The sequence below is a fragment of the Onychomys torridus genome, chromosome 11 (assembly GCF_903995425.1).
Source record: "Onychomys torridus chromosome 11, mOncTor1.1, whole genome shotgun sequence".
NCBI lineage: Eukaryota > Metazoa > Chordata > Mammalia > Rodentia > Cricetidae > Onychomys > Onychomys torridus.
The window spans coordinates 27,441,025-27,584,640 of NC_050453.1; the positions used below are offsets into that span (position 1 = coordinate 27,441,025).

At 46.0% G+C, this 143,616-nt stretch overlaps 2 protein-coding genes across 2 annotated transcripts; one reads left to right on the forward strand and one right to left on the reverse strand.

The window, feature by feature from the left end:
* Positions 1–1,854: 1,854 nt before the first annotated feature.
* Tmco1 (transmembrane and coiled-coil domains 1) lies at positions 1,855–17,497 on the reverse strand. Its single transcript, XM_036202887.1, has 7 exons — positions 17,265–17,497; positions 16,803–16,880; positions 15,296–15,355; positions 14,029–14,075; positions 10,953–11,020; positions 9,403–9,547; positions 1,855–2,494 (listed from the first exon to the last, which is right to left on the reverse strand). Exons 1-7 carry the CDS (start codon positions 17,332–17,334, stop codon positions 2,396–2,398), a joined length of 567 nt encoding a protein of 188 aa, XP_036058780.1. The 5' UTR covers positions 17,335–17,497; the 3' UTR covers positions 1,855–2,395.
* A 29,397-nt stretch (positions 17,498–46,894) lies between these two features.
* On the forward strand, positions 46,895–110,105 carry Uck2 (uridine-cytidine kinase 2). The gene is made up of 7 exons (XM_036202860.1): positions 46,895–47,295; positions 94,090–94,249; positions 95,018–95,114; positions 97,268–97,410; positions 102,261–102,358; positions 104,804–104,852; positions 106,422–110,105. Exons 1-7 carry the CDS (start codon positions 47,197–47,199, stop codon positions 106,559–106,561), a joined length of 786 nt encoding a protein of 261 aa, XP_036058753.1. The 5' UTR covers positions 46,895–47,196; the 3' UTR covers positions 106,562–110,105.
* Positions 110,106–143,616: the final 33,511 nt, after the last annotated feature.

The window sequence follows — 143,616 nt, forward strand, 5'->3', positions numbered from 1 at the left end:
AAGCACTTCTACCCACTGAACCATCCTGATAGCCCATCATTCACTTTTTTAAAAAAAAGTAACTTTTAAGCTAGCATTCAAAGTATTAGGTTTCATTATGACATTTGCATAAATATGTAACACTATATTTTGACATCCCCTCATAATGATCTCTTTACCCTGAGTCTGTGGGCCATCAAATATTGGAAAGGAATAAATAAGGTAGCAATATCCCCTGAGATATGCATGGCTTTGGGATTGACCTAAATGACAGACCACACAGAGAAAATCTGGGATCAGGTGGGCCATCACTCTGATGGAGACATACCAGCAGCCTGGAACACATGGTGTTATTTAAGAGGCAGATTAGCTCATGTCTAGCTAGTATTGGTGGGGGCAGGGCAGGGGGAATGGCCTCAGAATGAAGTCATAAAAGAGGAGAAAGCTGTGGTTGATACTTTCTGAACACAGCCAGTTTCTATACTCAACCAGGGGACGGTCTTGCCATTCACTTGCAGCTGAGACATTTGGGGTCCTTGACATGGCTGTGCTCATCAACAACACATACTCACTCAGGACTTTGTCTGCTTCCCCGAAGTATCCCTGCAGGGGTGTTCTTAATGACCCCACCACTGGTTTAAAATTGAAACTGCTTTGGGTAGCCTTCTGCACCTGCCCATCTTTCTTACATGTCTTAAGAACAGAGTTCCATTCATTAACAAGGGTAACCACCTCCATCTCCTTTGCTGCTGGCCTAGAAACCCATTAAAACACTACACTATTGTAACAGTAATTTAAAATGCAATCTCTGGAGCTCAGGATGCAGCTCACTGATGGGAGTGCTCATCTGGAATGCATAAGGCCCCAGGTATGATTCCCAACACTACTAAATAAATCATTTAAGAAACAGAATCTCTGAAAATTAAAATAAAATCAAAGACTACTTGAAATCTCAGTAATCCGACCATGAGCCCACAATGAGATGTACTGTTCCCTACCAAAGTCAATACATTCTAGAAGCTTCAGTTACATTGCTGGCTAACACTTGCAGAACTGTTGAGACTTCTGGGTGTGTCTGTGACAGTACTCCATTTCCTTCACTCCTGCACTGAATTCTGTAGTTCTAAACATGGCTTGACAAAGGAAATACAAACCAGAGATGTACAGCAGATGCTGGAGCTCAGCACGAGATCATGAGGTGGTCTGCTTTAAAACAACAGCAAATATTATGTTCACAGAAAGGTCTAGAAACAGAGAGCAGTCTCCATGAGCACCCCTGGTGCTCTGAGATCAAACTCCAAGTCCCATCTCTAGTAAAGAGAAAGCAGCCCTCTTCCATGAAGTTTTGCTTTCCAGTCAACACACTAGATACACACTATCATCTAATCAAGGCACAGTTTCCTCTCCTTGCTACTCTTACTGTTTGTGCTGCTAAGTTTTTATTGTCAACTTTACATAATCTAGAGTCCCCTGGCAAGAGGGAACTTCAATTAAGAAAGTGTCCAGATCCGACTGGCCTATAGCCATTGTCTGGGAGAGACTGTCTTGATGAGTAACGTAGGAGGGCCTAGTCCAACCGTCTATAGCACGTGGAGTCTTTTCTAGGCGGGAAGCCCTGGGCTGTCTAAGAGGCAAGCCAGAGAGTGAGCTGGGAAGCAGCATTTCTCCATGGCTTCTGCTTTGGTTCCCGCTTGAGTTCTAACCTTTCCTTCTCTCAATGATGAACTGTGACCTGGAAGTGTAAGCTGAAATAAATGCTTTCCTCCCCTAAGTTGCTTCTGGTTACGGTCTTTATCAAAGTACCAGAAAGCAAACAAGAACACTTTCAAATTGCACACTAGGACAATTCTATATTTTAAACATATGAGACAAGGCTGGTAAAGAACACATGACAAAATTTTATTTTAGCTCTTTTGGGCCAATGTTTACCCCTATATTCAGATTACAGAAAATACTTTTAAATATGCAAAAAATCAAATATTTCTCTAAATGAAACAGCTAAAAATTTGGCTTGTTACCAAACATAAGTGATATATTTGGCTTTTTAAAAAACAGCAAATACTTCCAGTTGTTACACAAACTGTTTTATCTCCTAGTTGCCTAAAGTTCATGGACAGTCTGCTTCTATGGTACATGGCACATACATAGGCTTGATCATTCGTCCCATAGAAATACTTAAGTGAAAGAAGATGATGTTTATGGTTACATAAAAATCACCCAAATTTAACTAACGAGTCCGCTTATTAAAGAAGTCATCTGTGACCAAAAGCACTATACCATTAGTTAAGTGCTATTCTCATTTTGACCATATCCAAAAAGTGAGAAATAACTCAAAACTAGAATGTGGCCAGGTGCCTTGCCAGTCTGATGTGAATGCCTAGAAAGTATGATGGGAAATAAAGAATTCTGCTTTCCTTCAAGAAAACTTTCCAGAAGGAGGTGGGGGGCCAAGAAATCCACCAGCCTGCTTGGTGGCCGCTCGAGAAGGGGCAAGGCCAAGGATCTTCTGAATGTTCTGTAAAGAAAGCATAGAAGAGTTGACTTTAACATAAGCAGTAAAAAGTGCTTTGCATCCACCTCAGCAAAGAGAATGCACATAAACTAAAAGTACTGTTACCTGCCATGGGCTGACTACGTCGTTTTTAAAAAATAATGAAGATCACAACAGTAAGAGCTGTACATACCAGACAGGACTGGGTCTGCTAATGCAAAGAAGCTGACTGTTTTTGAGACAGGGTTTCTCTGTGTAACAGTCCTGGCTGTCCTGGAACTTGCTTTGTAGACCAGGCTGGCCTCCAACTCATAGAGACCCTCCTGCCTCTGCCTCCCAAGTGATGGGATTAACAGTGTGAGCCACCAGTGCCTGGTGGACCTTTAGATTTTTTAAAACCTTTCCATCTTTTTCTTTATCTTAACTGTGTCTTGCTGTGGAATATTCCTTTACACTATGTAAATATATGTCACTGTGACTGGTTTAATAAGGACACTGATTGAGCAGAATAAGGCAGGAGAGCCAGACTAGGAGGCTGCTGAGAGGAAGGGCAGAGTCTGCAGTTGCCAGCCAGACACAGAGGGAGCAGGAGATGAATGTGCCATGTTAATAAAGATACTGCCATGTGGCAGAGCGTAAATAAGGACTATGGGTTAACTTAAAATGTAAGAACTAGTCAGTAACAAGCCTGAGCTATTGGCCGAGCATTTGTAATTAATCTAAGCCTCAGTGTGTTTATTCGGAGCTGCTGGCAGGACAGAAACTTCTGCCAACAGTATCTAATGCAACAAATAGTTTTTAAAAAAACTATTCAGTTTTTTAAAGAAGTACTGAAGTAGTTCCTATAAAAAAAACAATTCTTTTATGTTCTGATTTCTTTGTCTACAATAACATTTAATTTAATTACATAACAACAATAACAAGTAAAACCAGTATAAACAGGTTTTGGAAAACAATAGACTTTTGGAGCAGACAAGCGTGGGTGTGCTAAAGAGTACTCATGAACAGACAGCTGACGGGAAAATCAATTGGCATATGCTTTAACAAGACTGGAGAGGGCTTATAAGTGAGCAAAGGTTAAGTAAAGGCCAACTGTGACCCAGCATTTTTGAAGAAAAACCTTAGGGATTACTTCATTACTCTTCTCAATTCCTTCATTTGGTATTTGAAAAAAACTAAACTTTTGGAAAGGAATAATAGATTTTCCAAAATAACAAAGCTAAGTTAGAAGTAGGGATAGAGTGGGTGCATTGGCACACATCTGTAATTCCAGTGCTCAGGAGGTGAAGACAGAAGGATCAAGAGTTCAAGGCCAGCCTGAGACCATATGAGTCATAACCTAGTTATAACTCAAAAAAGTTCTAACTTAAACTGATATGACTGATTCTAGTCTAGTGGGTTTCTTCCTCCACTCACTATGCCAAAATTCTGCTTCTGGGAGAGGGGGGTAATGGAGGGCAAGGGTCAGGGGAAAGAGAGCTTAGGGAAGCATGAGGTCCCAGCTGGATCAGGAACAGAGAGGGAGAACAAGGAAAGAGATACCATGATAAATGAAGACCTTATGGGAATAGGAAGAAGCAGAATGCTGGAGAGGTCCCCAGGAATCCACAAAGATACCTCCACTATAGACTACTGGCAATGGTCGAGAGAGTGCCTGAGCTGACCTACTCTGGTGATCGGATGGCCAAACACCCTAATTGTCATGATAGAACTCTCATCCAGTGACTGATGGGAGCAGATGCACAGATCTACGGCCAAGTCCCAGGTGAAGCTCCAGGAGTCCAATCGAGAAAGAGGAGATATTGAGACCATGACTGGAAAAAAGCACAGGGACAAATAGCCAAACTAGCAGAAACACATGTACTGTGAACCAATGCCTGAGGAGCCCCCATGGAACTGGACTAGGCCCTCTGGATAAGTGAGACAATTGATTAGCTTGAACTGTTTAGGAGGCCCCCAGGCAGTGGAACCGGGACCTGTCCTTAGCGCATGAGCTGGCTTTTTGGAACCTAGGGCCTATGCTGAGACACTTTGCTCAGTCTTGGTGTAGGGAGGAGGGGACTGGACCTGCCTCAACTGAATCTACAAGGCTGGGCTGACTCCCCAGGGGAGACCATGCCTTGGAGGAGGTAGGAATGGGGGGTGGTTTTGGGGGGAAAACTGGGGGGGGGGAGGAGGGAGGATAGGAAAATCTGTAGCTCATATGTAAAATTAAATTAATTATAAAATAAAAATATTTTTAAAAAAAATTCTGCTCCTAAGAACAAGTGATATTCAATGTACACAGCTTTATACAACTACCTAACCTTCAATATTCCTTTATTATCTGTTGCGATTCAGACACTGGGAGAATGCCCAGATTTAGGCTCCTTTGGAAGGACATACTCCTAACCCTTGTCAGAATATAATGAAGTAACAAATACAACTTAAAGGACCCCTTTAAATTGTATTTCTCATAAAACATTTAAATATATGTAGCATGTAATATCACTCATAACTCAAAGGAGAAATTTTAAGATGAGTTAGGAAGACCAATCATTAATAGGCCAGGCTAGAGAAAGAAATATCTGTGTTTGTACTATGTTCATAATTAACCTCACACATATCTGTAAACAAATTAAAAACAAAAAACTAAAACACTGCACAAAACAGTGATAAAACCAAATGATATACTACCAATTACCAGGGGGTTTTGCTTCTGTTTTTCAAGACAGGGTTTCTCTGTGTAGCCTTGGACGTCCTGGGACTTGCTCTGTAGACCAGGCTGGCCTTGAACTCAGAGATCTGCCTGCCTCTGCCTCCTGAGTGCTGGAATTAAAGGCTGCACCACCATGCCTGACCAATGTCCAGTTTTTAAAATTTGGGCATTAAAAGCAAGGTGTAATGGCATATGCCTGTAATGCCAGCACTTGGGAAGTAGAGGCAGGAGGATTAGGAGTTTAAGGCCAGCGTGGGATATATGAGATTGTATTTATGTACAATGTATTTAACACTAGGCTAAGGACTCTGAGAAATAAGAACAACTTGAAATAAGACATTAGAGAACATGTAATGATACCACATTTGTCCAGCCAACAGACATAGCAATACAATTCTAGACAAAACATACAAGGTATCTTTGCTCGGTTACTCTGCAGACAGGGGTCAATTAAATGAGTCCTTGTCGTTTTCTAGAATAAAAACCAGTTTAAAAACTCTGATGGCTTCTAAATGACAGGTTAACTGAAACGAAGTAGAAAATGGAAACGAAAGTAAAAACCATTTGGAGAAACAAGATACTACTGAGTGGGCAGATAAGAATTTCATGCTACTGCTGAGAACTCTACCTTAAACTCCATGCAACAGTGCCAGCCGGTCACCCCATGGCTTGTGCTGCTCTCAACCTGACCATTGAAGCTTCCTTTTGCAGTGAGTATCAGTTAATACAGAGACCCATAACTGGGCAAAGGGTTGAGAATAAGTGACCCTGAGTGGTCAGCTCTAAATGGGATGATCATATCAACCCTCTCCCTAAGCTTCAGGGAATATCTTGGAAGATGGGGAGGAGTGTTGTAAATGGCTGTTTTCTGAATGTGACAGAGCCAGTACAGTCATGAACTCATGGGGGTTTTCACTTACACAAGATTGGCCAAAATTCCAGCATGGATGCTTGGAGAGGGGCTTTCAAGGCCCCACCCCTAGCTGAGGAGCTATTGGCAATTGATGGCAGCTTGGGGAAGGAGAGTTACTTTCCTTTGGAAGGGTGGTGACTAGTAGGCTCTGACTACTGGTAGGTTGCCCATGTTCCAGGGCGTGGCCTTACACTCATTTGCATACAGGTTATACTAATTGGACTTAGTAGGTTAAGTTATTTAGGAAGAAAGAAAAAAAGGGAGGGAGGAAGGAAGGGAGAAAGGAAAGAAGGAAGGAAGAAAGGGAGACACCAAGTTGGGAGTGAAGATGTTAGGGGTGAGTTTGGAGAAGTTGTAGTGAGGCACTTGTAACATATTTGAAAGTCTCAAGAAGTAAAACATTAAGATGAGCATGGTGATGAATGCACTTGGGAGGCAGAAGCAGGCAGATCTCTGAGTTTGAGGTCAGTCTGGTCTACACAGCAAATTCTAGGCCAACCAAAGCTGCATTGGAAGACTGTCTCAAATTAAAAAATAAAATAAAAAAATACATATTACAAAGTTTTGCAAGCCAGGTGGTGGTGATTAAAGCACTCGGGAGGCAGAGCCAGGTGGACCTCTGTGAGTCGGAGGTCAGCCTGGGCTATATAGTCAGCTTTAACACAGCTAGGATTACATAGAGAGACCGTATCTTAAAACAGAAACAAACAACAACAAAAAAAACCTCACAACATGAGAATGAGCCAGGCATGCTAACTCACATTTGTGATCCTACTATTCAGGAGGTAGAGAGGTAAGAGGACCTCTGAGTTCAAAAGCATCCTTGGCTACATAGCAAGTTTGCCATCTTGGGCTAAGTAAGACTCTGCCTCAAATTAACAACAAAAAGAGGATGAATTAAAGATAGTTTCAGATATATGAAGATTGCTAATTTGTTGCCAACAAACTTGTACTATAAGAAATACAAGAAGGGGGCTGGAGAGATGGCTCAGCAAGTTAAGAGCATTGGCTGCTCTTCAGAGGTCCTGAGTTCAATTCCCAGAAACCATAAGGTGGCTCACAATAATCTGTAATGAGATCTGGTGCCTTCTTCTGGCCTGTAGGATTACATGCAAGAAGAACACTGTATACATAATAAATCAATCAATCAATCAATCAATCAATCTTTAAAAAAGACAGAAACACTAGAAGGAACAAAACAAAAATCTCTGAACCTCTGAAGAAGCTAGGTATAGAAGAATCGTAACATAATAAAGGTGATGAACAGCAAATCCACAGCCACCATACTAAATGGGGTAAAACTGAAAACATGTCCTTCAAAATCAGGAACAAGAGAAAGTGGTCTACTCTTATTACTCTTATTCAAAAGTGGTGCTTGAAATCTTAGCCAGTAGAGACAGGGAAGAGAAGGAAGAGGGCTGTGTAAAATTATCCCTGTTTGCAGATGATGTGAGCCCATGCTGAGAATACCCTAAATACTACACTGGAGAATCCTTAGAAGAGATAAATAAGAGTGTCCAGTGGTGCAAACTGGCTAGCTCTGTACTCACAAACAAATTCAGCAGGATACAAAACCAGCATACATAACGCAATAGCTTTTCTTTGCACTTCTCTATAATAGCACTGAGAAAGAAATCAGGAATAGAACTGATTCAGAATAGCCTCAAATACAAACAAACAAAAATGGAATGAAGTTGAAGAGGAGGAGGAGAACCACCAGTCCACAAAACAGCCTCAAAAACAAACAAGTGACCAGAAACTGAAGAGCCAGCAGCAGTACCTCACCACCGCATCCTAGGAAGACATAATAAACTCAGCATGTACTATGAGGCACAACTTAAGATGACTTCCTCAGTGCTGTGCTTCTTTCCCACTACTTCTCACTAACAGTGGACTCATGGCCCTACTTCCCCTATACACTACCATGCCTCCAAGCTTTCACTCATACGGCCTCCTATGTCAAGAACAGTGGTGAGACTATTCATCCTTCAGGACAGAATTCAAACAGTCCTTTTGTATAAAATCCTAGTTTGTAGAGCAAACCTCTGTGGCCACTGTGTTTCTGTAGCAGGTTTCTAACTCCTGCATGTTGCACCCATGGAGGTGAGGACAGGCAGTAACTACTGCATTGTGTATACATGGAGGTGAGGACAGGCAGTAACTACTGCATTGTGTACACATGGAGGTGAGGACAGGCAGTAACTACTGCATTGTACACATGGAGGTGAGGACAGGCAGTAACTACTGTATTGTACACATGGAGGTGAGGACAGGCAGTAACTACTGCATTGTACACATGGAGGTGAGGACAGGCAGTAACTCCTGCATTGTACACATGGAGGTGAGGACAGGCAGTAACTACTAATATTAGTTAGGCTTAGTTTTCCACCTGGAATTCAAGTCTACAGTCCATATGCTTTTAACTTACTCATTTTCAGTTTCAAAGAATTCCTAACATAATATGAGGCCTAGAATCCATTGTAGGCACTGACAGAAACCCAACTATGTAGTACCTAGACTTTATTTCAACTGTAAACAATCTAAAATTACTAAATTATTGGTCTTTCTGTGTCAGAACACAGTCCAAGAATGGAGTCGTGTGAGGGAAAACTCTGAGTGCTGGGGAGAAAACTCCAAGAGATCAAGACAAGAGTCTTGTGACCTCAGTTTCTTCAAAAATACAACATTGTGTTTGGAATGTGTCTTCATGCTCTTCCCAGGTGTAGCAGATAGGATGAACCCACTTCAGATTATTCATAACAGGTGGCTATTATTATTTGTTTATATGCCTCTATGAAAAACATGTTTTTACTGCGTGAGGCTTGTCCTTGTGATTGTATACTTTATGTGACCCTTCTTAACCCTCAGAGTATAAATTGTCTGATGTTCTGAATAAAGTTGGCTGTGGCATGAGTCTTTGGTCTGCCTCATTTTTAGGATCCACTCTCCCAAGTCCCACTACCACAAGAGCAGCAAACACTCTGGAACTGACAAAAGGCACTACTACATGGTAGAGAAATGAGACTGGGAAGACTCAAGTCACTGTACTTCAGCTAGACAAAATGAAGAAGAAAACCCAGAGCTCAAGAATGGGGTGTGGAAGTCATGCTTGGTTTTAACACTCCCCTCATCCCTAAAGTCAGTAATCTAGATTTGCAGGCATTTAATACAGTTGTAAACAATGCACTAGAATTCTAAAATGAGCAACTGAAAGAACTCAGTAGCCCAGATAAGCTTTCCCAGCACTACAGAAGTAAAGCTACTTTGAGCAATGACCAAAAGGAAAGCTATCCATATCAAAGTAAGGGTGTGGATACTCACTTGTCGAATGGACATAGTACAGAGAATATACAGGAAGATGAAGGAGCAGTCTGTGGTGTCATCTCCCAGCAGGTTTCGATGAGACAATCCTTGGATGTAAGAAAGAGGAGTGAAGGGGAGCTTTGCCACCACTCTACCATCAAATCTAAAATGGAAAAACAAAAGCACAGAACTGTGATTTTTGGAAAGACATCTGGGCACAAGTAGAACACTTTGACCAAGGCTGAAAGTGCGGTGATGTGAGAAGGGACCCAGGCTCAGCAGTGCTCTCTAAACAAGTGGTTCTCCATGCTTCTGGTATGAAAAACCTGTATACACTCAAATTATAGAGGACACAAAAGACTTTTACTGTGTACATTACAGCTATGTAAATATTTTGTATTAGAAAGTGAACTAAGCCAGGTGTGATGGTGCACACCTTTAATCCCAGCACTCAAGAGGCAGAGGTAGGTGGATCTCTGTGAATTAGAGGTCAGCCTGCTCTACAGAGTGAGTTCCAAGACAGCCAGAGTTGTTACACAGAAAAACCTTGTCTCAAAAAAACCAACCCCCCCCCCAAAAAAAGAAAGGAGTGGGGGGGGGGGCTGGAGAAATGGCTGCTATCACTTGCTGCTCTTCCAGGAGACCAGGGTTCAATTCCCATCACCCACATCATGGCTCACAACAGTCTGTAACTCCAGTTCCAAGAGATGTCACCTTACCTCTGCAGATATCAAATTTGTACAGGGTGCAAATATGCAGGCAAAATACCCATATACATTTTAAAAAGTGTATCTTCTTAAGTAGCAAGAAATCTGATAAATGCTAACATGCATATTTTAACAAAAAGTAACTTTAGATGGCTCATTATGTAAAGGTGTCTGCTGCCAATCCTGATGACCTGAGTTCCATCCTAGAACCTCTATGGTGAAAGGAGAGAGAACCACCTTCTGCAAGTTGTCCTGACTTCCGTATAGGCACCTCAACACACGTGAGTGCACCTCCCCACCCCCACATTCACACAAACAAAAAAATAATTTTTTAAAGCTTTAAAAAAAACAATTTTTTTAAAAAGCTTTAGAAAGTATTTTGGGTAAAAATATATTCTAAATTAAAGAACTAGTAAGAAGAGATGCAAATTTTAATGAGAGTGAAAGTGAATTACATCTTGGGATTATTATGAAGTCTCCGACAGCAACAATTTCTTTTTTCTTTTTCTTTCTTTTTTTTTCCTAGACAGGGTTTCTCTGTGTAACAGCCCCAGCTGTCCTGGAACTGGCTCTATAGACCAGGTTGGCCTGGAACTCAGAGATCCTCCTGCCTCTTCCTCCTGAGTGCTGGAATTAAAGGCATGTGCTACCACTGCCCGGCTCTTCCATTATTTTTGAGACAAGATTTGGCTATGAAGTCTAGGCAGGCCTCAAACACAGAATATCATGGCTTCAGCTTTCCAAGTACAAGGCTGTAACTCTGAAATTCTGACAAAGTCTTACTAAAAACCTTATGCCCACTTGCACACAAACACAAAATGACATTTATTTGACAGAAGAATTACATGAAAGATTACTCACATGGAATTAAACATTCCCATTAAGGCAGTAAAACAAAAGCCAATTGCAAACATGGATTTCATTCGTACCTACAAGGAAAGCAAAAAATGGTTATTTCACACTAAAAATGAAGAAATAAATAAGGCATACTACAGAAATTGAAGTCTCATGTAATTTTTCTTAGAAAGTTCCCACAGAGCTCGCTCCGTACACTGTGGGGCAGACACAGCTGACCTGTTATTTGCGGTCAGCCAGGGCTGCACGTGAGACCCTGTCTCCAAACAAGACCTCCTTGGGAAAAGCTCTTTGATATCTAACTCTCCCTCCATGCCCAGTTCCCCGTCTCCTTGAAGTGACTGGGAGAGCTCTGAGGCCTCACTCAGCCAGCCGGTCAGCACCGACAAGTGTTGACTGAGGGCTCTGTCTGTTGTCATTATTCCATAGCTGGTTCTGTTGCCGAGGCTGGCTTTGAACTCCTGCTCTCACTGACTGCGGAAGCCTGCTGAGCAGCTGGGACCACAGGCACGCACGACCACAAGAGCTGGCTCTGCAAAGCACTTTTCAAGGGCTGGAGGGGCAGGATGAAGAGCACAGTGCCTCAAGGAAAAGCATCAACCAGACAAGGGACTTCTGAGCGAGGCTGAGTCTTTGAGGGCGTGCTAAGTCATGACACCAGCTTAGGGTAGCCAACCTCGGGACTTCAGGAGCAACAGAAAGAAAGCAACATGGTAGGCCACTGTGAGTTTAGTAGCCTGTTATTTGCAACTAAATTCTTACTAAATTCAAATCCCATAAATGCATAAATAGAACAAGTATAAAGATGGACAGTTTTCAGACACTATCTCTGGATCACTGGTATAGTGCCAACTTTTACCTTTTATAATTTCCAAATGGTGAACATGTTAAAAATTGTGCTAGAGGTAAGAAAACTCATCTTTTAAAATACCTCCCTGTTGGGGCTGGAGAGATGGCTCAGAGGTTAAAAGCACAGGCTGCTCTTCCAGAGGTCCTAAGTTCAATTCCCAGCAACCACATGGTGGCTCACAACCATCTGCAATGAGATCTAGTGCCCTCTTCTGTCATGCAGGCATACATGGAGAACACTGTATATATAATAAATAAATAAATCTTTAAAAAAAAAAATACCGGTGTTGGGGATTTAGCTCAGTGGTGGAGTGCTTGCCTAGCAAGCACAAAGTCCTGGGTTCGGTCCTCAGCTCCAGAAAAAAATAAATTAAAAAAAAAAAAAAAAAAACTTCCCTGTAGCCAGGTATGTGGCACCACATGCCTTTATTCCCAGCACTAAAGAGAGAGAGGCAGGCTGATTTCTGTGTTTGAGGCCAACCTAGTCTACAAAGGCCAGCTAGGGATATACAGTAGGACCATGTTTCAGGAAACAAAACAAAAAAAAAACCTGTAAATTATAGTCATCATGGAAAAAGGTTTTTAAAAAATGGAGAAGCATAGCCAAGATCTCCCAGTAAGTGAAGAAACTCATGGTTGAGATGTCCCATGCCAAACACGTAGAACTTAAAGGTGGTCCTGAGTCAAACGATGAGTAAGAGAGCTAAAGAATCTGCTTTCCTTACAGTAGCACGATGTATAACACAGACTCTTAACTATCTACACTGTGCCAAGCCCATACTGGAATTACACAAACACGATAAACCCAAGATTCAGCATGAACACAAGGCGGAAAAATAATCGGTTGTGTTTAAAATTAAAAAGGGGGATTGGATAGATGATGCGGTGGTTAAGATCACTGGCTGCTCCTTCCAGAGGACCTGGGTTCAATTCCCAGCACCCACATGGCAGCTTATAACCATCTGTAACTCCATTCTTAAGAGATCCAACACCCTTTTCTGGCTTCTGCAAGGCCCAGGCATGAACATGGTGCAGACATACATGCAGGCAAAATATCTGTACACATAAAAATAAATAATAATAGTTTATTTTTATTTATTTTTTGGGGGGAGGGGGTTTCTCCATGTCGTTTTGTTGCCTTTCCTGGAACTTGCTCTGTAGCCCAGGCTGGCCTCGAACTCACAGAGATCCTCCTGGCTCTGCCTCCTGAATGCTGAGATTAAAGGCGTGAGCCACCACTGCCCAGCAATAGTTCTTTTTTAAAGAGTAAAACTTTTTTTTTTTTTTTTTTTGAGACAGGGTTTCTTTGTGTAGCTTTGTGCCTTTTCCTGGAACTCACTTGGTAGCCCAGGCTAGCCTCAAACTCACAGAGATCCACCTGGCTCTGCCTCCGGAGTGCTGGGATTAAAGGTGTGCGCCACCACCACCCAGCTAAGAGTAATACTTTTAAAAACCCTTTTTAGAAAGCAAGACATGGAGTATCACAGAAACTACTGTATCATAGTGATGGAAACAATTGCACATGTATTATTTGCATCAGTATTTCATCTCTATTAATGATCAGTGCATATAAAAACTTGGATATGTCAGTGTTGGAAAAAAAAAGCCAAGAAATCTCTGAAGGAAACCCATTATAACCTCCAAAGCAGCCTTTATAACACGACTATTAAAATGAAGGGGTTTTTTTTTTTGGGGGGGAATGGTGGCAGGGGAGGGGACTTGTTGCTTATTTGTTTGAGACAAGGTATCCCTCTGTAACCCTGGATAGCCTGGAACTCAGAGAGATTCCACTTGCTTTTGCTTCTGGGTGCTGAGATTAAAGCCATGCACCACAATGCCAGCTCCAAAATGAAGTTTAAATGTGGCAGCACACCTTTTCTATTTAGTCCAATAATACCTATGATTATTACTTATATCCCCGATAAGTGATAAACTTTAAGAACTTAAATGCAGCGGTGGTGGTGGCACACACCTTTGATCCCAGCATTCAGGAGGCAGAGGCAGCTGGAGCTCTGTGAGTTCAAGGCCAGGCTGGTCTACAGAGTAAATTCCAGGACAGCCAGAGATACACAAAGAAACCATGTCTCAAAGAAAAACAAAACAACAAAACAAAAACAAAAAAAAGAACTCAAATGCAATGTATATGATGCAAATAGGAGTTTTGTTTAAACAAAACAAAAACAAAACACCCCGCTCCCCCAGGTCACCGTGAAGTCAAACTCTGGACTCTCACCATTGACAGATCTCTGTTGTTGTTCTTTAGCTTCTCTTCCTGTCGCTCTGAAAAGAATCATAAACTGGTTAATACAATGAACACAGCATAATTCTCAAATAAATTGTCAGTCTGGAGATTACAAAAGCATTCTGTTTCAATATCATTCAATAAGTGAACTGAATACATGGGTTGTTACTTATTTTGCACTAACAGAATTTTTAAATGCAGAAGAGTGCCAAAATACGTCCATTTAAATAAAAGTGCTGTATGTGGTGTCACAGATTGGTGCTAACCAGCAGCTGTCTAATTGGACTCCAGGCCCACTAAAGAAGAGGAAATCATGCTTGGAAACCTAGCCAACTTCCCGGAGCTAGTGAGGCCATAGAAAAGACTACTGAGGCTAGAGAGACAGCTAAGCAGTTAAGAGTACTGGCTGCTCTCCCGGAGGACCCACACTTAATCCCCAGCACCCACATGGAGGCTCACATAATAAAAGACTGAAAAAAGAAAGACAAGTCACTACTGCCGCCACTTTGCAGGACCCGAGAATCCCTTGCCGCACTCTAAACTATTTATCCTTAGACCACAGGTAGGGGTAGCCACCGCCCTCTTCAAAGAAGCTTCTCTACAGCAGATGGAGACCATCACAGAAAACCACGGCTGGACACAAGACAGAGATCAACAGACGGCGGAGAACCCAGCCCGAGTGACTACATCTACATCACACTGCTGTATCTGTGCTCAGAGGACATTGCAGAAGAGGGAGCAGATCATTGTCAGAGCCGGGACACCAGGAAGTCTGCTGTCAAACAGTCTCTCCTGGAAATGGCTGCATAAACGAGACCAGAACAATGGCAGTACCAATAGACACGTGAACGTGGAAGGGAGAAAATGTCTCAGGGTCCAACCCTAGACAAAGAACTATAGGCAACTAATGGGAAAGGGAGAATTAGCCTTGCTCAGGGATGAGCCCCCTTATTAACTATCCAACACCAAGTAGTCAGCCTTGAAGCCATATCCACACAATCAACAAAAACAGACAAGGCAGACTGTATTTAGACACTTGTGCATGCGTGTACATACATGTATGTAACAATAATAACCAAAGACTAAGAAGCTATCAATTTGAGCATGGGGGCAGGTATGAGAAGGGTTTGAGGGAGGGTATCAGGGAGGGGCTGGAAGAAGGAAAGGGGTAAAGTGATATAACTCTATTTGAATAAAATTTATATTAAAAAAAAAAGATAACAAAAAAATCTAAGTTGTATTTGGGTTACTCTCTCACCTATCTTCTTTTTTTGTTGCCGACCAGCCGACTCTGTTATAGTCTCCTTCTTCTTTTCTACTGTAAATATAAACACATAAAACTATCTATTAAAGGTTGCTTTATCACCAATGAATTCCAAAGTTACACTGACAGAGAACCATGCCCCAGTAGCATGTTCATAGTAGTAAGTAGAAGCAAGCAAGAGAGAAATCTTACAACTGTTTTCTGTTAGAATTTTGGATTTCCCTGTTTGAAGCATAAAGTCACTGAGGTAAGAAAATCCTAGCCGGGCGGTGGTGGCGCACACCTTTAACCCCAGCACTCGGGAGGTAGAGCCAGGTGGATCTCTGTGAGTTCGAGGCCAGCCTGGTCTACCAAGCGAGTTCCAGGAGAGGTGCAAAGCTACACAGAGAAACCCTGTCTCGAGAAAAAAAAAAAAGAAAAGAAAAGAAAATCCTGGAAGAGAGTCATGTTTGTGAAGGTAAATACAATGAATCTGGTTTTAAATATGGTGAGCCGCCATTATCAACACTGAATAAAGAATGGTAAACTGTAATTTTAAAAGTCTAGGCTTGAAAACAAAAGTCTGAGTTTAGTCTCCAGTTCTATTTTCTTGTAAGTCTATCATTAACTTTCTGAATCTCCTGTCCCGTTAGGCAGAGACGTTTACATAGCCAGCCATAGTGGTTACTGTGTGAATCACTACTGAGGGCTGAATTCAAGGCTGTGAGCAAGCTAGGCACAGACTCCATCACAGAACTATACTCAAGCCCCTCAGAGTAAGATAATTTAGGAGGGGAGAATGGAAGGAGAGCTGCGGAATGCACCTCAGCTGTTACAGTGCTCACGTATGACCTGAGTACAATCCCTAGCAACCCATAAACTGGACATGACAATGCACAGATGCAATCCTAGTCCTTAGTAAGCAGAAACGGAGGATTAGAAGATCAAGGTTAACCTCAGATAAACAGAGTTCAAAGCTAGCCTAGCCTACATAAGATCTTGTCTAAAATTTACCCAGAAAAAGGCACTCAAACCAGGTCTAACTAACACCTACCTCAAAAACAAAAACAAAAACAAAATAATGTGGTGGTGGTGGTGGTGGTGGTGGTGGTGGTGGTGGTGCACACCTTTAATCCTAGCACTCGGGAGGCAGAGCCAGGCGGATCTCTGTGAGGCCAGCCTGGTCTACAGAGCAAGTTCTAGGACAGGCTCCAAAGCTACACAGAGAAACCTTGTCTCAACGCCCCCCCCCCCCAAAAAAAAGTCCTTGATTTCTATTCAGCAAGCTGGATTTTGGTTTTGTTTGCAATATGAGACTGATCTCTCTATGTAGCCCACAATGGCTTGGAACTCACAATTCTGTCTTGATTCCCTGAGTGCCAAGATTGCAGTGTGTGCCCCAGCCAAGAATAATGGGCTAGTTTTGTATTCTTAGTATCAGCTGGTGCTCCTAAGATAGTTACTGTGAACATGAACTCGATGAACTTAAAGTGTTGAAACTACCAACGCGCACCGTACTCACATTTTTTACTTTGTTTTTCCACTTCTGCCTTCAATCTCTTGTACTTGTCTGTCCTGTAAACCAGGACCCAGGTTATGCCTAAAACATTTAAAAGGAACATGCTAATGAGAAATTATTGGAACGGTCACAACAAACTGTCTTTGTGCCTGATGGAGACAGAAGAATGTCAACACTTTGCTCTATGTCAGTAATTAGCCTTTTCCAAAGTCAGCTCAAAACATGCTTTTGTTTTTTTAAATGTATCCACAAATAAGTCAAAGGAAATGGGACTCCACACTACCCTCCCACTTCTCTCGAGGAAGCGCCTGGGTTTTTTGTTGTTGTTGTTGTTGTTTTTTTTTGCAACAGACCACGCAGGCTGCAGGAAGTGAGGCTCCCGATCTTTCCTCAGGGGGGCTCGAGGGACCCCTGTGCCCTTCCACCCTGAGAGTAATCGAACGTCCGAGAAACAGCCGCTCTCACCCTCGGCGAGCAGCGCGGTGCACACGGAGATAAAAACGATGAGCAGCGTGTCTGCAAACATGGTGCTCATCTCGCCCGTCCGCCCCAGCGCTCCCACCCTTCACGGGGGAAGCGCTCACGAGCCAGCGAGAGAGACCTGGAAGACGCTTCGCGGGGCCGACCCCCGAGGAACACTACAAACTTTGACAGCACGGAGGCCGCACTTCCGCTTCCGGGACACTGACCCGGAATTGCAAGCGTTCACTCTAGCTGGGTGACTACTTGGATTGGAAGAAACCAACCCACAAATCCCGGGGGCTGCGGGCGCGCGCTCAGAGCCGGTCTCGCGAGAGTTGGGAGGAGAGTCCCCGCAGAGGATTGCGGGGGACAGAAGTGGGCTTCTCGAGTCCGGTCGTCTAGCTACTTCGACAGCAGAGTCCTGTCATCTGGCGTCTGCATTTTACCTTCAGCCCCGACTTCCGTGGCCGAAAAGTTAGGCCAGGGTTTGGATGCTCGCCTCCAGTCGTGGAGCTGGGCGCGCGAAGATGAGGTAGTCATTGGTCGCCGGCTAAAAGAAACTTTTTCATTGCGCCGGAGGAAGGAAACTGTTTGCACACCCTGCGGCTTGGGTTTAACTGGAAGTACGGCCAGAGTTCTGCAGTGGCACGGTTGTCTGGAAGGAAATGCAGAATTCTAATTCGAGGACTAGACATGGTTTTAGAAAAAGCAAAGAACCTTCTAGGCAAAGTGAAAGGCGGGGGACGGGAGAGCGGACAGGGTTTGAAAATGCATGGTGTGTAAAAGAGCAGCGAGTAGAATGTCTCGAGAGAGGGTCATAAACTCCAGTGGCCTCTGTGAGGGACTGTAAATTACCCTGTGCAAGCTGGACCGAAGACAATAAGTCCCGTGACGGACAAGAACACTCGGTTTCTCTGATCTGGTTTTGTTTTCCTTTGCTTTTTCTTCAAGGAAACTCAGAAATCTTGATTTGTTCGTGTGTGTTTTGTCTTGAGACAGAATGGCCCTGTGTAGCCCTGGCTGATGTGGAACTCACAGAGATCCCCCTGCCTCAGCTTTCCAGACCAGTGCGTGCCACCATGCCTAGCTTGACTTCCACTTTCTGTCATTGGTTCTTTCAAATCCACTGCGCACAATTTAGAAATCTTGCGTAAAATTGTTTTTGAAGTTTCCCTTCCCTCAAACTTAGCCACAGCGATTTTAACAGACACTATTGAGTTCCTGTGTGTCAGGAACAGTACTGGGCACTGTAGGGTCAAAAAGATGGATTAGATATTTCTTAGTTCCAAAATTCCCCTGGGAAGTTGTGTGCTAACAAGTAAGACAATAGTTATTCTCAAAGGATTGAGAGCACAACTGGCCCTTCCTGGAGGATTTAGAAAGGTTGTGTAGGAACTCAGTCTTGATTTGAGTAGTAGTTCAAACAAGGGTATGTTTTTATTCAGCCTTGTCTGTCACCCAAGGTAAATGTTGAGATAGGACAAAAGGGTGACCTTTGAAATCTGCCAGATTTTCAGTTGTGGCTCTGCTGCTTGACAGTAGCTTTTGAATATGCCGTTGACCGTCTCCGAGCCTTGGTTTTCTGTAAAACGGTAAACACCAGCTGCATAAAACCATTAGGAAGCGTGAATGAGAGCAGGGTATACACTACACAGCACTTAAAGCTATGACTGGCATGGAATTCATCAAGCTGAATATGATACTGATTGTGTACTACTGAAACAGTCTTATTACCACACTGTAGCTGGATGCACCATCTTAAAATTGTGAAAAAGGAAGTGTTGGAGATGTCTCTCTAATTAAGAGCACTGTCTGCTCTTGCAGAACATCTGGGTTCAGTTCCCAACACCCACATAGAAGCTTACAACCAGCTTCATATAATATGGCACCATTTTATGGCCTCTGCAGGCATCAGGCATGCACATACATTCATGGGGGCAAAAACACTCATGCATATAAAACAAAAGTAATCCAGGTGTGGTCATACATGCCTTTAATCCCAGCACTTGGGAGGCAGGGGGGATTGCTGAGTTCAAGTCCAGTCTGGTCTACAGATCGAGTTTCAGAATGGCCAGGGCTACACAGAGAAACCAACCCTGTCTTAAAAAACAAAAAGGAAACTAAAACTAAACAAAATTAATAATAAAAAAGCTTTATTTAAAAAATGAAATGAAGACTGGGAAGATGGCTCAGCGGTGATTAAGAGCACTGGCTGCTCTTCCAGAAGATTTGGATCCAGTTCCTAGCACCTCCGTGGCTGCTGTCAGAATAACTCCAGTTCCAGAAGATCCTATGCCCTCTTCTGGCTCCCGAGGGCAGAGACTTACAGTTGATGCATATACATGCAGTTAAACACACACACACACACACACACACACACAACGTTTTTTTTTTTTTTTAATGTTTAATCAATGACATGGACAGATAAGAAACATTTCAAGTCTTACTGTATAAACAGTAACTGCTAAGATACTTATTAGAACAATGATGTGTGATGTCATAGCACTGCACATGATTAAAGAACTGCCCCAGTTCAAATAATGCTCTCCCTAATAGCTTCCACAGGCAGTGCTTATATTTAAAAGTTTTTCACCTGGACACTGTCCTCCGAGAGCTCATTGTCCTGTCCCGATCTCTAGGATGGCAGCAATGCTTTTGTCTGTGACTTCCTTTAGTATTTTAAGTAATATCTAGTATTGTTGGTGATATCTAGAGCCCTCCTTAGTTTATATACAGCTTCCTGCTGTGTTACCACTTCCTGTGGAAGATAGGCACTAACCTCCAAATGTTCTTACATTATTCATAGGACTATTCCTTAAACAGTGTCAGACTAGCCATCAAGAAATAAAATATGTCAAGAGAATTACCTGTTTATACTCAGGTATGAAACAATATGGGTACTAGGTTTCAATCTTAGCCACTCTAACCGGTTACTTTTACAAGTTGTTGATAATTAATTTCTCTAAGCATTTTGGAAAAAAAAAAAAAAACATTATTCAATGGGAGTAAAAATACATAGGGGTTGGGGGTTTAGCTCAGTGGTAGAGCGTTTGCCTAGCAAGCGCAAGGCCCTGGGTTCGATCCTCAGCTCAAAAAATAAAAATAAAAAATACCTACACTTAACAGTTCCTGTGAGGGTATGTAGGATTAAGTGCCAAGTTCTGAAGTCAGAAGAGCCAGGGTAAAATGAAATAATAGTTATGCTAGTGCCTAAATCCAAATGTTTTACTTATTTGGCCGCAAAATAAAAATTGGCTACACTTTGTGGTACACACTTGTAATCTCACCCGAAAAAAGAGAATTGTGAGCTTGAGGCTAGCCTTGGATATATAGAGACCCACTTTCTTTCTTTTTTTTTTTTTTTAAGATTTATTTATTTATTATGTATACCGTGAGTGTTCTGCCTGCAGGTCAGAAGAGGGTGCTAGATCTCAGTGTAGATGGTTGTGAGCCACCATGTGGTTGCTGGGAATTGAACTCGGGACCTCTGATATAGTCAGTGCTCTTAACCTCTAAGCCATCTCTCCAGCCCGAGACCCACTTTCAATCAATAACAAAAGAGAATTTACTGTACCCGGTGGGTGTAGTGCCACAAGCCTTTAATCATAGCAGTGCAGTGAGGAGGCAGAGCCCAGCCTGGTCCACATAGTTCCAGGCCAGCCAGTCAGGGTATATAATGAGACCCTGTCAAAAAAAAAAACAAAAAAAAAACTTTATTATGCCTGGTTTATAATGTAATTTCAGTTATTGCTAATGATTGCTAATGGTGTTATTGGTTCTATTAAACCACTGAGTCCAACATCCTTGGACTGACATTTTATTCATTTAGATAGCCCCAAATGAGTTTGTATATTTCCCCCCCCAAGTACCAATTATTTTTTTTCTCTTTGATGAGTAAGTAGCACCACCATCTACGTGGCTTGCAAACCTGATATGAAGGCACAGTTCTCAGAAATGCCCTTTGTCTGACTCATCTACATACTAAGTCCTGTGGAGTTCCCTGTTTCAGCTTATCCCCTCAGTCCCCACACATCCAGTCATCTTTAAGTAATTCAGACCAGGGCAGTGTTCATTTGTAGCATAGCTTTCTAACTAGTCACTTTTATACAAGATTCTGTCCCTTCACCTAGCGACTCTCTCCATGTAGGCAATAATGGTCCTTATCAAATGCAGAGCGACTAGACACACGGAACTGGGGAGAAGGAGGAATTGAAGTCATCGCCCGGATTTTTTGTATTCTCCTAAACACTTGAATATATTCACAGCAGAGAGCAGAATAGGTATCAAGCTTTTAGGAACCCTCCCCCCATTTTTGACTAGCATGACTAATGAACTTCATAAACCTGAGCATTAAAAAATTGTGACGTCTTCCTAAAGAGAAATAAAATACAATACTAAAATGTAAGTGTATTGTGGGTTTTTAAAAATACATTGTTCCCCAAATGATATCTGGGTTTGTGTATATTTATCCTAAGTGCATTTTAATTTGCTTTTATTTATCCTAAGTGCATTTTAATTTGCCTTTAGGGTTATCGATACTGTTTAAGAACAGAAACGTTATTTTTATTGCTACTCCCTTAGCTTTTGGAATGTGACCTGGGATAGAGAAAATATATGAAAATGGTTTTTGAAGGAACAAATGATACTTTGGCGGGAGAGGAAGGGTGGTGGTTTATAGAAGTATCTTGAGAGAATCAAATTTTGGGGCACAGAAGAAAAGGTCAACTTTAATTAGGACACAGGAAAAGCTGTGATCAAAACATTGAGTTAGAAATGGAAATGTGCTAGTTGGGAGCAGATGAACGGCAGACACATCCAGAGTGTTTCAAGAGGATATGTATTTACAGAAATAGGACTGAAGGGCTGGAGAAGTAGCTTAGTGGGGTGCTTGCCTGGCATCCACGAGGCTCTGGGTTTGATTACCAGTGATGTATAAAAGCCAGGTGTAATGATGCATGTCTCTAGTCCCAGCACTTGGGAGATGGAGGCAGGAGGATCAGAGGTTCAGGGTCATTTTCTGACAACTTGCAGACCCTGTCTCAAAGGAGGGAGATGGGGCTTGCTGGAGAGTGAGTAATGTTCTTGCAAAAGTACAGACTTGGATTCAGTCCCCAGAATCCACATTAAAAACGTCAGGCATGATAGCACACAAATATTGCCCCAGTGTCTGGAGGCTGAGACTGACACTCCCTAGGGCTTAGTGGCCAGCTCACTTAGGTGACTCAGTGAGTTCCAGGCTAGTGAAAGACCGGTCTAAACCAAAGGGTGGATGATGCCTGGGGAACAAAGGATGCAACAGTTTTCCTGTGCCTTCACAATGTGTGTGCAGTCTACATGCATACCCCCACACACGAAAATGAATACACCAAAAGGACTGAGAAGGTAAGGCGAATTCAGATCGTAACTAAGAAGGGTACTGTTAAATTTGAGGAGATCCATGAATATCCTACTACTTTATGAATTACCTTTTATGTGCATTTTTTTCTATTCATTGTTTTTCACTCAGTTCTCAAGAGTTCATAAATCTGCCATTTGGTTGAACATGTAAGAAGATGGTAGAGAAACTGAAGCTTGATTTTTGTAGCCAGTTAACCAAATTTTTTCTATTACAGCACTCACTGGAAGAGAGGGACTCTGTGCATGCATGGTGCCCTCAGGCCAGAGCAAAGTGTTGGATCCCCTAGAACTGAAGTTACAGATTGTTGTGAGCCACCATGTGAGTGTTAGGAATTGAACCAGGTCCTCAGGAAGAACAGCTAGTCCTCTTAACTGCTGAGCCACTTCTGCAGCCCCTGAGGGCCTGAGTTTAACCCCTAGAACCCACATTAAAAAGCCAGATATGGTTGGGCAATGGTGGGGAGTGGTGGCTCCCACATTTAAGGCAGATCTCTGACTTCAAGTCTAGCCTGGTCTACAAAGCGAGTTCCAAGACGGCCAGGACTGTTATACAGAGAAACAAACTATTGGAGGAGTGGGAGGGCAGCCAGGTATGGCTAAGCAATGGTGGCACACACCTCTAATCCCAGCACTTAGGAGGCAGAGGCAGGCAGATCTTCGTGAGTTCAAGGCCAACCTGGTCTACAGAGCAAGATCCAGGAAAGGCACAAAGCTACACAGAGAAACCCTGTCTTGAAAAAACCACCCCCCCCCAAAAAAAAACCAACCAAACAACAACAAGGTGAACAGCTCCTGTGGCCATACATATATATCTGCATTCATTTTTTTTTTAAATAATTTTTTAACTTACTTTATGTGCATTGGTGTGAAGGTGTCAGGTCCCCTGGAACTGGAGTTACATGTGAGCTGCCATGTGGGTGCTGGGATTGAACCTGGGTCCTCTGGAAGAGCAACCAGTGCTCTTAACTATCTCTCCAGCCCATGTACCTGCATTTTTTTTTTTCTGGAGCTGAGGACCGAACCCAGGGCCTTGTGCTTGCTAGGCAAGTGCTCTACCACTGAGCTAAATCCCTAACCCTCTTACTTGTATTCTTAACTACTGAACCATTTCTGCATCCAAAAAATTTCTTAGCAAGACTCTGTCTCAAAAAAAAAACAAACCAAAAACCACCCAAAATCTTAAAAGTCAAATTCATAATCCTTAAATTATAAGTGTACGTGTAGCATGTAGAATTTTCATGTGTGTGTGTGTGTGTGTGTGTGTGTGTGTGTGTGTGTGTGTGCAGAGTGCTGGTAATCAAACCTAGAGTCTTACACTTGCTAGCCAATTGTTATACCCTTGAGTTACATCTTCTCCCCCAGGAATTTTGACAGTAGCTTACTTGTCAATATTCTAGAACCTGCAGACCTTTATTATTAGTAAACAAGGTTGGGCTAGTCAGCTCACCATTAAAAAGCACCTGGCATATAGCTTGGTGACCAAGTCCTGTCCCTAGTGCAAGGAGAGAACTGACTTGAGAAAGTTGTCCTCTAGCTTCCATATGTGGACTGACACACACCCTACCATATATGCACATAACATTAATAATAAAATTTTAATAGAGTCAATGATGAGAAAGACAAAATAAGGATATTATTAGCTCAAATTTGTCATAATTACTTGAGTCTATTAAAAACAAAAAATGGGGAGGGGTAGTTTTCACAGCACTTGGGAGGCAGATGCTGGCATATGTCTGTGAGTTCAAGGCCGGCCTAGTTTGCAGAGTAGGTTCCAGACATCAAGGGCTGCCCAGAGAAACCCTACCTAATCCCCACCTCTCCAAAAGGAGCTTTAATCCCATGCTTGGAAAGCCATGGCAGGTAGATATGTGAGTTCAAGGCCAGCCTGATCTACCTAGCAAGACCCTGTCTCAAATAAAGAAAAAAGAAGAAAAGAAAGTACTAGTGATAAAGCTCAGGTGGTAGAGTGTTTGTCTAGCATGCACAAGCCCTGGGTTCAGTTCCCAGAACCACATAATGGTAGCATAAGCCTGTAATCCCAGCACTGGTGAGGTGGAAGCCAGAGGATCAAAAATTCAAGGTCATCTTCAGCTATGTGATGAGTTTGAAATGAGCCTAGGATACATGAAACCTAGTATCAAACAGGATGAACAAAAGAGAGAATTTTATCTCTGACTGGAGCCTTAAAGGTAAGTCTAGCACTTAAAAAAGTGTGTGTGTGTGTGTGTGTGTGTGTGTGTAGAGAACTTTGGTTCTCTACAATAGCTATATGAGCTCTTAACTGCTGAGCCATCTCTCTAGCCCTGCACTTTTAAAAATCAAAGAACAAAACCTCGGACTTTCTAAACTGTGCACTATTCTATTGTACATGTTTGAGAGGGAAATAATGGAAGTCACTGTCATAATGCTTAACAAAAGAACTCTCCACAATAATGAAGCCTTACTCTGCTAAACACACGACATGTCACTATATATGCTAGCCAACTGTGTTCCTGTGCAGTGTGTCACAGTGATCTGTGTGGCATTTCATGTGGAACACAGTTGAGGAGTTCCTGTGAACAGTGATCAATTATGTTATACTTGACTCATTTCACCTCTACAGGACCGTGTCTGAACAATAACTGGAGACAATGGCAGGCGGTTAGCTTAACTGCTGCACAGGAGAGGCAGTTCTCCCAGCCCTTTCAGAAGATTAAACCACTGACAGATATTTCCTGGGGTGTTCTCATACCAACAATCCTCTTGCCTTTTACTCCCCGAGAAACTGCCCAGTCACCCCCTATAGCATTGGATTGCAAGCATGCTAGGCTATTCCAGGAATTTTATGTGGTTGCTGGGGATTTGAACTCACACTTCCACAGTGTACACTGTCACCCATGGAATCATTGCCCAGGCCTAAATGTACTTATTTTTAGTAAAGAAAATGAAAAATTTCTAAACATTGTGATTTAATTTATTTTTTTAAATAAAAAAGGGCTATTCATATAAATTGCTTAAAATTTCCATTTCAAGTAACCAAAACAAAAAGTTATTTTATAAATTGAAAATTTTACCAGGCATGGTGTGTACTTGTAATCCAGCACTTGAGAGTCAGAGGCAAGAAAATTGCTGCTAGTTTGAAACTGTCTTAGGCTACACAATAAGATGCTATCTCGAACAGCCCACTCCAAGCCCAGGAAAGATCTTGGAGGAGGGAACTGAAGGAATGTAATGCTGGGAACGAGCAAAAAGCACCTTGTCCTGAGTACTGCCATTTTGACTTCAGACTCCATTTCACCTGTAGGGTGAAACCAAGTTCAGGTTCCCAAGCCCTCGGGGAGCTGGGACCTTCCACTAACTGACCCACCTCCTCCTTAAACCATGGAAATAGTCGTTATGCATCTTTAGTTCTCTAGAAACATTATGGCTGTCCTAACAACAGAAGGAACAAATGAATCTGATTGGTTGGATTGAAAAGCTTGCATTGTATGTTGGTTGGCCACGATGGAACATCCAAGGAAGCCCCTAATCTCTAAATCCTGATTGGTGAAAATTATACCTGTAACTTGGCAGCAACGTTTGTGATTTTTGTGCTTAAATATTTGCTTCGATGACATTCGTGGTCACAGCTCTCGAGTCTGTCCTGTGGCCCTGATCCATCAGCTTCCTCCCTTTCCTTTGTGCTGTCCTGCATTAAATCTTGCTTTGAGGTAACTTTTTGTGTCTGCTTGGGTTGATTCTTGGACCACTGCATTTTGGTGCGTGGGCTGGGAATCTGAACGCCTGCCTACTCAAGAGGATCCCCAAGGCTGATTTGGCAGTACCTGTGCCCTCCAGAGGTAAGCCAAGCTTCAGGCTTCTGGCTTCTGGCTTCTGGTTGGTGTGTATCTAGACCCAAAGGAGAAAGTGGACTCAATATTGCTCTTAGGGTCAGAGGTGGGAGACGTCCCCCTTCCTTTCTGGTTCCCGTGTGGGGACCATCTGGTTATGGTTTTATATCTCCCCTAAGTGTCAGTGGGTCCCTTACTGTCAGCTCTGCTTTTGGGATGTGCTTTTCTGTGTCAGTCTCTGTCTTGTTTCGTACTTTGAGATCACGGGACAGTTTCTTCAGCCTTCCCTAAACCTCTAGACTTTGTTTTGCAATATTTCAAGGATTTCCAAGAGAAAGCCAACATTTTGGAAGATACATTCTTCCCAGTGATGATGCCTTGTCTCCCTCCTGGGCCAGGTTCATGAACAGCAGGATGTCTGGGTCCCTCTGAGGAGACATCTGGTTCTCTTCCCATCTTCTCTCTCTCTCTCTCTCTCTCTCTCTCTCTCTCTCTCTCTCTCTCTCTCTCTCTCTCTGTTGTCCTTGGAACAGAAGTCTGTCCATGTCTGTCAGTCTGTCTGTAGTTTTTGTTTAGTTGCTTTATTGTTGTTCTGTGCTTCATATTCAAAAAGGGGGGAAAAGCAGCTCCTTTACAAAAACTGGCAAGCTGGCCCTGCTCTTGAAGTGCTGCACCCACAGCACTTTAAACTGAGCCTCACGGCTGCCCAGAGCTGCAGCCTGAAATAATTCATTGACAGTGTGCAGTTGCAGAATGCAGTACTTGGGCTTGTGGGCAAGTTCCTCCTGTGCCTGTGAGAAATGGAGCCAACAGGTAGCAAGGCACCTCTCCTTGAAATTACAGTTGGAGGAAGTAAGAAAAGTGTTGCCTGCTTATTTTAATGTTTGAATGCATGGATGTGGCCACTGCACATCTGTGTCTGACTGGTCTTGAATGTATGAGTTCACTGTGTTCTGTGTGTCTTGGTTACAGCTCAGTTGTTACTGTTGCAGCCAGCCACCTGGGCTCAGAATTTATTTTGGGGCCTTCTGGCCATTGGAACTAATGTAATAGGGATTCAAATGTCAACTGGGTATGGATAATATTAAAGTTGTTTTGTAGTGTTCTGTTTTATTGAAAAGCTGGACTGGAATTGGGTTTGGACCCACCATTTTTTTCAGACCCAGACTTGCTTTTGTTTTGTTTTATGAGACAAGGGTTTCTCTGTGTAACAGTCCTGGCTGTCCTGGATCTCACTCTGTAGACCAGGGTGGCCTCAAATTCAGATATCCACCTGCCTCTGCCTCCCAAGTGCTGGGATTAAAGGCATGTACCACCATTGCCTGGCCAGATTTGCTTTTAAAGTCTCTATGTCTGGGGTCAAAAATTGGCATGCAGGAAGAACAAGAACAGGGCAACCAAGAAACTACTGGTTTATAAATTTATTGGGCATGGTTAAAAATCTATAATATTTGTAACAAAAAGGGTTAGCTCAAAACTTCCACACAGGGTTAATAATCAGAAGGCTACATAGGTACCCTTAAAACAAGATCTAGTCCATCAATGTCTATAGTCCTGGGCAAATATTAAAATGTGCTAACCTTGCTTTTTAACCCCTTTAGTTCTGCTTCTGGCTGTTTTTGTCAACTGAAATATGTCAATCCCAAATACTATACTGAGATCCCAAACACCCAGTGTAGTCACTGACCAACTAAAGTTAGGACCACAATTGCTAAGCACCAAAAACTGGGATATAGTCTATATTGTGACGCAATAAGCAGTTTTTCAACCTCAGGACTCTGGGTTGAAAGACCTTTTTACAGTAGCCTAGGGTCATCTGCATGTCAAACCTTTGCATAACAATACACCACAAAAAGTTGAAACCACTGGCTTAAAGAATGTCTTTCTTAAGATTTATTGAAGTTTACAAAAATTGGTTTAAAGATATATGCCTATGTAGCATGAATCTTAAAAGTTCTTATTAATAAAAACAAACCCAGAGCCAGGTATTAGGTGAATGCTGAAAGATCAGAGAAGCAGAACAAGCCACAGCCACATGATTTGTCACTTCCTCAGCTGATTCTGTTTCCTCAGACTGGAAACCTTTGTGTCCTCATCTGAATGGGTCTCAGCTGAACTGTTGCTCAAAAGCCTAAAAGTAACCAACTCTAGTTCCTGGTTTTCATGCCTTATATACCTTTCTGCTTCCTGCGCCATCACTTCCTGGGATTAAAGGCATGAGTCACCATGCCTGGCTGTTTCCAGTGTGGCTTTAAACTCACAGAGATCCGTTTGGATCTCTGCCTCCCAAGTGATAGGATTAAAGGCCTCTATGTCTATCTAGTGGCTGTTCTGTTCTCTGATCCCAGATAAGTTTATTAGGGTGCACAATATTTTGGGGAACACAAAATAACCACATGTCTAACCTTGTTTTTGCTAGCATTGTTAAACTATGTCTATTTTGGTAAATTGAGTCATTCAAGAAACTATTATGTTTCTATAATGGTACACTATGTAAGGATCAGGAAAATTCCCAGTCTCTTTATAGGCTATGTTTATGAGTTAAAAGTCTTATCTTGATACTAGAGAGAGCTTCAATTCAGAAATTATTATTTTTTATTTTAAACAGTTGAAGATGATTAAGCCTTAAGATGTTCAGAACTATACTTATAAGTCATGCCAAGTACTAATGTAATCAAGTACAGGAAAAATTTGTCTAGCCTTTTATATGTTTTCAAGGTATTGTCTAAAACAAATAACTAAAAACAAACAAGGGCCATTTGGCTCACGTCATCAAACTGTCAGAGATTTGCTGAATATGGCATTTAAGAGATTTAAACTTATATGACAGACAGAGACTCACAGATCCTAGCAATGACTCCCAAGGTCTCTAAGAAGACAATAGACACAGCAACTGGCAACTCCACCTGGACTATGGTAGTGCTAACCAGCTGACCACTGGGTGAGACTGCCCCAACACCTTGCCTTCTGCCAAGGCTCAGCCCAAACTGTGGACAAGCAGGACACTGGAGAGTTGATTTCCCCATTTTGCCATGACAGAGTGAGGCCAGTCTCCCCATATTTCTCCGCCTTAGGAAAGCCTCTCATCCTCTGGGCCTGGCAGCCAAGACTGCTGTTCTGATACCTCTGTCCTTATCACCATGGAGACCACAGGGGCCTGGGATATCTGTCTAGGTAAAGGACAATGAACTAGCCTCTGTCACTTTGGTTAATCCTTCTCAGATCTCTGACATTGACACCTAGCTTTGTTAGCTGGGAAACAGCAGACAATCAACTCCTTCCCTCAAGGCTACAGGCACATTATTAGTTCATTAGTCAGTTCACTAGTTAGTTAAACTACTAGCTCTCTTGTTGAAAAGGCAAACAGATTTGCCTTGTTCACAAGCTTTGTATTAAAGAATAAACAGATTTTAGTTGTAACTTTTCATTAAGGGAACATACCTTGCTGTTCTCAATATTAAGTATTCCTGTCTCTGGTAAAATCCACTTTCTAATGATATTGAGAGAGAAGGTAATGCTAATCAAATTGGTTCATATATAAAACGTCAAATGCTAATAAGGATAATGCAGATAAAATAGAAAAGAAAAAAGAAATTATAGTGAACCATGGAATTTGCTTGGTCTAGCTACCCTGAGAGACATGCATTATAGGTTTTCCTGGCTTTCTTTCTCTGTATGTCCCCTTAGTAGTCAAAGAAACATGAAAGCTTGACAGGACAATTGGTCCGAGACATGAATCTTACACACCCTGTATGACTTGCAAACTTCACTAAAGTATATTGTTACGCTGAGATTTCAGAGGGTTTGAGTTCTAACATTAAAAAAAGGAGTTCAGATAAATTGATAGAGCACTGAGTACTCACAATTCAGTCATAAGCTCAAGATTTGGTTGTCCTCTAAGTATAGACTTAAAGATGTTTTTTCAAAGACCTTTTTACAGGAGTAGCCTAGGGTCACCTGCATGTACAATGCACCACAAAAAGTTGCAAACCACTGGCCTCTGACTACCACCGGGAGAGCTGGAAGATGGGGAGGGTTCTGTGAAACATTGTCTTCTGGATATACATGGCCATTGTACTCACCGCCTCACGGAAGCTGTGGTTACTCACGTAAGACCTGGACGATAATGGGTCCGTCAGCATTCTACCAAGGATGAGAGGTGCTCCTGAGGCTCCACCACTGAGGAGCTATCGGCGGTTAGTGGAGGAGGGACTATGTCTTTTTGAGCGGTGTACACTAGTAACTTGCCCAGGCTTCAGTAAATAACCCCAACCCACAGTCTTAGGCTGCCTGTTGCTGTGATGAAACGCCATATCCAAAGCAACTTGGCGAGGAAAGGGTTTATTTGGCTTACACTTCCATATCACTGTTCATCACTGAAGGAAGTCAGGGCAGGAACCTGGAGGCAGGAGCTGATGCAGAGGCCATGATGCAGAGGTGCTGCTTACTGGCTTGCACATGGCTTGCTCAGCCTGCTTTCTTTCAGAACCCAAGACCACCAGCTCACAGATGACCTCACCTACGATGGGCTGGAGCCTCCCCCATCAATCAATTATTAAGAAAATGCCTTATAAGCCAGATATTCTGAAGATATTGTTAAATTAACATGAAAACTAGCCAGCACGCTGGGGAAACTCAGTGGATTACAAAAACAACAAAAGGCATGAACATGGGAATGGGGCTTTGGGGAATAAAGTAGTTCTGCAGGAATGGGAGGGATAAGAAAAGGGCAATGAATATAGTCAAAACACACGATAGACATTGTGAAAGTGTCGTAGAATAAATACAAATGTTCAAAAGCAGCAAAGAATTGCAATGGCGCTGATGCTTGTGAATGTTTCTGCGTTTCCCCAAGGCCTTCCCCAGCATTACCCTGTGTTGTCACTGTGCAGATGCCTGTCTTTCCAAACTGTAAGCTCAATAAGGAAAAGAGTGGTCTTTATCTTTCTGGTATATTAACTGGGAACATAATATTTAATGTAAAAATACCTAAATGAGCTAGGCAGTGGTGGTGGTGCTGGTGGTACACATCTTTAATCCCAGCACTTGGATCTCTGTGAGTTCAAGGCTACTCTGGTCACTGAGGGAGTTCCAGGATAGCCAGAGCTACACAGAGAAACCCTGCCCCCTAAAAAAGAAAAGAAAGAAAGAAAAAGAAAGAAAAAAATTACATCTATTTACATGTGCTTCAAGACATTTTTGTTTGTTTTCTTTTGGGGGGGGTTGTTTGTTTTTTTCGAGACAGGGTTTTTCTGTGTAGTTTTGGTGCCTGTCCTAGATCTCGTTCTATAGACCAGGCTGGCCTCAAACTCACAGAGATATGCCTGGCTCTGTCTCCCGAGTGCTGGGATTAAAGTCATGTGCCACCACCACCCAGCTAAAATGTGATTTTTAAAATTACATCTATTTACATGTGCATGCACATCCTTACAATATGTGTGGAGATAAGAGGACAACTTTCAGGAGTCAGTTTTCTCCTTCTACCATGTGGGTTCTGGGGATCAAACTCAAGTCATGAGACTTGATGACAAGTGCCCTTACCCACTGAGCCACTTCCCTCCCTTCCCCCCCTTTGAGGCAGGATTTCATATAGTCCAGGTTGGACTTCATGTAGCCAAGACAGACCTTAAACTGTTTATCTTCCTGCTTCCCTCTCCCACATGCTTGGATTGCAAGTGTACCACCACACTGGCTTAACCCTGGAGATGTTAAGCTGCCGTGTTTAAGTATGTACTTGACACTAATCGATTACTGGTGAATGGAAAGCTGAGCTGGGGATATACTGCTCCAATTCTCCGTGACGTGTAAGGAGGTAGAGAAGCATGTCCAGCAAGTGATAATAATATAAATCCAGAGCTGGTCAGGAGCTTAAATGGCTAAATGTCATTTTCGTCTCTTCGCAGACTGACAGCAATGCCTAGGAAGTAGCACCAGAGAGCGAGTTCCTGGCAGACCCACACTCAGGAGGCAGACCACAGCCTGCTGGGCTGGTTCTCTTTCCGTCAGCTCGAGGGCACACCAGTCTAGGTAAGAAAATGCACACACTGCACACTGGACAAGCCGGTCCAGATTCCTTCTTTGAAGAAAAAAAAAAAAAAGGATGCTGTGCTTGCTCAAGTGACTTTGAAAGAGCAGTGATTTAAGCAAAGATAAGTAAACATCCTCCCCAGAGTGTTGCTCAATGTGTTTGATGTGCTAATACCATGCACTGTGACTCTCCAAGATGTGGTGGGAAGGGCATGCAGCCTTTCTCAAACTTACTTATCTTCCATATCTTTTTCCTTCCCAACCTTACTGCTGCAAGGAGCACTTTTTTAAATTTATTTTTATTTTTATTATTTTGGGTCCTTACTCTTTGGGAGACCCATGACCCTGCTCCCAAATAAATCACACGGAGGCTTGCAATTAATTATGAATGTCTGGCTTTAGCTTATCTTGCTGCTTTCCAGCTTTCCTTAACTTAAATTAACCCATCTGTCTTTTGCCTCTGAGCTTTTACCTTTCTCTATTTCTGTATATCTTTCTTTCTTACTCTATTGCTGGTTCTGTAGCTGGGTGGCTGGCCCCTGGAGTCCTCCTCCTTCTCTGGCTACTTCTTCCTTCTAGATCTCTCCCCATCCCAGATTTTTCCTTCTATGTATTCTCTCTGCCTGCCAGCCCTGCCTATCCTTTCTCCTGCCTTGCCATTAGCTGTCCAGATCTTTATTAGACCATCAGGTGTTTTAGACAGGCAGGGTAACACAGCTTCACAGAGAACAAATGCAACATAAACAAAAATAATACACCTTAAAATAGTATTCTACAACAGAGCAGAGTTTGGGAAATACTGCTTTTGGACATTGAAGGAATGGTTCATTCATACCACAGCTTTTCCATTTTGTGTTTTGGTGTTTTGTTTTGTTTTGGTTTGGTTTTGGTTTTTCAAGACAGGTTGCTCTGTGTATCGCTGGTTGTCCTGGAATTCACTAAATAGACCAAGCTGGTCTTGAACTCAGAGATCTGCTTGTCTCTGATTCTAAGTGCTGGGATTAAAGGCATGTACCACTACTGCCCAGCTCCACAGCTCTTATCTACATTTAAAGGTGTGTTCTTTACTGTATAGGTCTTTTTTTTAGCCGGTTATAAATTATTTAAAGTAAATATTTGATATATTAAACTGATCTCATTTTTAAAAAGACAAAACAAGTGAAACTTAGGATATATCAGTTTTTTTGTTTTGCTAGATTTTCTTGTTAAAATTGTGTTCACTACACTCACAATGGCCAAAACAGGCACATTTTCTATGTCTATCAATTGTTGAATGGAAAAACAAAATGTCACAGAGACAGACAGACAGACAGACAGACTGGAATATTGTTCAGCCATAAAAAACAATGAAATTGGCTGGGTATGTTGCTGACATCAGAAACCCCAGTGTTTAGAAGATGCAGACAGAGGACTTGTTAAGTTCTGAGCTAGCCTGGGCTTCATAGCAGGAACCTGTCTCAAAAAGGAGAGAACGAGAGAGGGAGGGAAAGAAGAAGGGGAAGAAGTGGGGAGCTGGAGAGATGGCTCGGCAGGTCAAAAACACTTGAGGTACAAGCCCTGGAACCTGTGGTAGAAGGAAAGAACAGATTCAGAAAGTTGTCCTCTAAAACTTGAAAGATGTCCTCCACACGTGTGCTGTGGGGGACACACACTTCACACATACTGAGTGATAGTTACAATAACAACTAGAAATAAGCAAAGAGAAAGGAAGGTAAATCCTATGCTGGAGAGAGAGCTCAGTTGGTAAAGTGCTTATCTTAGAAGTACAAGGCCTCGAGCCTGATCACCAGAATCCACACTTAAAAAGCCAGGTGCGCTAGGGAACAATCTTTCTGTACAATATGAATATGTATTACTCACATTGGTTAATGAAGAGCTGACTTGTCAATACCTAGGCAGGATTTTCAGGGCAGAGGAATGCTGGAGGGGAGAAAGGTGGAGTCAGCGGAGATGCCATGAGACACAGAGCAAGCAGGATGGGAAGCACATACACAAGGTAAATGAGCCTCAGGGTAGCACAGAAATGAATAGAAATGGGTTAATTTAAGTTAGAAGAGCTAGCAAAAATCAAGCCTAAGCCATCGGCTGAGCATTGATAATTAATACTAAGTCTCTGTGTGGTTATTTGCAGAGTGGCCGGTGGGACAGAGAAGTCTGCTTACACAGGTGTAGTGGTGGACACTTGTAATCCCAGCCCTGAGAGGTTAGAGACAGAGATCTCTGAGAGACAGGCCCCTGTCACAAAACACCCAGCAGAGGAGGCAGTAAGAAATACCATGCCCTGTGTTGAATGTGGGGAGCGAACAGAACAAGGATCATTGATGTTGTATTCAATAACACCCCAGACCCTGGTGAAGATCATAATCATTAACAGCACACAGTGCAGACAGCGCTAGAGCTCCACCATGCACTGCTTTTGGGCTGCAAGGAGGGAGCCAAACTGCTCCCTGAGAAAGAAGATGTGGTGATATTCCATTTGTGCATCCCAATAAAGCTCATCTGGGGGGTTAGAGGAAAAAGCCAGCCACTATATTAACTATAGAGGTCAGGCAGTGGTAGCACATACCTTTAATTCTATCACTCAGGAGTCAGAGGTCCAACTGGATCTCTGTGAGTTCAAGGCCACACTGGGAACAGAGCCAGGCATGGTGGCACACACCTTTAATCCCAGCATTAGTTAATCATACAGGTCTGGAGGTCTGTACAGACAGATAGACAGGAAGTGATAGAGCTGGGTGAAAAGAGGAAGTGATGTAGCTGGGCAGAGAGAGGAAGTAAGATGGCAGGGCACAGAAAGGTTTATAGGCGTGAATATACAGGAAGTAGCAGCTCTCTTGTGCTGAGGGTTTCCTAGCAGTCAGAACGTGGCTGACTTCTTTCTGCTTCTCTGACCTTCCAGCATTCATCCCAATATCTGGCTCTGGGTTTTTTATTAGTAAGACTGGTTAGCAATTTGTCTTACAGGAAGAGATTTTAAAGAAAAAAACTATCATAGAAAATTCCAGTGAAAGATGATGAAGAGGAATAAAAGAAGCCCCAAATCAGCAGACTTCTGGAGGAGCAGCTCTAGCTGGGCAAACTTCTTGCCAGCCTTGCATCAGGACCAGCTGTGTGCTAGAAGGCAAGGAAGTAGAGTTAGTTCTATCTGAGGAAGACCAAGGCTGGGAGAGGCAAGCAAGTAGCTCGTATAATAAAGGTGTTTATTAATGTGGTTTTGTTTTTAAACAACAACAACAGAAGTGTACAGTGCCTGAGGAATAAAGCCTAAGGTTGGTCTCTGGCCTCCACACACATGCATGCATGTGCACGCTCACCTGCACACTCATGAACATGCATACACATTGAACACACAAATCTCAACCACATGGGTAAAACTAGAAAGCATTAAGTGAAACAAGCCCGACGTAGAATGGGAAGACCACATGATTTCACTCGCATGCAGGTTTTAAAAGCTGATCTCAGAAGTTGAGAGCAGAGTGATTACTGCAGCCTGCAAAGAGTAGGGAGGGCTGGAGGAAGGCCTATCTATCAATGGGTACTAAGATTTGAGTCTGGCAATGCAGCCTGTGATCTTAGCTCTTGGGAGATGAAGGCCGGACATCAGGAGTTCAAGGCCAGGCTTGGCTATATAACAAGTTGAGGGGAAAAATGTACATTTTGGAGTATCCTGCGATGTTTTGAACTATGTATACAATGTGGTGGTTAAATCTGGTTAAATAAGCTGGGCGGTAGTAGCTCACGCCTTTAATCCCAGCCCTCAGGAGGCAGAGGCAGGTGGATCTCTGAGTTTGAGGCCAGCCTGGTCTACAGAGCGAGTTCCAGGACAAGCTCCAAAACTACACAGAGAAACACTATCGAGAGAGAGAGAGAGAGAGAGAGAGAGAGAGAGAGAGAGAGAGGAGAAGAGAATGTGGGACATGTCCAGAGCCAGGAGCCAGGCAGCCGCCAGCCATCCAGACATAGAGACAGTAAGAAAGTAAGAAAAGGTCAAAAGTTCTGAGGCAAAGGATAGATAAAGAGAAACAGGTTAATTTTAGTTAAAAGAGCTAGCGAGAACCATGCCTAATCTAAGCCGAGCATTCAAAACTAATGAGTCTGTCCTGATTTGGGAGCTGGTTGGTGGCTCAAAAGACAAAGCCTGGTACAAGTACCATTATGTCTTATACATAAAATGAGCCACATATGCTCTCTTCTCTCTGGCAGAATGTGTATGATCTTGACATTAACTCTCATATTGTTCACTATTCTACCCCTTGATAAAATGCTTTGGCCAAGGTAACTCACAGAAGAAAGGCTTCAATGGGCTGTGGTTCCAGCTTTCATGATGGTAGAGTAAAGGTTTGGTGGTTGAAGTGGGAAGCTGAGGATGCTCATCTTCAGCCTCAAGCAGCAGGGAGAGCACACTGGCAGTGGAGCAGGCTTGAAAACTCCAAATTCTGCCTCCAGGGGCAAACTTTCCCCCAACAAAGCCACACCTCCTAAGCCTCGCCAAACAGAGCCATCAGTTGGGGACCAAATGTTCAAATGCCATCTCTGGTGAAAACATCAGGCCTCATGGTTCGTTTGGTTTGACAAATTTCTAATTGGATGCTACTTTTTCCAAAGGAGTGAGATTCTACACAGCACAGGGAAGAAAGCTCCAAAGCCTTTGCCTTTCCAGCAAGAATGATGAATTAATTTGAAGAAACTTTTTTAAAAAAATGTGTGTGTGTGTGTGTGTGTGTGTGTGTATCACAGTATGGACTTGGAAGTCACAGGACAATCTGCAGAAAGTAGGTTCTCTCCTTCCACCACGTGAGGTGAGCCCAGGGTCTGAACTCAGGCCATCAGCCTTGGCAGCAAGAGCCTCTGCCTACTGAGTCATCACAACCCCAGTGCCAGTTTAAGATGGAGGTTTCGGTTCAAGGTGTAAAACGGTGAGAGACTTAACATGGGATCTTGGTAAGAACAGAGGCAGAACCCTAGCTCCTCATACCTCCTCGGCTGAATGGGACACTGTGCATGAGTGAAGACAACCCAAGGGACCTGGGGAAGCCCAGCCTCAAAGTCCTAGTCATCCCCCAGTCCACGTACACATCAGTCAGCAGAAGGTGGGTGCCAACGGGCTCAGTGTGTGAGTACAGCCCCTACCTAAGGCTCTGCACGACTACAGACCTAGGCAACTATTGAGGCCAGACAGCCAGCAGCTTAGCCGGGAACACAGGCAAAGCAGTCACAGGAAAGAAGCAAAAACGGACAGGGGAGGGCTGGTGGATTTCTCAGCAGGCTAAAGGTGCTTGGCACCAATCCTGCCAACCCGATCCATCCACATGGTGGGAAGAGAGAACTGGCTCTCCAACGTTGTCTGACCTCCATATAAATAGTGTTTCTCCCTCCCGCCCCCCCCCACAACACATATACACACACACACACACACACACACACACACACACACACACTCCAAAACAAAATTCTCAACCCAGAGTTCTTTAGCAAAACTATTTTTGTAAAACAAAATAAAGATATTAACAGATAAGCAAAAATGGAAAGAACTTGTGGTTGGCCGACCTATTACCCTGCAAGCAGATATATCACAGATTGTCAGCCTGGATAAGACAGCAAGCAAGATCCTGTTGTAGGCTGTCAACAAGAGAAATAATTTAGATTAATGAGCACAAGTCTATTAAAATTGAAAGTCAGGAAAGGATACACTATATAAATAGTAATTATAAGAGAGCTTTGGCCGGGCAGTGGTGGCGCATGCCTTTAATCCCAGCACTCGGGAGGCAGAAGCAAAGCTGATATCTCTGAGTTCGAGACCAGCCTGGTCTACAAAGCAAGTTCCAGGACAGTCAGGGCTGTTACAGAGAAACCCTGTCTCAAAAAACAAAAGAACACCACCATCACCACCACCACCACCACCAACACCAACAACAAAGGAGTTTAATATCAGACCAGCTTTTTTGGGTTCAAATGGTTGAACTCAGGGCATCTTGCATGCTATGGAAATGTTACACTACTGACTGAGCTACGCATCTGGGTTCCAAGTAGGTGTAGAACATAGGACTTGCTAGGGATAAATAGGGAGACATTTCATAACAAAAAGTAATATATAAAAAAATTGTTACAATGGAGGCTGAGATTTTGCTCAGTTGGTAGAGTGTTTGCCTAGCAAGCGTGAAGTCCTGGATTTGATATCCAGCACTGAATAAAATTGGGCATGGTGACACAGGCTTGTAATTCCAGCCCTTGGGAGGTAGAGCCAAGAGGACCAGAAATTCAAGGTTTTTTTTTTTTTGTTTTTTTTTTTGCTTTTTTTTTTTTTGTGTGTGTGTGTGTGTGTGTGTGTGTGTGTGTGTCTATATTGTGAGTTTGAGGCCAACCTGGAATATGTGAGATCCTCTCTCTCTCTCTCTTTCTTTCTCTCTCTCTCTCTCTCTACATATATATATATATATATATATATAATGTATATACGTATATATATGCTTCTAACAATAGAAACAGGATGGTACTTGTCTTGGGAGGCTCAGAATGAATTTGAGGCAGTCTAAAATATAGCAAGACCCTGCCTAAAAAAAAAAAAAGCGTCAATATATATGAAGGAAAAATACTGATGTATTTGAAAAAAAAAAGTACTCAACTATTTAATTTTGAAAAAAAAAAGTACTCAACTATTTAATTTAATCTTTTTTTTTTTTTGAGACAAAATATTGCTATTTAGCCCTGGTTGGCCTCAAAGTCACAATGTAGATCAGGCTGGCCTTGAACTCCTAGAGATTTTTCTGCCTTGCCTCATGAGACAACTCCTTTAGTTTGAGATTTTCCTACTTCATTCTCAGTGTGTGGCAGGCAGTGCCCACCTTCCTGCAGGAGCATGCATAGCCAAGATGCCCGGCTCTTGGGCCCTGAGACTGATGGTTACATTTTCTCCCTGGCTGTGCTGTCTTGGTCTACTTCCGCCCAGTGAATGGAAAGCGCTGGGATATCAAGTGAGGTCCATTTCCAGGAGACAGTTGGCTCTTCTGTCAGCAGCTTCGGTTTGAAAACTCGCGACAGGTTGGCACAGCCTTTCTTAGCTTGCTCAGGTAGTCTAGGAGCTTCTACCCGCCCTGCTTTCACTCAGGGCATGGTCTGTTTTGCAATCAGAAAGTTTTTCCAGACTCCCTCCCATTTCCTGCCCCACACGATTCCCTTAATAAAATTGTCCAAGTGTGTGATTTCATCTTGACACCTGCTTTTTTGGAGGGAGCAGACCAATACAGGACACTGGGAATGGGCCAAGGAATTAGACTAGGGAGTGGGCAGTGAGACGTCTCAGTGGGTAAAGGTACTTGTCAGCAAATCTGATGACTGAGTTCAACCTCCAGGCCCCACATAGTGGAAAGAGAAAACTGACTCCTGAAGGTTATCCTCTGACCCTAACATGTGTTCATCTGTGCTGAAACATGCCAGTGCCCTCTCCTATCTACTAAATAAAAATATGATCTCCTTTCCTCAAGGATCTCTCTTTTTTTAAAACAAAACAAAACAAAACAAAACAAAACAAAACAAAACATGGTCTCACTATTTAGCTCTTGCCATGCCAGGAGCTTGTTATGTAGACATGGTTGGCCTTGAACTCACAGAGATCTGTCTGCCTCTGCCTCCCTGTGTTTGGATTAAAGGTGTGCCACCACACCTGGCATAATCTCTCTTTCTCTCTCTCTCTCTCTCTCTCTCTCTCCAAGAAAAGGTTAGTAAGATGGGGATTTCAGGCTAGCTCACATCTGCTCAGCAGATGGAGAATGCTATCCTTTCTGGGAAGTAGGTGTGGAGTAAGGGTATGGATGCCCTTAATCCTGGCACTCAGGAGGATCAGGAGTTCAAGATCATCCTCAGCTAGACAGCAAATCAGAGGCCAGCCAGTGGCTACAAGAGAAACTTTCTCATAAGAAAACAACTACAACAACAAAATAAATCAAAGGATAAAAATCCCAAAGCAGATATATAAAAAGAGTTCTCTGGTATCGGCCTGTGAAAATATCACTGCTGCAGTGCATAAGACCGATGTCCTGGTGCAGCCCTGCACACATTTCACAGACCAGGGCAAAGGACACTTGCAAAGACTAAAGGCTGCTAAACAGTCCTGACACTTTACATAAGGATTGGAGGAGGATAAGAGGTATTAAATTCCCAGCCTTTTGTTTTTTTTGGATGCAGGGTCTCTCTAGCCCTGGCTGGCCTCCAGTTGAGAGAGATCTGCATGCCTCTGACTTCCAACTGCTGAAACCAAAGATGTGTACCACCAAACCAGGTTCTCTACCTTACTGTTTAAGACAAGATTTCTAGCTGAACCTGGAGCTTACACTAAACTGGCTGGCCAGCAATCCCTGGGGATCCTCATGTCTCCACCTCCCCAGTGCCAAGTATATAGGCTTGCTGGTTCTGCACTTTGTATGCGTTCTGAGGATCTAACTGGGGGCTTTGTGCTTGTGTGGCAGGATGTTTACCGACTGGAACATCTCTCTAGCCCCTCACTGTTTTCCAGTATGTTCCAAGTTGGGAAACTATCACAACATAAAGAATTCTAGACCCATTCATAGTCATTAGCCCCTTTCTCCCCAAGCCTCCTAGGTAATTTAGTTCTGACTTTATAGATGTTCCCTATTCTGATCATTATCTTTTAAAAATGTTTTCAAAAAGTTACTTGTGTGATAAGTTTGGTGCATGTGAATGCAGGGTCCCATGAGGCCAGGAAAAGATCCCAGATTTCCTGGAACTGTAGTTATAGTGGATTGTAACTGGTTAACAGGGTTCTGAGAGCCAAAGTCAGGTCCTCTTTCGAGAGCAGCAAGAGCTCTTAACTGCTGAAGCATCTCTCTAGTCCCAGCATTATCTTTTTATTTTTGTTATTGCTACTTTGAGACAGGGTCTCTGTAGCTTTGTGAGCTACAGAGAGAGAGAGAGCCTGTCTCCGCTAAAAGGTAGCTTTAAACATATATAAAACATCAAAAATGGGTTGGGGATTTAGCTCAGTGGTAGAGCGCTTGCCTGGCAAGCACAAGGCCCTGGGTTTGATCCTCAGCTCCACATAAAAAAACCAAAAACAAACAAACAAAAAAAAAACCCAAACATCAAAAATGGTACACATCAGTGGTGTATTATGGAAAGTTTTGTATTCATTGTACAACGTAAATATCAGTTGAAACATTCGACTCTTCAACTGTCATTTCTTTTTATTTGGAGATTTTGTAATATGTGCATGTGTGTTTGTACACCATGCGCATAGTTATCATGTCTTTATGAGAGGACAGTATGTCTCGGTTTTTACTAGGAAGAGCCTTTGGGGATTAGGAATACTTCCTTTGGAACACCTAATCCCTGACCAGTACACTGTAATCCAGACAGCTACAGGAAGGAGCAGGGATAGGAGAGAATACTTAGCAGTGAATGTGTGGTAGTTTGTGATTTTCACCACCATTCTGCCACTTTGTTATACCACTGCACAGCACGTGCAGTGTTCACACACTTGAAGTACCTTGTGTAACTTACCCAAAACTACAAAGCTAGAAACAGGGCTGCGGATGTGGCTCACTTGGAGGGCTGCTGTGGAATGTTCTTTTAACTGGGCAAAGATGAGTTACATTTGTTTATGCTGCAGAATGTCCCTTTAACTGTGTAAAGGTGTGTTCCTTCTGTTTATGCTGCATTCGTTCAGTAAGGATGTGTGTTTAATTATATAAAGATATGTTGCATGTATTTCACCTTGCCTGCCTAAGGCACCATCTGCTTGGTCTAACAAAAAGCTGAATGTCCACTAGCCAGGCATAGAGACTAAACAGGAGAAATCTAGGCCGGAAAAGGATGAATGAGAGGAGGAGAGAAGGAGGGACGTGCCCGGGGCGAGAAGCCAGGCAGACACCAGGCAGCCGGAAATAAAGAATCAGTGAAAGTAAGACATTTGCAAGGAAGGGAGTAAGTCCTGAGGCAAAAGGTAGATAGAGGAAACAGGTTAATTTGAGTTAAGAGCCAGCCAGAACCCTTCCTAAGCTAGGCCGAGCATTCAAAGCTAATAAGTCTCTGTGTCATGATTTGGGAGCTGGTTGGTGGCCCCAGAAGAAAAAGCCTGGTACAGAGTGCTGTGTGCCTAGCATGAGCAAAGCCCTGGGTTTGGTCCCCAGCACTACATGAACAGTGCTCTGTGATTAAAGTTTGTGGGTCAGGCCTGCCTGGGGTAGGTGAGACCCTGTCTCAGAGAAACAAAGCCAGGACACAAACTTCGGTTTTCTAGCTAGCCCTTCTTCATCCTCAAGCTGGGTCAGTGGTTCGCTAACTTCGGTGGGCAAAAGAATCCTCTGGGGAGACTGTGAAAGACTGCTGGGGCCCACCCACTGAATTCCTGACTCCCAACTTCTGGGGCGGAGCCCAAGCATTAGCATCTCCAGCCGCACAGTCTGGAGAGGGCTGCAGCAGCTGCTGCTGCTGCTGCTGCTGCGGGTCTGACACTGCACTGTTCTCTCTCTCTTCCTCCCTCCCTCCCTCCCTCTCTCCCTCGGGCACTGTGCTTTTATGTCCGATAGCATCAGCGGCGTGAATGATGAAGGTCATGGGGTGGAGGTTGAAAGAGCCTTCCTATCAGAAGGTCATCTTTTCAGAACAGTTATGTATGGCTCGTCAAAGCAACTGCTGACTGAGGGGAAAGGTGGACAGAAGTCAGAAAAGCAACAGAGAGGACGAAAAAGACATGCTCAGGATGGTGCTGAAATGTGGTAGCATCTGTGCTTCTGGTGGGGGATGAATAGGCAAATGGAGCATGGGTCATTGTTCCTGAAACACCTGCAGGGAGAAAGATTCAGTTGGCTTTTCAGAAGGGGAGGGGGTGCTAGTGCTTCGGGAGAGGGGGGCAGGCAGACAAAGGATTGTTCACAGCAGTGTCTCCTTGCTCTGTGGCTACAGCAGTAGCTGCATACTCATGCTGACTTCATTCCCAAGCCTTCACCGGGCCAGGACTTGAGCAGGCTGAATCTGTATAAAGAAGAAAGAATGATCATTTTCTTGAGTCTGTTGGAACTCTTAATAAATGCACGCATACATATATACTATATATACATGTATATATTTTTTTCCTTAGTAAGAGAGGCAGAAGATAAGATTGAAATCACTTAATTCGGATCTGCAGTGTAATTGCAGAGCAGGCTCTGATGCGAGGTGAGCATCCCTGGCTGTGGGATTTGTGACCAGCTCTCAGGAGAGGATGACACAGCAGAGGCAGCTTGCTTTGCTCTGGAGAGAACAAAACACTTAAGTCCTTTTGAGGTCACCATCCCGAGAGTACTCTAAATGCTTTAAACAGAGGGCAACTTCTTCTGCCGTAGGCCAGCCTGCCCTAAGGATGGGAAGGGAAAGTGAAAACGGAGTGGGGTGTGTACTGCTGGCCTCCTCTGCTAACCAGGCCTTATCTTTACATAGACAACTTTCAACCTTTCCAGAGCATTCTGTGGGGATCTGAACCCCAGTACAGAGGTCAAATACTATCATTAAATTAGTGTTGAGCAAGGAACAGAGAATGTATTGGGTTAACTCAGCCACTAGGTAAGCTCAGCTGGGTGACAGGCACACCGGGACTAGCTGTGGACAGTTACTGTGTGATTCTAAAGGAGGCTGTGGAAAACAGGAAAGCCTCCAAGCACAGCCCCAGCGTCTCCAGGCTTCTGGTGCTGGACTGCTTTTACACTTCATCACAATGTGGAAGATGACAAAGCACGGTCAGGGTGTGGGGCGTGGCTGGCAGATGCTGCAGAGCAGAAACCTGTGAGACCGGCAGGGCTAGAGAGCCGAGGACCGCCCTACTGATAACTACCCCAAGAGAACTCACCCCATTGCGAGGATGGGGCTCCTGTGACCTGTATCTACCCCTCTTCAAAGGTCCCGGGAACTTCTGTTACACAGGGAATCAAATATCAGTGTGAAATTTTGGTGGGGACAATCTACATCGAAAATGTAACAAGAAAAAAAATTTTAAAAAAAAATTAGCAGAGTGTGCTGGCCCACTCCTCTAATCCCAGCACTTGGGATGCAGAGACAGGCATATCTCTGTGAGTTCGAGGCCAGCCTGGTCTACAGAGTGAGTTCCAGGACAGCCAGGGCTACACAATAAGACTCTTCTCTCTTTCCTTTCTCTCAATTATAATCTCAAGGATGTTTCCATTCAGTATAAAAAAATGTGTATTTGTTGGTACCTTTTTACCTTATCCTCATTTGTTCACACCAGAAAAAGACATTAAGCTGGGCATAGTGGTGTATGCCCATAATCCCACCATGTGGGAGGTGGGGACTGGAGGGTCAGGAAGGTCATCTTCAGCTAAGTAGGGAGGACAGAGCCAGCCTGGGTTACATGAGAGTCTATTCTTGGGGTAGGAGAGATGGCTCAGTGGTTAAGAGCACCGACTGCTCTTCCAGAGGTCCCGAGTTCAATTTCCAGCAACCACATGGTGGCTCCCAACCATTGTAGTGAGATTTGGTGCCCTCTTCTGGCAAGCAGAGCACTCATACATAAAATATAAATAAAAATAAAAAAAATTCTATTCTCAAGCTGGGAGGTGGTGGTGTAGGCCTTTAATGCCAGCGCTCAGGAGGCATAGGCAGGTGGATCTCTGAATCCAAGGCCAGCCTGGTCTACAGAGCAGATTCTAGGATGGCCAGGGCTACTCGGAGAAACCCTTTCTCAAAAAAAAAACAAAACAAAAACAAAAACAAAAAAAACCAACCAAACAAACAAAAGATCCTATCTCAAAAGAACAAAACGCTAGTGCTTTTATTTATTTATTTTATTTTTTATTTTCTGAGACAGGGCTTCTCTGTGTACTTTTGGTGCCTGCCCTGAATCTCGCTCCGTAGACCAGGCTGGCCCCAACTCACAGAGATCCACCTGGCTCTGCCTCCCGAGTGCTGGGATTAAGGAGTCAGAGGCAAGAGGATGTCTGAGTTTGAAGCCAGCCTAATCTACAGAACTAGTTCCAGGACAGCCAGAACTACACAGAGAAACCGTGCCTCAGAAAGGAAAAAAATTGGAAGTTTCTTCCTTCCTTTTTATTTTTGAAATCAACATGAACAAAGGTGTGGGCCACCACCTCTGACCCGTTGTGCTTGATACCCTTTAACGATGTTTTCAAATATCTGTTTCTGATATCTACAAGAGAATGGGATAGACTGAAGATATTTTAAATTTTGATCTTTTTAAAACATAAGAGTTGTTTTTATGTATATAGGTGTTTTGCCTGCATGTATGTCTGGGCATCATGTGTGCCTGGTGCAGACAGGGGACAGAAGTGGGCATCAGATCCTCTGAAGCAGGATTTACAGATAGTTATGAGCTGCCATAGGAGAGCTGGGAATTGTACCCATGTGCCTCTGGACGATCAACCACTGCTCTTAACTGCGGAGTCATCTCTCCAGCCTCTGAAGCCCCCTTTTAGGGCCCCATCACTTCACTGATGAGGTTCAGAGTTCAGAAAAGCAGAGATTCTTTCAGATGTGTACAGCAAAACTGCCCTTTCTGGTTCAGTCAGTCCTTTAGGGATCTTTTAAAGCCCCAATACAGGCTCAAAAGTGGTATTCAGGTATTGCTCTAAAAACTTTACCTATGATAATTCATTTATGCCCAACAAAAATCCTAGCGTGTGAGCACCATTATTATTCCCATTTTATAGATGGGAGCGCTGAGGTACGGCGCACTTGCTCATGGACCTTGATGGTGCATGAAGTCTGGCTCCGGAGGTGAAGACTCCTCCTTAGTCTCTATTTGGTACTGTCTTCCTATCCAAGTGACAAATGGCCTGCTTCTGATAAACGAGGTCAGTTAAAAGTCATCAATGAATCGAAAGGGCACTGCTGTATTTCATTAACCCTAGCTTCACAGGGATATAGGTAATGGGGATCCAGGATGCTGTGGCGTGGAAGGGCACTGATTTTCCAGGGAGGGGCAGCCGTCCTCCAGTTACCCTCTTTTAGGGAGTCACACGAGGACAGGTCTGCTAAAGAAAATGGCACTCGGGGGTTTCCAAGACAGGAAATCTCTAAAATCAAGCGGCTGACAACACTATTTTGGCATACAGGGGGTGGGAAGAGAGTCTCTGAAAACACAAGTTTTAGACTGTGCTCCATCACTATCTTCCTAGCCTTCTCCAGCCTTGCCTCTCAAACCCGAAGCATCTCTCCATTCTCGGGTCTGCTCAGCAGCCTCCTCTCGCTTGTGAGCTCTTTTGAAATCGCAGGCAGAGTTGGCACATTAAAACGCTGACCTAGCCTGTTTCGTCTCCCCACCCCCTCCAGCTCCATCCAGGAAAGGGTTAATCGGGAGGGTGGGGAGGGGAGTGGCGCTCACACCTTTCCCAGAGACCTCGGGCGGTGGCGGGGCCCAGGCGGGGCGGAGGCTGGGTCCAGACTCCTGGCGAATAGCAGCGCGCAGCCCGCCCGGATTGGAGCAGCTTCATCACGCTGACCTCTGCCTGGGATGTAAACCCCACCGGCCGCCACGGACACACTAGAGCTCTCGGCACCTCCGGGGAAGCCATCTCGGCCTCCCCAGCCCTCCAACCCCCGTCCCGGGCTCCAGCCAAAGCCGGTCCAGCCTCGACCTCGGCGGCGACCAGCGGCGGCTGTGAGGCGCTGAGCGAGCCCAGTCGCGGGCGGGGAGCGTGCGTCGCTTCGCACAGGCTGCGAGAGGAGGGGCGGCGCGAGTCATGGCCGGGGACAGCGAGCAGACCCTGCAGAACCACCAGCAGCCCAACGGCGGCGAGCCCTTCCTGATCGGCGTCAGCGGGGGCACGGCCAGCGGCAAGGTAAGGGGGTTCCGCGCGCCCTACTCGCTCGGCGGGCGGCACATGTGGCCGGCGCCCGCGGGGCCGTGGCAGTTGCAGCCTGCCACCGACCGCGTGGCCCGCGCGATCCGCGCTCCCGGCCGCCGCGCTCAGGCTCCACCAGCCCCGCGCAGGCTCGGGGCGAGGCGTTGGGGACCGACGAGGGTACCGGGACGACCGAGGGTCCCGGGTATGGGTCGTCCCCCACCCACCGCTCCCCGCAGGGATGGTGCGCTCCCTCGCCGGTTCCCGGCGGCGGCTGGGACTCGTGGTCAGGGTCCTGTGGGGGAGGGGCGGGAAGCGGATGCTTATTGTTTTGCAGGTCGGGGACGGGGACCGGGGCTTTCGGGGCTCCCCCACGAGCCCCTGTGTGCTCCTCGGCCCCGGCCTGACCCTGGCCGGCCCGCCCAAGCCCATGGGTTGCGGAGGGTGGCGAGGATGCGCGAGGCGGCGCGCGGGCTGCCTGGAGCCCACCTGGGGGTTTCAGGGCTTTCCTGATGAGAGCCAAGTCCGGTGGGCGCAGTCGCGGATGGGATGACAGCAGGGGTTGCTGTCTTTTACGGTTGGAAGAGAAAACGCGATCAGTCTCAGTGAGAAAGTTGTATTGGTTCCCTGCTCTTCGGCGTCTGGGTCGCGTTCTCCTTGGATCCCAGGGAAGGGGCTACCGAGTCTGACTTTGCGAGGAGCCCTCTTTCCTTTATAGGGGTTTTTCCCCACCGCTGCGAGGCAGTGACAGGCGTCTTGGCTTCACCTCGGATCTTTTCTGCAGGTGGGGAAGGGTGGAGCCCTCCCAGATGGTTCTTTCTCTACCCCCCCCCCCCCCCCCCCCGCTGCCTTTTAAGATGTGGCTGCTTGTTCGCCTGCCGTTTAACAGCCTCCAAGTTCAGTGGGTGCTCGGAGCTCCACCAGGGGCGCCCGGGGAAGCTGGGCGCCGCGTGCGGCGGCTGGTGAGGCGGGATCGGGAGTCCCGAGGTTGGGGAGCGCGGAGCAGGAAGGCTGGGTGGCGCCATGAGACGCCCGCCACGCGCCACGAGGTGTTTTTTTTTTTGTTTTTTTTTTCCTTTTTTTTTTTGCTTCCAGCCCATTTCTCCTTGGCCCCTCCTCCATTTTGATATTTTTTGTATTTTCCCTTCAGGTCTGGAGTACTTTAGGCCAGCAGCCCAGACAGAGCGTTGTGTGCTGTAAAACTCCAGTATTGATGAAATCCATTTCATCTTAAGCTTCCGTGGCTAGCACTCTGCAGTGCTGTTTAGGTCTCTGAACTTAGGCTATTTGCGCTTTGCCTTGTAACATGTTAAGTTTAGAAATACATTCTTCACTAGTGCGTCTAGGAATGAATGCTAGACAAAACCAGGATGCCAGTCCTATCTGGACCCCTTATCAGCTTTTTGGAATTACCTCAGCCACCCTGTCTCTTTCTTCCCAGTGTTCTGCTGTGGAGGGGCCTTTTCTAATTCGGGGCTGTATTCCCAGAACCATGCCTGGAGTGAAGTTGCGGGCAGCGTGTTACCCTGATGTTCAGCCCCCTTAGCGGGGAAGAGACTTTAAACTTGTAGACGACTGACTGGAACATTGAGAAACAATGACCTTGGTCATTACCTAAATAATTCAATCACCCCAGAAGCCGAAAACTGACACACTGAAATGGCGAAACCATCCTTATTCGGTGTTACTATTAAACTGCATTCGCAAGTTGACATTAAGGGTGGGTTTTTATTTTTATTTTATTTTATTTTTTTTTGTTTTTACGAGACAGGGTTTCTCTGTGTAGCTTTACTCCTTTCCTGGAATTCCCTCTAGCCCAGGCTGGCATCGATCTCAGAGATCCGCCTGGCTCTGCCTCCCGAGTGCTGGGATTAAAGGCGTGCGCCAGGATGGGTTTTAAGGGTTGCCCTAGACAGCAGGAATGGGAGGAGCGATAGCCGTGTGGGAGTAGCCAGCTCTCTGCTGACCTGCTTTTCATCAAGGAAAAAGAGGGCACTCTCCAAGGAAGAAGGGTCTCTTCGTGCAGTATTCAAAATCTACATCTCGGGCATACGATGGCTTGATGGTTGTGTGTATCTATCTTAAGACGGTCTCTCTGGCTTAATGTAGATTAGGTTGGTCTCACTCTGAGAGAATCACCTGCCTCTGCTTCTAGTACTGGGATTAAAGGCGTGGACCAGCACACCAGACTGTATTTGTTTTTTAAAAAAAAGTCCAGCTACATGTGCCAGATGGAGTATGAGGCCAGCATGGGCAATTTAGCAAAATACTGTCTTAGAACGTTAGAAGAGCATTGGATGGACTTCTAAAAAATTTCATTTTGTGGTCACTTTCTTGTAATTATATCATAATTTTATTGTTCCAGTCCTTAATGCTTTTCCGCTAAAGAATTGGAAGTTTTTTCTTTCTAACTTCCTTTTTGTCTTTGAAGTCTGCAAGCTGGGTCTCCTTGGGGAGTCTCAAACAAGGCAGGGTGATATCCTGCGTTCTGGGGAAAGGAATTTGGAAAAAGACAAAGGGGTTGAGATAAATGGCAGTTTACAAGGACCCTCAGAGCCTCTAGAGGCCAACAGTCTAATTACCTGTTTTAAAATTTGTTTTGGGATGGTGGTGTTATAACCCAGGAGCTTGCACATGCATTGTCTTCACTTGTAGCAGAGAGAAATGAGGCGGAGCTAATAATGTATGCGGAGCACGTCTAGTGGCAGAGCTGGGACTAGAGCATCACTGCTGCTGGCTTCCAGAAGGGCTAAGACAGGAGCCATACATAGTGCAGCCTCCCACTGTCAAATTGGGCAGGGACCATCGTACGGAGACTGCTGGGAAGGGACACTGGGACTCACAGCTACATAACCCAGAGCAAATGGTGGTACCTCACAGCACTACACTATATATAGACCTGGTCTCTCCTTCAGAAGAAAAGACCACTCGCTGGAAAGTGTAAGAGGCCTTTTCCTATCAGACTCCCCTTGTCTCAATGTTGTGGCTCTCCAGAGTACAAATACTTTATTTCAGACTAAATTATTTTGGTTGTAGAAGGCAAAAATAGTGATTACGGCTCCATGTATTGTATTTTACATTTTAGTTATTTAAACGGTCTTTCTACGTAGTTTAGGCTGGATTTGAGCTCACTGGAGTCCAGGCTGGTGATCTTCCTGCCTCTGCCTTCCAAACACCAGGATTACAGAATATACTGACACCCTGCTGTGACACTTTTTGAGATTTGTTTTATAGATGAAGATAAATGAGAAATTTAAACTTTTCTAGGCAGACAAAGCAAAACATTGTTAGGCCATTTTAAAATTTCCCATTGATGGTGGTGGTGGTGGTGGGGGCTGGAGACGTGGCTCAGCGGCTAAGGGCACTGGCTGCTCTTGCAGATGAACTGGGGTTTGATTCCTAGCACCCCAGTATTGGGAGATCTGATACCAGCTTTTGGCGGGCTTCTGCAAGCACCAGGCACACGTATGGTACACATATGTACATGCAGGCAAAAACATTCATTAAATTAAGTGGGTATGGAGGTGCACACCATTTGACCTAGCACTTGGGAGCCAGAGGGTGGTGGATCTGTGAGCTCCAGGCCAGTATGATCTACATAGTGAGTTCCAGGTCAGCCAGGGCAACACAGTGAGAGCCTGTCTCAAAAAAACAAAAGTAAGGGAAAAAAATTAAGATGCATTGGAGGCTGTAACTCCACACTAGAGCAAGAAAGCCACTCGACGTAGTGGATGAGAAAGTTTTCCTGTTAGCAAAAGCCAGACTCTTATTTCCTCCTAAACAATAAGTCCAGATGATCACACTGCAGGAAATCACACTGGAAGGGAGGCAGAAACAAAACCAACAGGTCCCCACCAGCCCACATCTGTATAGTATACATTTATCACTAGGTACAGTTCCCTCCCTCCCTTTGATTTTTTTTTTTTGCTCTTGACCTTGACCATTGGAAACCGCCTATGGATCTGCTCCTTGTCACACCCTCTCAGGTGGTCTTCCTTGTGCTAGCTCTTGCTGTGGTTTTCTCTCTCCTTTTCACACACCTGATGTCTCTCCAGAGTACAGGTCAGAAACTCATTGAGTGCCAGTCCCCAGGCCCTCGGATGTCGTCCCGGACTGTGTGTTTTGCACATGTCTAACTACACTGTTCTCACTGAACTTCTCTATAGGCGTTTAGACAGGTGCCTTTCTAGAAGAGACGGTGGTGGAAGTTTCACTTAGGGACAGTTGAGACTGGGATCCAGCTCTTTGGAATCTGCCTCTTTTGAGCTCTTCTGTAGGCAGTGACCACCCCACGAAGGTATTTTTAGGGAGGCTGGGCTCTGAGTCATCCAGGACAAGCGGTCCCCACTGAGGTGTGGGCTGACACCTCAGCTCAGCCTGACTGAGTCAGCATCTGTTTTTGGACTGCTTCAGAATGCTGTGGGGCCATGTCACCTTGGCTTCGGCTTCCCCATTCCTGGAACCCCAGCTGCTCCTCTTCTATCTGCATAACTTAGTCCATACTCTTGACAGGGTTTCTCTCTGTAGTTTTGGTGCCTTTCCTGGAACTCATTCTGTAGCCCAGGCTGGCCTTGACCTCCTGAGTGCTGGGATTAAAGGCGGCATGTACCACCACCACCGCTCGGCAAAGGAAGTAGTATATTGTTTTGTTTTTTTTTTTTTCCTTTAAGATTTATTTATTGTATATACAATATTCTATCTGCATGTATGCCTGCATACCAGAAAAGGGCACCAGATCTCATTAGGTGGTTGTGAGCCACCATGTGGTTGCTGGGAATTGAACTCAGGACCTCTGGAAGAGCAGTCAGTGCTCTTAACCGCTGAGCGGTCTCTCCAGCCCAGTCCATACTCTTTCAGGGTGTGGGCTTTGTTCCCTGGGCTGTTTCTTTGAGCAGGCACCGTGATATTTTCTATCACTGCAGGTGGTTGCCTTGATCTTGGTAATGCTCTGGCCCTGTGCCTGCTGCCAGTGTCGTGCATGGTCTTACGGTCACTCCACTAGGTACACCATGCCTTTTCTTCCCCAGGGAGGTCCTCTCTATGGTTACTCCTCATAAAACTCTTCCTTTTGGTTCAGTGCACACATCAGCTTGTGTTGCGAAGTCGCCTCCTCCAGTGGCTCCTCTTCTCGGCCGCTGTCCTTCCCTCGGGAAGGCCTGCCTTTATTTGGTTGTGTGTCTTTGAAGCCTCCCTCCTTTCTGAGGCTTGCCCCCATGCTCATCTAACTCCATCTTGATATATAGGGTGTGCTTAGGTATTGGGCTTGATGTACTTTCTTTGTAGAATCTTGCTTTACATTTTAAAAGAAAAACCGTTGTGTTGATTGTGTGTTGGTCGTTGTGTGTTGTGTGTGCAGACACAGTGCACAGAACCGACTCCCACTCCGTCTCAGTCCAGTTTTTATCAGTGTCTGCGATGCACACAGCTTACATTTGGGGATTCCACTGAAAATGTGAGACCTGACTTGTTTTCTTTTGCTGGTGGGTTCTGTGATAGTTGAAATTACTCAAGGTCTTTTAGGGTATCTCAATTTTTTAACTCAATAAGAATGTTTGAGGGTGTACTTATAGTGTATTATACTTTTCTTGCACTTTAAATCATTTTTATCATTAGCTCATCTAATTTAATTATATATGTGTAAATCAGAAGTTTTTATAAACTGACAGTAGGAATTGAGAGGATGAAAGTGGTGGAAACCTTTAGAAATGTTTCTTTAGTGTAGAGAGCCTTTGGTTCTCTCGAGACAGTTTCTTCATGTATCCCTAGCTGGCCAGGAACTCACTCTGTAGACCGTGCTGACGTCAAACTCACAGAGATCCGCCCGCCTCTGCCTCCCGAGGGCTGGGATTAAAGGCGTGCGGTGCCGCCACCGCCACCACCACCACCTGGCACTTTCAGTTCTTATTAAAATATTTGTTATTGAAATGTCTCTTTGATACTGATGCCTCAATGGGTAAAGCTTGACATTCTTAGCTTGGGTTTTGGAACCCACATGGTAGAAGAGAACTGACCCCCAAAAGGTTTCCTCCGACCTTTACGTGTATGCCGTAGCACAAGTGGCTACATGTCTTGTGTACGTGTGCACACACACACACACACACACACACACACACACATACACACACACTTATTTTTAAAAAGACCCTTAAAAATATTTGAATGTGGGTTGGGGATTTAGCTCAGTGGTAGAGTGCTTGCCTAGCAAGCACAAGGCCCTGAGTTCGATCCTCAGCTCAAAAAAAAAAAAAAAAAAAATCTGAATGTCAGATGAAACTGAGTAAATTATTTTATTCTAATTTGAGTGAGTACAGGTGTGCTAATGTCATGGCCTGTATGTAGAAGTAGAGGATGACATTCTTGGGAATTGGTTTTCTCCTTCTACCAGCTGTGATCTGTGATTGAACTTAATTCCCCAAGCCTTCTAGTAAGGCTTTCTACTTGCTGAGCCATCTGTCTGTCTGTCTGTCTATCTATCTATCTATCTATCTACCTATCTATCCATCCATCCATCCATCTATCTATCCATCCATCCATCTATCTATCATGTATGTATGTATGTATGTATGTATGTATGTATGTATCTATCTATCTATCTATCCATCCATCTATCTATCCATCATGTATGTATGTATGTATCTATCTATCCATCTATCTATCCATCTATCTATCATGTATGTATGTATGTATGTATGTATGTATGTATGTATCTATCCATCCATCCATCTATCTATCTATCCATCTATCTATCATGTATGTATGTATGTATGTATGTATCTATCTATCTATCTATCTATCTATCTATCTATCTATCTAATCTATCTAGATAGAGGCTCACGTATTCCAGGCTGGCATAGCTAGGACTAGTGTGCGGCTAAGGATCCTCCTCCACCTCTTGGGTGCTGGCCTTCTAGGCATGTGCCACCGCACTGTCATGTTTTATGTGGTGCATACTATGCAGGCACTCTACCTCCTTAGCCCAAATCATGTTTTTTATTTTCCGAGACAGGGTTTTTCTGTGTAATTTTGGTGCCTGTGCTGGATCTCACTCTGTAGACCAGGCTGGCCTGAAACTCACAGAGATCCGCCTGCCTCTGCCTCCCGAGTGCTGGAATTAAAGGGGTGTGCCACCACCATCTGGCCCAAATCATGTTTAATACTGAGTGATTCTTAGGTGACTTGGTGACATTAGTTTAGAAGCTGAGTATTTGGATCTCCTCAGTCTTTTGAATATTGACTTAATGACTACCATATTAACTCTGCAATCATCCAAGTAAAAGAAAGTCCTTTTAAAAATTAAAAAAAAAAAAATTTATTACTGTTGTGTGTGTGAACACAAGAGGGTGTGTGCCACACACAGCACATATGTGGAAGTCAGAGGACAACTTTTCCCTTTTCTGTCCTGGGTCCTGGGCATTGAGTTTAGACTTTTGCAGCAAGTGTTTTGAACAATTGAATCTTAATTGTGCCCCGCCCCTCCCCCCCTATTTTTCCTTAGAGACAGCATTTCTCTGTATAGCTCTGGCTATCCTGGAACTCACTCTGTAGACCAACCAGGCTGGCCTCAGATCCTCCTGCCTCTGACTCTGGAGTGAGTGTTGAGATTACAAGTTTGCACTACTATACCCAGCCACAATCAATTTGCTTTTTTTTTTTTAAGGGAAAGTCCACACCAAGGTCCACAAGGGGCTATAAATGACTCTGTGTGTTGCTTCTTCAGGATGTATTTTCCCTAGCCAGAGGTGATAGCTCAGTTATCTCGGTTCTAATTGCCCTAACAGTTGACTGGTTGTGGCCAGCTCTCTCTTCCTTGAGTGTTTGCTCCTGATCCTTGAAAAGTGTCTGTGACATGCTCATCTGTTGGCTAAAGAATGCATTGCTTCTTTGCCTTGTTTCCTCTTCTAACAGCTCTGTGGTGCTGTGGTTGAACATAGGACCTCATTCGCCTAGCCTGCACCCCCCCCTGCCCCCCCCCCCCCCAACTACCCTGCAGCCCCCAGGTACTGTCTCAGCATCTCAACCTGTTTGCCTTGACTGTTGCTGGGAGATGTGGGCAAGTGCTGTTCACACTTGTATGTTCTCTTGGGGAGAGGGTGGTCCCTTCGTCTGGAAGGGGCTGCTGGCATATTCTAAGTGCGCTGGCTTGATGGCTTAGGCAAATGCTACAGTAAGCTGGACGGGGAGTGACGTGAGCATCTCCTGTCATGCTTTCTCAGCTGTCATCTGTTTTGTTTAGGAGAATGCTTATTGATAATAGGAACTGGATCTTCAACCCAAGAGATACTTAGGAGAGTAGATCTTGGCTGGGTGGTGATGGTCAGGCGCCACACGCCTTTAATCCTGGCACTCTGGAGGCAGAGGCAGGCGGATCTCTGAGTTCCAGGACAGACAGCTAGGTCTGTTATATAGAGAAACCTTGTCTCAGAAAACAAAGTTGATCTTGTAAGCCCCAACAGTTGTCTTCTAGGGACAGGTGGGTCTGCTTTGCTTGGAGAAAACCCACCTGCCAGGGCCTTGACAGGAGCCTGTTATAACAGGGAATTGTAATTGGGCTCTGCTGAGCAGTGGGAAAACTGGAAGGGTGTTTTTTTATTTTTTTGTTTTTTCTTTTTCCCCAGACAAATCAACTCCCCCCCCCCCCCCCCACACACACACACACTGGGATTCACTGTGTGTCCTTGGTTGTCAGGAACTCCCTCTGTAGACAAGCTGGCCTCATTCACAGAGGTCCATCTGCTTCTGCCTCCGAGTACTGGGGTTAAAGGCATCCACCACTGCCTGGCATAAATGTGTTTTAGATTTACTGTGTGTGTGTGTGTGTGTGTGTGTGTGTGTGTGTGTGTGTGTGTGTGTGTGGTGCTGACCAAAGATGCCCGAAGAGGGTGCCCGATTGCCTGGAACTGTTTAGGTGCTGGGAATGAAGCCCAGCCCCTCTGCAGTAGGCAATCACTTTGAGCCTTCCAGCCTCCCCCCCACGCCCTCCCCCCCCCCCCCAAAGCTATTAGACAGAAAACACTATACATGTTCACAATTTACACTGGCTTTGTCCTCCTTTCAACAGAAAAGGACAGTTTAAACAGCAGTGTCTAGGATCTTAACAGAAGTTTATAATACATATAATTATATATCATCTGTCTTGAAGAAGTGGTGATCATCCAAAGGAGGCAATACAGAATGGCACACAGCTTTATGAAGTGTGTTCTTTTTTTTTTTTTTTTTTTTTTTTAAATTCTTCATCTGAGTCAATGAGAAGATGGTTTATTGCACAGGAGTTACACTTGGCCACAGGTGAGAACAGAACCAGACCAGAGTGCCGTAGGTCCAGGGCAGAGGCCAGTGGGACTGTGTTGGTGGCAGTGAAAACAGTCAGAGTCTCTCAGGTGGTCTCTGCGAGCCGATGGTGATGTCCCAGGTCCACTGAGACTTACAGCGGTCGTAGCACACAACTTGTACCAGCATCCTGGCCTTCAGCACCCCCTGCTTCTGCTCCTTCAGCCTTGGGGGTGCACACGCTGGTATACTTGGACCTCTGCCTCATCTTTCTCCTTCCGCGCTTCCGCCTGAGAATTTCCTGCTTCCTCCACTTTGCTCTCCTGGTGCAGGAGTTTCAAGGAAGATGGTGCCAAGGCTGAGAGCTGAAGTGTGTTCTCAACATCTCTCTGATCCAGTGAAGGCATGCACACCTTTAGTTCCATCACTAGGGAGGCAGAAAGAAGCAGGTAGATCTCTGAGTTCGAGGCCAGCCAGGTCTACTAGTTAGTTCCATGACAGCCGGAGCTATCTAACAGATAGACCCTGGTCAGCAACCCTCCTCCCGCAATAAAGAAATGAAAGACTTGTGATGGTGTTGGTAATGAGTAGTTCTGACTAGGACTCAGAACTCAGGGTTGGAATTGGGGCTGCAGGTAGGTAGTAGCCTACAGCATCTGTGTGGCCCACAGGTCCACCTCTGCGAATAACACAGCAGCAGTTATGACGACTCTCTCAGAAGAGAACTTGTGCTTCTTTTATGTGATGTATAGATTGTCTGAGGAGACTGGAATTCCTTCAGAAGTCCCATTTTGGGGAGGAGACTGGTTCTGGGGAGCCTTGCTGTATCTGGTGACTTACTGATTGTGCTCTGGATTGAATTTCGCTTACATTAGCCAGTGGCCGTGTTCCCCTACACCTCTCTTGTGCGGAAAGCAAACATTGAGAGCAGAACAATATGGAGCGATAATGTGGGAGGCATGAACACTGCTCGGGAGGAAATGTAAGCCACAGGACCTTCCCTATGTGACGCCCCAGGACACACTGAAGCTGTGTTGACCTTTGCTTCCTGGATGAATGCAGGGGAGGCTTGTATTTCACATATGTTGTTCGAGAAGAACTCCACCAGGCCTTTCAGGGGATTGTTTGCTGGGGCAGGGAGGGGGATTGTGAAATTTGAGGTCTTTCATTGTAATAGAGAAGGTTTATGGCGTTTCTGTGTCCAGCTGGGATGGAGGCCCCTCAGCTTGTTGCAGAAAATGCTTTCAGAGACTGCTTTCAGGTGAGGTGGGTGCTCCTGACTTGGTAGAGCAGGGAACGGAGCCTGGCTCGTGTTCCTGGCCTGGCTTGACTCTGTTTTGATCTGTTGCTTCTGAACCCATCCCTCCCTCTGTGAAGAGGAGATAAGGTCTAGCTTGTTCGGAATAAGTGAGAACACATGTCCCAGTGTATACACAGCCGAGTCTGAACCAGGGTCAAACGCCCTCCCGGTACACCTGCATTCACAGGTGCTGTTGGAATAGCCCCTTTGATCAGTCTGTTTTGTTGAAAATATTCTCCATGTTTGCTTAGTTGGGGAATACTTTGAATGATGTGTTTGTTGATATATGTTCACATTGTTGAATGGCCAAGCCCGGTAACCGACACATCCATCACCTTGCCTTTTTTTTTTTTTGACGTGAAAACATTTAAAATCTAAACTAAGGGCCATGGCCTGGAATGAATGGTGCCTCTAGGTTTAACCTTGTTCTCACTATCTGACTGTTGTGATGTTGTTTGTGGGGTTCATAACTACTGATTGGGTTCGTAGCTAGCGGTGGGGCATCTTCCAGGGTGGGCTTCTCAGGTCACTGTGTTCCCCCCTCCCAGTCTCTGTTACCTTCCTTCATTCCCTGCCTTCCCCTCCCTTCTTCTTCTCTCCCCACTTCTTCTCCCATATCCCAAGCTGGTTTTGAACTTGCTGCGTAGCCCAGGATGGCCTTGGGCTCCTGACCCTCTTGCTCCCCCAACCCCCACTGTCACTGTAGCAGTTACTTTAATATCGTGATGGAACAACACGACCAAGGCAGTTTCTAGCAGGAAGGTTTACTTGGGGCTTACAGTTCCAGAGGGTCAGTGGCCACAATGGATGGCAAAGTCAGCATGGCGTGCAGCAGATGTGGCAGCTGGAGCTGGAAGCTGAGAGCTGGGAATGCTGTCTGGCACTGCAACCTCAAACCCGGCCCCTGGTGATTGTTTCTCTGCGAGGCCATACTTAAGGGTGCACACAGCGCCACCAGCTGGCCATCATCAAGTATTCAAAGTCAGAGCCGGTGGGGAACGTTTCCATCCAGGCCGCCACAGCTGGTTTGTGCAGTGCTGGGGATACAACCCAGGGCTTCGTGGATGCTAGGTACGGTAACAGTTCTTTCATTGTTAGCAGCTCGCTGTATGCCTTGGGTGGACTTTTTAAAATTTTATTTATTTATTTTTGGATGCAAAGTCTTATTATGTAGCTCAGGTCAACTTGCGATCGATAACCTTCCTGCCTCCACCTCCCGAGTGCTGGGATAACAGGCATGTGTCTTCGTGTCCCAGAGGCGTCTCTCAAAAATATTTCAAACAAGTTAAGATGGAAAATTGTGAACATTTTGTTACATGTGAGTGTGGGTACTTGCATAGCGAGAAGGACTGTGGAATCACTTCTGTCCCTTCACTTAACTTCCAAGCCCTGGTGTTAGGGCATGGCAGTGCCTGTGAGAAAGCCCCTGACCCCAGGGATCCCCAATGTCTGGCTCTAAGTCATCCCTGTTGACCCAGCAGTGGTAGAATACCAGGTCACTGGTAGGTGCTCAGCGAACAACTGTTGAGCTGGACTAGATTGGACCCGACCCCTGGAGCACTGGTCTCGTGTCATGGTTGACCACCCGTAGCTGTGGTTTCGAGATTTCGGGATGTTGGGTGCAGGTTCGTGTCTTTCGTCCTCAGGCTCTTGCATGGAGACCACGGCCCCTGTGATTGATGATTGAGGGAGTGATGAGTAGCACATGAGTGGCAGTCAGTGCTGGACAGATCGAGAGGAGCTGGAGAGTGTTCATGGCTGTGGGGAAGCTTTTCTAGCTGGATTCGAATACAATCAATCACCCAGTGTCCAGATCCCGCCGTTGGTTTCTAACCTCACCTTTCTGTATCGCATGGCTGTGCTGTTTACCCTGGGAAGTGTACCTGCCGGCTCTCACTCCAAAGCCAGCTTCCTGCCTCTGCTGTTCTCACAGTTGTCTCATGTATTCACGCTGCCTGGGCTGGGTCCTCCCTCAGAAGCCCCTTGGCCCAGGCTTTTCTCCCTGACTAGAGTCTGTATTCTCCTTTGTCAGGGGTTGTCTGGCCAGTTATTTCTTGTCCCAGGCCCTTTCCCATTTATTCGATGGCTGCCCTGCCTTTCTCCTCAATTCAGGAGAACTGGGTGGGTCCTGCTAATCCCCCTCTTACCCGGGACCTGCTGTCCCACCTGCACATCCTCTCCAGCCACGAACAGGAGAGACACTTGCTGTCTGTCACCTCTGTCGGTCACCTCTGTCAGTCTGCACATCCACATCCATCCAGGCAGTCCACATTCCAGCAGCTCCACTTGTGAATCTCTCTTGGAATCTTACCCCCACTTCCATCATTTCCGGACAGACAGCATGACTCTCCAGGGGCTGATTTCCCAGCCAGCAGCCTTGGACTACCTCCAGAACATTCTCCACATTGCTGCTGGAGTGATCTTTAAACAAATCCAGCTCTGATCCTGCCCGTCACTCACTCCCAGGGCACTCCTTGTGGCTCTCTGTCTCCTCTCTTACCCTCAGCCTTTCCTGCCCACGGAGCTGTAATTGTAGTCTATTTACTGTCTTGTCTTTTTACACACACCATACCTGTCCTTTCCCTGCCACTTCCAGGCCCAGGTCTCCGCTCACCCCCACACCTGGGAGTTAGAGCTACCTCTCTTCAATATCCTGCCTCCTTCTCTCCCATCTTTGCTCTTCTGTTCATCTCTTAAAGCCCTCTTCAGCTCTCATCTTCCCTTGCTTGTATCTGCCGCTCCACTTAAGTCTGAATCGAGATTCCCATCCTAGGTGTTTTTCTGTACTGTTTATTTTCCCAGTTGACAGTTTTAAGGACACTGCTCTTACATCTGTGTACGACCTAGCAGGTGCCCCAGCCACTCGAGAGAGTGGATTCAGGTGTCCCTTCTTGTTTTATGTGGCCTTGGTCTGCGCCCACCCCCACTGTGAGATTTGAGATCTGAGAGGTTTAGTCTCACGTGCCAATTCTTGGAAAAGCCAGCTTTAAACGGACCCCGTGTCTGCAGCAGAAACCATAGTTCTTCTGTTGAGCGCTTGGACAGATGTTTTGAGTTTCAGGAAGTTGGCTCTTGGTTTTTGAGGTGTGGCACAGCCTTTGACTTGGTTAGGAAGAACAACCTTCCTCTGGCCTACTCTTTTTTTTAAGGCAGATTTCTCTGGGTAACAGTCCTGGCTGTCCTGGAACTCACTGTGTGGACCAGGCTGGCCTCGAACTCACAGAGATCCGCCTGCCTCTGCCTCCCAAGTGCTGGGATTAAAGGCGTGCGCCACCACTGCCTGGCTGTTTTCTTTTTCTTAATACACTTAATTTCTATTTAAAACACACACACACACACACACACACACACACACACACACACACACACACACACGGTATGGTAGCTCATGCTTGTAACCCCAGCACTTGAGAAATAGGGAGGCAGACCTGTGAGAGTTCAATGCCAGCTTGGTCTACACAGGAAGCTTCAGGCCAGTCAAGGCTGTATAGTGAGACCTTGTCTCAACAAAACTATAAAACAGAACAAATCCTCAGACAGCAGCAGTGAAACCTAAACACCTTTTATCACATTTATTCCACCATTTCTTCCTCTTTTCTTAAAAAATAAAAGTCCATGGCTTTTTGTTTGTTTTGTTTTGTTTGAGACCGGGTTTCTCTGTGTAGCCCTGGCTGCCCTGGGACTCACTCTGTAGACTAACCAGACTGGCCTTGAACTCAGAGATCCACCTGCCTCGGCTGCCCTAGTGCTGGGCTTAAAGGTGAACGTCACCACCGTTCTGCTTTAAAATTACAGTCTATGTTTGTGGTGTGAGTGTGTGCATGACACGCCTTTACCCATGTGCCATAGCGTGAATATGGAGCTCAGAGGGTAACTTGGAGGAGTAGGTTTTCTCCTACCACGTGGCTTCTGGAGATCAAACTCAAGTTAGGCTTAGCAGCAAAGGCCTTTACCCACGGCACCACGTCCCGGCCCTCCGTGTTTCCCTTTAAAGTACCATGTATGTGCTCTTGTGAGGCCCTGACCCAGCTGTGGGAAGTCCCTTCCGTCTTAATTTTCCTTCTATCACTGAGCTACCTAAAGTTCCTGATGTTTGTTTATTGGCCCTTTCCTTTGAGAATGCTCAGTTTATAATAGTATCTGTTTCCCACCGAGCCCTTTACTGTGCTGGCGTGGGCATGACATCTATTACCTCCATAACCTCTCCAAGCCCTGGGAGGGGAGTTCCTGTAAGGAAGGATCCCTGGTTTTCAGAGTTCAGTAACCACCCCCAAGTCCCATAGCCACAGTGAGTGGCGGTGCTGGATCCAAAGCCTGTCTAGCTTAGCGGTAGGGTGTAGAAAACTGATCTCTGGAGCCCCGGCACAAGCTTGCCAGGGGCAGTGTAGTGAGTGCCCACAGGACTGGGGACTGAGCTCCCTCATAGTTGGCACCAGAGTCAGAATGAACAGGAGAATACCACAAGTGAAGAGAGAGCAGAAGCAGGAACCTTCAGCACCATGAATGGGTCCTTTAAGGAGGAATGTGTGTTTGGTCTCTGTTCAGTTCAGAACTCCTCAGTCTCTAGAGTGTGGAGCGATCAGGAGAATTGTTTAGTTTGTTTTTGGTCTTTGGCCACAACCTGCTGTCCCTGCCTCTGTGTGTTCCTCATTGTCACATCACCGTGACCCCCCAAAACCCTACGAAACATGAACTTAAAGGAGAAAAGCCTTATTTTGGCTTACAGTCTCAGACGGTGGCCACTGGAGTCTGTTGCAGGCAGGGCCCATGGCAAGGCAAGAGAATTCATGGTGGTGTGAAATGAAGTGCCACATGCTTCCTGGTGACCAGGGAGTGGAGGGGGTGATCAGGGTCAGGAGAGAGTCACCAAGGACACCTCCGAGACCTACTTGTTCTTTATTAACCTCCTAAGTCTTTAAGCTCCTCCCTCTCCCTGTATAGGATCTTATATATATATATCCCAGGCTGGGCTTCAAACTATGATCCTCCTGCATCAATTGATCAGTTTATGTGGAGGGTTGGGGTCTTGAGATAGTCTCATGTGTCCCAGTCCGGCCTATACAGCAGAAGATGATGACCTTGATTTTCTTGTCTGTGTGTTGGGTGTGCACCACCATTCTCAGGGTAGGTTTGTACAAAACATACCACAGTTTATGGGATGCCCAAAACGGAACCAGGCTTGGTGTATGAGAAACACTCTGCCAACTGACTGAGCTATATCCCCAGCCCATACTGCCTACATTTTTCTGTGGTCCCAATAGATTACCAAATTTGAACCCATCAAAGAGTTAATCTGGGCTAGGCGTGGTGGCACAGGTCTTTAATCCCAGAAGAGGTAGGTGGCTCTCTGAGTTCCAAGGCAGCAGGTCTACAAAGAGTTCCAGGTCAGCCAGGGCTACATAGTGAGGCCAGTTTTAAAAAAAACAAAAACATAAAGGCTGTGATGGTATTATTATTATTATTTTTTGGAGGTGAGGATCGAACCCGGGGCCTTGCACTTGCTAGGCGAGCGCTCTACCACTGAGATAAATCCCCTAGCAAGTGCAAGGCCCTGGGTTCGATCCCCAGCTCCGGAAGAAAAAAAAAACAAAAACAAAAACAAAGTAGGTAAAAAACAAAGCAAAACAAAACAGTAACAAAAAAGGAATTGATCTGTTGATGACACCAGATTCTTCATGACCTTCCCTATCTTGAGACATCCAGGGAGAGGAAAGGAGATAAATGTTGAGTACCATGACCGGTGCTGTATTCAGTCATACCTATAAAATGAAGCTTTCATAAAAGCCAGCAGGACAAGGTTCAAGCTGCTTCTGGGTAACTGAACGAGCAGATGCTGGAGGGAGGTACTCACACAGTATTCGAACACACCTTGTGCCACATGTCTCTTCTGTCTCTTCCAATGATCTATAATGGTGAACACAGGAGTGTCCCTGGCTTCCGAGGTCTTCCTAACCAATTCATCTACCCAAGTAGGAAATAAGTAAACTCCATTTTATAGACCCTGGGTCAGAAACACAGGCCATACAAGTTGGGGCTTGCCCTGAGCATCCAAGGACTCCTGGGACTCAGGCCTTAAACTGCAGATCTGATTCTGTCTCCAGGTTGGTTTCCTGAAGACAGAGTTAATTGTAGTGCTAGTCTGGTGGAGAGTTGACTGGTTGCTGGTGGCAGAAAGTCTCGCACATTTTGGTGAGCAGAGAGTCAATACTGTGTAGGAAGTCCAGAAGGGGTGGGGGTTAAGGCAGTGGTCTCCGAGGCTTTCCTCATTAGGCCCTTTCATTTCAGCCGTAGACACATTTCTGCATAGACCAGTGTTATTGGATTGATTTTGACTTTTACTCTGAGCTCTTTACTCTTTTGGGGGGCCGCCACCCAGCTCCCAAATAATCACACATGGAGACTTTTTCTTACTTATGAGTGCCCGGCCTTAGCTTGGCTTGTTGCTAGCCAGCTTTTCTTAAATTATCACATCTGTCTTTTGTCTCTGGGCTTTTCCCTTTTCTTACTTCTGTATATCTTACTTTTTTCACTCTGGCTGGGTGGCTGGCCCCTTTATCATCTTCCTCTCCTTGTTTTCTTGCTCTTCTTTTCCTCCTGGATTTCTCCTTCTGTCTATTCTCTCTGAGTGCCAGCCCCGTCTGTCCTTTCTCCTGCCTCGCTATTGGCTGTTCATCTCTCCTTTAGACCAAGCAGGTGTTTTAGACAGGCAAAGTAACACAGCTTCACAGGGTTAAACAAATGCAACGTAAAAGAATGCAGCACATCTTTGCATCATTAAACTGATGTTTCACAGCATAAATGAATGTAATGCATCTTAAAATAATATTCTACAACAGATCAGTAAACTTTTCGTTTTTAGATAGGGTCCCACTATATAGTTGGAACTTCCTTCACCCTGAGTACTAGGATTGCAGGTGTGTACCACCACACCTCCATATACTGATAGGGTCAAACCCATGACTTCTTTCATGCTAGGCAAGCACTCTACCCACTGGGCTACATTCTTTGTTTTTTAAGTGGAGGTGACTGTGTCTTCTTACTACGTTGCCCAGTCTGGTCTTGAATTCCTACCTCAGCCTTCTGAGTGCTGGGACTACAGGCATGTCCCAGCCTGCTCAGGTAGATATGGTACATCTGTAGGGAAAGAAATCCTCCTGGGCAAACACATTTTCTTCTTCTTCTTAAAACTCTGACTCCCTAGGGAATCGTGTCCCCTAAGATACGACATTATCTTCACTTTGCCGCAGTCAGCTGGATCCTAGCTTATTTTACATGAACTAAATGTCAGTTTCCTTGGAATTTGGGAAGCATTTTGGTCTCATCAGCAATATCCCATTGGGAGTCCTGCTGCAGGTGTCTACTCCATTCTTGTTTGTTGAGGAAAGTTAATGCTCCACAATATCCAGGATATCCCTTCTCTGGAAATATGAGCATCCATATTATTGACTGTGTTGGTCTGTCTCCTACTGTCACAACAAAATACCCAAGGCCAGGTCATGAATAAAGAAATTGTTTGCCTTGCTGCTTTGAGGCTGGAAGTTGAAGGTTGAGTGACCCCATCAGTGTGGTGCCATCCTTCTGTGAGAGAAAGGAAACCAGAGGGTGTAGAAGATGCCAGGCTTACCCTTTAATAACCACACATCCGCACAGGCATTAAGCAAGTCCGGTGAGAACTACCAGAATCATTTCTGAAAACACTACACCGCTACCAACTGTAGATACCGCCTCTTGGAGGCCCCACCACCTTCTAACACTGCAGTACTCAGGGTGAGCCTTCAACACCTGCAGACAAACCCTCTCTAAACCAGAGCTCTGCTGACAACACCTGGGAGGGACTGCCCTGGACTTCTGCTCCTGGAATAGACAGTTTCTCTGTGGGGCAGATTAGCTAGGTTATTGGGGGAGGGTGTCCACGGGTGAGCTTCAGGAAGGGCCAGTTATCTCCTGAAGCTGCATGTGGAATTTGTTGAGCACACATTTCTTGGGACAGGCATTGCACCTCCCCTCCCCAATGCTGGAGTCAGCTAGGACCTGTGTTTTGATTTGGGTTAACAGGGTATTGTTTCCTTGGAGACAAGGACCTTGGATGCAGATTTGATTATAGGGTTTTGTGTGTGTGTGTGCCTGAATGCGCATGCACATTGCTGTATTTTTGCAGTCCAAGAAGTAAGGTGAGTGTGAGTAAAGCCAGAGAGGGCAGTTTGGGTAGTAGCTCTTGACATCGCAGGGGTCCTTGGTCAGTCTGCTCTTGTCCCATTTTGAGCCTGATGTCAAAGGAAGAGCTAACAACCTGGCATTTAACTGGCTATTTTTTATTTTCTACTGTTGCTGTGGGCTGTGTGTGCATGCACATCATTAATAATTTAACAAATGAAAATGGTGTGGTGAGGGACTTGGGCAAAGATTCTTGCTACCAGGCCCAACAACCTGAGTTTGATTCTTGGGACCCATATGGTGGAAGACAAATTGACTCTTAAAAGTTGTACTGATCTCATGTGCATCCTGTGGCACCCATATATATACCCCCACATAAATACATGACTTACTATTTTTTTAAAAAAAGGATTACTTTTGTAATTACAAAAAAAAAAAAAAATGTGTGTACCACCCATCCCAAGTTATAAGGAGGCCGGCAGGCAGCTTGACCAATCTAAAACCAATCAAGGTGTCTTAGAGATGTTCTATTGCTGTGAAGAGACATCATGACCATGGCAACTCTTATAAAGGAAAACATTTAATTCAGAGGTTTAGGCTGTTGTCATCATGTTGGGAAGCATGGTGGCAGGCAGACAGACCTGGTGCTGGAGAGGTGACTGAGATTTCGACATCTGGATCCACAGGTGGTAGAGGGGAAGGGAGAGAGAGAGAGAGAGAGAGAGAGGGAGGGAGGGAGAGAGAGACAGAGAGGGAGGGAGAGAGAGGCAGAGAGGGAAAGGGAGAGGGGGAGAGGGGAAGAGGGAGAGAGAGGAGACAGAGAGACAGACAGACGAGAGACAGAGAGAGAGACAGAGAGAGAGACAGAGAGAGAGAGAGAGAGACAGAGAGAGAAAGAGAGAGAGACAGAGAGAGAGACAGAGACAGAGAGAGACACAGAGAGAAAGACAGAGAGAGACAGAGAGAGACAGAGAGAGAGACAGAGAAGACAGAGAGACAGAGAGAGAAAGACAGAGAGAGACAGAGAGAGACACAGAGAGAGACACAGAGAGAGGCAGAGAGGGAAAGGGAGAGGGGAAGAGGCCTGTCTTGAACATTTGAAACTTCAAAGCCCCACCCCTAGTGACACTTCCTTCAACAAGACCACACCTACCAACCAGGCCACACCTCCTAATCCCTGTCAAGTGGCACTCCTTAATGGCTATGCATTCAAATCTATGAGCCTATGGGGGCCATTCTTACTCAAATCGCCACACAAGGTAAAATCTGAAGGGGACTGAGTATAAAGCTCAGTGGTATAATGCTTTGTCTAGCCTGCACAAGGCCCTGGGTTCAAGAGCCCAGTAACACACAAAGTATGTATATGTTGTTGACTGTGATGCCACACACCTTTAATCCCAACACTGGTGGCAAAGACATCTGGATCTCTGAATTCTAGGTCAGTTTTGTCTACATAGAAAATGCATACCATCTAGAGTTGCACAGTGAGACCATGTCTCTAGAAAAACACACACACAGACACACACACTGTTTTCGTCTGCCAAGTCCTAGGGCAATGATCTTGGTCAAAGGTGCTTGCTGTGTGTCACTTTCCTCTTTTGTAAAATGGGTTCCAAGTCAGAGCTTGCCTCTGTTGTGAGGACTGTGAAGATTATATAGCATAATGCAGGGAAGGCAATATGAATGGTTATCTGTTGCAACAGTGGCAGCATCATTAGGCATCATCTCCATGATGACGGTGCTGGTGACTGGTGGTTGATGTGGTCCTGGTGATGATGGTCATGATGCTGACAGCTACCCCTCTTGAAAGCCCCGTAACCCTAGATCAAGTCACTCCTATACTGACTCATCTTGTTTCCCAGAGGATTACTTTCACCCCTTCTGGGTATTTCTCCTTTTATTTATTATCTAGCATTTCAAACTATAAATAAACAACTATAGTGTCATTTCTCCCCAACCCTCCAATCTGTATTAGGCACTTTTATTGACTTCCTTACAAAAAAATCAGATTAGCTGATCCTTCATTGACATCTGTCCGTTTTCCATGTCTCCTTCTGATGTAATTTTGTTGGCATTTGGTTAAATTTGACACTTAATATTTACATTTTCATGAATATTAACTGTTAAACTCAATTGAAAAACAAACCATGGGGCTAGAGAGGCCACTCAGTGTTTAGTTGCACTTGGCTGCTCTTGCAAAGGACTCAGATTCCATTCCCATAACCTACATGGCAGCTCACAGCTGCCTGTAACTCCAGTTCCAGAGGTATAGTGCCCTCTCCTGGCTTCTGTAGGTACTGCACACACACAGTGTATGTACATACAGGAAGGCAGACACTCATGCATACAATAAAAATAAATCTTTTACTAAGCAACAACAAACCTGTATTATAGGGTATTGTGGACAGACAGGAGTGGAAGGACAGATTGGCATGGACTATGGCTGCTGAGGTCTGCCTGGTGACTTGTTTGTGTCTCCTTGCTTTATCTGGACTGTTATGAAAGGGCATGCGGGAGGCTCTGGCAGGTGGAGCCAAGGTGCCCCCCAGCAAGTAAGAGACAGACACCACGCAGACAGCACTCAGTGAAGAGCTTTTTATTGGTCGGGGGGGAGAGGGACACACACACACACACACACACACACACACACACACACACACACGTGCACACTTCATGGGAATAGAGAGAGATGGGGGAGGGCTTTTCTCTTAAAGTAGGCTTTACAGCAGGACACACAGGGCAGGTCCCCAAGGGGCGGGCCAGAATGCCAACACGGACTTTGAAGAATGAAGAGGTTTACCTTCTTTTGTAAATGTGGCTCTCTCTGCATAGCCCTCTTGTCTCCGTCTTCTGAGTGTTGGGACTACAGCTGTGTGCCACTGTACCTGGTGAGATTAGACTCCTTGAAGAGAGTATTCATGTTTGTGGATGTGTTTGCGGTAGAAAGGGGCGATCAGCAAGTCTGCACTTTTTGATACTAGCCGCCTTTCCGAACCTTATCCTTAAGCTGAGGTCGTCTATGGTTAGGAAGCAAACCTTCACATCTTTCAGAAAAGGCGATGAGGTCACAGGAAAGCCCAGTTGGCTGTGGTCCAAGTTGAGCTTAATGTGGGAGAAGGCAGGTGAAGATGACTAGGGAAAAGTAAATACAGATGCCAGTGGGGAAGGAAGAGGCTTCTTAAGCTTGCTCCTAGGCAGTTTCTCCTAGTGAGAAAACCAATATTGATTTACTTGGTAGCTTACCACACAGTGACGGAAGGGTGAGCGAGGGTTAGGAGCAACCAGCACTTGTGGCTTTCTTGAGCGCAATTCTTTGCCAACAAGCCAGATGGAAGAGGTCAGGTGGCAGAGAGCCTTGGTCTGGGAATCTAAACCAGAGGTCAAAACCCTATCATTACAGCATGTAGTGGAATTGTGGGTTCCTGGTCTGGGAAGTGGGTAGGGGACCCATAAGGAGAGCAGAGTTTCTGTAATTCAGTCCTGAAGGGTGAGATGGGGTGGGGCCAGGTAGGGCAGAGGGGTAATGGAGCTGGGGAGAAGAGAGCTGAGCTGGATTCCCCTGCAGAAGCTATGCGGGACCCTAAATGAACAGATCCATCAGGGGTCCAGGAGCAAGGAACGTATATCTGCTGAAGCTTTTTTACCCCCCACTCTCTTTCCCCCTAAATGCTGAAGGGAACAGGGAAACCAGAAGAACTGGAAAAGTTGCTTTTACTATTTTTTTTTAAATTATTTTTATTATGTGTGTGCATGTGTCAGTGTGAGTACACACTCGCTCACCCTTTGAGGTCAGTTCTCGGAACCATGTGGGTTTCAAGAATCCAGTTGTTCATCTTGGTGCCAGGCAACTTTGCCCATGGAACCCAAAAAGTTGCCTTTAGACAGGAAGATCTGGCTCCTGGGTGAACAACAGAGGGTGTGGCTCCACGTAGCCTTTCTTGCCTCTGGACTTTTTGGTGAGCAGCTCCTGGCAAGGCCTCGCCTCTGGAACTTGGTCCTCTTCCAGGTAAAGTAGGCGTGGCTGGTTGATCACACCTCTTCCTCAGGTGTCTGGATTAACAGGAAAGACGGTTGGCTTGGTGACTCCAAAGGGCTTGGAACAGTGTGTCTGATAGCTGTGTGTCTTTCCTTAGAGCTGCACTGAGCAGCTTTGAGAATCCCTGTGTCCTCAGAGGACCAGTGCACCCGGGTCACACAAGGATGGCGAGCGGTAGGATGTTTTGTGAAGGCCTCACATGTGTTTAGTTTGCTGTGGTTGTTTTGTCTCTGGCTTTTTTCCCAATGCACAGCCCCATTTCTTTGTCTTGCCTTCCCTTTGAACATGTGAAAACTCACCCTTTTGTGTTCTAGTCTTTTAAAATTTGGGCGCGGTTCTTAGTACAGCCCAAGCCTAGATGTTCCATACATTATGGTTTCCTTTGAACATTCTGGAAGGTCCTTTTATAGAGTGACAAAGATCAAAAACAGGGTAGTGAAGTTGCTGCTGATGTTTTTGTCTAGATACTCCTCCACCTTCCCTGTCCCCCTGCTCCAGCACCTCATCTTCCATCCTAAGTCTGTTCTTCTGCACCCTGGCTGAGGGAGGCTGGGCATCTATCTGGGCAGGAAGTAGGTGGCCCTTTATTCAGATGATCCCCATCTCTAACGGGCACACATTGCTCCAACATTAGCATCACCTTCCTCTTAAAGGTTACTCCCAAGGTTGCCCCTCCGCTAATGTCCTGGCTTCTGTTTCTTTTCCAAGTTGCCCTTTATTGTGAGTTATGGACACTAGTGTGTGTGGACCCTAGGCTCTCAGTCCTGCCTCCATGTGAACCCCACACAGAATCACATGGGCCACAGGGCTTTGAAACCACACTGGTGTCAGGCTGTGGGGCTGTTGCCTGGAGACACCATATGATCCCAACTCTCTCCTGGGTCTGACTAGAAATGGGAGGAGGCACTTCCCCTCGTCACCCAGCTTCCCTCACAGTGGCTTTTCCACCCCACCAACAGCTCTATTAGATTCTCTATTCTTGTTCTCACACTCCTTATAGATCAACAGCACTTAGGAATCCTTTAAGGGGGTTGTGGAGATGGCTCAGTGGTTGAGCACTAGCAGTACTTCCAGAGGATGTGGATGGCTAACAAGCATATGTAACTTGTTCCAGGAGATCAACATCATCTTCTTCCCTGTGGGTACCGCCACATGCAGGTTTTGCAGACATACACACAGTCAAAACATTCACACACACATTAAAAAACCAAATTATTGATTTGACATGTTTTGTGTGTTTGGCTGAGTGCATGCCATGGTGCACATGGTGGAAGGTGAGAGGACATCTTGAAACAGTTGAAAAAGATTTTTGAGGGGCTGGAGAGATGGCTTAGTGGCCAAGAGCATTTGTCATTCTTGCAGAGGACACAGTTCAACTCCCAGTACTCACAGGGTGGCTCACAACCATCAGTAACTGCAGTTCAGGGAATCTGACAACCTTTTCTGGCTTCTTCCATGGGCACCAGACATGCTGTGGTGTGCATACATATGTGCAGGCAAAACACTCATACACATAAAATAAATCCAAAAAGATCTTTGAGGGTGAAAAGAGACTGTGGCTTGAATGGCCCCCACAGGCTCGTCGATTGAAGGCTTGTTCACCAGGGAGTGGCACTGTTCAAAAGGATCAGGAGGCGTGGCCTCGTTGGAGGAAGTGTGTCACTGGAGGTGGGCTTTGAGGTTTTTAAAAAAGCCCCAAGCCAGGCCCAGTGTCTCTCTCTCCCTGCTGCCTGTGGATCGGGATGTAGAACTCTCAGCTGCTTCTCCAGCACCGTGTCTGCCTGTGTGCCGCCATGCTCCCCACCGTGCTAAACTGTGTAAGCAGCCCCAATCAGATGCTTTCCTTTATAAGTTGCCATGGTCATGGTGTCTCTTCACAGCAACGGAACACTGACCAACAGATTGTATTAACATAGCTTTTATTAGTGCTACTGTTATAATTATTCTATTAATAGTTATGGTTAATTTCTTACTATTATAAACTAAACTTTACCAAAGTGTATTTGTGTAGAGGGAAACTTAGAAAGCTTATTGTTAGTTCAGGCAGGTAAGGGGGACCACTGCCGTGCAGAATGCTTGACAGCCTATGTTTGCTATCTCCATTTTCTTGTTACCATTTATTTGTCTGTGTTGCTGGGTCTCCAGCCCAGATCCTCAGCTGTGCAGGGCAGGTGTTCCCCTACTGTACCACCCCGCCAGCCTACTCTTTGTTTTGGTTTCTTTCAAGACAAGGTTTCACTGTGTATCCCTGACCGGCACGGAGCTTGCTGTGTAGAGCAGGCTGGCCTCGGAGATCAGTGCTGGGGTTTAAAGGTGTGGGCCATCGTACCCAACCCTCATTCCCTGTTTTAAGCTGTCTTACTCTACAGGGAAATCAGTGAAAACAAACATTGTTTTCCCCTGGGATGACAGACCGTGATCAGATGGTCCATCTGGCTCCCTTCAGAAGTTCTTAGCAGCAGGCCTCAGTGTGGAGGGCATTTGCAAAGGCGTCAGGTTTTCTGAATTCAGTTCACAAAACCCCATTCCCAGTCCCTGTCTGGATTGCTTGTTATTTTACAAGAAGGACGGCCCCAAAATAAGACATTTATATATAGCAGCAGATCCTGCTTCCTCACATCTCGCTGCAGAGTGGCACCCACAGTTAAACACATTACAACAGTAACAGACCCCGGTGTGGCAGGAAGTAAAACTGTCTTACATATATATTCAGTCACTTTTTTTTCCTTGCAAGCTCCTTCTGGCCTGCCTAGCCCACATATCCTCTGTGAGCTGACTTGCACATTCCAGGGTTTCTGTGGGTGTCTGAACAAATGCAGGGCTATGGAGTGTGTGCAGTTGGAACATCTTTTCCTTATCATTGCCAGAGTGTGGGACACTGGGAAGAGGTTCGGAGAAGCGGAACTAGTCTGCTCAGTTTCTGCATGCCCTGGTGCAAGATGATTAACTCCTGTGGGGGGTGTGCACGCATGTGTCCATGCAGGTGGTGGCTGCTGTGGGGATTGCTGGAGATTAAACCTAGGACCCTGAACATGCTAGACAGTACTCTACTACCAAGTTGTTCTCCCAGTTGAGATCTCTGCTTTCTGATAATCTTTGCAATGGAAGAGTATCCTGCCCATGGCAGCCTAGTGTTATGAGAATAAAATTTGAAAATTGTCTTAAAATGTAAAGCCATGAAAAACTCTCCATAATAAAGTGATTTTATTTATATTTCAGTGCAGCATAAAATCTAATAACCAGTGGTGCTATAGTTCCTTAAATAAAGTGGTATAATATTTGCAAAAAGCCTCTGCATATTCTACCATGTACTTGTTAGCTTTTAAAAATACTTTTGTTTGTTGTGTGTGTATGTGTGTGGAGGTCAGAGGATAACTTGTCAGTTCTCTCCTTCTACCTTCTGGATCCTGGAAACTGAACTCAGGTCATAAGGCTTAGTGTGGCAAGTCTTTGATTTACTAAGCCATCTTGTAGGCCCCACCATATACCATATACTTTTGATTACATATAACAATTTAAATATAATAGAAATGCGGTGTAAATAGTTAATTTCTTTGTTTGGTTTTGGTTTTTGAGACAGAGTTTCTCTGTGTAGCCCTGGCTGTCCTAGAACTTGCTCTGTAAACCAGGCTGGCCTCGAATGCAGAGATCTGCCTGCCTCTGCCTTCTGAGCTGGGATTAAAGGTGTGTGCCACCATGCCTGGCTTTTTTCCCCCTTCTTTTTTCTTTCTTTCTTTGAGACAGGGTATCACTGGTAGACAGGTAGACCTGGCTGGCCTGGAACTTACAGTGATCTTGAATTCAGAGATCTACCTGCCTCTGCTTCTGAGTGCTGGGATTAAAGGTGTGTGCCGTCATGCCCAGCTTTTTCTAAGCAACATGTAATGGTCTTCAATGTAGTGACTTTTGCATGTTAAATAATGATTTATTGGGACATGGTATTTTTCTAGTTACTTTTCTACTGCTGGTAAAGCGCCATGGGCAAGACAATTTATAAAAGAAGTTGGGGGCACAGTGTCACAGTGTCAGCAGGTAGCGTGGCAGCAGGCAGGCATGGTGCTGGAGCAGTAGCTGAAAGCATCTGTCTTGAGACAACCACAGGGAGATAAGGGGGTTGGGCACGTGTGAGCTAACACTTACTGGAAATGACTGATACTCATAAGTGACACTTCTTCAACAAGGCTGCACCGCCTCACTTTTCCCAAACAGTTCCATCAACTGCTCACCAAACATTCAAAGATATGAGCCTCTCTCTGGAGGCCATTCTTATTTAAATTGTCACATATAGGTTACATAATATATAAACTACATAGTCTTATTTGAGATCTTTCTGCCTCAGCCTCCAGAGTAACAAACATAGCTGAGTACTCCACTCCATTGGCTCTTAGTCTGTCATGGTGCTGGGGATAAAACTCGGGACCTTATAGGTGTTAGGTGCTCTGCCCCAGAGCGCCCACCTCCAGCCTGTTCTAAGTCATAAAGTCCTAGTTGACTTGACGTTCCTCTGTGTATTTACCCTGTAATTGGAAGGGGAGTATCTTGTAAAGAAGGGAGACTTCAGATGAGTTCATTCAGTATTTTGGGGCTGTGACACATGATCCTGACAGATGGCATATGCTCAGCACTTTGCCAGGAGTGAGTTCACTGTTAACCTTCTCAGCTCTCTGGCTTTGGGTTTCCTCAGTAGAAGCTGGCAAGCTTTAGTCAATAATTAACTTGGAACACACTCCCAGAGTGGATGTCATTCCTCTGGCAGCTGCGCATGTTAACTGGGACAAGTGTCCAGAGTCAGAAAATGAAGGGTATGTGTTAACTAGGGGCCCTTGACAGGCCCCGGGGTTTCTTTTCAGTTCTTAGTAGCTTTGACACTGGAGATTCTGTGTCATGTGCTTCGCCTCGCCACCTGCAGAGATGATTTAAGGGTCTCTGGAGAGCGTTCAGGCTCAGAGCATCCATGGCTCACAGTTACTCTGTTTCTTACACCTGCCTTCTCAGCTGATTCTGAATCAACCAGACTTAAGTGAGGAAATGATAATATTTATCATCCTCTTAATAAGAGCTGGGGGTGTAGCTCAGTTTGGAGTTAGGTGATTCTGCCGATGTCTTTAGATTTGTTCTCTTTTAAGTAACTTGTGATAAACTTTAAAGAAATGAGCTTTAACTTTTTTTTAATAAGATAAATTTTTTAAAAAGATTTATTTATTTATTATGCATACAGTGTTCTGTCTGCATGTATGCCTGCAGGCCAGAAGAGGGCACTAGACCATCATTATAGATGGTTGTGAGCCACCATGTGGTTGCTGGGACTTGAACTCAGGACCTCTGGAAGAACAGCCAGTGCCCTTAACCCCTGAGCCATCTCTCCAGCTCTGAGCTTTAACATTTTAAAGTATTTATTTATATATTTGTCTAGTGGGCAAGGCTTTATACAGTGTGGGCTGATCTTAAACTCGAGGTCTTAAACTGAGGCCCTCCTGTCTCAGTTTTGCATACCCAGCATGCAGGAAGCCATGGTTTGGGTCTCTAGCACCACATAAAACTGTGTGTGGTGGTGCAGAGATTTAAGGTCAACTTTGGCTACATAAAAAGGTGGAGGCTAGTTTGGCCTACATGAGACCCTAATCTCCAAACAACACACGCATACTCAGCACTGTCAGTCCGGTGCTGGAGTCCCAGAGGAGTCCTAGAGAGCTGCCAGTTTTCAGCCTATGATGGAATCCCAAAGGAAATAGGTCCTGACACCAGTGGAGAAATGGCTCAGGAACGGGATGGATGAGCTTGCCAGTAACAGCTCAAGCCAACCAAAAACCCAGCCACATTCTTGGCCAACATATCGCGAGAATAGTCTCTAGCCCAGTAGCTGATGTTACTCTACTCTGAAAACCCTGAGCCGGGCCTCCGTGGTCCACATGTCTCTGGCTCCACTGCCCTCCAAGCTCCTTTCTAGGATGTGCCGCTGAGCTTCCACATTCTTCCACAGAACATCATGGTCAGGCCTGCCCCAGCAATTCTCTGGTAACAAGTTCTGCTGCTGTGAAGAGACACCACAGAAGAAAGCATTTATCGGGGGTGGTTACAGTTTCAGAGGGTGAGTCCGGGGTGGAGAGCATGGCAGGCAGCAGGTAGGTAGACATGGTGCTGGAGCAGGAGACAGCTACAAAGCAGAGGTGGGGGGAGTGGGGGCGGGAGGAGAGAGAACACACTCCAGCCTAATATTGACTCTGTCCTGTGGTCCACTCTTATGCAGATCCTCTGTGAAATACCAGAAGTACAGTTTATGGAGAAAAAGAACACCAGGGGATGTAATGTTGGAGTCTTGGTTTGTGTTGAAAGAGATGAGGGGAAATGGGGGGGGGGATAAAGGGGGCAGTGCTCTCCGGGTGAGACGACACCCAACTAATGCTACAACTGGAAAAGAAAAGTAGTGAGACAGGCATGCATCCTAATCATTTTCCTGCCAAGGAAAGATGAGTAAGGCTACAGACAACTGATATGAGTGAGCCACACGATACCGAGTGCAGAGCATCAGGGAAGTACCATGCTGGCGGCAGATGTGCTGGGGTGAGGAGATGGGGGAGGCAGAGGCCAAGAAGGTGTTGACTGAGCAGGGTTAGACAGGATGAGGAGGGTGGGGTCAGGCATGGCATCGGAGACAGAGCTAGCTGGGTGTCTTGGAAGGCTGTGTGTGCTCTCACTCAGAATGTTGCAGGTGCAGCAGTTTGGGGTCAGTCTGACAGACATGGGCTCATACAATAGCACAGCGCTGGAATGATGTGCCATTGCTGTTATCAAGTTTTTCGGACCAAGTGTCTAGAATTGGCTCTCTGAGAAGGTTGGGAATGACATGGGAGCAGAACTGAGAAAAAATTTGATCCTCTGAGACCCCTCCAAAAACTTGTGTGTAAGGTGGGGATTTGAAGAACAATTAGCATCGATGGAGTGTTCTAGCTACTACTACATGCAGCAGGTAGTGGACAGCCTGTGTGCCCGGTCCTAGGGTGTGAGGGGCTGGTTAGTTTTCTGCTACATTGGAGAAAGCAAATGGAAGCATATGGCAGCCCTGAGAAGCTGAACAGTTTCCACAGGGTTGCCTAGCTAACAAAGAATGGAAACAAGGTTCGTGTGTGGTCTGCCCAGCTCTTCTCCACGCTCTGTGCCTCCACGAAGGTGGGTGTGTTAGTAGTGCCCTGAGTGTCCAGCAGAGTGTCCGTCAGTCCCCATCTGTCCTCATGGCAGCTTTGCTTACATCAGCTAAGTTTGCTGACAGGTGAACAAGCAAACAGCCAGCTGTTCTGCTCGGTCTGGGATCTTGTCCCTGGAGAGAGTGGCCAAGTCCGGGCTTCGCAGCAGGAGCGCTGGACACGTCACCAAATCTACTGAGCTTACAGCTCCTGCTTCACAGCCCACGCTGGAGGTCTCTTGAAATGACTCCTGCTTGGTATTCATCTCTGCCCAGGCGAGGCCCAAGTGGAGGAGGAAGCAGGTTTAGCACCTTGGGCCCCTGTGCCCTAGGAGCTTTCCCTTCCAAGGAGATGATTGCAGTGGCCTGCTCAGGGACCATGCTTGGAGACTAATGAGGCAAGGAAGACTAGGTGGCTGGGAGAGCAGTGGTGATTCCTGAGGAGGTTGGGACTACTATTTTATACATTCATCATTCCAAGGCCTTCAGGGACTATTGAGTTAACAGTGAGAATATTGGCTGAATAAACCATAAGTTAAATTCTTTAGATCACAGCTTCTTATAGAAAAAAAAAATTAAGTATGTGTGTGTGTTATGTGTTGCCCAAATGTGCTTGGTGGTCAGTAGACAACTTGTGGGCGTTAGTTCTCCTACCATGTGGATCCTGTGGATTGAATGAACTTAGGTCATCAGGGTTGGCAGTTGGCACCTCTTTCCACTCAGCCATCTGGAAGGCCCTAGATTACAGTTCTTGAACTGTGGATTGTGACCTGATGTGGGGCTGTGTAACTTAATGTAGGGGCTGCAGAAAACATGGCAACAGGAAAAGGTTTCTGAAAGCACAGTGACCAAAAGTTAATTCAGAAATAAGGAATCATGGGTGTTTTCATCAGTTACTTTAAAGCAGCCTTGGTTCTAAGCACACAGTGTGAGCACTTTGCACTGTATACCGTTGTCTGAAACATGGGTGCCCATCGGAGACTGTTGTGCCTTATGAACTGCAGTGTTTTTACTGACATACAGATCTCTGTTCTTCTAGAAACTTAGTTTATGAGCAACAAAGACTTCATATTTACCTGCTGTCAGCCCTCAACATGTAAGTGTTAGATTAGTATATCTTGGATTGTGTTGATTTGAAGTTCTTCATTTTGAAAGTTGCTGTTTGGCTTGCTCACTTGAGTTTCTTAATCATCTCATGACTTTTGCTTAGAATTCGGAGGGAGTGCACAAATTTCAGATATTTAAACGGTTATCTGTCGTTTTGTAATTGTGGGATGGGTGTGTCCATTATAGAGTATAAAAATACTGATTAGTTCTGGAAAACATTGAAGATGATCTGTGTCCTCCATTATCAAATCCTGAGCCAATATTTATTCAAAAAGTTTAAGATTTATTTATTTTATATGTGTGAGTGTTTTGCCTACATGTATGTCTGTGTATCACATGTGCACCTGATGCCCTCAAAGGTCAAAAGAGGGCTTTGAATCCCCTGGAGCTAGAATTACTGATGTTGGTGAGCCACCATGTGGGTGCTGGGATCTGGATGCAGGTCATCCTCTGTAAGAGCTACAGGTGCTCCAGTATGTATGTATGTATGTATGTATCCATCAAACACAGATAGAGGCTCACTATGTAGTCCTTGTTACCCTGGAACTTGCTATGAAAACCAGGCTGGCTTTGAACTCACAGAGATCCACTTGTCTCTGCCTCCAGAGTGCTGGGATCAAAGGTGTATGTGTGGCTGAGATTTATGTTTTTACAAAAAGAATTTAAAACTATGTGTTGACCACACTTCACCACTGTTTACAAATAGGTAAGTAGAATCTAGGTGGAGAACATTCTTATGCTACAAGTTTATTTTCCTGTAGAAAGTAAAACGTTCTTAATGCAAAAGCAAGCAAGCTTATCCACTTCATTAGCATGCTTTTATCTTTAATGAATAGCAAAATTATATTTTATCAAGAGGCTTGTTTTAAAATAAACCTCAATATTGAATAGCAAATATTTGATTTGTATCTGGGGTTGTGTAAAAACTTCTGAACTAAGTTGAAGAGACCCTGCTCTCCGTGGCACCTGCTACATGCCTCCTCTGGGATTGCTCCTTGTTGCTACAATATATTTAATAGCTGTGTGTTTTGAAGAACAAGGAACTTAACTGAGTTTGCATCATCTGTAACAGGGATAGGACTGTAGTAAAATCCACCTAAAAGGACCACCCTTTCTATGTTTACTTTCAACTTTTGGGGACAGGTGTTCCAAGGGCAAGCCCTCCCATCATTCTCTCATCTTCCCTGTGGAGGAGGCTGCCTGCACTTCTGGGAATGGAGGTGGCATCAGTGGCTATCCCAGATTTTCTGGCTGTCTGGAGAAGAAACCCATTTCCCCCCCCCCCCCCCCCCCCCAGCTGAGGACCGAACCCAGGGCCTTGCGCTTGCTAGGCAAGTGCTCTACCACTGAGCTAAATCCCCAACCCCGGAACCCATTTTTTTCTAGCCCCCCATCTCCTTCCTCTGTGGGAGGCTTGCTTTCTGTCCAGGAGTGTTGTCAGACCCTGATGCTGCAGGGCAAACAGGAGGTACTCAGCCTGTGTCCCTGTTTCAGGCTGGACCAGTCACTTTCATGGTTGCTATTCTTTTCTACATATTCCCCCACCGCTGCCTTATCTTAATGTCACATACCACTCCTGGAATGCCTCCTTTCTCTCTTGGAGCCCTTGCTTGGTTTCCACTACTTACTGGTGGAGGAAGGGGGGCTAATACTGTACTGACTCCTCCTCCTGCACTCCTGATAGATGGCAGGATGTATTCATTAAGTTCTTAACGCTCGCGGAGACCAGCTCACCGTTTCTTCACCCCCTGGTTTCTGTTAATACTGTTAGACCCGTGACAGCTGATAAAGAGAGCCTAGGGCGTTTCAGACTTTGTTTAAAATGCTTAATATTTTATCAGGGGTAAGCAGGGACTTAAAACTGTTTCTGTTGAAGAAAAAGAAAATAAAGGGCCACTGTCTCTTCTCTGCTTGGGTTATTAGTAGCAGAATACCTGAGATTGGGTCATTTATACACAGACACAGATTGCTCACGGTTGTGGGACTGGCAGATTCAGTGTCTGGTTAGTGCTGACTGTGCATCATAGACAGTGCTTTTGTGAACTCTCAGGCTGTGGACAGGCCCGAGGGCTCCCCTAACCCTCTTGTCTAAGGGCACCAAAGGAATCCATGAGAATGGAGCCCTGGTGGCCTAATTACTTCCCAAAGCCCTTCATTTTATTACCATTGCCTTGAGGGTTAGGTCTCAACAGGTGAATTTGGGGGGGGGGGGGGGGGGGGGGGGGTGAGGGGTAAACAGCAGACTCTTAGCAGTAACTTGTCAGACAAGTAAAAGAGTTGGCTCTGGTTTATAAATGCCTGTGCAAATAAATGCCTGTGCATGATAGATGTCCCCGACCTGGTCATCTCACAGATGAAGAGTTGATGGGGCGGAGGTGAGCCACCGTGTCCAAACTCAGAAGACACGCCTGTAAGTCAGGTCTGGTTTGCTCGTTGCTGTTTTCTCCCTGTCCTGGCCTGCTTCCAGCAAAGTCATAGCTTCTCTTCCCATCTCTCCAGCCAGATGATTATTGGACACCCCTTGAGATCAAAGGGGCTCTGGTGGAGGGAGGCCTCTTCGTTCTTTATAACGATTCCCACTTGAATAAACAGCTTATTGAAAAGCACGTCCCACACGTGGAGACCCTTGCCAAATGCTTGCCCGCAAACGCTGGTCACCTGGTTTAGCTTGCATCAGTCTCTGTTCACATGTCTTTCCTCACTTGGCTGTTCTTCTGAGATGGGGTCTTAGCCATGTTAGCCTAGCCTGTCTTAGTAGTCCAACCAGGCCTCCCAAGTGCTGAGATTTCCCGGGACTGCCACTGTACCCAGCTGCACAGTCCCTCCGTCTCTGCTTTCTCTTCCTTTTGATTATTTAGTCTCAGGTGATAAAACGCTGGGTGCTAATCCTGCTTCTGGCCCACAGGATGTCTTCATGCAGCATGACAAAGCAGCCTTGCCCTTTCCTAGGCGGCTGGGGCAGGACACTGCCGGATGCAGAGAACACCCATTGGGGTGAGTGTTAGTGATCACAGTCAGGGGCAGGGACCACTGGGGGCCTCTTGCTGGAAAACACCGGCCTGGAACCTGGAGGTCAGTAGGGCTTTCAGATAATGTATGTGTGTGGGCACGCACATGTGACCATGTAAAGCCAAAGGGCAAACTTGGGTGGCCCAAGGCACTGTCCGCCTTGATTTTTGAGACGAGATCTTTAGTTGGCCTGGGGCTTGCTGATCAGGCCATGCTAGTGGGCCTCTGAACCCCAGGGATTTTTCCTTGTTTCTGCCTCCCCAGCACTGGGATTACAAGCCATCATGCTTGGCCTTTTAGGAGGGATCTGGAGATTCAACTCAGGTCTTCATACTTGTCCAAGTACAACTTCACCGCAGGCCCCAGGTAGTCCTCCTTGAGGGCCAACACTCAGGAAGACTTGGTCTTTCAAAGGAATGCTGGGAAGTCTTCCCAGCGCCTTGTTTTCTTAAGGACAGTTAGAGAACAGAATGTAGTGGCTACCCAAGGCCAGTGCCCGTGACTTCCTTAACTGCACAGATTCATGGATGTTCCTGAGCCCATCAGATGGCAGGGACTCCGACTCTTGAGCGACCAGTTCTTGCTGAGCCTTGATAGGAGGACAGTTAGACCCTCACTCTTCCTTGTCATGGACAGAGAGACACTGATGAGCATTGCGTGACTTCTTTTGTGCAGCCTTTAAAATCTGGAAAAGAACCCTACTGGATTCGTGTCTGGAAACAGAGAACAAAGGATACAATTTTCTTGTACAGAAAAGTCGATCAGGCCTTTGGTTTGATAGAGGTCGTTTTTACTGCCTGGCTCTCAAGCTGCCCCCATCCTGGAGGGGAGCACAGGAAACGTGGGGCTGCTGGTGCAAGAGAAGTTGCTGAATAGCTATTATGATGATGTCCTTGTAGAGCTCTGGCCTTCTTAGGGCTGGGAAACGAGATCATTATTATTTCAATTCTTGAGGAATATCTCTCAGAGCACATAGAACAGAGCAGGGGGGAGGGATTGGGAGTGGAGGAGGCTGTAGGGGGTGACAAGCTGTGTTTGTTGTGTGTTGGGAAACAAGCTGTGCTAGCTCCTTGTCTGTGAGTTTATACAGAAAAAAACCAAAAGGCTGAGGGACACAAGTTGTTGAATCTGCAAGCAGCATGAGTTAGGTAGGTTCATTAGTGTGTTCTCTTGCTGCGGTAGGCTGGCCTCAGTGTTCCATCAGCTGTGTGGGTTACATTGGTACTTGAAGAGATGCTAGGGCCGGGCTGTGACCACTGTGGAGTGCTTGGCTAGGGTGTGCAGTGCCCTGGGTTCTACCCACAACATCGACCAGAAAAACTAGGCCAGGCAGGTTCCTTATCCCACTGTTAGGGGAAAAATGTGTTTGCTGTTACATACAGTGAATGTACTTCCTGGGAGCAATGTGTGTAAGTTGGGGGACTGTAGGGTATTGCATAAAGAAAGGAATATTCTTTTCAATCCAAGGGCTTCTGTGGGGGAAGTGTAAGCTGTCATTGGAACCAGATGCTGTACCCAGCTCTGAGGTTGCAGGTGCATGCCGCCATGCTCATTTTTTTTTTTTTTTAAACATGAGTTCTGGAAATCAACTTTAGGTTGCTATGCTTGCATGGCAAGCCCTTCACCAATGAGGATCTCCTCCAGGCCCCCCCCCCCCATGAGTTCATGTGTGCAGATAATATATACACATGTCTGTGGAACTTCTTTCTTCTTTTTTTTCTTTTTAAACTTATTTTTACTTTTAGAAAAAAATTGAGGTTTTTCATATGTGGTCATCCTTCATGATCCATAGGTGACTGATTTCAGGAGCTCTTCCCTTAGATGTAGAATTCTGAGGTTGCCCAAATACTTCAGGGTATGTACAGGGTATGTAGTTTAAATCCCTTCTAGATTACTTATATACTTAACATATTTAACAGTGTTAATAGTAGTCATACTTAATTGTTCAGAAAGTAAGGATGAGAATAAGTCTGTGCATGGTTAGTGTGGATCCTGTCTGTGGAATTATTCACACAGGGTCTCTTTCTAGCTCAGGCTGAAATTGAACTTGGGATCTTCCTCCCTCAGCTTCCCAAGTACAGGGACAGTTGTGTGTCACCATGCCCAACTAGATCCAATTAGAAAAAAACCCATTTTTGGTTGAATATGTTGATATAACACTCTTAATAAAGAGGGCCAACTGCATAGGTATTTTTTTTTTTTGTTGTTGTTGTTGTTGTTTTGAGCTGAGGATCTAACTCAGGGCCTTGCGCTTGCTAGGCATGCACTTTACCACTGAGCTAAATAAATCCCCAACCGTCCAACTGCATAGTTTTATAATGTGTTCTGAACGTTTCCCATGCTGCAGCTATTCTTTGCAAATGCTTTTGGAAGCTCTGTATGTTGGGTTTGCCAGGCACCGAGATTTAATGGCCTCTGATGTCATGCATTGGTGGGCATCTTCATAAACAAATTTTATATAATTTTATATATATATATATATATATATATATATAATATAAAAATATATCTGAGTATTTGTCTGTGTGTGTATATATGTGTACCATGTGTGTGCCTCGTGCCTGTGAAGGCCCAAAGAGGGTGTCAAGATTCCCAGGAACTGGATGTAAAGATGGTTGTGAGATACCACATGGGTGCTGGGAACCAAACCCAATCCTCTGTAAGAACAGCAAATGATTTTAACCACTAAGCCATCTCTCCAGCCCTGCACATTTTCTTTTGTTTCTATTTCCTTAGAATAAACATGTAGAAATGCAAATTATTAGCTAAAAACATGAAGAGTTTCTACTCTGGCCTAGCTGCTGGGTGGACCTTTTGGTGCTAGCTGCTGACAGCACCTGACAGTTTCCCAGGTGCCCTGTTGCTGGGGGTGCTGTGCTGGTGAGCACAGGGCAAGAAACTGGGAGAACAGTCATCCCCAGCATCATCCTCTGTTCCCGCTCTTCCCCAGGAGGATGGGCACACATCTGGTTTCATTGTTATGCAATCTCATCTACCCCCCCCCCCCCCCCCATGTAAAAGGATAGAGTTGCCTTATTAAACCAGTTTCTCACAGAGTCCATTCCTCCTTTCCAAACTGTGCTGTGTGGACAGGCCTTTTATATGTGTCTAGCAGGGAGCTGAGATGAACTGTTAGCCTGAAGGAAGTGGGGAGGGGAGGGAAGAAGGCAGAGGGAGCAAAGGTACTCTGAGGAGCGAGCGGTCTTTCATGTCTTCCTGGAAAGGGGGACTCACTGGTACGTTGAGATTCCTATGCTGGGCTTTTAGCTTGTACCGAGAAGCCAGCACCTTAGGAGTCCCGCTTCAAGATGGGGATTGGTCATACACGCATTCGTTCGTTTTTAAAAATGAAACGTTTGCTAATGAATAAATCAGTTCTAAGATCAGGAAAAGGTTACAGGATGAGATCTGCCCCAGCCAACTGTAGTTTCAGGGCCTTGACTCTCCCTGGCAGTGTTACAGGTATACAAAGGCTAACCAGATAGGGTTCCTGTCAGTGATTTATTTAGATGAGTAAGAGGCAGAGGGAGAAGAAATTGTGTGTGTGTGTGTGTGTGTGTGTGTGTGTGTGTGTGTGTAAATAAAAGTGTGGTAAAGTACATTTTAAGATGTGTGGAGCATTCTGTGGTGTTAAGTTTGCAGCCGGCACAGCCATCTATCTCTAGAACTTGTGTCTTCTCCAACTTAAGCTCTGCACCAGCTACTACCTCCCAGTTTCCCCTCTCTCCAGGTCTTGACAATCATCATTCTACTGTGTTTCTATGAATTTGGCTACTTCAGTCAAATCTCAAAAAGAGGAGATTTGTTGGGCATATACTGTTGCAGGATTCCAGCGGTTGTGGTCGGTCCACAGCTGTAATGGATCCAGATCTTCTCCTATAGGACAAAACATGTTGTAATCACTAACTCAGATTCTGGGTTCTACACCATCATGAGGGTGGTCCTGCTTATATCCCGCATAAGGGACGAGAATGTGGGCTCATTTCTGCATGCCTTTTTTTTTTTTTTGATCTTTCTAGCCCTTTGTGCCATCCTCAAACTTGCCAAGCATATGGCTGGCAGACATTCATGACCTCTACCAGGCCTTTCTGAAACAGCTCACCAGTTGAAGAATACTTTGTGTTGAATGAGCAAATTAAATTTGATCTCTGAAGGATGAGTCTTAGTGTAACCACGAAATTCCACTTCTGGTTTCTTCATGATTAGGTACCACAGGGAATTTCCTAGAATATGGTCCTCGTGCACTATAAAGGTTGCACAGTTTCTACCTGCTGCAGCTGCCTGGCTGGTTTCCAGGGCTGTCTTCCTCTTGCCTTCAGCCATTGATTTTTGTCAGTCCTGGTGTTTCTCTCCCCAGTTCCTGGGCCTCTTCTACCTTGGGAGGCTTCCAGGAACCTTGGGTGATGATGGTGAAAAGGACGGAAGTGTTGGCTGGCTGTGGGGGCGCACACCTTTAATCCCAGCACTCGGGAGGCAGAGTCAGGCTGATCTCTGTGAGTTCGAGGCCAGCCTGGACTACCAAGTGAGTTCCAGGACAGCCAGGACTACACAAAGAAACCTTTTATCTCAAATAAAGAGAAGAGATGGAAATGTGAGGACCATTAGTATCTGTCTCTTTTTTGATTGCTTTATTTTGCATAGCACAAGTTATTGGAATGCTGAATTCCATTGTATGTATAGCCCCATCTTGTTTACCCATTTATCCATCAGATGGGCTTGGTTTTTACATTTACATCTTGACTATTGTGAGCAGTACTGCTGTGAAACTGAGTGTATGCATATGCATTTCAACCTCTGCCTTTAGCTTTTTTGAGGCACATATCCACATGTGGAATTACTACATCATGTGGTGATTTTATGAATAATACTTTTAGGCATACACAAACTTCCAGTTTCTCCATGTCTTTCTAACACTTTTTTCCCTTGAAAGTCATTGCCATTCTACTGTGTGTGAAATATTTCCTTGTGGTTGTGATTTGTATTCACAGTGGGCATCAGTATTGAGCATCTTTGTGTTTTTTTTGTCCATTTGTATATCTTTGGGTCGTGACTATGCCTAGTTTATAGTCAGGGTTTTGGTTGTTATAGTAGAAATTCTTTATGTATTTAGGACATCATTCCCCAACCAACATGTGAATGCACACACTTTCTCCCACCCCACAGGATTCCTTACAGTACTCTTTGATGCACAGACATTTTCCAGTTTTCATGGAGTCCATCCAGCCTTCCTGGTTTTGGTTCTCTGTGCTTCAGGTATCATATTCCAAACTATTCCAAATCCTGTGTTACAATGTTTTTGCCTCCTATGTTTTCCAAGTAGTGAATAGTTTAGCTCTTCTGGACTTGATCTTGTTTGTGGTGTAATGAAAGCAAGGTTTCAGCTGTGTTTGGAGGAGGGGCTGGCTAGGTTTTCTCGGTACCCTTGGTAAAGGGTAATTTCTTACAGGAAAGAAGATAGCTGGTGTTTAGGTGTTACTGAGCTGCACATAGTGTCTGCCAAGAAGGTTTTTGCTTAAATATTGCAGAAGGGAGAGCTTTTCTCTTCTCTTCTCTTCTTCCTTCCTTCCTTTTCCTTCCTTCCTTCCTTCCTTCCTTCCTTCCTTTTCTTCTTCTTCCTTCTTCCTTCTTCTTCTTCTTCTTCTTCTTCTTCTTCTTCTTCTTCTTCTTCTTCTTCTTCTTCTTCTCTCTCTCTCTCTCTCTCTCTCTCTCTCTCTCTCTCTCTTTTCCGAGACAGGGTTTCTTTGGCACTTTTCCTGGAGCTCACTCTGTAGACCAGGCTGGCCCTGAGCTCACAGAGATCCGCCTGCCTCTGCCTCCCAACTGCAGCATGCACCACCACCTCCCGGCTCTTTTTTTTTTTTTAAATTAAGGAATTTTCTATTCATTTTTACATACCAGCCACAGATTTCCCCTCTTCCCTCCTTCTGCGCCCCCCAACAGTCTTCCCCCTCAACCCACCCATCTGTTCCCTCCTCTGAAAATGTAAGGACTCCCATGCGGACTCAGCAAAGCCTGGTACATTCGGTTGAGGCAATCCCAAGCCCCTCCTCCTTCCTGTAAACCTACAGAGACATGCTAGTGGAAACTCATGAACTTTAGACCAATAGCTGTGGAGCCTGCATGGGACTGGACTAGGCCCTCTGCAAAAGCGAGACAGTTGTGTAGCTTGACCTGCTTAAGGGGCCCCTGGCGGTAGGATCAGGATCTGTCCCTCGTGCATGAGCTGGCGTTTTGGAGCCCATTACCTGTGGCGGGACACCTCGAACAGGGAGAGTTTCCTTTTAAGCTTCTCAATCGGAGTTTTGCTGAGGAAATGCTGCAGGAACCATTGCCAACCAGACACAGGGAGTAGATCTTGAGGGAAGTAGGTTTTCCAGAATGGATTAGAAACACTGTTAATTTTGCATCTCTAGTTATATATGTGGAATTATTTCATCAAAAGCATTGGTGGGGGGCAGAAACTCCTCATTGATTTTACTAAGGCATGGACTGCTAGGTGTGTGTGAGCAATTTTGCTGTGTGTGTGAGGAGTTGAGTTGTGTGTGTGTGTGTGTGTGTGTGTGTGTGCGCGTGCGCGTGCGTGCACGCATGCACGCATGTGTGCATGTGCATGCACACTAGCTATTTCCTGTGGTTGGGACAAACAAGATCTCACTCAACAGAACACCTGGTGGGAGATAGATAGCCCATGTGTTTAAAGAAGACAAGAACTGCACAGAAGACCTTTGTCTCCGCCCTTCAGATTTGCTGTGGGTTCCTGCTCCTTAGTGCAGCCCAAAGCCTAGGCCTTGCAGCGGTGAGCCTGCAGGCTGGCAGCAGAGCCTGGGTCTCTGCCCTGATGGGTTCCATGGGGCACACAGCTGCAGGTCTGTCTGGCAATCTTGAGTGTTCCCAGGAAATGCTTTACCACCCTCTCAGGTCTCCTCTGCCTTCTGTACTCTGTGGGTCTGGCCTGTTTTCAGGGTCAGGAGCTGCTGGATTGGCGCCCTCTTGCGGTCGTCCTGTGACCTGTTTGGTATTTTGGGAGGCAAAGAGGCTGAAGGAACCACTGAGGAATAAAAGACACGGAATGGAGAAAAGATTAGGAAATTAAAAGAAAGTGCTGCCTGGGATTCTGCCTTGGCACAGCTGGCAACCAGACTGGATGACCCCAGGGTTTGATGTGAGCAGTGTCTTCCCATTCTTGCCTCTCTGCTTACATCGATGATGTCGAGCCCCGCAGCCTTTTGCCGCTAACCAGTTGCCTTTCATGTCTCCATTCTGTTGCCTTTCATGTCTCCGTTCTGTGGTTGCCATCTCTCTCTCTCTCTCTCTCTCTCTCTCTCTCTCTCTCTCTCTCTCTCTCTCTGCAACAGTCATAGTATCTGCACCGGCCCGTAGTTCCCTCTCCTCTTACACACTTACAAATGGCGGTTAGCTTGTTGCTTGGTAAGGGAGTGGGAACGCTGCCATTCTCAGACTGCCCCCCCTCCCCCAATGGGGTCCATCAGTTTGCAGCTTGACGCCAGCACCAGTGTAGCAGTCTGTGTGTGATGAGTTTTGCCACACCGCCCATTTCCCTCTAGAACACAACAGGGGCTCCCCTGCTTTCTAGTGTGGCAATTTGTGCCTCCCTGAACACGTACTCGGACACCCCTTTAACCAAAAGAACTAATTGTAGACAGCAGTGGCTTACCTTTCCCTTCATAGTGAAGTATTTATCAGAAGAATTAACTTCCAGAGAGGCCCAGCAAGCACCTGGGGACCTGCAGGGAGGGTTACAGAGCCTTGCGGCGATGCTTTCCTTCGATGTTTGGCCTTACACCCTTTGAAGACTCCTGGGGCTCCTGCGAAGAGAGGTCTTTCCATCTGCTCTGAAGTGCGGCAGGCCTGGCGGTGTGCACAGTGATTATGAGCACCCATCCTCACTGCAGCTTGTCTGAGCTTGCAGACAGGCCCAGCTGCTCTTCCATGCAAGGTCCTCTCCGTGACTTCCTTTCCTCTTAGGTAAGAGAGGATAATCAACAACACATCATAGGTTGGTTGGAGGGGTCAGGTGGCTCTAGCCGCAGGTTCTCTGTCTTTGGCTTTCTATTACTGTGATGAAATGCCATGCTTTTGTGACCAAAAGCAACTTCTTATTATCATCATCTAAGGAAGTCAAGACAGGAACTCAGGCAGGGCAGGGACCTGGAGGCAGGAGCCGATGCAGAGGCCATTGAGGGAGTGCTGCTTACTGGCTTGCTCCTCATGGCTTGCTCAGCCTGCTTTCTTATGGAACTGGGACCACAGTCCAGGGGTATCACCACCCACAATGGACAGGGCCCTCCCCATCAATTGCTAATTAGGAAAATGACATACAGGCTTGTCTACAGTCTGATTTTTATGGAGACATTTTCTTAATTGAATGAAGTTCTTGCTTCTCAGATGACTTTAGCTTGTGTCAAGCTGATATAAAACTAGCCAGTACATTCTGCATCTATTTCACCCAAACTTGGACGGGGAACAGAGAGGGAGAGGAGAGAGTTGTAAATCACATTCAGACCCCAGCCTGACAGCTGCTTGTGTAACATTGCAGTAAGTATTATAAGTGATCTAGAGAGTCCACAGGAGGCTATCTGCAGATACTATGTCATCTTACATAGGAGATTTGAGCATCTGCAGGGCTTGGGCTTCTAGGGGAGTTGCTGGAACTGATCCCGTTGGGGTATCAAGGAGTGACTGTATGTGAAATCCTCAGCATGGTTCCTGGTGCTCAGTATGTTCTGTGGGAGTGTTAATGATGTGATATTATCCCTATCATCCACCTACCTACCTGAGAGTCTTTTATCACAGCACTGGAAAATGAAAGGAGACTATTTCCCAAAGCCCTCACCTGTGATATTGTCCTGTTCACAAGTGTGTTTCAGCATGACTGTGCAGGACATACTCTGAGCATGGCACGCACTGTATCTGCTACTGTTACTCCTGTATCTGCTCTGTGATTATTTTGCTCTCAGACTTGTTTTATTTAGCCCCTGTCCATCTTTAGTCGCTGCAGGGTGGCTGCTTAAGCTCCAGCTGTCAAGGCTTCCCTCTTTAACAGGAAGGAGGAACAGAAAGAGGAGGGTCCTTAATTATTTAAGCAGATTCCAGGAACCTTTGGATTAAGACTTCTGCATATTTAAGTGACCAGAATTTAGCATAATGACAGACTGCAAGGAAGGGCAGGGACTGTCAGTGCCCAGGTAATGCTCAGGCCTTGAGATTCAGAACACACAGCCGGCCCTCTCAAGGACTTGAGTGTTTTGTATCTATCTGTTAGGTTAGAGTGTAGGAGGAGAAGTCTAAACCAAGGCTCACACTAAAAAGGAGTGGTGTATTCTTTAAAGATGCCAGCTTTAAGAGAAGGAAGGCTGCTGTTGTCCAAAGCCCTGCCAGTTCCTGGGGATTTAAAAGCCAAGTCACACACCAGGGATTTGTGGGTTGTTGGAAGGATCTGTGGCCTCTGGGGTATTGGAGACCCTTATATTTAGTAGTGGCTTAGTGAGGTTCTCATTGAGATTGTATGCGTGCACGTTGGGTGCACAGTTGGTGTGCTTATTTGCCTGCTCAGCAATGCTTGATTTGGGACCACCCACTCCAAGACCATTTGGCTCTCAGCTACTCCAGGGAAGCATTTGAGCAACACCTCTCTACTGTGCCCACAAGGTTGGTTTGCTCCAGATTTGAACTCTGTTCTCAGTTGTGGCCAGGGCAAATTATGGGTGTTTTGATGTTCTTCACGCCTGTAAATTAGAGTCTCTGGGTTGTGTGGGGATCACCCTTGGCCCCAGAAGAGTGACGTAATGTCTGGGGGCCCACAGTGTTTTCTTCTGGAGATGGACACCATAGAACTTAGTAATGATAGTGACAGGGGAAGGCTGAAGAGTAGTTGGTATGACTTACAGTACCCGAGCAAAGGGGCCACTGTTGGCTGTTGGTGCCTGGCCTGTGCCCACCACCAGCTGGTGAGGTCAGTTGAGTTCAGAGCCAGTGTTAACTGAGGGGAAGGAAGTGATGAGTCTGCCTGCCTGCTTATTGGCTCCTTTAAGCCTGGCAGACTGCTTGCAAGGGTTCCCTCCCTCTGATTCTGAAGCAGCCTCCCCAGAACATGACGGGCAACTTGATGCGTTTGTAGCATGGTGGCCCTTAGCCAGGATGTCTCTGTGAGGCTGCTGGTGAGAACTGCCACTCCATCCCTCAATGGATACCCCCAGCCTTCTCTCCCCATCCCCAAGGGTGGGGCCACCAGAGCTCTCCAGCCCTGGCTTTGACCAGAGCCTGTATATCCTGGGGGTTGGAGAGCGAATGGCAAAGAGGCAGAAGAGTCCTCAGCGCTCTGCTTCCTCAGCAGTATTGGAACTGGCCAGGAGCATCTTAAGGATTAGCTCCCAGAAGACACACTGCTAGAAATAGAATAGCCAGATGGTGTCTGGGCTCTGTGAACCATCTCCTGTGTGAGCATGGGTTTAGAGAAAAAGCCTTTCTTTGGGCCAGAAACTGTGCAGCAGGCTTGGCAGCTGCCCTTTTAGGAACTGCCAGCTGGAGGGTCCTGGTGACTGGCTGACACTTTGGGGCTTCCCACAAGGGCAGTGAGAATGTCTCTGAGAAAGGGGTCCTTTGTTGAACATATCTGGTACACTCAGCCTATCATTACCGCCTCCCAACAACTGGATTCTTCTGAACATAACATTTCTAGAACTTCTGAATATGTACTTTTCCTTTTCACAGACAAATATCACTTAGTTATGTGAAATTCTATGACATTTCTAACAGAGTTCGGGATGCAGAGGGGCTGGACACTGTTGTGTGTCTGTTCAGTCCTCTGTGTCTTCCATCCCTGCCAATGTCTCCTGGGATTGGAAGAAATTTGTGGGGAATATTGGAGCTGATACCAAACCCACTTTAGTCCTGGAGTTCGATGAAGGGGATTGTGTGTTTGAGCATAATAAGCTTAAGGTCAGCCCCGAGACTGAACAGGCCATGGATTTGGTTGTATTTAGACAGTAACTCACAGTTGCAGTAGACCTGTCCTACTTCTTAAAAATAAAAATTTCAGATGATTTTTAAGGTTTATTTATTTTACTCTAGTGTATGAATGTTTTAGCTACGTGTGTGTCTGATGCCCAGGGAGGTCAGAAAGTGTCAGCCTGGGACTAGAGTTACAGATGATTGTTTGAGCCACCATGTGGGTGCTGGGGATTGAACCCAGGTCTCTGCAAGAGCAGCAGGTACTCCCCCTTCTCCTAACAGGGATTCTCTATAGCCCTGGCTGCCCTGGAACTCACTCTGTAGAGCAGGCTGGCCTGAGACCACTGCCTGGCTTAAGATGCTGAGCCACACACCTCTTTAGTCCCCTCTTGTCCCACTTGAGTGTGTGGGAAGTGGGACGAGGATAATTGTGCTGGTGACCCCGCGATAAGGGTGGAGATCTTGAATAATAACTGCATCAAACTATTGTTCCTCTTTGAAGGATTCTTCCTGCTGGGCTGTGTGATGCACATGCCACGCAGGGATGCGGATGCGGATAGCAGTCTATGTACCAATTAGGGCAACAGGAGTGGCCGCTGTCCTGGTGATCATAGGAATCAAGCGACTTTGTAAGAATTGTAACTTTATGTTTTGGTATGTGTGTTTCATTGTTAAAATTAGATGGCAAAGTTTATAAAATAGGCTCAAGAACAAAACTGAGCCCAGTAACTCTCTACACATGCTATTTCTTCGTCTGTTGTAATTGGTTAATTGGCCCCACAAGGAATGTTGAGGGATTGCTTTTGGAGCTTTCTTCCTCCTCCTCCTCCTCCTCCTCTTCCTCCTCCTCCTCCTCTTTTTTCTTTCTTCTTCTTCTTGCTGTCCTGGAACTTTGTAAGCCAGACTGGTCTCAAATTCAGGAAGTGCTAGGATTAAAGGCATGCACCACCACTGCTCAGCACTTCTGGGAGCTTTTTGTTTTGTTTATTAACATCTTTCTTTAGTGCATGTGTGTATATGTATGTGGATATCAAGAGGACAATTTATGGAAGTCCAGTCTTTTCTTCTACCACAGATTGTCAGGCTTGGTGACCAGCACCTTTACCCACTGAGCCATCTTATCTTTTTGGAGCGACTTATGTATTAAGATTATCTTTTTATTTATATGTACACGTGTGTATCTGCATTTGTGTGAAAACCAGAAGAGGCTGTTGACTTCCCAGGAGTTGGAGTTACAGGTGACTGTGAGCCACCGCACCTGGGTGCTAGGGATCAAACTCAGGTCCCCTGGAAGAGCAGCAAGCACTTTAACCACTGAATCATCCAGCTTTTGCTCTGGCTCTTCCTCGCACTGATGGAGATGTGCAGGGGCTGAGGGCCCGGTGCTTATGTAGTCATTTTTTAAAATTCTTTGGCCCGTCAACAGAGCATTAACTCCACTTTCTGGTGTCTCGTGTGTTTCTACACAAGGGACAAGAAGGTGGATTAATATTTGGTACTCCTTTTCATTCACTGGCTATCAGAGAGGAGAGGACCATTGCCTCCACACCTTCTAGCACTGAGTACCCTGAGTCGAAGTCTGCTGAGGACTTTGGGATGCTTGGGCCTCCTTTTAGGGGCTGGCCCTCCCTTTTAATTGGCCGAGGGGACCTGAGCTGCCGGCTGCCTCCCTTAGCTCCTTTTGGGGAGCTAGACATCTGCACTTCCTTTGTCCCAGCACACTCCCACACACCCTCTCTCATTCTCCACTGTCTTTTCTCCTTCCAGTCTTCCGTTTGTGCCAAGATCGTGCAGCTCCTGGGGCAGAACGAGGTGGATTACCGCCAGAAGCAGGTGGTCATCCTGAGCCAGGATAGCTTCTACCGAGTCCTCACTTCCGAGCAAAAGGCCAAAGCCCTAAAGGGCCAGTTCAACTTTGATCACCCGGGTGAGTTGAGGGTTGAGAGGTCTGTGTGTTGAAGGAGGAGCGGGTTGTGGTTGTGTTCACAAGGAAGGGCTTAGCTTCTCCCAGTCTGTTCCTGTATCCATCGTAGCGGCCTAAGGACCACCTCACATGGTCATCATGGGCTTACAGGAAAGAATGGGTTTTGAACACTTTGCAGAGAGCTGATTGAATTCGTATTGAATGAAGGTAAAACATGCAAGCGTGGGCAGAGAGCCTGAGAAACAAACACAGCTGGTCTTTTTTGCCTTCTGATGTGTAGCAGCCTGTACCACCCCCGCCTCCACACCGTCCCATGGGTGTGCATTCGGCCCACGTGGTCTGATTTGTGACCATCAAGAAGGAAAGTGGGGGTGTTTTAAAGTGGCCCCCTAAGTGAGTTTTGCTGGTATCTCAGATCAATATGTTACTCCTTCAGGTGGTTTAGGTTTCTCATATTGGTGGGAGTCAGCTCTTCTTGGCATGAAACCTATGCTTAGCATGTGCCAATCAATCCCAGGGCACCAGCTGACCTTTGAGGAGAGGTGGGAGGGGGCCTGTCAACACCAGGTATAGGAAGTCAGCAGAAAACAAACAACAGTTTGCCAGAACTCACCCACACGCCCTGTTCTAAGATCCAGGGAGTGTTTGTGGTCCACCATGGGTGGACATTGGCTTTGGAGGGACAGCCTGTTCTGCCTGTGAAGTTTGCTGTGATTTTATGACACATTAGTTTAAAACCAAGAGCTGTTTTAATGATGCGATTTCCTTCAGATGCCTTTGACAACGAACTTATCTTCAAAACACTGAAAGAAATCACCGAAGGAAAAACAGTCCAGATACCTGTGTATGACTTTGTCTCCCACTCGCGGTAAGTAGCTGGGCTGGGCCAGAGGTTAGTTGTTGTAGCCTAGAGCATCCCAGGAGTGCACTCAGCTTCCTGCCTCCCATCTCTCTCTCTCTGTCTCTCTCTCTCCATTTTCTTTTTTTCTTTTTCTTTTCTTTTCTTTTCTTTTCTTTTCTTTTCTTTTCTTTTCTTTTCTTTACTTCTTCTTTTTCTTTTTCTTTTTTTTCTTTGAGACCGAGCTTCTCTGCGCAGCCCTGGCTGTCCTGGAACTCACTCTGCAGACCAGGCTGGCCTTTAACTCAGATCCACCTGCCTCTGACTCCTGAGTGCTGGGATTAAAGGGTACACCACTACTGCCTGGTACCTCCCCCATCTTTCATGAGAATGTTTCCAGGAATGGCTGGATCATTTCCTTTTTCTCTCTGAAGGGTGGGCTTGTACTTTGGGCTGTACGGGATGGATGGTGTCTCAGTTAGGGTTTCTATTGCTGCGACGAAAGACCGTGACCAAAAAGTAAGTTGAGGAAGAAAGTATATTTGACTTGCACTTCCGCATTGCTGTTCCTTACTGCAGGAAGCGAGGACAGGAACTCAAACAGGGCAGGATCCTGGAGGCAGGAGCTGACGCAGAGGCCCTGGAGGGGTGCTGCTTACTGGCTTTTGTTCTGGCTTGCTCAGCCTGCTTTCTATAGAACCCAGGACCACCAGGCCAGGGGTGGCACCATGCACCATGGGCTAGGATCTCTCTCCCCATTGATCACTAATTGAGAAAACGCCTTACAGCTGGATCTCATGGAGGCATTTGCTCAGCTGAGGCTCCTTCCTCTCTGATGACTCTAGCTTGTGTCAAGTTGTCACACAAAACCAGCTGGGGCAGATGGGGTGCATGTACATCCCAGAATCTTTGCTCTCTAAAGAAGATGTCAATGTGGGGGAACCACGGCTGGACAGGGAAAGGACAAAGCAACATCTCTGCTCTCATGCTGTGTTTGCTCTTGGACAGTGTGGAGAGGAGAGGGTTTGAGGCCATCAAGTCCACACCCCAAAGTTAGTCCCCATTCTCCAGACAGCATCTCAATCAAGACTGACTCACCTTCTCTACCGAAGGCCCTCCCTTGGGATCTTAGAGCATGGGTGGATTCTGAGCTCACCTTCTTTACCCTTGTCTGAGGATTAGTTTGGGAACGGTCACTCTTGTTGGCCAGACATGAGTCTTCAGAGCGGGTTAACATGCCACTTCTTGACTCCGAAGCCCTAAGCTGCCTTTTTAGATGGCCTGTTCCCAGGTGTGCCTCCTTGTACCTGGCCTGGTAGTGGTTCAGTAAATGTCCTTATCCGTGGGCAGCTGCTGGCTTTTCATTCTTCTGATCACTCTCTGCCATTCTCCCTTGAGTTGAATTCTTTTCAAATAGGAAATTAGATCTCATAATGTTTCTCTCTTACCAGATGTTCCTGTCATTTTAAAGCTAGTCCTTGCCTCTCCATTCTCCCGTTCTCCATGTCTCAGCCTTTCTCACAACCAGAACTCGAGGGTGCAGCAAAGGTTGGGGTAGCAGAGGAAGAGAGAGGGTCAGGGTGGGACTGTCTTGTTCCCTCACTAGCCCTCCTGTGAGGGGCAGAGCCTGCTGTATGGGGGCTCAGAAAATTAGCACCAAGCATCACGCCAGATGTAGGAATTGGAGTTATGCTTCCTGTTGGGGGCTGGGAGAGTGAAGACTTGGAAGCGGGCAGCCAGACAGTAAGAGAGAATAAATCTCCAACCCGATAACCAGAGCAGGGGCTGGGGCTCATGGGAACGTGCAAAAAGGCACCATACCTGCTTCCGAGTGTTTGCATGGCATCTCTGTCCCTCTGTTACTGTCTTCTGTGTACATTGTGCGTTTTCCTCATCATCTGAGTCTTTGTCAGCAGTGTGACCTGGACCTGCACAGGAAGGAACGTTTTCTGCCCTAGAGGGAAGTGGTGGTGTCCAGCCGATGAGACACTCCAGTGCACGCTCAGCTTTCCTTCCAGGTTCATGGAAGGACTTAGAATATGGCTAGAGGAAGAAGAGGATCTATGGAATAGTGCGAAGGAGGGAGGAAGGCTTATTAAAGACTGTGTAGGTCTTTGGAGGGAGAGAACCCAGAACCGCTGTCTCCCAGCTCCCTGGCCATTCAGTCCATCTGTGTTTTGCAGGAAAGAGGAGACGGTCACTATCTACCCCGCGGATGTGGTGCTCTTTGAAGGGATCCTGGCCTTCTACTCCCAGGAGGTCCGAGACCTGTTCCAGATGAAGCTTTTTGTGGACACAGATGCGGACACTCGTCTCTCTCGCAGAGGTGCGTTCTGTAAGGCTTTAGGTGCCCTGTTTGGTGGCTACCTTGGGAGCAGACAGGTGGAAACCCATGAGAGGCATGTGCCCTCCTGAGTCTGAAGCCTGGACCTCTCCTTATGCCGCTGTGTGGCTCTATGACCCTGCCCATCTGTAGCCCAACCCCAGGACATCCTGTCACCCAATGTTTAGTGACATTTAGGAAGGGATTAGTCACTTTACTGTTTAGATAAAGAAAGGCTTGTGAGGTCACTGAGGTGAAATGCCCAGGTCTTTTTTATTTTCATGAGGCTATCAAGAAAAGATACCTTGGTCTTGGAAGTAACTGTAGGGCTTCTGGGGACAGGGAGCCCTGTGCCTGCAGTCCCTGGTGTCCTGTTCAACCATCTGCTTCTGCATGCTCTCCTTCTCTCTACCCAGCCCTGGAACATTCCCCCGGCAGGCCTTCCTGAGTGTGCTTATGTCCATCCAACCTGTGCATTCTCTGAGGCCCCAGAACTGGGTGAGGAGCTGAGCTCTGCAGGGTCCTGAGCCATGTGCTTCCACTGGGAGCCTTTCAGGAGGAGAAGGGTTAGGTCACAGGAGTGAGGGGGGGACCGTGGAGCAGGCACCTAGAGAAGATGCTCATTATCTATACAGACACAGTGGCCTCCTCCGAGAGCCCCATGTGGATGGAATATACGGGAGGTGGTGAACAAGACATTAGAAAGTAGCTTGGGCTAGGGAAAGAGCTCAGCTCGGTGGGCAGAGTGCTTACCCAGCATCTATGAAGCCCTGCGTTCAATATCCAGCATCACACAAATAGGTATCCTATACCTGTAATATACCTGGGGAAGTTGAGGTAGGAGAATCAGAAATTCAAGGTCATCCTTAGCTGTGTAGCAAGGCCAGTTTAGACCTTGTTTCAAACAGGTCCGGGTAGGTAAATCTGTGACTTACTGGACATTCTAGCAAACAGATTGATAACATAATATTTGGCAAGCGCTGTTAATGGAACCAGTAGAACTGAGAGAAACTAGTCTGGGTTTGCATGCTGATTTGGAGCCACACTTCGCTCTAGGTGGGGAGCAGCCAAGGTATCACTGTGTGAAGAACGGGCAGGAAAGACATGATGTTAGTTTCAGTAGTCAGGTCCCCCATCTAGCTTTGTGACATCAGTGGCTCTAGGCATACCCCAGGTTTGTGTTTCTTTATGGAACCCCCTGACTGCCATGCATCTGCCCCAGTGTCTGGCTTACCATCTCACCTACAAGCCTAGCTCTTCCCTTGCTTGGTGGGTCATTGTCCCTGGTGGTTCCTGAGTAAAAGAGGCAGTGTGTTATATTAAGAAACACAAGTTCAGAGGCAGGTGAGATGGGTGAGGTCCAGCCCCACTGCTCATGGATGTGTGGCCCTGGGCAAGTTGTGTTTTAACCTCTTTGAACCTTACTTTTCTGTCACATAATCTGGAGATTAGTCCTCTAGGGACAGATGAGAGGTAATGTGGGGGCAGTGCCAGCAGGCACATAAGTTGGTAGTTGCTGCCTCTCAGGTCAGAGTCTTGGAGAGGTGGGTGGCTGGTATCTTGTTCTCCGCATCAATGCCGGGCCCCTGGGGACTCAGGTCCCAGGAGTCTGTGCTCTACTGGCTGACTAGTCTAGCAAGTGGGCCTCAATCCCAGAGAGACCTCGAAGGCGGGAGAAAGGACAGCATCTAGGGAATTAGAGCCAGATTTGGAGCAGTTGTGAAGTCTTTGGAAATGCAATGGGTCTTGGCTACTAACTCAAATCAGGTCAGCATGGTGCAGATTAAGCAGCACATTCTCCTTCCGTTTCTTGGCCTGGGGTAGGGAGAGAGAGAGTCTTTGTATGAATATGGGAAATCTTTAAAAGAATGTGAAACTTGGGTTTTGAGACAGGGCTTCTCTGTGTAGCCCTGGCTGTGTAGACCAGGCTGGCCTCAACTCAAGAGATCTGACTGCCTCTGCCTCCCAAGTGTTCAGATTAAAGGCATGGGTGCCTACCCTCACACCCACCCTTGCCCCCCAAGTCTTCTCTGGCCCTTTGTTGTCTGGGTAGGTTGCTGCCTCCTCATTTCAGTGCTCTTTACAAGTACCCTTCTGCCAAGCCACTTTCCTGGTAGATTTTTTTTCTATATGCCATTTATTTTTACACGTTCCTTCTGTCCAGGTAGGACAAAGAACATGCTTGGCATATGCTTGGTGAAGTGCAGGGTGCTGAGGGCAGGGGACAGTCCCTAACAGTGGTAGGTTGTAGTAGTGGGGCTGGAGAATATTCTGAGAGAATGGAGTACCATGCTCCCACCCGTCTTTCATAAACTTCTAGGCTTACAACTAACATCCCAATAAGGGAGAAGTTGGCCTTGGAATCCTGCAGTGCCTGGGAGGCTCAGGCCCTCCTGGATCCCCTTCCTTATTTTTGGTGACTGCGTTTACCGAGGGCCTTCCCTCTCTTCTCCAGCATCAGGAGGGGGAAGAGTGGGGCATGGGCATTTAGAGGTGAAAGAACACCGCTGGATTTGGAAGAGCTGCGTGGCTGGGCAGGGAAACTGGCAAACTTGCAGCTTCCTGCCCATTACTTTGTCCTTTGGGAATGATCCCATCCTGCCCAGCACATGTGTAGGGCTCAGGCTGGGATGGGGTGGGGGTAGGGGTGGAGGTGTTGGGTTGGTGGGTTTTTTTTTTTTTTTTTTTTTGAGTTTCCAGTTTGTGCCAAGATCTTGTTCTGACTCAACCCTTGGCCTGATTCTGCTTCCTGGCAGTACCCAAGGAGCAGGGCGTTTCACTTGCAGTGAGCTAGCTGGCCCTTGGCCACGGAGCCATCCTAGTCCGTTTAAGGTGACAACTTCCCTGAAGGCTTTTAGGGAGTTAGGTGACAGTGCCCTCTGTTGTTGCGTGTCCCCATTTCTTTGACAGGAGTCTCCTTTCTTCGCCATGTGCCCCCTTTTAACATATCCATTACATGTGTTTGTATCCCGCTGGCCTCTCCTGAACCTTGTCACACCTTTCCAGTGTTCTGCAGGATTCCTCTGCCCACACACTTCCCCCCCATGCACCTTGTCCTCCTCACATTGACTGATCTTCCCGTCAGCAGCCTCTGCTCTCCTGGAGCCCCCGCCCCCACCCCTGGTTGGGCTAGAGCTACAGTTACCATTGGAGGGTAGGCTTATTGACCGTATTGTCTACCAGCCGCCATGCTGGAGATTGTACCTCCTTGTTTCTTTAAATAATAGCTTCATCAGGGCTGGGAATGCAGCTCAGCTTATAGAATGACTGCCTAGCATGAACAAAACCCTAGATTTGATCTCCCAGTACCACATAACAACTGGGCACAGCACTGCGGCATACCCTGTAATCCCAGCTCTTGGGAATCAGAGGCATGGGTATGAGTTCAAGGTCATCTTCAGCTACATATCTAAGTTCAAGATCAACCTAGGCTGCATGAGATCCCCCCTCCCCCAATTATAAATAAGATGTTCTTTGTCTACTTTTTGTTTAAGGGAAATGAAGATTCAAAGAGGATAAGTCACTTGTCTAAGGTCACAGGAGCAGGGGTTTCTGGGAACGGGACTCAAATCTAGCTTGTGTTCCTTCAGCTCTGTATTCACTAGATAGAGAGAGCCAAGCAGCCTTGCCATGCCACTTTGCCCTGGAGCTTCCTGCATGACCCATTGGCCTCTCTTATAACAGACGAAGTCACCAGGTCTGGTCTGTAGGCAGCAGGACGTCTGTGTGGGGTGTGCCCACACATGCGCCATAGGGAGAAGGGCAAAACTTCCCAGGGTGCTAAAGCGGGTAGCTTCCTGAAAAGCATGCCTCATGAACCAAACCCAGGACCAAGTACTCCAAGGGCAACATCTGATTCCTGGGAGGCACAAGTTCCTGAGCACAGGGGGCTCTAGTGTGTGCAGGTGTGATCGTGTCTGTGTGTGTGTGTGTGTGTGGTAACTTCTTAGTGGCATAGCGCTCTCTCTTTCTGTCTGTCTCTCTCTCTCTCTCTCTCTCTGTCTCTCTCTCTCTCCAGAATTTCATTCACAAATCTCCCTATGTTTGTTTACAGAGATTTGAGTCTGTTAGTTACCTGATATATACGGTAATCTCTGGGGATACAGGAGAAAACTTAGCTGGTTGATAATGAGCCTTGAAGTGGCAGCCGTGCAGAGGGCTGTGTTGATTGACAGGACCTCCAGACCTCCTTCCTAGATCACTTCTCCAAGGGAAACTGAGGCTTAGGGAGGTCAGGACACAGTGACAGAATCCGGATGCCCTGCCCCTTAAAGCTAGATTTTAAAAAGTGTTTGCTGCAGGTCCCTTCCCAGAAGGGAAGATGATGGATGATAGATGGTAAATCTGGATCCATCTTGGCTTCCTCCTTGCTTTGGCTCACTGTCTTGTCCAGAGCGCAGTTTTCTCACCAACTAACGTTCTATTTGCAAACTTCTGTGCCCCAGGTGAGCAGAAAAGAGCCTCCCCACCACTGGTATTCCCACCTAGGAGAGGGTGGGTGAGTCAGGTGATTGATTGGCTGACCCCACGGCAGTGGGTCTCTGCACAGGCCAGCAGCATTCTGTAGCCGGGCGCCGCTGCTTCCTGTTGTCAGGACTCTCCGGGGATGCCCTGATCTTTTCTGGTTCATGTTGAGATTTTGTTTGCCAGAAACAAGAAAGCTGCTAGTCTTGGCCAGGCAGCCTTTTATGTTAGGGGACACACTGTGGTAAAATTTGATGGTAGTGAGACTGACCTAACTTGGTTTTTTCTGCATCTGTGGCTGATCCTGCCTAGGGCAAGTGGCCCGCGGGAGCCTGGCGTTGCTCCCTCCTGCACTGTGTTCCTGATGGTTGTTTTTCCTTCTCTTACAGTGTTGAGGGACATCAGCGAAAGAGGGAGGGACCTTGAGCAGATTTTATCTCAGTACATCACGTTCGTGAAGCCCGCCTTTGAGGAATTCTGCTTGCCAGTGAGTTGTATTCTTTGTTTCTGCTAAATGTACATCTTGACATTTAATGATTTAATCTTTTTCTTTCTTTTTTTTTTTAAGGTGTATATATTTTTATTTTATGTGCATAGGTGTTTTTTGCCTGTGTATGTCTGTATACCACATGCGTGCAGTGCCCACAGAGGCCAGAAGAGGGCAGGAGATCCTCTGGGAGTGGAGTTAGGGATGGTCATTAGCTGCCGTGCGCATGCTGGGTCTTTTGTGAGAGCAACGAGATCACTTAACTCTCATCATCTAGAGAGATGCTGAGCCGTCGCTGTAGTCCTTCAGGATAGAGTTAAAAGCCTGTAGGTTGCTGGGGTCTCCCTGGCTTGAATCTTACGCCCCTTTCTTGAGTGGTCGGTCTTCTTGAAGTCCTAAGAGGTGGCAGGCTGCGTGTTGTCCAGCCATCTTTCTTCTCCTGAAGGTCTTGCCTGGGAGGGCACCATCAGACTTCACCTGAAACTTGCCCGAGATAGACCTCAGCCAGCTGGAGTACTGTTGCAGGGAGGGCGCTCCACGCGCAGTTCATTGGAAACCTGTTCTTGGCCTTTGCATCTGGGAAGTGCTGGACTATGCTGAGATCCTCTTCCCTTGCCTCCCTCCTGGCACATCTGTACCCCCATAGAGCATCTCGAGTTCCCCCAGTGAGATGGCTTTCTAAGAATCAAAGGGGGATGGCTCTCAGCTAATAATCAGCCAGAGAAACACATCTCCCTGGGAGAGACCAAATGGGGCATATGACATGAACTGCCGGACCCAGGGTGGATCTGGGATTGTGGGAATGGATGAAGATGGGGAACAAGGTTTAGTTGGGGAAGAAGTATTTGATTTAGGAGCATTTTGACTCACTGTGTCCTCCCTGCTTGAGCAAGCTCAGGTCCGGCAGAGCAGGCCTTCGTTATTTATAATTAAGAGAGAGAGAAGCTGGGCCTTAGGCTGGTTCTGAGTGAAATCAATGGGAAGAGTGGTGTCTAGGAAGGTCTTCAGAATCAATGACCTCTGCTTTTTCTCCTTTCCTGGAAAAGGTAATCATTACCATGCCTGCTTCAGTCTGTTAGGAGGAGGAGGCCTTCAGCCTTGCACCAGGCTTGACTTGGTTTTCTGTCAGGGACTGGTGGACTTTGAGTCAGTCTGAGGAAATTTGTCAGGAGGCTGATGCCCTGTTGAAGGTTAGGTTATGAGATCAGGTGTCTGAGAAAGGGCTCCCAGGGCCCAGGGACTGTGAAATTCTTTCCATCTGTTTACCCCAGGACCTTCCCATTCTTTTGTCTCTTACTGAGAACACAAAAGGATTTCACCATTGGGAATGAACCCCACTGACATGTTCTGCTGTTTAGCTTAGCTGCAGGAGCTGAAGATTCTGGCCAAGTGTTTTCTGGGAGGTTTGTGCTCTACCCCACTGTCCACTCTGCTCAGGGAAGACCATTTAATTTTCCCATAGTTGGGACCTGAGAAAGGTCTGGGGTCCGAGGCTGGCATGACTCTGGGTCAGCAGTGATGAGGAGTGAGGGTACTTAGGCGTACTACTCATGGCATGTATGAAAAACTGGGGGCATATTCCAGGACACTTACTTCCAGAATGGCTTATGAAATCTCAGTAAATGGGGGGGGGGGGGGGGGGGTGGAGAAACACACACACACACACACACACACACACACACACACACAAGATGGTTTCACATTTAAAAAAAAATTACTTTGTGAAATACTGTAATGATGGAGTAAAGCTGGTCACCAGGAGGGGATTGCCTTTTCTGGCCTTCACCGAGAGGGGGCTATGAATAGTGTCACCCTTCAGGCTTCTTAAAAAGTCAAGGTGAATGGATCCCCCTTTAAATTTGTAGTGACTGTTGCTTTGTTTTGTCAGTGCTGGGGTTAGAACCCAGGGTCTTATTCATACTAGGCAAGAGCTCTACCACTGAGCTGTTCTCCAGCCCTTTGTGTGGTTTTTCTAATTGATAGTATTCCTGGTGTTGGAGACAGTTAACACGTGTGGTTGTAAGGCCATGCTCTCTGCAGGTCCTTGGTGGAGACAGATGTTAGGCAACAGTAATAAGTACTCAGGGAAAAGCTGGCTGGATAATGTGGGTATAAAATAGACATCAGGGCTAAGCATTCGAGGTAAGCATTGGATTATGAGTTGGTTTTGAATCAGCCACTTAGTGAGACCTGCTTTCCCTCTTTGACAAAGGAAAAGCCTTCTTTCCTTTTCCTTATCCTCTTCCTCCCTTCTAACATTCACATTTTAGCCATGAAGGTACTTCCTTGGACCTCTCCTTGTTTTTAGGTGGCTTCTGCAGTATCTCATCCAAAGCCTCAAGCTGCTGCCGGGGCTGGCTGGCTCTAACCTTGTGCCATTGGAGAGGGGCTCAGGTTTGTCCCTGAATGCCCCTGCTAATGTGTTGTAAATATCTCTCTCCACAGACAAAGAAATATGCTGACGTGATCATTCCTAGAGGTGCAGACAATCTTGGTGAGTACCAGTGGGGTGTCCTCTTGTGGGCAATACCTTCTGCTCACATCAGTCATAACCTGGGCAACAGGGTCTTGAGATAGTCAGAAAGGTGTTTCTCTGTCTACAGATGTAGTCTTGGGGAACAGATCCTTGGTCATATGTATGTCCATGTGTGGGGGCAGACATAGTCAGGGAATCTCCAGCAGAGATGAAGGGCTGCTGACTCCCTTCAGCAGCCTCTGCAGTAACGACACTTGGCCACCTGGTTTCAGTGTAGCTTCTTCCTAATCTGATTGAGAGTGATGTGCCATCACACCAGGGTTGCCCTTCCAAAATGAGTCGGACGGCTCCATGACTGTGTCCTTCAATGTTTGGAACATCTAGGAAGCAATGGCTACCCACAGCCTTGAATGCAGTGTAGCTGAGCTCATCTGTTGCGTAGGACTGGACCTCATCATTTCATTAAAAAGTGTGTTCGTCACAGCAGCAAACATTTGACTGTATGTTTTAAGGAAGCATGCCATTCTCATCCCTAGCCAAGTTCAGGGAACGCACAGTTGATCTGCTCTCAGCCTGTGATAGGTTTTTACTGCACCAACGTTGTTAGGAGCATAGGCCCACTGTTCAGTGGCGGCCATCAGCTCACACAGTCTCTGTAAATCTTACCAGAAAGTATTCCTTTGTTGTTTGGGGCTGGGAGGGTGGCTCAGTGGGTAAGAGCACTTGCTTAAGCATGAGAGCCCAAGAGAGTTTGGATCTTAGCACTCAGGAGGCAAAGGCAGGTGGATCTCCAAGTTCAAAGCTAGCCTGGTCTGAACTGGTGAGCTCCAGACTAGTTAGGGCTACATGGTGAGACCCCAACCCCCAAATCCTTCCATGGCTGGGTTTATTCGTAAGCCTAGTCCTGTGTGGACTGGAAACAGAATTGCTAGAGCTTGTCTGCAGTCTGGCTGTCTCTAGGGTCTGTGAGGGACTCTTGTCTCAAGGGGCATAAGGTGGAGAGCAGTGGAAAAGGACACCACTGATGTCTTCCTTTAGCTCCCCTATACACTCACACGTATTTACCCCTCCCCACCACGCATGCACGCACACACTCACACACTCACGGCACACGTTTCCTGGTGCTTTAGCACTGCTCAATTGTCTGAGGTATGAAGTTTGTCTTTGATGCTAATGCAGCTCACCCTTCTGTGGGAAGACAGAGCTTTCTGTACTGTTGCCCTGTTTGGGACGGAAGTTGATAGATGCCTAGTACGAGGGACTTAGAGGTGATTGGTGGTGTTAAAACCATCTCTAGTCTATCCACACGATTTTTTGGTTGCTTGCTTTATCCACTGGGGACTCTAACTAGCAGAGTGTCCATTCATGGGGTCTCACTTCCTTTCTTCTTAGAATACTTTACAAAGCAGGCCCTGTGAGCCCAGCTTGGAGGCTCTGGAAGGTCAGGGCCACGTTCCTGGAAGTCTTTGCCTCTGGTTCCTGTGTGCCCTTCCATGCATGCAGACCATGTTCTCACAGCCTTGCCCACGTGCCCTGGGCGGCGCCCCCCACCCCCACTCTCTAACACTGTCGCTCTCTGCCCCACAGTGGCCATCAACCTCATTGTGCAGCACATCCAGGACATCCTCAATGGAGGGCTCTCCAAGCGGCAGACCAATGGCTACATCAACGGCTACACCCCATCACGCAAGAGGCAGGCTTCAGAATCCAGCAGTCGGCCACATTGACCCGGTGCCCCGACTCCAAATCCCAGCCCCCAGTTCCAAGACACAGGAGGGTCGAGAGGCTTTGGTCATCTGTACATACGCCTCCTCTGAAATTACTGTATTTAAGAAAACGCCATGGAGATGAATTGCCTTGATTTTCTTTTTCTTTTTTTCCCTTTTCCTTTTTTTTGTACTTTGGAACAGCAAATCAAACAGAACTTGACCCTGAGCTTGAGCGACAAACTGTGCCAACTACTACTGGTGATGCCTAATTATGAATCCAACGTGTAACCAGTTATAAATACACACGTACATACATACATACATATATATATCTATATATAAAAAAAGGATCTATTTTTGTGTAAATGTACAAATACTGTAAAGCTGTTTGCCATAAGTATTCTGCAGGAACCTGTGTGTGGGTGTTGGGCCTGGAGTCCCACTCAGCAGGGCTCTGTGCTCTGGTATCTGGGAAGCAGCGGGAGTGGGTGATTGGTCCATTGCTTGACGTCCCTCGCTCTCAGCACCATGGGCCTCAGTAGGGATGGGACTCAACTCTCAAGGCGGCCCCCCTCCCCCACACAGATGCCCCCTCCTTGAAACTGGAGCTCAAGAGAGATAGATACTTTTGTCTTTTTTTTTTTTGAGTTGAAATTAAATGTGATCTCAACTCAATCTCAGGGAAGAGACCCACTGAGGAAGATCCATCTGTCTGCGTTTCTTCTTGCCTCACTCTGGCTCTGGCTGCCTGGGTGGCTCTGTGAATCCTTTCTTCCTCTGCCATCTGTTTTCCAGGTGGAGATTTCTATAGGGTCTCATCCTTCAGGAACAGAGAGAGAAGGAGGGAAGTGGGACTGTTACCCTTGGCAGGTTTTAAGGGAAAACTGCCCCCTAGGGAAGTGGCTGGTCAGGTTGCCTGGACATATTACTGGACATGGAAGTGGCTCGTTGCAGCCTGGACTTTGGTTAAGGACATCTAGTATTGACCACTGACAGTTGTTCACAGGATTCCCCCAGGAGTTCCACCCAGGGAGCTGATAATAGCTTTTGTCCCTTCTGAGCTGGGGCTATACTGTGAGATAAGGACAGTCTATACCTCCCACCTTAGATTCTCTTCAGAGCAGTGGTGTCAAGATGATTTCCTGAATTACACTGTCACCATGTTAATATGGTGGCTGCAGGGCAGGAAAGGGCTAGGAGGCGGGAAGTATTTCTTAGAAGGTATTAAGGGAGAGTATTTAAATCATGGGTACCTAAGCTGGGGTTTTATATTAGAGATGCCCGAGGTAGAGATTTTCAGCTTTCCCAAACACTTCCTCTTGGTAGGAACTCCTGCCTGAAGGAAGTTGATTGACATGCTGTGAAGAAAGGCGGAGGAAATGGGGACCAAACAAGAAGGGACAGGTGTGAGGTAGAGACCTCAGTCTCTGCCTAACTATAGAAGATCCAAGGACTGTCACGCTGGTGGTCACCATCCAATCCTGCACTTTGTGGGTCCCATGCTTAGTCGCTTCACATGGACACTGGAGAGCCTTCTCCCTCTGTAGCTGTCAGAGCCCACTGAGGTTCTCTCTCCGTTATTATCCAGCCAATCTGAGACTCCCTCACTGGTTCAGCCCCGCCCAGTTCCTCAATCAGGATTCAAATTTGCCTCCAACTCCGTCTTTTTTCTATTTAAAAGACATGAACCTAGTCCTCGGTAGCACTCTGCCACTCCCCTGAGGCATCTGGAGACCATGGTGCAGGCTCTGCAGCACGTTCCCATGATGGTAACCTGTGGGGAAGGCACACACTCACCAAGACGGATAGATACATCCTAGAGTGTCTGGGGGACAGTCTGCATCACATCCACTTCACACATTCATGGTAATTCTAAGATAAAAGGTAGGTTAGGACCTGGCCTGGGATCCCAAGGACAAGGGCCCTGGCCTTGCTGGGGTTCCATGTGCTCATGGGAAATCTATTCCTGTCTGCAAGCGCCTCGGCTTCTCGGTGGGTAGCGCGCTCAACATTACTTGAAGCTCCCAGGTGCCAAACCACTTAGTGCCTTGGCTGTCTATCCCACTGCCGTGGCAAATGGATTCTTCTCATCTCTGAGCCTTTACTTAGCCGCTTCCTCATCTGCCTGGGTGTCGGGACCAAGCAAGCCTCCAGGACCTCGAAGCAGTCCATTCCTAGCTTGTATACAGCTTCAGGACTTCCTTATCCCTACCTCCTGGGGAAACTCTGTAAGCAACTCTGGCTTGGCTAGAAAGCAGTGTTTGCTGGGTGCAGGGAAGGGATGGAGGCTCTGCCACTCTGGTTGCCCAGCTTTTGGCTAGTTGTGCATTTGAACTTGAACTTTGTATAGGAAACACTGTGGTCTGAGTCTTGAGGTTCTGGATCTCCAATCCCATTGGAGAGTTGGAGGTAAATTTATTAGGAGACTATGGCATTGGTCATCCGGGGACCTTTAGCTGTTCAGAGAGGAAGCACGGCTGAGTGGCGCTGTGTAACATTCATCACAGGTGCACTAATCCCTCCCGGCTTCAGAGCCGCCCAATGGTGCTTGCCTCCCTCTCCCTGCTCACATACTGTCTGGCCCGAGTGTTAAGGACAAACTTCTAAGGCTTGTGTCACAGGAAGGCCTAGCCTCACACTTCATCTCACTAATGCAGCTTCTGCTGGCCTGTGACTTCTCTTTGGGGAACCAGAGACCCAGCCTCGCATGTCATCACACCAATGTAAAGCCTGCTGGCCTGTGATTTTTGGGTAACCAGAAGCTGGTGTGGAAAAAGATGGGAATCAAGAGTGGGTAGAGCAGGCCCTGGGGAAGGGGGTCGATCCAGGCCTTGAGGGGAGAGGGGTGTCCAAGTCACCCGTCTCAGAACTATTTATGATGGTGGCTACTCAGATCATGGGGAAGTTGCTTTCCAGCTTGCTCTATCCAGGGTGGGTTGTCTGTCTTGGGAGGCAACTGGGTCAGGTGTGCCCCTGAGTAGCTGAAAGCAGAGATGTGTCCACATTGACTGCAAGCTTCTTGCAGGAAAATGGTCTTTCACTGCCTTTGGAACTTGTGTTTATGTTCAAGAATCTCCAAAGAGTGATCAGCTTTGGGTGAGACTAGGGTCAGTCCTGGGTACATACAGGCTGGTGATTTGGGGGAGGACCAGCTGGCCTCCTCTGTCACCTTTACTGTTCATACTTTCTGCCAGGCAGATTGCTGAATGCTTTGTGTCAGACAGAACCAGGAAGAGAGCGAGTTGGGAAAGGCACAAATGGATGGATGCATCTGGTGTGCACAAGTCCCCTTTAAGATTCTGGCTCTGGGCCTGCTCAGCTCTCATGGTGCCAGGCACAGGTGACAAGGACATGTTAAAGCAGCTTCCTGTTGCTCTCAGGCAGTGTGTTCCCACCCAGGCCTCCTCAGGAGCGAGGGTGAGAGGCTAGAGAGAGACCTAGACTGTTCTTTCCCTAGAAGATGCTGTCTCTTCCCTTTGCTTTTGATTGCCCTATCTTCGTTAGTGCTGTATAACGACCACATCCTATGTACTTTGCTGTAAATAAAGATGAACAAAAACTACCCAACTACCAGCTTCTTTGCTTTGTGGTGTCTGGTGAGAAGCAGCCTGCCAGAGCCTGCTGTGAGAATTCAGTGGTGGAGGGAGGGCTTGTGTTTCTGGAGGAAGTGTGCTTGCCTAGCCTGCTGTGTTTAGGCCTCCTGGTCCTGGGATGTGTGTGGAGCAGACTCCAGGCCTTAGCTGAGCTCTCGTAATATTACTTGCTTTGCACATCCTATCACGTGAACCACTGGGCCATGGCCTCCGGGAGGCCAGCTCTGTTATCACTGGTGTCATTTATGTGGCCTCTGCCTCTATTGCCTTCCCCGACCAGTTGCCTACACACTTCTCTATATTGAAACTGAAACTGAAACCTAAATGGAGTAAACTGAGGGGGTGTGTAGTGGGAGAAAGTTGGCATTCATTATAACTCACTCTGAAATGAACGAGGCATATGTATATCTATTTTCTAAAAGATACATGTGCATTAGTGTTTGCATGTATATATGTATACTATATGCATGCAGTGCCCAAGGAGGCCAGAAGTGAGTGTTGGATCTGGAACTGAATTACAGATGGTTGTGAGCCACCATGTGGGTGCTGGTACGAAAACCTGGATCCTCTGAAAGAGCAGTGAGTGCTCTTAACTGCTGAGCCATCTATCTCTCTAGCCTTTCTATTCTTGGTGGTGCTGGTTTTTCAGACAAGGATCTTTCTTTCTTTTCTTTTTCTTTTTTTTGTTTTTGTTTTTGTTTTTGTTTTTGTTTGTTGTTGTTGTTGGACAGGGTTTCTCTATGTAGATTTGGAGCCTTTCCTGGAACTCACTCTGTAGCCCAAGCTGGCCTTGTCTCTGCCTCCCGAGTGCTGGGACTAAAGGCGTGCGCCGCCACCACCACCCAGACAAGGGTCTTCTATATAACCCTGGCTGGCCTGGAACTCACCATGTTGACCAGACCGGCCTCTGAGCTCAAAGAGGTCCACCCGCCCCATCCTCTGTGAGTGCTGGGATTAAAGACGTGTGCCATCACACTCAACTTATTCTTGTTTTAAAAAGACCTACATCATGTACCACCAGGGATTTCGCAGGATCGGCTTGTGCCCTTTGCAGCTCCTGAGAGTCCTGATTTAGTTTCCCTCCATCTGCTGATCCCATCTTTCCACCGACCAGGCCATCCCATCTAGGAAGTGGCAGATCTCTCTCAACAGGAGCCTCTCTCCACAGCATCCCCTCCTCCCCTAGAGGGCAGTGATGCTGCTTTAAACTCTTTTTATGTGTATGGGTGTTTTGCCTCCATGTATATCTGTGTAACAATTGTATGCTTGGTGCCCTCGAGGCAATCAGATCCCTTGGAATCGGAGTCGGTGGTGGTTGTGAGCCTCTCAGCAGCCAGTGTCCTTAACTGTTGAGCCATCTCTAGGCACAAATGGGCACTGCTTTAATGAAGCCATCAACGGAGCAGTTTTGCAGAAAACTGTTAGTACCTGCTTGAAACTGTTAAATACAAGGAGTAGAGAAAGGGTCTTGGAACATGACAATGTTGGCTTCAAGAGACTGGACTTGGGTGGATTCCTTCCTATGGTGCCGAGGATGTTTAGTTACTTTACAGCTAATTTTAAAGGTTAGGTGTGGTAGTACATGTTTGTGACCTCCAACACTGGAGAAGCTGAGACGGGAGGATGACAAGCTTGAAGTCATCCTGGCTCACATACTGAGAACCTGTTTCAAAAATACTCCCGAACCCTCAAAAAAAGAATGAGGGCATTTTCTGTGCTGGAAATGTAGCTTGGTACTAGAGCACCTGCTTCGCATAAGCAAGAGGTCTGGGTTCAGTTCCCAGCAATACAAAACCAAACACCTTGCTAGATCCTAGTCTGTTCCTGTGTGTATGCTTACACACTTTAGTAAACCATGAGTTAAAATAAAATAGCTGTGTGAACCCATTAGATGTAGGACTAAGCCCTGGCATATACATCTCAGGACTAGATAGCAATCAGAGGCAGAACAGAAAACTGCTTTCTATATAAACATCACCACATCCATACTGGCCATTGTCTTTCTTAAGAGGAGCTGTTTGGACCTGGTGGTACCAATGACTTGTTGCCCAGAAGGAAGCTGGCAAGGGGTTCAGTGTGTGAATGCTGACTTTCCTGGCCAGGGCAAACCAGCATGTCCACATAGCTCACCTGCCCAGGATGCTCATCGCCCTCCTGGATGTCCACGGAAGTCCTCCAGAGACTGCTTTCTCGGCAGGATCCAGGACTTGTCTGCTGTTTGTCATGTATGCACTGGCCTTAAAAAAAACAAAACAAAACAAACAACAAACCAAAAAACCAGACCTGTGAAGTATGCTAGGAATGTGCTTGTGTTCCTGGATTACTGGGAAACTGAATTCAGCTGCTAGGAACAGCTAACCTAAACTGTGGCAATCCTGGTGTGTGTCTGCCATCTAGTGGGATGATTCAGGTGGCAGCAAGAGGGGGTGGCTTTGGCTGTTGGACTGTCTCTTTTGATTGCCTGTAGGTGTCTAAGACAAGTGCCCCTAAAAGTATTAACTACTAATATGACTTTTCCCCTCTCTCTCCTTTTGGAAAATATATAAACCTCCACTAGAGCACATAGAAACTAACTCTCTTAATGTCTCCATGGCTACACTCCTGTGTGGATGGAGATGAGGGAGGGAGTGTGGATGTATGTGTGTGTGGGTGTGTAGGAATGAGTGTATGTGTGTGTGTAGGCCAGAAGTTGTCAAGCGTCTTTCTCAATTACCCTCCACCTATTATTATTATATTATTATTATTATTATTATTATTATTATTATTATTATTATTATATAGTGTCTCACTTTGTAGACCAGGCTGGTTTCAAACTCACAGAGCTCTGCCTCCTATCTTCTGAGTGCTGGGACTAAAGGTGTGCATCACCACCTCCGGCCTCCACCGTATTTTTTTGAGACAGCGTCTCTCACCGGGCATGGATCTCACTCATTGGGCTAGGCTGGCCAGTGAGCTCCTGGGAATCCTCCTGTTCCTGCATGTCCCTGCCCACATGAATTGAGGTCACGGATGTATGCTGCAGCACCTAGTGGATTCTGGGACCCTGAACTCGAGTCCTCATGCATGCATGGTCATCTTCCCAGACCCAAGGCTACAACTGTTTCTCGTTTTACAAGCTGCTATTAGAATCAGGTGTGTGTGTGTGTGTGTGTGTGTGTGTGTGTGTGTGTGTGTGTGTGGTTATTTTTAGCAACATCACTGAACAAGTTGTTTGGGTGAGTTGGATCAGCTCTACAGGATGGGTTGGAATCCCAGGACCTTGTATATTTAGCCACATGGACCCTTACAGGCTATAGTGTTCCTAGCACCAGAAATGCTGTTTCTCCCAGCCATGTCCCATGCATTGCATTGGGATCCCCTTGCCCAGATTGTAGTTAGAGTTTTCCTGCCTGGCCCAGTCAGGACAAATCTCTCTTACCCGCCAGTCCCACAGTCGCTCAGACCCAACCAAGAAAGCACACAGAAACTTACATTGCTTACAAACTGTATGGCTGTGGCAGGCTTTTTGTTATCTACTTCTCCTATCTTAAATTAACCCATTTTTGTTAGTCTATATTTTGCCACATGGCTTGCGGCTTACCAGTGTCTTTACATGTTGCTTCTCATGGCGGCGGCTGGTGGTGTGTCCCCAGCCTTCTACTTCCCCGAATTCTCTTCTCTCTTGTCCCACCTATACTTCCTGCCTGGCCACTGGCCAATCAGAACTTTATTTACACAGAGCGATATCCACAGCACTTCCCCTTTTCTTTTTTTTAAGGAAGGTTTTAACTTTTACATAGTACAATTACATATAACAAAACAATTATCAAGCAAGAATTATAGTTACAATATTAAAGAAGATATCCTATCTATCTTATATTTGTGAGTCTAAAGTTTTATATCTAACTTATCTTGTATCATAACTGAGGAAATTATAACTATCTAGTCTTTAACCACATCAAAGACCTCAGAAGGATATATTACCTGAGAACCGGGAGAAGGATGTAAGCATTTTTCAGGAGCCTTGCAAGAGTAGACAGAGACAGCTGGCAGCCTGGACAGTCACCTAATGCTCCTTTGTAAAGTTGGGGCATTTGTCTTCAGCCCACAGGGCTAGAGTCTCTCGGTCACTTCTCTCAGTGTCCCGTAGAATGTCTGGCAGTTTCCTCTGTGAAGCAGGAACCTGAAGGACCATTTTGAAAGCAAAGTTCAGTGGTCACCTTTCTATGGGTCCTGCATGTCCAGTTAATCAAGCAGTCCAGGCAAGAACAGTTTCTTGCCCAAATGGCTATTTTTGTCAAGGTGAAGATAAACTCCTTATGAAGTGTCTTTAATGCCCATCCTCCTCTCTGAAGTAAATCGGTGCTGCCAGGAGCAGACATGTCTCACTGTCCAGAAAGTCTAAATTTTAAAAGTATTTTAAATGCCATATTCTGTAGGTCTTTGAAGTATTTGAAGATTACCTATCTATCTGAAATATGTCTATGTATATCTAGAAGACTTAACTAACATGGCTACAAGTATGATTATCATAGATGACTAATTATTAATCTATTTTTAATTATCCATTACAATTTTAAATGAGCTATATAAACATAATACCTTAAACATGAGTAGAAATATATACATAGTATAACAAAATTAACTTTAAGTTTGTATCAATAGACTAAAATCTATACCAATGTAAAACATTTTAAACAAGTTGTTGCTCTTTAGAAGTAAGTTCCTTCCTTAATCTACCCTTTCATCCTATTATATCTATATCATATCCCCTTTTCTTCTTTAGAAAGAGATCGCATTTATAATCAACCCAATTTAAATAAAAATATTGGTTTTTCTCTGCCCCACACCAGAGGGCTCTTCTGATTTGGGACAAAAGAATCTCTTAACCTTTTAACAATACGTCTGGGTTTAGAGAAGGAGTGAGCCAATTCCATCTCCAAAGCCAGCTTGATAATTTTGGGAATGTGGGCGTAGTTTTTCTTACTACTTCCTGTTGGAGGGGGGCACTGTATCTTATGGGGACACAAAAAAAATTTTAGGATTATGGAGTAGTCCATTAGGGTGAACCTCTGAGCCAGTTGCCTTGAAACCATTCTGGATGTCGGATCATCTGAGCCATGGTGTCATTGGAGACCTTTCGGGTGGTCTTGGCTGATCAAACCTGATGTATCTTAATCTGGAACAAATCCATAGCCTCTGGCTTTCTGTGGAAACAAAAGCAGAGACTCCTTTTCAAAGTAACATATCCTTATATCCAAATTTTGAAGTCAAGGTATCTTTAAAATTTATATATTTGTTTAACTTAACAGTTTTTATGATCAAATCTTTTTCTGTAGTTAAAAATCTAAAAGATAACATAAACCAGATTCTCTGTGTAATATCCATCTTTGTAAGACTGAAACGCTGTTGTGGCTGCTGACTCTGCAGCCATGTGTACCATCAACTATCAGAAGCAGTTCTATCAAAGTAGTGCATAGTCGAGACATTTTTTTTTTTTTTTTTAACTCGCAAAGGCTAAATCCACCATGCAGCAGAGCAAAGTGTTGCTTGTAGATTCCTCATTCCCGCCACACTGTAGGTCAGACGCACACGCCAGGAACCCGCCATAGTAGCTCTAACCGGCAGTCTGTCGCTAACTTGAGGGAGACAACTAGGAAGCTGTTTTTAGCTCCGTCTTAGAATCTTTTTTCTCAGGTTTTAGGTGGAAACTGCTGCCCCACGTTGGACGCCATTTGTAGTTATAGTATTCCTGCCTGGCCCACAGTCAGGACAAATCTCTCTTACCCGCCAGTCCCACAGTCGCTCAGACCCAACCAAGAAAGCACACAGAAACTTACATTGCTTACAAACTGTATGGCTGTGGCAGGCTTTTTGTTATCTACTTCTCCTATCTTAAATTAACCCATTTTTGTTAGTCTATATTTTGCCACATGGCTTGCGGCTTACCAGTGTCTTTACATGTTGCTTCTCATGGCGGCGGCTGGTGGTGTGTCCCCAGCCTTCTACTTCCCCGAATTCTCTTCTCTCTTGTCCCACCTATACTTCCTGCCTGGCCACTGGCCAATCAGAACTTTATTTACACAGAGCGATATCCACAACACCAGATAGAGACTGGAAAGATAAAAATCACTGCAATCCAAGGAAGAGAGAAGGAAACACTGGAGTCCTTTCATTCTTGCAGTTCAGAACAGAGAACAGGGAGATGCCATTGGCCATATAGAAGGCTCTGCCTGGAACAGCACCTTGAGAGCAGGGAGCATTTCTGTTTCACTGAGTATCCAACACGGCCCAGCATAGTTCTCACTCTAGAGCACTCAGAGACCAATTGGAACAGGCACTAAATGGAAGCAATGTGATTGCTTTCCACTACTGAATCACGGAGCCTGCCTCTGGCCATAACTTCCCCCAGGTTTTGGGACTGTATGGACTGCTGGTGGGTCACCTGCTTCCCCAGTCCTCTTTGAGAACTGAGAATGTGGTCGCCACCTTTCTTGATTTGGTGGCTTAGTAGATTGCATGAGAAGACACTGTGAGTTAGGTGAATGAGGAATAATAAATGTATAACGATCCCAAGGGCTTGCTGTTTAGTTCATTGCAATATGCAGCTAGCCTTGGTGGTATTGAGAGTTGATTGAATTCAGCTCAGACCAAAGTATTACTCAGTTTCTTTCCCTGTTGCTGTGATAAAAAAAAATAAAAAAATAAAATAAATAAAAAAAAAGCCCTGGGAAAAGAAACTTACAGGAAAAAAGGCTTTACTTTAGCTCACCATCCAAGGGCAAACGTGTGGGGAAGTTGGAGTGGTAGGGCATGCACAGTCAGGAAGATGAAGGCGCCAGATGAAGGCTACTGTTCAAACCTTTCTCTGCTGAGGCAGTCCAGGACCTAAGCCGAGGAATTGCACCACCCACAGTGGGGAGGGGTTTCCCACTTCAGTTAACAAAGTCAAGCTAATCCCCCACAGGCATGCCCAGAGGCCCAGGTGTTATTAGAGTCTGTCACCTTGATGGTTGGCACTAACCCTCCTCACCGGGTCAATCAGAGAGGAGGGACAGAAGCCAAGCCAGCACCAATGAGGTGGCAGGAGATGTCTGCGAACCAGCGAGCTGCAGAAGGGCTGTTTATTCCTGGACTTCACGTCAGTTTGTCACCGTGTCACTAGACCTGATATCTTAGCAGCCAGTGAGGGTTGGTTGGGTTGAGCTGCAGAGTGCAGAAAACGAAGTCCCAAAGACACCCTGACTAAAGTAAAGAGCAGCTTGCTTTCTTCCAAAGCAGTGGTTCTCCACCTTCCTGAAGCGACGAACGACCCTTCAATACAGTTCCTGGTCAAAAAAAATTGTTTTCATTCCTACCTCATAACTGTAATTTTGCTGCTGTTATGAATCATAATTAATATAAATGCCTGACATGCAGGATATCTGATATGTGACCCCCACGAAAGGGTCACCTGGCTCCAAAGGGGTCACGACCCACAGGTTGAGAACAGCTGTCCTAAAGGCTGGGTTGCGGTCCAGTGCTAACAATGATCAGCATCAGAGACTCAGGCTCCACGGTTTCCATCAGGAGCATTCGTTTCCATTTTCAAGGTCATTTCACAGTCCGAAGAGGCTGCTGGGGCTACAGTCAACAAACCTTCACTCCATACAGACGGGGATGTGAGGGAGGGCCAGGCTTAGTCCAGTTTGGAAAGGCTTTCCAGAATGACCCCTCCGTTTACATTTCCTTGGCCTTCAGAACTCAGAACGCACCTGTCTTGCAGGGAGTCAGGGGAATGTGGTCTTTTCAAGCAACTGCGTCGCTTCTCTGAAAAAAATCAGAACTATACAGAGATGCAGTGAGCAAAACCCAGAAAGACAAGCTCTTAGTCACTGAAAGCTGTTAATAGAATTTTATTTTAAAAACCTTAATGGCGATGGCTTGAGATGGTGTAGAGGCGGAAGGTGATTGGGACAAATCTGATGACCTGAGTCCAATCCTCCGGATCCATATAGTGGATAGAGAGCACTCACCCCTGCAGGTTGACCTCTCACCTATATGCCCCTCAGAACCCCACCCCCATGCATTATCTATTTATTTTAGTTTTAGGTTTTTTTTTGGTTTTTTTTTTTTGTTTTGTTTTGTTTTGTTTTGTTTTGAGACAAGGTCTCATGTAGCCTGGACTGGCCTGGAACTTGCTATGTAGACAAGGCTGGTCTAGAACTCATAGAGATCCACTTGTCTTTGCCTCCCAAGTGCTGGCATTAAAGGCATGAACCATTAAGATTGGCCCTACTGGCTGGGGAGATGGCTCAGGGGTTAAGAGCACTGGCTGCTCTTCTAGAGGTCCTGAGTTCAATTCCCAGCAACCACATGGTGGCTCATGACCATCTATAATAGGATCTGATGCCCTCTTCTGGCCTGCAGATATACATGCAGAACAGTCATTCATAAAAATATAAAGAAATTAAAGAAAAAGATTGGCCCTACATTAAATAAAGTCAATAAAAACTTCATTGAACTATAACTTGTGTGCTGGCTAGTATTTTATGTCTACTTGACACGGGCGAGAGTCATCTGGGGAGAGGGTACCTCAACTGAGGGAAATGCCCCATTAGATTGGCCTAGAGGCAAGCCTGAGGAGCGTATTCTTGACTGGTGAGTGGTGTGGGAGGGCTCATTCCACAGTGGATGGTACCAACCCTGGGCAAGTGGTCCTGATGTGAATAAGAAAGCAAACTGAGCAAGCCAGGAAAAACAAGCCAATAATTTGCATGGCTTCTGCTTCAGTTCCTGTCTCCAGGTTCCTGCCTCGGGTGCCTGCCCTGACTTCCCTTCCTGAGGGAACCCTTTCCTCTCCAAGTTGCTTTTGGCCATGGTATTTTATCACAGCAACAGGCAGCAAACTGAGATAGCATCACTGTGATGAAGAGAATAAGTGTAGCTTTTACCACCCAGAGGTCTCTCATGGCCCACAGTCTTCAGGTGACTCACCTCGGATCTGCTCCAGATTACATCATGTTCTCTAAGTTTATAACAACGCAACAATATATTATATACTTATTTCTGTCTCAGCATAATTCTGTGATTCATCCATGTTGGGTGCAGCAAATATTTGCCAATTCTAGGGAAAGAACATTTTTCTTGTTGAGTTTTGAGGTCTCTCTCTATATATAATTTTGGACACGTCTTTATTAGGGACTTTGTAAGTAATTGCTCTTATCCTGTGTCTTGATTCCACTTTATGGATGATACTGTCTTTCAAAGATCTGATGTCTAAAACTTGATGACTTCTGATTTGCCAATTACTTTCCGTATCTGTGGTGCTTTTTCCTATCTAAGAAATCTTTCTATAACCCCTTGTCACATGTTTCTATTGTGCTGTCTTCTACAAGTTTTTTTTTTTTTTTTAAGATTTATTTATTTATATGTATACAGTATTCTGCCTGCATGTGTTCCTGCAGGCCAGAAGAGGGCGCCAGATCTCATTACAAGTGGTTGTGAGCCACCACGTGGTTGCTGATAATTGAACTCAGGACCCCTGGAAGGGCAGTCAGTGTTCTTAGCCACTGGGCCATCTCTCCAGCCCCGTCTTCTATAAATTTTATAGTGTCGCGTTTTACTTTTAGGGCTCTGACCTATTTTTCACTCCCTCTGATTCCTCCTTTCTCCCCGTGGACCTCCAGTTACATGTTTACAGGCCCCATTGGCTCTCTCCTCTGTCTTATGAGCTCTTGCTTTTCTAATTATTTATTTTTTCAAGACAGGGTTTCTTCGTGTAGTCCTGGATGTCCTAGGACTAGCTCTGTAGACCAGGCTGGCCTCCAACTCCAGCCCTAAGAGTCAATTTAAACAAGAGTGTTTGTCAGTTTGATCACAAAATATGTTTTAAAAACTTCACTTAAGGTGAGATTTCTGTTGTAGTTCTATCTCTCTCTCTCTCTCTCTCTCTCTCTCTCTCTCTCTCTCTGTCTGTGTGTGTGTGTGTGTGTGTGTGTGTGTGTGTGTATGTGTGTGTAGTGTGTACAGAGCTGCTGGATGGGAATGGGAACCAGAAGGAAGCCTACATTAAAGAGCAGTTTCCCTGAGAGGTTTCTAATTGATGCTCTTGTGGCTGCTTTAGGTTAGAGATTTATTTGTTCCCATAAGGATCTCACAGTCAGCATCACCACCTTCTGGTTGAACATTCCCTAATGGACGTTTGGATGTGGTTTCTGCATACTCAGCCTTGGAGCTTTTTCTCCTGGTTGCATGTGGACTGATACTCGGTCCCTTCTGCTCTGTAGCAGCAAGGAGGATACAGCCAAGATGGGCTGTGTGTCTGTTGGCCATGACACCTTTCAGTCTTTCATTCTCCGATGTGCTAGGCTTTAACTTTCCACCAGGGGGCAGACTTGCAATTTCGCTCACTCCATTTACAGAATGCCTGTCACAGCATTATTTTGTTTTAAACCTCATTTGAATTCTGTGAGGTATATGATATTACTTCTCATTCTAAAAAGGAGAATGTGGTTTAGGGGAGGTTAAGTAAATTGTGATGAGTCAGCGATACATGGGGAAACTGCAATTTGAACTTGTGTTTTTCTGATTGAAAAGCTTGAACCCTAAACCTTTTTTTATGCCTAGCTATCTTGAAGATAGAGTTCTGCCCTGCTCCATATGCCTACATCAGTAGCTCTTCAGTAGGTTATGCTCTGGAAATCACAGTTCATCCAACCAACATGATTATCTTGGCAAATAGTCTGAGCCCAGAGCACCCTTACACATACCCATTATGGATTTTGCCATTTGTAGTTCATATTTTTTTTCTCCTCCTTTTCCTCTTCCTCCTCTTCTTTTAGACAGCATCTCACTATGCAGCCTTAGCTGCTTGGTTGGCTGGGAACTCACTATGTAGACCAGGCTGGCTTTGAACTCACAGAGTCCCGAGTGCTGGGATAAAGGTGTGTGCCACCACACCTGGCCACTTGTATTTCATCTTAAAGGCCCTCCCCCAACTTACACACTATAAGAGCACCCCCATCTGTGGGTTGGAGTGTGTCTCCTTGAGGTGGCTGCTTGCTCAGCTCATGCTAACTTTAGGAAGGGTACTGGTTCAGAGGACCGTTACTTGTCTTCATAATAATTTTTCTCATCAGAACTTATGAGGTGAGAAGTGGAGAGCTGTGGTAAATGCTGTTTGAGAAACCAGGGTTAATCTTGTCCTGCTCTACGGACCAGTGCAGACTGGAGAGGTCCTGTCCACCCATCACCGAGTACACTGAAAATCCTCTTCTCAAGACTAGATGCTCAGCCATAAAAGAGACATTGATATCACCTTCCCTAAGGCTCAGGGAACAATCATAGTCGGGGTGAGGGCAGGAAGAAACAATGTAAGAGCTGGATGAAGTCGGGGAATGGTGTGGGATGCTGACTTCAGAGCATGGCGTGGCCGTGTGGTCTTGAACTCACAGCAGCTGTGAGTGCCCATACAAGCCTGAGCTGGCCACCATGCTGTTGGTGGGGTGAGGAGTTCCTAAGGCTCCATCCACCCTTCCCCGAGGATCTACACACAGTTAATGGTTTCTAGGGGAGGAGAGGCATTCTCTACAGTGGTGTAACTCCTAGTAAGGGGCCAAGCACCTGTAAATAACCGCTCACCCATGCTACCGTAAGCAACCCTAAAGAAATTCATTGAGCCACAAAAAGAGACATGAAAGAATAAGAGGAATGAGTTTGGAAGAGGATCTGGGACCAATGAGAGTAACGGGAACAAGAGAAGGCACTCGGTAGTAAATATGGTCAAAATACATTATGTACATGTCTGAAGACGTCATAATGGAATCCGTTATGTATAATTAATACATACTAATAAAAAATAAAAGACAAAAGACTTTTCTGGGCTCAGGATACTGGTAAACCTGGTGGTGTCAGTCTCCTCTCTGTAAGTAACCTGCTGAGATGGAAATCAAGATAGGGCTGTTCCTGGGAGAGGAATGAGAGGCTTTTGAGCCGTGGGTTCCATCTGTGCACCTGGGTGATAGTTTCTCCCGGGGAAGCTATACACACAGGTTCTACCTGCTCCTGGGAGTCTGCCCTCTGAACGCTGGCTTCCTTATGAGATGGAGTGGTAGTTATGGCAGCCGCACAGTGGTAGGTACCTCTAAGCTCCCCAGGCAGGCTCAGCAAGGTATCTGCGCCTCCTGCTGCACCCCTGTTGCTTTGGCTGCACTGGACTGCCACTTGCGGGCACCACTCTGCATTCATTTCTTCCCACACATCAGGCTACTGCATCTCCTACTAGACTCCCTCCATCCTACCACCCCTGCAATGGAGTCAGGGCACACCCTGGAAACTGTTTTACTAACCCTTGGGTTCATCCTCTCCTCCCATGTCGCCACAGCCTCTGATGAAGGATTCCCCTGCCTCTTCAGTCTGTACCTATCTCCCTACCAGCATCCTGGAGTTCTTGGGATGCCAGCAAGCACCTGGCATGCCACAGTTGAGGAACACGATGGAAGAAGAGCCACCATCCTCTTTGTGGGATTACAAGTGTAGCTGTCTGAATGGGAGCGATGTGATGCTTCCCCAAGAGCTGTTCCTTTGTTCTATGTCTTGCACCAAAGTGGCATGCTGTGTTTCCCTTACTAGGAAAATGTCATTTGAAAAATACACAGTAAATGTTAGATGGTGCAGCTGGCCTGCCATCTTGCCAGGAGAGGGGTGAGGAACCAAGGAGAGCTCAGTGACTGGTGTTGGGGACCAGCTGGACATTTTGGGTTGCTCCATGCATATAGTACAATGATCCCTGGCCGAGGGATGGGCAGGTGCTCCTAACGTTGACTGCACTGTCATGAACTAGAAGATGCACTCATGACACATTCATGCTCCCTTTCCCATCCTGCTTCTGGGGTGACCTATGGTGATATTTTATTCATGTTGAAATGTGATTTTATTTGTATGTTAATAAAGTTGCCTGGGGATCAGAGCTAAGAGCAAGCCATTAAGCAGAAGTCTGATAGTGGTGGCACACGCCCTTAATCTGATCACATGTCAGGCAGAGTCTCTGTGTGTTCAAGGACACAGCCAAGTGGTGACCGGAACCTTTAATCTCAGTACCAACCATAAAGACCTAGAGGTCTGTATAGACAGGCAGTGACAAGGAAGTCAGGTGGTTGGGTTTACAGCCAATGAGAAGGCAGAACAGAAAGGCAATAAAATGACAGGACACAGGAAGAAGGTCTCTCTCAGGGGAAGGATGGCAGCAAGTGGTAAGATAAAGTTGTCTTAGCTCTTGGCCACTGCTCCATCTCTGGGCTTTTAACTCTTTATTTGGCTCTGTGTTTCTTATTTAGTAAGACTGTTTAGAATTACAACTACAGTGATCCTCATCCTGCTGCCTTTGCAACAGATCCCCAGTCCAACCACTTACTAACATCCTCAATGCTTGCCCTCTGATCCAAGCTACCCTCGTCTGTCAGATTCAGTGTTATAAGACCCTCATGACTAGCCTGGGATTTTTTTCTTCCATTCTTGTCCTTAGTTAAATTAAAAAATGTAAATCAAATCAGAACACCTACTTTATTCTACAGTCTCTGGTCCTCAACACAGAGAAGATCAAAATCCAAAAAGTCCTTCTTGTGATTAGCAAGGCTCCATATTTAGCACCCTCACTGAAGCTAAGATCTCAATCTTTGCCATTTGCTTTCTGCTGCTTTTCCTGCCACAGTGTGTTCTTTCTAGTGCCTGGATAGAACGTGACAACCACCCTGTTTCCTTCTTTGGAGTGTTTCATTGACTGGTCCATTTGCTTAGAATGTTCTTCCCTGGACATTCACATTTCCTTTGCTGGGTATGTAACTTGGAGCTGTCCTTGACATCTTCATATCCCTCAGTTCTGTTGTAATTTTTCTCATGGGGAGTGGATTGTCTGTGTCTGTCTGTCTATGTCTTTGTCATGCCTGTCTGTATTGATGTGTATGTCAATGTCTGGTCTGTCTGTATTGATGTGTATGCCAATGTATAGATCCAGTCTGTCTGTATTGATGCCTATGTTAATGTCTGGGTCTGTCTATGTCCTATCTGTTTATGTCTTTATCTACGTCTATTTCTCTGTCTATGTCTGTGCCTTTGTTTATTTTTATGTATTTACCCTTAGCTGCTGTTTTTGGCGTCTATCTTCTTATTAGTATAAAAGTGTCTATGGTCAGGCACAAATAACTTTGTGTTATTTTTTACTGCATCCTTGGGATTTCAAAGACAGTTTAGAATACAGGGATACTCCACAAATACTGGTTGAAAGAACAAGAGGATGCAATGAGATAATGACTGTGACATTCCTTGGTCGCCCCTTGGTTGGGAGAGTGGTCCCACGCCTTTGCCTCCATGTGTGGTAAAGTCAATTGCCTATTGGCTGGGCCTCAGTTTCATCTGAACTAGTGATGAGACCCTGGGCTTCAAAACTAATTTAGCTCATATCCCAGCTGTGCAGCATATTAATCTGAGCGTGGATAAACTGCTTTTTCTCTTTGGCCTCAGAGCTCTCTTTTGTGGTCAGTGTACCTACTTCAAGCATCGTGTGTGGCCATTGGGGAACAGCTCATCCCTTAGCTCAGTGTGCTGCTCAGAATAGTCCTTCTTGCCTGTAATCTCAGCACATCAGTGGCTGGGGCAGGAGCATCTCTAGTTCAAGGCCTGGGCTACTTAGAGACATCCCCTATAAAAAGAAAAAAAGGGGGGAAGTCAAAACAATGAAAAGTACCCCCCCACCCAAATTCTCTCTACTCTTCACATCTGTATCTTGGGAAGCCCCTTGGCCAAAAATCTAATCCATTTTCTACAGGTGCTAATAAAACATTTGTTTGTTTGTTTGTTTGTTTGTTTGTTTATTTATTTATTTATTTATTTATTTATCCATCCATCCATCCATCCATCCATCCATCCATCCATCCATCCATCTATCTATCTATCTATCTATTTATTTATTTTCGTTTTTTTCAAGACAGGGTTTCTCTGTGTAGTTTTGGTGCTTGTCCTGGATCTCTCTCTGTAGACCAGGCTGGCCTCAAACTCACAGATATCCCCCTGCCTCTGCCTCCCGAGTGCTGGGATTAAAGGTGTGCCTGGCAATAAAACATATTTTTTAAAAATATGTTTCATTTTTGTCTTCTTTTTCCATCTTGTTAGTTCTGAGCTCATGAGTGAAGACAGGAGCATCATTCATTGGGCCCCAACCACCCCTCTTATTCCCCACTTCTGAGGTGTACAGGAGCTGCTTTCTCGGGTGCGAAGCCGAAACTTAGAGATGATACCTGAGTAAGGCTACCCAGAGAGCTGGGAGCTACACATAATCCCTTCAAATGCTTTCATTTTACCACAGGGGTTGTGGTGTGTGTGTGTGTGTGTGTGTGTGTGTGTGTGTGTGTGTGTGTGGAGAGAGAGAGAGAGAGAGAGAGAGAGAGAGAGAGAGAGAGAGATGGTCACATGGGCAGCAGGGCGAGTCAGTGGCAGGTGGGACGATCAATGGCTCAGCAGCTGGCTGGGATGCAGGAGTCAAAGGTGGATCAGAGACACAGAGAGACATCCCGCAGGTTTGGGGAGCTGTGGGGCTATCCTGAAATGCAGGAGGGTGGTGCCATGGTGGAGAGGCAGCAGAAAGGACAGAAGAGACCCCCCTTTGAGACTGGAGAGTGGGACTGGAGTAGGACTTATGAAGTCCATTGTCTGTAGTCCTTGCCTAATGAGGAGGCTAAGCTGTCTTGCCAGAAAAGACCCAGGCAGGGGGCCCTGCAAGGCAGCAAGCCCTTGCCACTGCTACAGAAAGGCAGGAAGGAATAGCCTTGGTGGAAAAGCTCAGGTAAGAATTAAAAAAAAAAAAATAGCATGCACGGGGCCCAAACCTCCTCTGGCTCGGATAAAGCCCAGCTTCTCTCTCAAGCAAGTCCCCCTCTCCCGGTGGTGATGTGTAGATGGTGGTTAAAATGCAAATTGGACCCGGGAGGGTTGACATTTAAGATACCAGGCTGTGAGGCTGAATGTGCTTTCGTTGGCCAGCTTAGCTGCTATGGCTTCCCCCATTCCAGGCAGAGGGAGCAAAGGCCATGGAGGGCCAGCTGCGCCACCACGTCTCAGCAGGCTGGGCTGATCCTCCCAACTCACAAGGAACATCTGAACCATTTGTGTTCCTACTCAGGCCAAGCCGGCTCAGTGGTGGCGGCGCCTCTCTGTGATCTCTGTACCTATACTTTGAAGGGCCTTGGGGCACTAAGAAGGGAGTGGGGGAGGGGTATGTATGTTCTGTACAGGTTTTAGGAGATGCCTCACTTCTCCAGGCTCCCCGAGCACAAACATTGTCAGGAAGCCAGGCATGTGGTGGCTAACAGTTGGCTTCTCCTGAATGGATGTGATAGTGTCACTCTTCCTGTGACAGGTGATAGGGCTTGTGAGCTCAGAATCAGGACATGTCTTCCGTTAGGGTTTCTTTTGCTGCAGAGGAACACCATGACCATGACTGCAGTGATGCTTATAAAGGGAAGCATTTAACTGGGGCTGGAGTACAGTTCCAAGGTTTAGTCCATTCTAATTGTGACACATAGGCAGACATGGTGCTGGAGAGGTAGCTGAGAGTTCTCTATCTGGATCAGCAGGCAGTCACTGGCCTGGCTTAATCTTCTGAAACCTCAAAGCCCACCTCTGGTGACACACTTCCTCCAACAAGGCCACGCCTCCAATAATACCACTCCCTAGGAGTCTATGGGGGCCATTTTTATTCAGACCATCAGAGGACATCTTGGCTAGGCTTTGGTGACTCTCAAAAAAGTTCCTTAAAATCCATTAGCCGTAAATTTCTCACTTGTAAACATTTGTTTAAATAATGTTTACCTCTTAGTGTTGTGGTCTTGGGGGAGGTAAATGTTTCTTCCACACTTTACCTTCCACACCCAGACTCTATTCAGGGCCTGGCAAATTCCCACATCCGTCTTGCCCTTAGAGACCAATCTCCAGACGATCAACAGGAAACACACAGAAATGTGTTTTGAACTTAGTGTTTCAGTGCAGTGAGTGTCATAGCAAGTTAGTACTCTAGATCTGGAGGAGTGTCATACTAGTTAGACATGGTCACCAGGGAACGGGGGCCAGACAGAGAGGGGCAGAGGTCGGGTGAGTGCCGATAAATGGGCACTAGGCACTGTTTTGAGATTCCTGGGAGAATAAGGTTAGCCAGACCAGACAGATCTCCTGTAGAGGTACGGTACTGGAATGAGGAATGCTGGCTAAGAGCAGCATTAACTCACAGCCAGCTCATTCATCACAGTAGCTTGGGGAGGCTCTGGGCCAATTACTGTGTTGACCAGCCGGGACTTCTCAGCAGTCCTCTGGGCAAAGCAAGGAGGACGTCTTGGCCCTTCACATCCTGGGCAGAGGTTGGTGGTTACCTGCAGTGCCAACCACGCAGAACCCAGCGTTGTGCCGCGTCCCCACCGTAGTGACTGGTACAAAGAAACCCCATTCCACACGTCTCGCTGCCCTCCAGGCATTCTCCTTTAACTGTGGTTTGCCAGTGCCCAGGTTCCCTGCCTCGCAGGACTTGGCCTCTGAGCCCAGCAACTCTCACCTCCTGCCTTGGCCAATCACCCTGGGTGACTGTATGACCCCTGGTGCTGCTCAAGGTAACAGAGTAGTCATGATGGAACTCTTAATGTTTACAGCTCAGAGAGCTGTAACCTTACACCATATTGAGCTGAAAGTAATTCATTCCAGAGAAGGCCGTACTGGGTTCCGTTTCCCCTGGTGCAGCTGCCTTGCTTGTTGGAGCTTGTCTTGGTGACTGGAGCGGAAGCTGTGTGTGACAGATTTCTTAGGGAGAGGTGGCCCCATTGATGTTGCTTGAGCAAATTTAATGTAAACATGTCAAGCGCCTAGCAAGAGCGCACAGGGAAGGAGTTTTACTGATTCACTGGTGCAGTGTGGCCTGTTTAAGGTAGCGTTAGCACACAGTCACACAGTAGGGTGTCAGTAGCATACACTACTGCTTGAAGGAATCCTCCGTATGGACCTGCGGGTATCTGGATTGTTTGAACTTACAGACTGTTGATCAAGGTTCGGAAATGCTAGTGATGTGTGCAAGGTCACACAAAGGTGAAGGGTACAATCTCATTGTTAGGTCCTTTGGACAGGGGTGTCTTCTAGTGCCGCCTCCTTATAGTGTGGGAACCACTGACCCCAGGTTTCCCACCTTCAGTGCTGATACTTTGGATTTGGGTGAGTCTTCATTGTGAGCAGTCATTCCTTGCGTCACTGATGGTTTAACAGCACCCCCAGGCTTCCCCCTAACAGCTCTCAGAAGTGTCTGCCTTCTAGCGGATGCAACCGTCCAATCATTGCCCCAGTAGAACAAAAACTGTCTGTTTCAGAACTGTGAGTCTAGACATTTCCTTCTAAAACAGTCCACCGTGGTCTAGTCGGGGCAGGAAGTTTTTGGATGACTCTGGGGCCCTGCCGCAGCAAATCTATTGAATCTGAAACTGCACCTTTCGCAAGGTCCTCTGGTGATTACAAACATAGATTCAAAAGGCTGGGACGTAACCAGGTTCTGCCCAGGGAGGAGGGGGGCACTAGCTCAGGCCCCTGGCTCCTGGTTCTTGAGCCACACAGGTGCAAATCTTGATGTTTATTGATGCTGTTTCTTTTTTCCTGAGACTCAAAGATTGCCTGCATAGATCCCAGGGCAGAGAATTTTGGGGTCCCTTTACGGTAAGGGATCAGGGAGACAGTGTAGAAGCCAGAATTCTCACACTGTAAGGAAATGGAATCTATGACATTATATGTGGTATTTGGAGGAGAGCTGGTCAGTTACTTTATAGACGGTCCCTCATTTGTCTCAAGTTTTTCTCTCCCCTCCCAATTTCATTCATTCATTCATTCATTCATTCATTCATCTCTCATCTCTCTCTCTCTCTGATTTGTAGAGATCCGAGAACAGCTCCCAGGAGTCAGTTCATTCCTTCCCTTCCACTATGTGAGTCCTGGGAATTGAACTCAGGTCCTCAGGCTTGGCAGCAGGTACCTTTACCTGCTAAGTCATCTTCCTTTCCCCCAACTGTTTTTCTTTTGATTAAAGTGGGATTTGGGCTTTTGAGAAGAAGCCTATGAAGAGCTAATGTCTTTCTCTTCACAGCAGAGACTGATCTCAATGTCTGCCTCCCAGTAACTGATTACATTTTCTTGAAAACAAAACCCTCAGCTACCCCACCGCTGGTGCTGGCGGATAGGCAGCTGAGCAAATCTGCTTTGCTTCATGGAATACAAAGTAGCTCTTGTCCAGTAAAGTGGTTTGAACTGTTTCAGGACACCATGCTCAGTCTCCCATGGCGGTTACAAACCAACCAGGCAATGTTAGAACAGAGATTTATGCAAAGCCCCACCTTTCCTGTATTAATGGATATGACAGGTATAGTTCTCTAATGGGCAGCTGACCGCTCAGCAATTTTCCTTTTACGGTTCCGATTTCTGATCACTACACCACCCTAATTAGTCAGCCTGACAGCAGGCTTCTGTAGAGCAAAGACTGCAGCCATCAGTGCCAGGATAAAGGTATGGAGAAGGATGTGGAACCTGGAAGGAGGGAGGCTCAGCTGGGTCCTTTCTGACCCAGGACTCTTTAAACACCTGGTCAGAATCTCATCCTGGGAGGATGTTAACTACCTGGGGCATTCTCTACCTTAGAGCAGATGTTGCTATTACAGCAGACTTCTAAGCACTCTGTAACAAGTTACCTCGTATAATCCTCTGCAGCTAAAACAAAAACAAACACAAAAAACAAACAAACAACCCCCCCTCCCCAGGACAAACAAACACACTTCTCCTGTCTGTCTGCTAGCTTTCGCCATTTCTGTTGTTTGAATAAATGCCACTGTTAGGCAGTAAGGATGAGGGTGAAGTGTGAACGTTCTCTACCGCTACTTAGTAGCTCACCACCATGGGGATTGGTCACCTCACTGTCTTGGGGGTTACAAGTCTGAAATGGGGCTTATGTTAGTTACTTTTCTCACTGCTCTGATAACAATACTGACAAGAAGTAACTTAAAGGAGAGAGGGCTTATTTCAGGTCCCGGATGACAGGATGAGCTCACAATGGTGGCAGAAGTGGGGGACAACTGGCCCCTTTGCATCTGCAGTCAGGAAGCAGAGAGAGATGAACGCTGGTGCTCAGCTCCCTTTCTCCTCTTTATTCAGTTCTGGACCCCAGCCCATGGGATGCTGTGGCTGGTGGTCATCCCACCTCAGTGAACCTAATCTAGATGGTCCCTCCTAGGCATGCCTAGAGGTTTGTTTCCTAGGTAATTTTAGGTCATGTCGAGGTGACAGTCAGTATCAACAATCACAGGGCATATGGGATTAAACCAAGGCATTGGTAGATGTGCTGGCTGGTGGTGTGTGTCAACTTGACACAAGCTAGAGTCATCTGAGAGGAGGGAGCCTCAGCTGAGGAAATGCCTCCATGAGATCCAGCTGTAAGACACTTTTCTCAATTAGTGGTCACTGTGGGCGGTGCCATCCCTGGGCTGGTGGTCCTGGGTTCAATGCAAGCCATAATGAGCAAGCCAGTAAGCAGCACCCCTCCATGGCCTCTGCATCAGCTCCTGCCTCCAGGTTCCTGCCCTGTTTGAGTTCCTGTCCTGACTTCCTTTAGAGATGAATAGCAATGTAGAAGTGTAAGCCAAATAAACCCTTTACTCCCCCAACTTGCTCTTTGGTCATGGTGCTTCGTCACAGCAGTAGAAACTCTAAGGCAGCAGGGCTGCATTTCTTCTGAAGGTTCCAGGAAGAATTTATTCCCTATCTTTTCTAGCTTTCGGAGGGTGGCTGCATTCCTTGGCTCCTGGCCCCTCTCTCCAACTTCAAGGTGCATAGTTCTAACTTCTTCTTCCATCATACGTCTCTCTTCCTTTTCTCTTTGCCTTCTCTCTCCATCATCTCCTCCTCCTCTCCTTCTGCCTCCTTTTCTTATCCCCTACCCCCACCCCGCCTCCCGTTTTGAGACAGGGTCTTGCTGTGTATCTCAGACTGGGCTAGAACTCACTTTGTAGACCAGGCTGCCTCACACCTCAGTGGTCCTCCTGCCTTAGCTTCCTGAGTATTAGGACTCCAAGCAGCACTATCACACCAGTTCACACCCCTCTTTTTGACTTGACTTTGGTGTTTCTACCTCCTTTTTTTTTTTTTTTAATACACCCTTGTGATCACATCCCACATAGACAGTCGAGAATAGTCTCCCATGTCAGGATCTTTAATCCCATTGGCAAAACCCCGTCTTAGCATAGTTTAACATAGGAAAGCTAACATGTCTGTATGTCCCAAGCATTAGAATGTGGGCATTTTTGGAGGGAGGATCATTGTTTGGCTTACCACATTCAATTTATTCTTTGGCTAAATACAAATATTAGCAACACCTAATTTAAATAACTAACTGTGAGTACTAAATTAGATGCTGTCCATCTCTTGTTTGGTACTAGCCCTCAGTACCTTGTTGCAACTGATATGCCCAGTTATTCTGTATCATTGCCCTGCTAGTTTCCCCAGCCAGCCATTTTGGATGGTAAGAGATCAGAAATAGCCATCGTTTACACTGGCTTTTGGGGTGAGAGACTGGGATGGTTGAGAATACGGGAGCTGGGCTAGACAGATGCAGTGATGTTCAGCCACTGGGTTTAGGAGGACATCAGCAGAGAGAGTAAATGTGCAGAGGGCACCAAGAGGAAGGAAGTGGGAGAGGTGATCACGAAGAGCATCGTTTATTTAACTCTGGACTCTGGACATTTCCTCTAAAGCTTCCCTAGTCTTGTTCCTACACACAGCGATGGTTTGTCTCAGCAGCCTCCACAGATTTGTCTCTCTCAACAGCCTTTGCTCCTCACACCCATCACTGTTCGTTCAGGGTGCGGCTCCTCAGCCACTTCCTCCAGGGAGACTTAACCAATCATTTGCTAGTCCCTGACATTTCCTCTCCTCCCTATGCAGGCATCTCTGAATTGTGTGGGCCACTGGGCAGCACACCCTGGTCTTCTGTTCACGATGGTGCAGCACACTCTGGTCTACGGTCTAGTTCCTCCATGCGTGAAATGTTTAGTCTTCTATGATATTTTTCAGGGCTAAGGATGAACACAAGCCTTGGTCAAGTTGGGCAAGTGCTCTACTGCTGAGTGACACCCCTGTCCTTCTGGTTGCTGTTCTGTAACCTGTAGGGCTGTTTCTATAGGGGGCTCCCCTCTGCTCATGTCTGTAATCAGACACAGCCTCACTTTGGGATTTCCTTTTCTCATCCCTAATGCATAGTCAACTTTTAACCTTTGTTTTGTATCTGCTGTAATCCATCTGTAACAAAGTTTTGGTGCTTTGTGTTAGACATAGAAAAAGTAATTTGAGCATGTGTTGAGTCAGGGACATCAGGATTATAAGGTCCTAACCCCATTTCTACCTTCAAGGAGCCCATGACCTTGGGAGAAGTACCTCAAGTCTTGCACTCTATTTCCGGTATTTTCCCATGTTATTTATCATAGAATGAGAGGGCTGGGTAGCCACAGAGGTTCCTCTGAGCTGTTGCAGCCTTCTTATCCCTGTGCTAAACGCACTAGTGTCCAGGCCTCAATTCTCATGCCAGCGGACTACCCTGATTACTTCAGAGGTGGAATGAGCTGCATTTTAGTCCGCTTATGTCAGACATGGGATCTCTGCTGAGGAGCTACTGCCTGCTGAGCAGTTTGTTCAGGAGGCATTGAAGATAATTAGCAGGAAAAGCAGTGGGTCTGGAATGGAGTTTGTCTAATCCCTTGGGCGTTGATCAGTCAGTTCCAAGAGCATCATGATACTGACTGGTTGAGACTTAGACTGAGAAGTAAGCTCAGGGCTTCATGGGAAACTCACAAAAGATGAGTACCTTCAGGTTTCCTCCCTCAGGTGCTGTCTGATACCCAAGAGAAAGGAAAGGCATGCTATGCTGTTCTCTTTTTAAACAATTTTTAGATGGGGCTTCACTGCCTCTTTTTGTTCTTTTTTTGAGGCAATATTCATTCAGGGGAACATTTATGAGTGCCCAAGACATACAAGATACTGCCAGTGACAAGTGGTTTATTCCTCCTCTCTACCCTCAAGAAACTTTTAACACAGACAAGAAGAGAAAACAATCAGTGACTGTAATGTGAAGGAAATGTGGAACTTAGTGAGGCGCCCTAAAAGTGCAGGTGGGAGATGCAGAAGAAAGGATGGTGGCATTAACATTACAAAAGAGGGAAAAATCAGAGGCTGGTTTGAAAGTAGATGATGCTTGATTTTGCCTAGATGATAACACCCTGTACAGTATGTAATCGAACTCTGGAAGGAGTCAGGTGAGCTTGTCTGACACTTGAAGAGGCGCTGAACTCACTTAGCTGCCAGGAAAGAGACAGCGTGGTTTCTTTTTGCCACGGGAGTGGCACGCTGTAGCTATATGTAAATTAACACAATATTATCAGATGCCAAGGAGTGCATTCCCACCCCAAGCTGAGATGAATCATAGAGGGTATATCACAGGAAAGGAAGGGGTGCATAATCTCACCCCTCCCCCACTTTGTTATAAAGGAGGAAGCCCCAATGCCAACCTCCATACCTCTGTTTCCCAATCACCAGTGATTCCTTGGTCTGGTGGAGGGCAGAGATGTGTGACAAGAAGCTGTGTTCCCCAAATCACTTAGCTGCCAGGTGCTACATGAGCCTGGTTTAGGAAAAAGAACCATGTGGAGATGTTGTTACCCTCTAGGTAGCCAGAAATATTGAGAGGGAGAGGAAGGGGGTGACAAACATGCACAGAGGCAGAGATGGACACACACTCGAGCACACACACACACACACACACACACACACACATCGTTAAGTGTGCTTCTTGTATAGCTAGCTGCAGTATCGGTATTTTCTTCTCTGTGTGCTCCTTGTCGTGAGAGATGGATGACGCAAAGACTGGGAAGACTGAGAAGGAATGGGCTGGTGGTGATGCTCTGAACTGGGAAGGAGGAAAATCAACACCTGTTAGGTCCCAAGGATCTCTGGGTAATGCTTCATCCTTTCTGGGTTCCCCAGGGACTGAGTGTGATGTCCAGAGCTGGCCAACACTGGTCGTGAAAGAGAGTGCCTGGAAACAAAGACACTGATGGAGTATTGGCAGCCATTGTGCTGCCTTTGAAAAGTTCCATCTTGGATTTTTTTCCCCTCTTCCCTGTGACTGGAAGCTGGTTCTGAGGCAAAGCCTGAAGCAGGCCTGTGGAAGCAGTGGGGCTGGGGGAAGAGAAGGCTGTGAGGAGGTTATTTACAGCTGAAATGCTGTGGTCTGAATTCCCTCAGGCATGGAGTTGGAGGCAAAATGAGCGAGTTTCTGCTCTCTTGGAATGCGGGAATGGACCCCAGGCTTGTGAGTATTTGGAGACAGAGAACTGGAGCAGGAGTGAGAGAACAAACGTGAGGGAGCCCTGCACCCATCTCTCTGCTTTCTGACTGCAGATGACAGGTGAGCAGCTGCCGTATGCTCCTGCCTCCACGCCTCTCCCACCGCAGTGGACCGTACTCGAAAACCTTCCATCAAGCAAAATCCTTTCCTTCTTCAATGACAGCAACAACAACAAACTAAAGATACGTGTTGCTAAGCACTGTGGTATAACGAAAAAGAATAGCCATTTTCCCCAAATGTGGGGTATCTCTGAGAGGTTTTACAGAAATGCTATCTGGTGCTCAGCAGAGGGAGAAGGATGGATCACTGTCCCCTTATCTTTCTGTGTTAATCAGCAAGAGTCCTCATCTGGGGCTCTAACTCCTTTGTGCTTACAGCTTATGTTACCTGGTTGCCCTAGGCAGCTGCTTGTGAAGGCAGATCCTATATCTTAGGTGGTAGAGTGAACTTCTTTGGCAGCCTGCAACAGAGGCTAGGTGGATTAACCTCTCTCTCTCTCTCTCTCTCTCTCTCTCTCTCTCTCTCTCTCTCTCTCTCTGTGTGTGTGTGTGTGTGTGTGTGTGTGTGTGTGTGTGTGTGTGTTTGCACATGAGTTTGAAGGGTACAATGGGTCCAGCATAAAGGGAAGTGTGAGGCAAGATGTCTCACCAGTGACATGTGAGGGAGGCAGGATGTCTGTCTCGCCAGTGACATATGAGGTCCTCTGCCACCCTGGGACTTGGAACACAGGGAAGACTGGAAGCAGCTGTAGCAGCAGGTCCAGCTCGCTATGCAATTCAAGTGCTGTGATGACATGTTCTCTGCCACACCAATTCCAAAGCCCAATGATCGCCCCCCCCCCCCCGCCCCTCCCGCCCAAGCACCAGGTTTTGTTCCTTATGATCCCCAAGGATTCAGAAGTGCCAGGGGTAACACCAAACAGCACCCCATGACCAAGCTCATTTTGGAATGTATGCAAACTGGGTCATGCATAAACTGACAACATGACTGCTCCACGGCATGGTTAAGGGGAAGGTTTTTATTGTACAGATGACAGAGAGAAAAGGCAGAGGCATCTGAAAAGAGTTCAGACCAGAAAGAGAAAATAGTAAACTGAAAATGGGTGGGAAATGAGAGAGATGAATACAAAGAGTTTGGCAAAAGAGAGAGGGTAGCTGCAATAGCAGAATTATGAGGAGAAATGAGCAGCTTGGGGGGAAAGAAGCCTGTGATCTAGGGACGTTTGGGGTAGCGGGAAGAGGTGAGAAGGGCTAGGATGCTACCTACCATGGACTCTGAAATGTGTAACAGGTACTTGCGATATGGAGGGAGCCTGGAGGTCAGCATGCACTTTGGTATGCTAATAGGCACCACAGACAGCTGTTTGTCCTGTCTGCCAGTAATAAGGAAAATGACTCCTTTGGGTAGAGGGGAACCAGCTTCACAATTTCCTGAGGAAAGCTGGATTTTGTCTAACGGCCAGAATTTGGGGAAATGGAGCTTCCTTTGGAGCTGGTAAGTCCTATGCATGAACTATGAACTCCCAGAACTGGGCAGGGGTGTGTAGATCTGTGGTAGAGCACTTGTCTAGCTCAATCCATAGTACTGCAAAATGTATACACGCCTCTCCCTCAAACTATGATATGAACTTTAAAAGTTTTTTCCATCTTGTCTTGGAGACAGAGTCTTATGTGTCCCAGGCTGGCCTCGAACTCCCTATACAGCTGAGGCTGACCTTAAACTTGTAATCCTTCAGACTTTTTCTCTCAAGTGCTAGGATTAGAGGCTTGTGCCAGTGGGCTTGGCTTATTTGTGCTGAGTACTGAGCCTAGGACCTCACACTAGGTGAGCACACTACCAATCGGGTCACATCTCCTATCATGCCAAAATATGAGCTTAGGACCACAGTGAGGCAAGACCAGGACCCTGAGAAAACAAAGCCTGTGGGGGATTAGCTCCCTGCCTTTAGCTTATGGATTGTGAGCTCTGTGATGACTGGAGTCATTTCAGGCTTGATCCTAAATTCAACATCTGGCACATAGTAGGCACTCTAAACAAAGTGCCCAGGTAAGAGTGAGTCTCCTAGGGTAAGGCCCTTTCTAGCATCGAAGGTAAGCAATTCCACACAGACAGACACCAGCCATGTTTCCAGAGCAGTAAGTGACTCAAGGGGTGGTCCCAGTGCCTGTAGCTGCCTGCGCTGAGTGGTGATTTACGGGATTTTATAGCTCTGTGTTCAGATGTTCACTCACTGTTTATTGCTCTACTGCTAATAAACACCTTGTCATAAATGATAAACGGGGCAACTTGTGGGGGATGTGGGAGCCATGCTTAAAAAGCTTTGCTGTTTTGTAAAACACCCTCTCCTGCCTGTGCATCAGTTAGTTCCAAATTTTGTTTTGAGAAAACCAGTGTTTATTGTTGGTATGGCTGAAATCCAGAAGAGGCAGATTGAAGAATTGTTGGAAGTCTCAGTGAGGTTTGGGCAGCAAGGGGGCTGCTGTCCGAGGTCCTGGCCATGCTTGGCAAACAGTAAGTGGGAAACGGGCCTCTGGAAGGTCAGACTTCCTAAGGTATCAGACAATGCGATGCCATGTTCCACAATGGTTAGAGGTGTGCCTGGAATATAGGTTGAGACAAACGGGGGCAGCTTGACCCTTATTGTGGCACAAAGGTGCTTTAGGCACAGGAGAACTGCCCTGAGTACCCACTCAGTGAAGCACAGTCTCTTGGTCCCTCTTCAAGTGTTCCTACTTTCCTGTCTTCCATTCTTGAGCTCCCCCATGCTTCCCTCTTCTTCTGTCCTGAACCCAACCTTCACATCTGCTCAGTAGTGGAGGACTGAGATGGGAGTAAAGCCAGAGCACACAGGCTGCCTGCAAGAAGGACAGTATGCTTTCAGGGTGGGATGATGAAAAACTTCTGCAGGAAAGTGAAAAATTTCAAGGTGACCAGCCACTGGGGCTTGCTAGCTTTAGGTTTACTAGACATGTGACAGCTGATGAGTTGCCTTTGCTGGCATTTCAAGAGTAATGAGGAAAATAGAGAGAGATGTCAGTCTGCTCAGGCCCTTGAATTAAGGGTTTCATCTGAAAGAGGAAAGAGATCTATTTATTCTGATGTTGCAATCCAAAAGAAGAGAAAGTTCATGGTCTCACCAGGCATCCTGATGCTTCAAGTGTCAGTATGATTTTGGTTCAAGATAATGCAGCATTCCGGAGTGTCAATCGGACTGGGATGTCATGCCTCAAGGGTCCAGATTTTTTACTTCTTCTCACCTTAGTGAAGCAGCAATAAGTTCTGGTCAGGGTTGGCACAGTTCCAGGGGCATGTAACAGTGTCCTGGTTTTCTTCTAGCACAGGAGGAATGTGTGGGACATGTGGCAGAGGGTTAGAGGGTAAGGGAAATATAGGAAAAGCCACCCCTTCCTTCCACTGTTGAGATATTCTTCACGTGACTCAAATCATTGTAGGTTCAATTGGATAAAACATTCTCTTACTTTGAAATTTAAACATTTCCTGGAATGGCTCAGAGGCTCACACTGGAATACAGGGTTCTTAGTGTGTTTTCAGGAGAGCCTCTGAGGCTCTGAGGTCTCTTCTTCAGGTTGGGAGTGGAGGGGCTGGCACAGCTTCCAACAGAAGCTGCCAACAGCATCACCTCCCCCTAGCACCAAGACTATTAGTGCTAGATACTAATGGGCTCTAGGTTCTGCCTACATCCCGATGTGGTCTGGAATTTGCTCTGAGACATAAGAAAGCAAGCTGGCAGTGGCTTCTTGACTTCATCTTTTTTTTTTTTTTTGTATTTTGGTAGCACTACATAGGAACATAGGCTTTGTAAGTACAAACTCACCTCCAAAACTCAGCTTCCCAACTCACTAGCCAGGAAAGTTGCTGCCTCTATCCACAGGAAAGATGCCTCCCTTAAGGACCTGTACAGTGGCAAATAGGAGACATTCAACACAATGGAGGCTCACACCAAAGGTTACAGTCTCAGGAAAAAGTAATCCAGCTCTTTATCAGAAAAGACAACCTTCTCTCCAAACTGATGCTTCTTATTTATGTTTCTTGTCTTATTGGATTGTCTACAATGTCGTAAACAAAGCAATAAAGCATAATGGAAATGACAGGCATCTTTGTTCTGGGCTTCTAACCCTTGACAGCCAGAAATAATATCAGTGGGAAACATGAATTCCTTATCATGTTGAGAAGTAACCTGTCGATTTTCACATTTAAAATAATGTTGTTTATTTGGAATGCATTTGAAATTCAATGCCTATACTACCTCTATAGAGATAGCCATGTGTTTTTGCCATTTAGACATTGTGACAAAATATATCCATGGATTTCTTAGTGTTATCTTAGTCTTCTATTTACGGGGTAAACCTTGCTTCATCATCGAAGATCACTTTTTAATGTACTGAGTCTCATTCCTAAAATTCTAACAGGCCCCCCTGTTTCCACTCTTTGAATCTGAACTCTATAGAGCATTCATGATCACCTTTCCTAAGCATCAACCGGTTATGTCACCTCTCTGCTTAACTTATGTCCAGTGTTTTGGGGAGCAGAGATGGACAGATCCCAGAGGCTCCCTGGCCAGCAATGACCTTCAGGTTCAGTGAGAGACCCTGTCTAAAAAGGAAGATAGACCGAGGAAGATGGTTGATATTGTCCTCTGTCTTCCACATGTATACACACAGGTAAGTGCACTTGTACACAGATGCCCCCACACACATATACCCTCCTCTACACACACACACTCAAAAGAACTTACCAATACTTAAGTTAATGCTCTTTTTGTTTTTTTGCCTGTGTGTGTGTGTGTGTGTATGTGGTATGCATGTATGTGTTTGTTCACATGTATACATGAGTGTGGAGGCCATAGGTGGATGTCACATGCTTTTCTTGATTATGCTCCACCTTATATATTGAGACAGGGTCTCTCACTTGAGCCCAGAGCCTCTGTCTTCACATCCCGAGTGCTGGGATCACAGGTGGACCATCATGGCCACATGGCAGTAATGTGGGTGCTGGGGACCCCACCTTAGCTTTTCCTGATACACGCACGCTTTACCACTGGGACATCTCCTCATCCACCTTATTACATTGCTTTATGTGCTGATTATTTCCTCTTCTTAGAATGTAGGTGCCCTAGTGCGCAGACTCCTGGTTTTTTTTTACTCACTGCTCCTAAGAACCATTCATTGCCTAATGATTATGGGAGCTTACTAAATATATCCACCAGTGAGATTGGCTTATTATATTCTCTACTCTTTTTGTTTCCCATCCTTTGTCCAGTTCATTTTAAATTGATATTTGGTTATCTTCTCATTTTTTTTTTTTTGTCTCTAAGACCAGTTCACATAGTGCAGGCCTCTCTCAGTGAAAGGGGACATTAGAGTGTGGCAGGAAGCCTTCTGTCCCTACCTGGGAAGTTACATCAAGCAGCTGCAGAGCCTTGTGGGAGTTGGTGTGACAGTGGAGTTGCTCCCTTTAGTTTTAGCCCTGTGACTTCTTCTTTACTGTCCAGGGAGGATATTAATGGCAATGGGAGCCTGATGGTATTTGAAACCAAGAGTGGGAAGACATTTGGTAAGCCACAGGGTCTCCTGTCAAACAAGAGGGGCAGATGTCTGACTCTGCCTCTGAACTGTGGATGGAAGGTCAGGTCATTGGTAGCTAAACTCCCCAGAGTGACAAGCTCCATATTGTATGCTCTTAGCTCAGAGGAGAGATCCCTGTTCTGACATGTGGATACAGTCATGCCTTTGTCATCCATCTGCAAGGGAATGCTTCCAGGGTTCTCGACAAACACCCAAGTCCATAGACGCTTAAGTCCCTCAGATAAAATGGCATAGTATTTACATAGAAATTATGCAAATCCTTTTGTATACTTCAAGTATCTCTGGATTACCTAGGATACCCATGATGTAACAATTATTACACTATATTGCTTAGGTAACAATGGCAGTGAAAAGTCCACACATATTGGGTAGAGAAATGGTTCCCTCACCCTAATTTCTATCAGTGGTTGGCCGAATTCAGAGACACAAAACCTGGGTGTGTGGGTAGTTGACCTTTCCTTGTCTTTCCTGTGTGTCTTAGTTCCTTTTCCTGTTGCTTGTGAAATAAGGAAGGAAGTATTTATTTTAGCTCACAGTTCAAAGTACAGTCCATCATGGCAGGGAAGTCAAGGCAGCATGGGCCTGAAGAAGACGTCACATCATACACATAATCAGGAAGCGGAGAGAGATGAATGCCTCTTGTCTTAGTTACTGTTATAATGCTGGGACAAAACTCCATGACCAAGGCAACTTATGAAAGAAAGCATTTAATTGGGCTTATGGCTTTCAGGGGTTTGGGTCTATTATGGTGGCAAAAGCCATGGCTGCTGGAACAGCTGAGAGGTCACATCTTGAGCCACAGTAGGAGGCAGAGAAAGAGAGATACTGGGAATGGTATACATCTTTTGAAACCTCAAAGCCTGCCCCCAATGACACACTTCCTCCAGCAAGGCCATGCCTACTAATCCTTCCCAACTAGGGACTGAATATGCAAACATACAAGCCACTCTCATTCAAAACGCCACACCTGTGCTTGGCCCATGTTCTCCTTTTTATACAGGTCAGGATCCCAGCCCAGGGAATAGTGCTACCCTAATCAAGACAGCCCCCAACAGGGATGCCACAGTCCCATTTCCCAGCTGGCCCTGGATCTCACCAAATTGACAATTGAGATTAATTATCATATAGTATTTATAATGTTCTCTCTCCCTCTGTCAAAACCGTTTCACTCTCTGTGTCCCTTTAGGTGCCCAGGAACAACGGAAATGAAGGAATGAGCAACAGCAGCAGAAGTCATCCAGGTGACCACCTCCTTGAAAGGGTTGCTATGTGAAGCATGATCCTAAGCAGTCTTAATAATAAAAACCCGGAGTCAGGTGTCAGGGTGAAAGCTGAAAGATCAGAGGAGCAGAGCGTCTAGCCACTAGAGACTTCTCTCCTCTATGAAAGCTCAGATTGAATGGGGGAGATCCTGTCTCTACAAATTCTCAGACTGAATGAGTGGGCTCTTGTCTCTGTGAATCCTCAGACTGAATGGGCCACAAGATCCTGTCTCCACATGCCTTATATTCCTCTCTCCACCTCCCTAGTGTTGGGATTAAAAGTGTGTGCCACCACCGCCTGATCTGTTTCTCTTTTAGACTGGTTCAATCTCATGTAGACCAGGCTGGCCTGGAACTCCTGATCTTCTTGCTTCCTCCTCCCAAGTGCTGAGATTAAAGGTGTGAGCCACCACTGCCTGGCCTTTATGGTTAACTAGTAGCTAGCTCTGCCCTCTGATCTCCAGGCAAGCTTTATTTGTCAGACCACAAACAAAATATCACACAACTGTAGTTAGAGTTTTCCTGCCTGGCCCAGTCAGGACAAATCTCTCTTACCCGCCAGTCCCACAGTCGCTCAGACCCAACCAAGAAAGCACACAGAAACTTATATTGTTTACAAACTTTATGGCTGTGGCAGGCTTCTTGCTAGCTAGCTCTTATAATAACCCGTTTCTATTAATCTATACTTTGCCACATGGCTTGTGGCTTACTAGTGTCTTTACACGTTGCTTTTCATGGCGGCAGTAGGCGGTGTCTCCCCCCAGCCTCTACTTCCCAGAATTCTCTTCTCTCTTGTCCCGCCTATACTTCCTGCCTGGCCACTGGCCAATCAGAACTTTATTTACACAGAGCGATATCCACAGCACTTCCCCTTTTCTTTTTTTTTTTTTTTTAAGGAAGGTTTTAACTTTTACATAGTACAATTACATAAAACAAAACAATTATCAAGCAAGCATTACAGTTACAATATTAAAGAAGATATCCTATCTATCTTATATTTGTGAGTCTAAGGTTTTATATCTAACTTATCTTTTATCATAATTGAGGAAATTATAACTATCTAGTCTTCAACCACATCAAAGTCCTCAGAAGGATATAATATTACCAGAGAACTGGGAAAAGGATGCAAGCAACTTTCGGGTATCGCTCTGTGTAAATAAAGTTCTGATTGGCCAGTGGCCAGGCAGGAAGTATAGGCGGGACAAGAGAGAAGAGAATTCTGGGAAGTAGAGGCTGGGGGGAGACACCGCCTACTGCCGCCATGAAAAGCAACGTGTAAAGACACTGGTAAGCCACAAGCCATGTGGCACAGTATAGATTAATAGAAACGGGTTATTATAAGAGCTAGCTAGCAAGAAGCCTGCCACAGCCATAAAGTTTGTAAACAATGTAAGTTTCTGTGTGCTTTCTTGGTTGGGTCTGAGCGACTGTGGGACTGGCGGGTAAGAGAGATTTGTCCTGACTGGGCCAGGCAGGAAAACTCTAACTACAACACAACAGCTATGCAAGGGTATATATATATATATGTTTTTCCTCTAGACTGTGAGTCCCTGTGGCTAGGAGTGAGAGCCATTTTAGTGTGCTGTAGATTAAGGACAGGACTGTACCATTAAAGGGGTCTTTATTGTTTGATCAGTAGTGGTGTCCTGGGTGTGTGGCTCCCCCGTAAAGACCAGGGCTCCTGCATCAAACTAAGTTTTGCGATTCAAAACTGTTCCCTGTTGCCTGTATAATCTTGGTATATGGCTTTCATGTTTTCTGAATGTTAGTTTTTTTCTTTTTCTGTTTTTTTTTTCAAATGTAAAATAGAGATCATAAAACACACACCTCATAGGTTTGTGGGGGAGTGCTAACAAAAATGACTGATAAAAGGGCTTCATTAGTAGGTGTCCTGTGACCCGCAGCTACTAGTATTAATCTTTCATCTTCTCCCAGCTCTCCAAGCAGGGCTCAGTTTATTTATCCTGGATAATTACCATCGGGCAAGGGGGCCTCCCTACCTCCTCATCTGGCATAATTACCCAAGTGAAGCCATCCACAGGGCGTGGAGCTGCCATCTGCTCTGAGACCTCCTGTGCAGGGACTCCCTTCCCCCTTCTGGAGCCCAAGAGCAGATGTGGGAGGCTGAGCAGGCAAGACATCCCTTGCTGCTGTTAGCAGCTGAATTTCTGGCATCCCCGCCAGCATCCGGAATCAG

What these genes read in the sequence shown, in the direction of transcription:
- Uck2 (XM_036202860.1), top strand. Translation starts at nt 47,197, where the DNA reads ATGGCCGGGGACAGCGAGCAGACCCTGCAGAACCACCAGCAGCCCAAC. An exon ending in GGGGCACGGCCAGCGGCAAG is followed by an intron (nt 47,296 to 94,089) that starts GTAAGGGGGTTC and finishes TTCTCCTTCCAG; the next exon opens with TCTTCCGTTTGTGCCAAGAT. An exon ending in GACTTTGTCTCCCACTCGCG is followed by an intron (nt 95,115 to 97,267) that starts GTAAGTAGCTGG and finishes TGTGTTTTGCAG; the next exon opens with GAAAGAGGAGACGGTCACTA.
- Tmco1 (XM_036202887.1), bottom strand. Translation starts at nt 17,334, where the DNA reads ATGAGCACCATGTTTGCAGACACGCTGCTCATCGTTTTTATCTCCGTG. An exon ending in CACCGCGCTGCTCGCCGAGG is followed by an intron (nt 16,881 to 17,264) that starts GTGAGAGCGGCT and finishes TAAATGTTTTAG; the next exon opens with GCATAACCTGGGTCCTGGTT. An exon ending in ACAACAGAGATCTGTCAATG is followed by an intron (nt 11,021 to 14,028) that starts GTGAGAGTCCAG and finishes CTTTCCTTGTAG; the next exon opens with GTACGAATGAAATCCATGTT.